We start from the raw sequence: 144,179 nt of genomic DNA on the forward strand, positions 1-144,179 counted from the left end.
GGCTCCAGAGAGAAGCTCCTTCAGTGCAGCAAAGTCAAAGATCTCCCTCAGCATCTCAGCATAGGCTTCCACAGAGTCCACAATCTCCACTGAGATAAAAACAAGAGAGTACATTAACGTTTGCCACCACATGAGCAATCATTTTTAATTGAAGAAGGAAAGAAAATGAATCATAAATTGTCTCATGTTGAAGTAGGATCAGGATTCTCTGTCACACTGTACCTGTGAAAGGTTTGAAAGTTTCCACCTCAAAAGTCTGTTTTCCGATTTTGGACAGATCCGCTTTCAGCTCCGGGCAGATCTGATACTCCTGCAGGCCTTTGCTGATGTCATAGATTTTGTTAGTGATGCCTTCTGGAGCAGGTCCTGAAGAGTAAGTAGATGGCAGGTAAGACACTAAGTACTGACAAATTACACTGTGAGGCAAATACTGATGCTGATGTGACTGAAACAATAACAAAGTAGGCAGGATCAGAGTCTTTCAGTTTCTATAAATCCAGAATCAGCTTAATTTGACAATCAGCCTAATGTGGCTGTTTACTTTTTGAAATAACCAAAACTGGATTACTGCTGGTCTAAGCATGAGTACATATCTTCATGTATAAGACAAGCTGGGTGAAACACTCAGCATTACATCACTTCATATCTTTTTATGGGGGGGATTTGGCCAAATGGTTAAATTGCGTGCACATATATTGGGTGGCCTGGGTTTGATTCCAACCTGCAGCCCCCCACCTGCATGTTGTTCCCCATCTCTCTCCTGGTTTCCAGCCCTGTCAATTATCCTCTCCTCTCTAATAAAGGCGTAAAAGCCCCAGAAAATATTTCAACAATTTAAACATAATATTTATGACTGTTTCTTTTTAACAGTTTGACCTAACCTAACCCCTCCAAAAGAAAGTTAAAAGCAAACAAATATTTATGACTATATGATAAAAAGACACATGCAAGAATAGAATAGGACACAACTCCAACCACAGTTACCATTACAAGACATAGGCGTTCAAGGGTCTGTGACCCAAGATTTCATGTAGATCCATTAAACCCTTAAACAGGATGAAAATTCCATTTGAGTGTGTCAACATTATTAAGTTAACTTACAAATAAAAGTTTAAACTAATTATCTTCAGTTTAATATTAACTGGTAGATTATGTTATGTGGACAAAGTCCTTTAAGATTGTTTAACAACCTGATGTCGACTTTATCTCTTACTCTTCAGTACAAAATACACATTATCACACACACACTGCATGATTATTACATGTTGTATTGTTCAATAAAGTATTATTATTATTGAATAATATTTTGATCCTGAAACCCAGTCTGAGTCTATCCATCAGCACACTTTTAAAAATCTGTGCATTTAAGATTACTTGATAGCTTCATGCAGTCTTCACTCACCTCCACTTGAGATGTTATACTTGATGCCAAAGTCTCCGTTGGGGCCTCCAGGGTTGTGGCTGGCGGTGAGGATGATGCCACCCACTGCCTTTATCTTGCGGATCACACAGGAGACTGCTGGGGTGGACATGATGCCATCCTGACCAATCACCAGATTACCAATCTGAAAGAGAGAAAGACAACACAAGGACACAGATTAATACAAATACATATATGAAGAGAACATGTTGAAGTGGGGAAAATGCAGGCAAAAATGTTTACTGTTGGACTTTTTGTAATCCCATTCTCTGATATGAGTATGTTGTCATTGACTGTGATGTTGATTAGAGAGCCAATTTAATCATATCATTGTAACCTTGACAGCAGTCATTTCATAGGCATTCAAAGTGCAATCTGTGCAATGATGCTGCAGCTTAATATTCTTCTAATAAAGTGTTTTCCTGTTTGCAAAATTACTCTGAAAAGAGAACAACGATGAATAACTTTAAAGTCATAAAAAAAGGGAAAACCCAAACACTTAACTTCACATCACAAAATTCTCTATCATCATTGTGTTTAGAGCCCGTTTGGTGTTGAGTAAACATCTGAACAGAGTTGCTACTGTCTGTGCACAGTGTCTCCATTGCTACATTTCCTAACATCAACCACTTGTGGAGAAACTGCAGTAAATATCAGACAGCTTTGTGCAACTTCCACAAACTGGCATCACTAATACCCCCTAAATTTACCAACCTCACTTTGCAGTAGCTACATGAGACTGACAGTGGCCATGTCATGACAGAGAAGTTCCAGATCGAGTCTTAACAGCAACATTAGCATCCTGACCAAGTATGATGAGTATTCCTTATGCAACTGTATATGCCTGAGTTTGATTACATGCATTTGTTTTTTAAATGCATGTAATGTCTGATAAAACGCAATGGTACTATGTGTTCTATCCATTCATTTCTGCACAGTCTCATTCATGGACATATGCAGGACAACGTGAGCGGCTGCACGTAGCACGTCACGCCCCCGTGCTTGCCCCAAATCGTAGCAGCAGCAGCATCAGAGTGAATGCAGCCATTGTCATCATCTCACCACCGCTTATTATGAAACAACACAACCCCAAAGGTGCAATTATGCTTCCTTTGACAGCAACAATTCAACTTGTTCCTGCTCTCCTGTGGAATTGTGCAAGTTTAATCTTGTCATTTGATATAATCTCACACGCGGAAGCTAATGAGTTTATGGTTTGGTGCCAACATGTTGCGTTAAATGTCAAAGGTAACCAGTTAGAGACGTATTGGGGCTACAACATTTAAGCCAAAAGATCACCACGGACATTAAAACTTGAGACGTTGAATAATCAGCGCAAACCATGAAAATGAAACATTACACGGAGCCAGGGCTGCTTCAGTTCCTTGTAATGATTGTTATTTACTGAGGGGAGGCTTTATATTAATATTGAAGCATACAAACCGGACACGACTGAATGGATGTATTTGAACCCAGCAGCCAGCTTATTTGAAACATTTAATGTAGCAAAAGCTAAAATATCTGTAGCCGTTTAATGACAGTTGAGCTTTCACGACCAGGTTCATTTCATGATTTATTACGTAAATGACGTTACGTTACGTTATGCAGCTTCGTTACTCCTAACGTTAACGCAAGTTATCAGGACTCAATGGACCTCTCTTTGTAATAAACATTCATGTCATGTCAAAATAATCAGAAAAAATAAACAAAGTGGAAAGTCGGATAAAAGTATGATTAAGTCGGGATAAAGCACACATAATTGACGCCATATTACACAGAAACATGATTAAACAAGGTAAACGTTACTATGGGGGTCCTAACTTTCACTTGATTCACGTACTGTACGTTAAGTTAGCTTGTCTGTCTAACATAAGAAGGCATATGGTTGTATACGGTAGTTAACTGTCCATAGATATGTGATTTATATGATATATTACATTTTATAAAGTTGTTTTTATCGATCCCATTATCTTAAAGCCCAAGAGCGACTAGACAACTTTGGGAATTCCAAACATCCGAAGAGTACGTGAATGCACCGTTAGCTAGCTACTTCGGCTAACGTTACACACTGAAGAAGAAGAGGCACAGCAAACAGCATGTTCCTCACAAACTGACCCCGTTAGCAGCAGCAATCTGGACGATCAACTGAATCGCGTCTTTCATGAAGAACCTGCCGTCCCCTCCCACCACCACGGTGGCAGCCTGTCGCTCGGCAGGCTCAATGACAGAGATAGTGCTCTGGATGAAGTTTTCCGCATAGTGCTGGTTCTGTTGGAACACCGTGACCCTCTTCCTCAGACCGCTCGTTCCGGGCTTCTGGTCCGTGTATGGCTTCGTCTTCACTGTCGTTATTTTCACCATTTTTGACACCCAGTGAGCACCTATGGTCACCCTGTGTGATCCGCAGTCTGCAGCAGGAGGCGACTGCAGTGTCAAAGCAGCCGCACGTACACGCCGGCCAACTCCCCCCTCCGAGATCCGCCTTCTCGGTTTAAAGGGCAAGTGATGGCCATGGAAGAGTTATCCTCTCATGTCAACAAAAAGCCTTGTAAAATAGATTAATTCATAAAAAAACATTGGTATGAATGAATAAACGAATGAATTGATAATAATTAAGCAGAATGGTACACTAAAGGTACACAGGGCCATATCCAGTATTTAAAAACAAAAAAAACTAACATCATGTTCCCCATCAATTCCAAACCCCTTTACAAAGTATAGAAATATATTTGACAGGAGATAGTGGACACGTGAAAGAAAAAGGCAGGGATGGATCCAGATTTTTTTTTTTGACTGGGTTAAGCCAACTGGGGCAATGACTTAAGCAGGAATGGCATGAAATGTGTGCACTCCCACACAAATGAATAGTACAAGCATATAACTACTTTGACCACTGATATTCAAGTATCACTGAGATTATATGCCTGTGTATTTTTTACTTTAAGAAGTAACACAGAAGAGGGACATCAGCTAGATCTCAGCTTTATTCTCTAAGGTCTCAAAGGAGGTGTATGTAAGCCATAACTTAAAGTAAATACCACATACTAATGCAAAAAAAGTTGCCAGTAGCTGAGTCTAGCTGAGTTTAACATAAGCCTAACATCTGACAAGGCAAATTGCCAATCATAGTTCAGAGGTGGCACCTGGGGTAGGGGGCTGGCCACCCTCTGGATCTGGTCCTGAATGACCTCACCTTTATCTAGAACATAACAGAACATCATCCTGCAAATGTGAGCTGCATATGAAAAGGTGGCACAGATTTCTAATGAACAGCAGGGGCAATTCTACTGTGTGCAATAAGTCACATTCAGCATAATAAAAGAAGATAGGAACATGGGCCTACTTCTCAAATAAATGATTTCCTCAGCAAACATTTACCTTATGAGTTTATGGTCCCACAAGGTATTATTAATTGCTCTGCAGTGCTTTGGATGCAGTGAAAAGTATATGTCTGTCAGTCTGACATTAGTGTCTCATCCCAACTGTAAGATCAGTCTGACCAGAAACTTGGTTATTTTGATTGTTTTATTGCTCATTTTCTCACCTCAATATTCAGTTTTATTTGACATGTCTTTCACATTAGTTCATTTATATTGTTTATTATATTTTTGTTTCTCTGTTGCCACATTGGCTGTCTTGGTAATATTCAAACAGATTGCGTAAAAAGTAATGTAGGGTCATGTCTGAACCGACTTTCAAAACCTTAAGGTCGAAAAATCTCATACATTGAAAGGTCAATGACTGCAAGGCTTGTTGTTCAAACTTTTACACCAGCTAGAAAATCTGAATGGAAAATATCTACATTCTTCAACAAGTAAATTATATATAATTTGTACATCACAATGTCTGCTCTGAAACATTCAGAAAGAATGATAAAGCAGAGTTTGTTGGTGTGAAAGGATAAATTGTTGCAGGGAGAATATTGTGAAATCATCTACTTCAGGTCTGTGCTGTTTGCTTGTTGCATCACGGTGTGTTTGTTCATCCAGGCAGAACAAAGTTTAACGTCAGACCTGCCGTTGGGTGCAGGGTGTGTTTATACGCACAGGTGTTTCCTGCAGTAAGAATATGTATTGGTATGCATTTCCATATTATATCTCTCAATTACCCCAAGAGCAGGAAAAATGCCAAATACACAGCGGGAGCAGAATCAACAAACTTCACTTCTACTAGTTTGTAGAACTGTTTGTCTGAGACTTTCACCACATTGATTTAGTCTCTTATCTTCTCCCAATCCCACTTTTGCAACTTCTGATTTTTGTAAATTCCTTTATTGTAGATTTGAGAACATTTTTGAAATTTGAAATAAGAATTTAACCAAATTGGTAGTGATTTAAAATAAAATAACAACATGAAAAAAAACCCATTTTTCTTTAAAACATTGCATAATGATATAAAACTTGGTACAAAAGTTTCTAAAAGTAGATATACATATTGGCTCACAACCCCCTGAAATCTAACTTCCCCTGAAAAGTGAAGTGTTACTAAAGCTCTGTTTTTGGAAAGGAAGAGCAGACAGGGGCTCGAGACATTAAATACATCTCCCATGTCATGTGACCTTTAGTGAGCAGGCTCTACTGTTTCAGCAGAGAAAGTCAAAGGGCAAATAATGGCCGAGGGTTATAAATAGCAGGTCAAGACTGTTCTCAGTCGGAAAGGCCAAGGGCAAATAAAGTTTAGACCTGTGCGCAATGCAAAGGAATGCATTTCAATGCCAGCTCCAAATCCCAGAGAAACCTACTGTACTGACATTATGGAGAGTGGGGACCACTACCTCAACAGATTTCATGCAGAGAAAGACATAAAACACAAGGCACAGACATGTAAACAGTGAAAAGGGATTCATAGGTCAATAGATGTGCTATTAAAAAACAGACTTCTTAAAGAAAAACGTTTCTTTCAATGTCAGAATAGCATTTATAAAACTGTTTTAACAGCACTGAAATAGCTATATTACGTAATGACATGTTACACCCAGCAGCATAAAAAACTCTGTGGCAAGGGACTGGCTATGTTTTGTGGACAGCTGAAAGAAATCCAGATTTTCCAAGACTCAATGGATACAAATCTTCTGAGCTGAATTTCCAAGGATGGTTAATCTAAACACTGAACTTGTCTGACCGCAATAACAGGAGTAACTCTGGTAACTTTGGATGACTGCTTTTATTTTTTTTATTTTTCTAATTTCTCATTCATAATGTTATCAAAATGAAATTTACAAGAGAAAAAAGTGTTTATTAATACCGTTTTTTTCAAGGTAAAATAAAACCTTAGAATAAACTTAGTTTAAACAATTAAATGACTGTATTCTGTGGCATTAGAGAAGGTTCAAAGGTGAAACTTGTTTTATTCAGTTCTGATATAAAGAGAGTGTTGAAGAACCAAAAAATGATGCGTAAACACAGAACTCATTGCTACAAATTCCAAATAAGGACAACATAAAGTCTTATCAAGAGAGATAAAATGGTTAGTGTAATAAATCATAACATCAGATATATTAGCATGACATAAAATCCACTATTGACCTACAATAGCTTGTATTAACAGGATAAATGATGAGTCCTTTTTATCTATTTTTTATAAGAACATTTTGACATCACACATACAAAGGCACAATAGAAGCAGCTGCTACAAAATCTGATGTACTCTGTACCATTCTCTCATGTTCTACCATTTTTAGTTGCTGACTACAAGCAGGCCAAGGTTTTAGCTCCAGGTGCTACAGTCTAAATTATGGGGCTTAATTAACACACACACGTTTGCTTTTATTAAGTTGCTTTCACTGTAAACTATCACATAACAATCTTTTGGTCCAAACAGCAACAACACTTCATATTCTAAGGAGATATACGATATTCATATTAGCCTTCTATCCTTCTTAGAGCAAAACTTTGACTTCTCAATGTAGGAAACACTTTAAGTGCAGGGTAGTATGGTCTCCATACAGTTGTAGGTCCAATCCTGTTTCTCATTGATGGGGAGGACGTGTTGGCACACCTGGAAGAAGGCAAACACACTTTTTATTACTGTTCCAAACCAGTGGTGGGATGTAAAATAGTACACACGCTCATACTGTTCTTCAGTACAAATTTAAGGTACTTATACTTAATCTAGATATTTAATTTACAGCTTGGTAAACTTTTTACTCCACTAAATCTCAGAGGCACATAATGTTGTTAGTAAAAGGACAATTTCATACCATCTTAGTCCTGGCTGGCACCTCTACAGCGAACACACTCATGCCTCTACTGCTGCAGCAGTTCCTGCTCTGCTCGTTGTTTACATGGACCGTCACTTTCTGGTTGGTCTGCAACACAAAGGTGAGACTGAGACTGTGCAGAAACAGGAAATGACAGCCAAACATACAGAATTCAAACTCTGGTATACTGCTCATTTTTCACTGCTACTCCTTATATGCTGGGTTAAATTTCCATTATCAGTTAAAAAAACTACAACAATAACTCAAGACGCTTTAAGACACAATGCATCCTATGAATCAAACTGTTTCTTTGTTTGGACTCACTGCATGCACTGTGGTCAAAAAATGTGTCAACAAAACTGTACAGCATATCACTCATGAGCCTTAAAACAGTTGGTAACATTATAGTTTAATTGTAAAGCAATGGTTAACTAGAAGAGAGTTACAGCTCCACATGAATATCACTGTTTCTCCTGTTAAGTAAATCCTTCTGATTACGAGGTCATACTTTCTGAGTAGCTCCTGTTGCTATGAGAATGAATACCACGGCTGCATATCAATTACAAACACACAGAAGCAGGAACATTAACACAGGTCTTTTAAAAACTGTTCTACGTCCCTGCTTCACATTTTGGATATCATTGTTTGAGAATGAAACTCTGCCCACACTGTCAGTTAATCACTCTGACACAGTAACATTTGTTGTCTACCTTGTTGGCTAGGACGGAGGAGATCCTGTGTTCTCCTCTGTAGGTGTAGATGAAGACGTTGTCTTGACCCCTCAGTGCTTTGGCCCCTGTCCTGGCTGTGATGGACTTCTGGAGGGCCTGGTTCAGGAGCTTGGGCCCTGTGTCCAAACTGAATGGCTGGATGGAGGGCTGAGCGCCTTCACAGTGAATATCTATCTGAAAGGGACATGCCTGAGAGAGTGGGAGGTAGAAGAGTTTAAATATTCAGTATGGGTCAAAGTGAGGGTGTGTATCTCTTTTTAGGCGTTTGTATTATAGTCATTCACGATGGAGCTCAATGGATATATTAGCAATATATATGAACCCATAAATGACTGTTTTTATTGTGTTCATGCTTTCAAATATGTAAAAATGTTAAGACTTTTTCAACAGACAATATCATGCAAACTAACAATACTTGGGAGGATTTAGAGATGGTTTTACAATGTAGTTTGTTTGACACTGTGCTCAAATTCAAGCCCCAAATTGCTGCATATTTGTCAGAAGCCATTTGAAACAGCTTGAAACGTCTGTGTGTTTATATGTCTTAAATGTCAGAAGAGTAAAAGTACTTCTACTAGCTCCAGCATTCGGTTGTAGCCCATGGCTTCCAGTGTAACCCACAGGTCTGCAGGGTCTCCATCTTTCTCTGTAGCCTCCATCAGATTCAGCTCCATGAAGCCCTGCCGTGTCAGCTGGTTCTTTCTCATATCAAAGTTTTCTGAAAGGTTAAAAACAACAACCCTTCTTTCATTACATTCTACATCCAAACAAACCAGGCTCACTTGTGTATCAGTACTACAGTGAGAGGGATTACCTTTACAGACAGCCCAGGAGTCCTTGTCACATTTTTCTCCACTGGTCCTCAGCTCAAAGAAGTTGTACTCCTCCAAACAGAGCATTCCATTTCCATCAATGTCGATCACCTCAAAGATGTCAGACAGCACCTCCCTGTGGCACAAAGTGAGCAACACAAGTACACAAGTGAATGTCACACTGGATTTTTAAAGCCCAGTCTGCATTTGACACCTAGCCCTGGAGTGACCCCTTCAGATTGAAGCCAACAAGGGCAGTGATTAAAAGGTTTACTTAATTAACGGAACTTCATAGTAATTGTGCCGTCACTCAGAAATGATTGCTCTTTACAAGTGCTTTTGACATTGTTGATAGTTTCTTTTTTCTGACTCCTTGTTGTAATGATCTATGTACATATTTCTTTGCATCAGATTTTTCTAAAGGTTTTAATTATTTGTATGATTATTTGTAAGGGCTTCCTTCTCCTGCACTGGTAGCCATGTTTTTATCTTAAAGTTTTCAAAGCATTGTGGTCATTTTGTAAGTTTAATTCTGTCTGGAGTGTGTATCTGAAAAAAATCAGTCCTCACTTGAAGGGCAGTTAGGAGGGTTAGATATGTGAAATGTCATTGTGTTTTCTGTAATGTTGTTGTGTTTTGCCCTTCAGGGCCACCGAAACTGCCTACTATACTAGCAGTATGTACTGATTTGACCAAAATTCAGTATGTAGTAAGTAGTATGTGAACAAGAGCAAAATCTGCAGTATGCCAAAACTCCTCGGATGTCTGATGATTTGGGAAAATTTCACAGCATGCATCGGACCAGTCTGCCTCGCGTACTGTTTTCCATAATGCACAGCGCTCATTCTGCTTTTTCTTTTTCCTTCTTTTTTGACGGGAGGAAATCCGTTTTTGGAGGCTGTGAAAGTTATTGAACTACATGAAGATGTATGCTAACTTTTTAAATCATAAATGGATGCTAAAGAAGAAGTTTCTCTATCGGCTTCGCCATTGTTTACTTCCACTTTCCGAAACCGGAATTCCAGTGACGTCTGGCCCAGCATACTGCAACACCGATCGAACAGAACAGTCATACTAGATACTAAATTCAAACGCAGTATGTAGTAGGCTGTACCTACTGCCTACTACATTAGTAAGTAGTATGTAGCAGGCCGTTTCGGAAACAGCCAGAGTCCCAGACAGAGCAGATGGCGTTGCCCAAATGAAGGGCTTGGTGGGAGAATTGGGATGCAGCCTAACACAGAAAAGCCTCAATTTATTCACTTGTCCAAATTTTCCATTAGTGTTTCCTTTAATTCATCCATCGATTGAACTGTTGTGGTTGTAATTGCACGAGAAAACAGTCCAGGCTTTTCTGCAGACTTAGATCTACAGAGCAGCTTCAAATCAAAGACCAAAATCATTCAGTGCTGAATCTTAATCTAGATGACATTAATACTTCCTAAATTAATCTGCAACCTCAATCTTTGTCTAACAGCAAAAGACAGTCACATGTTAAAGTCAAGTCTTTTTTTCAATCTATTTTCAGTGATTTTTTTTTAAACAACATGTATACACACACAAACTTAAAGTGCATACCTCAGCTCCCTAGTGAGGTCTAGTTCTCCAGTATCAGTTCTGTTGATGAGCTCCATTGGCTTAACAGAAAGGCTCTTTTTAGTTCTTTTCTTCAGTTTACAGCCGCTAGTGAAAGGAAGCAGGTAATAAGTCCCGGCATTTAGTTCACCTCTCCAAACATACTTCTGTAGGAAAAAAGTGGCAGCAACTTTAGAAAAAAGAGTCTTAAGAAAAGCATCAGCTGGATTTTTTTTATATTTCACACTGAATAGGAAAAATGTATAGGATATATGTAGATCTCCTCTACATATTCAAACACACCTCTTTTTCCTTGGACTCTGTGAAACACACTAAAGTTGAATCCTCTTTGGTTTCACCAGCTGACGTGACAAAAAGGGCCGTGTCCACTGACATCCATGAAGAAGGCTTGTCTGTGAAGAGGCAGAAAATATCACAAGATGACAGGATTTTTAGTGGAATGAAACCCAATATTAAAAAAGGAACACAGAAAAGAAACACTGATTGGATGTGGTATGAAAAAAGGATAAGAATATGACCCCAAAAATTGAAGTGTGTTATCTTTTCTTAAAGCTGGTAAAAAATGGTATATAAACCACAGATATCTTACACTTTTCTTGAATTGTTTTCCCTTTCAAAGGCACATACTGGATACAGAGGTGACTTTCCAACACCTACATGAACACTCCAAGTTTTATGAACATAACTGTATCCTTCTCTTGTTGTTTGTTATAAATTACGGTGCAGAGAAAGATTTCCTATAAAATCTGACTTTCTGAGGACAATGTTAAACTCAGCGCAGAGACCAATAACATTTGTCAGTGTTATGTGTGCCGTGGTGTTTTGTTCATGATTCATACCCCAGAAATTATAGTGGTGCAACTTTTTAAATGAAGTAAGAAAGCATCTATAAACGTATGCAGCTTAATGTTATGTTAATAGAAACATGTAATGAAGTAGTCCGTATAGAGATTTAAAAAAAATTTGACTTGTAATTGATGAATAGTCCAAATCCAGAGTCTATTGATCCTCATTTCTGACCTCAGTTATCAGAGATGAAAGCAACATATCTAAATTATACACACATTTTAAGATGTATGCTAATGTTTAGTCTAAAACAGTGTAAGTACCAGGTCTGTTGCTGAGGCTGAGTGGTTGGATGGTCAGGTAGACGTTGGTGGTCTGTGGGATGTGGAGCTGATACTGCAGAGAGCTGATACTCCCATCATCCTCCAGGAAGAAACAGCCCCTCACAGAACTTTGATTCCACTCCTGGGACAGAGGATGACATTTCTGTTTAACAAACAGTCTCACTACATTCATACTAACTCATCCAGTGTGGCTAAAATGGAGAAGAATGATGTTCCTCAGCTTAATCATACAAAGAATAATGTGTTTGCTGTTTTACAGGCTTTAAAATGTACTACTTGTTATTTCTGGTTTCATTTTAGCTCCTGACACTAATACTGTTTTCTGCTCAACATCAACATGCATTCATTCTTTGAGTAGAAACAAAAACTAATTTGCACTTCCAATTAAAAGAGGGATTTATCAGGTGGCAGAGGAAGTATATTTGGGCATGAAGAAGTGAAGGACGCAGCCACTCGTAACAGAAGTGACTTGATTAACAGAAGCTGTCGTTGTGTTAATAACCACTCCAACCTTCAGGGGGCATATTCATAATTATTTATGTGAGCTCCGCATCTTGTCAACACTTGTAATACTCAGGCTGATCCAGAGGAGGGCAGAAGTGTCACACTGTGTTCCAGCTGGAGTAATTCTCCCTCCAGGACCTGATGTGGCAAATTGAAGTCCATTTAACTTTGATAAATACAGCCTTTTCAATCTTGGGCCAGCGGTCATTCAAAACTATCAAGAGGCTACTTTGGAGATATTTATGAATCCTAATAATTCTCTCATTTTGAAATCCTGTTGTTCCTGCGTCTGGAAGCACAACTGAAATGAGGTTATAATTTGAAATTGAACAGGAACATCAAAACAAGAAGTTTTCCTTCTGCCCATTGGAGACACATTAAATGAAAACACAGTTGGTGTGGACACACAGTAAGAGGACACAGAGGGCCGAGCTGGTCTGAAATAGGCTATATATCATTTTAGTGGACAAATAAATCACCAAGTTAAACAAAGAAAGTGCCATAAAGACGGAGCATGTCACTCCTTTAGAGAAAAGCCATTTTCTCAAAGTATTTATCTTGGGCTGTGTGAGAGGCATAAAAGATCAAACCATAACACTTCAGTGGTTTGTCCAGACAATATTAAATGAAGGAAATTGCCATGGGCACCGGTCCTCTGCTTAAAGACATCAGAATTAATGCCTCCATAGAGAAAGGGTCAGCCTGCAGACTAATACAGCTCCTGTCACCTGCTCCGACCACAGGGCTGATTTAGTGCTACGCAGAGGGTCGCAGGACAGCAGAACAGCAGAACAGCAGAACAGCCACACACACACAGAAATACATAGTCACACACACACATATTCAAACATGACCTCTACCTTTTAGACTTATAAAAATAAATCCTGAAAACAGAATATTCCTCACAGGTAATGTTTGTATTCTTCACGGCATATCATTCTGCTATAAAAACACAGCAGACCCTCCACCAACCACCTCCAAATTATCAGCCTGCAGCCAACACAGCGAGGAGAACGTCCGCTCAGAGGTAATCTCTGGACACACATTCTTTTTACCCGTGTGATTTCTGTCCCTTTCCAATCTCAACACACTGCCAGAGAGAGCAGAGAGATGGAGCGGAGGGCTGTTGTTTTTATTTATTTATTTTCTTGCTGTAAAGCAAACCAGCCGAGGTTAAGCCAAAAAGAGTGAAAACAAAGAGCACAGGATCGATAGCGGTTATACCTTCCACTCTGGGCTGAATTTGTCCACCAGAACCACCAGGTAACACTGATGATGGGACAGACTTGTTATTGTGTGTTCCATGACTGGTGGACAAAAACTGAGTCAAAAAAGCAGTTATTGTTTCAGATTCAAAAGTGTTGCACTGCTTACAGAAGATGATAAGGGATGGGTTTTAATTCTATATTAATGTATTAAAGTATTTTTATGGACAGGATCTCAAGGTGCAGCCGGGGAGAGGAGGGTCTACAGTTCGGGCGGCTCAGAATTTTATCTCTGCTGTTTGAAGATATTGTGGTTCTGTTGGGCCCTTCGAGCTGGGACCTTCAGCAGGCATTGGGGCGATTTGTAGCTGAGTGCAAAGCAGCTGGGATGAGAGTCAGTACCTCCAAGTCTGAGGCCATGGTTCTCTGCCGGAAAACGGTGGATTGTTCTCTCTCAATCGGGAGTGAGTCTTTGCCCCAAGTGGGGGAGTTTAAGTATCTTGGGGTCTTGTTCGCTAGTGGGGGTAAAATGGAGCGTGAAATCGACAGGCGGATTGGTGCAGCGTCAGCAGTTATGCGGACGCTGTACCGGACCGTTGTGGTAAAGAGAGAGCTGAGCTGGAAGGCAAAGCTTTCAATTTACCTCACCTATGGTCATGAGCTGTGGGTCTTGATCAAAAGAATAAGATCTCGGATACCAGCGGGTTAAATGAGTTTCCTCTGAGGGGTGGCTGGGCTCAGCCTTAGAGATAGGGTCAGGAGCTCAGACAACCGGAGGGAAATCGGAGTAGAGCCGCTGCTCCTTCGTGTCGAAAGGAGTCAGCTAAGGTGGCTCGGGCATCCGATAAGGATGCCTCCCGGACGCCTCCCTTTAGAGGTGTTCCGGGCACGTGCAGCTGGGAGATTGCCCAGGGTAAGACCCAGAACTTGATGGAGGTATTATATACCCCACCTGGTCTGGGATTGCCTCGGGATTCCCCAGGAGGAGCTGGAAAGTGTTGCTGGGGACAGGGATGTCTGGGTCGATCTGCTTGGACTTTTGCCTCTGTGACCCAACCCCAGATAAGCGGAAGAAGATGGATGGATGGATTCATGTATTAAAGCTAGTATCATCAGATTGTATCTAATAAACTTAAGTACACAGCAGCAGACTGGGACTATTAAGAGATCTGATTTTATAACTCTGTTTTTGCTGGTTTATTTTTCTTATTTTTTGGAATTGCTTGCTTTCATTTGACAGGACAGCTGAAGAGAGACAGGAAACATGGGGAGCAAAGAGTGGAGGAAACATGCAGCAAATGGTCATGGCTGGGAGTCTCTGTATATGGGGTGCGCACCTTAACTGCTAGGCCAACGGCTAGCCACTTTAGCTGGTTTCTAAATATTCAAAGCATAGATTTCAGTTATTTTGTCACCATACCAATTCCTCAATTTGGGCTTGAGTATTGGCAACAGTAATTTAATATTTTCATAGTCGTAGTTTGTATAACTAACACAGTGTGATTATTTCCTTGTTGTAAGACTTACCTTGGAAAGGATCCTGACCTTAAACAAACTGAACAAGGCAAACAAACAAGCAAGGCTAACTACCTAGCGTCAGCTCAGCTCTCAGCCCCTCCTGATGTTCTGAGTAAGTTAAAGGTTGAAACAGGAGAGACAGATTTCTAACTTTATATTTGACCTGTTTTAATTATCCAAAATGTACATCTACAACCAAAAACAGCCTTCAAATGTACAACAAGGAAACACTGTTTCCTGACATTTCATTAACATTTCACCCCTACATTAGAAGCGCACTGTTGATCTGAGCAGTAGTTGCTACAGGCCGCCATAAAATTGTAACCGCCAGTGGGCGGATGTTTTCTAAGAAAAAGAAAAGTCAATTTTCTGGGGCCTAAATTTAAGACATTGAATGAGCGGCTTACTCGCGACATTTTGAGCAGCATCACTTCTTAAACAAATTAAATTGAGCACTAAAATTTGTTCTAAGTTTTGGCCTCTAATAAGTGACTGCAAACCTGATCTATGATAAACTCTATGAGTTTTCTACACTCACTTGGGCGGGCTGCCAAGGTATAAAATAAACTTCTAATGTATATTCAGTGACCCAATTCATATGTTTTGATTTTTTTTATCTGTCTGAGGAAATGAGGCCATCTGCAATCGATTAACGAGTAGAAAATCTCCCCTGGCTTTTCTAAGAAAGTCTGCAGAGGAACAGAGGGGGCTGATGGGAAAAGCGACTTGAGTAGATTAAAGTAATTTCTGAGTCATACTTAAATTAGGTCTTAAAATAGCTAAAATGGTGAATTGAGGAATTATCAACAGAAAAAGGTCAATGTATTCTCTGAAATATGTCAGCCTGAAAAATAACCTAATTTGATATAATAAATAACAAACTCATCCTCTGCTGTACTGTCATCCTTCTGGAACACCATATATTTCAATTTGTTCTGTAAAACTCTATCTAAAATTGAGGCAGTTTAGCCATTATATGATAAGCTCATTGGCAGATTTATGAGTTATTCAACTTCATAGTTGTTTGGTTGAACAAAAATGCAAAACATGTCTGCTCCAAATGTCAGGATTCAATTGTAAACTGAACATTTTTGTTTGTAAGGAGGGCACTTTTGGCATTGTTTTTGATATCTCATAAACCAAACAATGAATCAGATAATTATAAAGATGATTGATTGCTATAAAATAACCTTTTCTTACAGCTCTGTACTTATTGTCCCTACATAAAGGGGTTACCTGTAGACCTGAGGGCTCTTGTATTTTGTTAGCTTTCGTAGTACTGGTTGTCATCGTGATCGGGTTTGACAGAGAAGATCGTCTGCTGCGAGCAGAAGAAGGGCGGGATGATGATCGGCTGTCTGAGACACAAAGATAAAACCTCAGAATAAATAAAGGTCACCAAACACACACACAAAAAAACACATCCAAGATGATCATAAAAAAATCAAGTCATAAGATTGCTCCAACAGAACAAAGACAGATTAAGTCCATCCCTCCCCTCTCCAAACAGTAAACACACTTTGAAAAGAGAGATGAGCAGTAAAACATAATTGACATGCTAATCTGTCTTCTCAGAAGTCCGTCTCAAAGTTCAAGGGAACAAGAAGGCTCTGGATTTGGGTTCTTGGAAAACGTGATTTCAAGTTCAACCCCTTAATTAATTAGAGCGGTATTTTAAATCACAAATGACATAAAAGCGCTGTCTCAGATTCATTATCTGGGACAACTTTTTTTCCTCGAAAACTAATTGAGGCTAGAAAATATCAATTCACTAATGAGGGCTTCTGATTGTTTCCAGGACCAGGAAATCAAGATGTGAAGAATACTTAGAGGCCTACAGTCAAATTACCGTAGCAGAAGAAAAAACAGGGCAACTATCCCATTTTGTGAGTGATCTATTTTGTACTGATAGCATTATTTTAATCAGACGGCAGATGAGGAGTTGTTGTGTGGTTGTGGAAAAGGAAGCATTGAAAAGTGACCTTAAATAGCTTCAGTGTGAGTTCAAAGCGGGTGTTTTTTTGGCACTAGTGGTTCCTGTTGCTTGAAAACTGCACAAATTGAGCTAAACAGATCATTCATTCTAGCAAAACCATAACTGTTTATCAATTTGTCCAACTGTTTCGCAAGAATTGCTCGAAATGTAACACGTGATATTGAATGAATCAGTATTTCATTTAATATTAGTCAAAGAAGGAGCCAAAGATACTCGTGTCTCAAACTGCTTCAACTAATTTTAGGGTATTAATAGCTCCCACTGACAGATGCAGGGCCAAATGAAGAGTCAAAATTGTTTTTGAGCTCCAAGAATAACCCATTCAACACGTGCAGTCACGCCACATCCCATGTGGAAGCCTTGCTAAAGTGTAGGTTTTATAAATCAATACATGGGAGAGGCACAATAATGTGATAATCCAGACAACTATGTGGGAACTCATTTGTTTTTGCAGTGGTGGTTGGCTGGGCCCTCCTCTCGACCAAAGTCTAATCCCTCATCATCTCCCCAGTGAGGAGTGGTAGAATCCTTCGAATCAATAACATGAGCATGGACTGACCACTTAAATCAACCCCATCTATCTTCCCACAGCAGACCGCCCCCCCCCCCCCCCCCCCCCCCCCCCTCGCTCATCCAGGATATCTCTGCTTTTCTCTCTTGGTTTCAAAACGCAAAATCTGGATCTTTTCATCAACCGTCAACTGGCTGAAGGTTCTACATTTAACACACAGACACTTTGGCTCAATTTGTGTTGCTACACACAGGTGTAGCTGGACTGGATGTCAGCCCTCGTTGGTTTAAGCTATGAAAACATCTTTTGGCACGAGTTCATCTCCAAATCTGTGGTGGAAATGCAGCATTTTTCGTCAGCGTGATGGAGCTTTTGTCAATCTCTTAATGGCAGAAATGATTAGCCAAATCACAACGCTTTATGGTCTCCTCCCTCTAAACAGGCTGCCCTAGTTGTGTGGCTATTATGATGTATGGCCTGTCTTAATGAGGTGATTTGTCACAGTGGGAGTGAAAAATCGATCAATAACAGAGCTATTATTTATTCATCATAACTAAACGCTGAGGCGTACTGAAGCATGTGGTGTGAAACTACAAACTTAAGTCTGAGGTGAGCCACTGACTGCTAGTTTGGACTTGTTAAGTGTGCTGTACAAATTGCGATTATGTTTGGGAGACAGGGTAGGAAAATGTGATGGAGCACTAACACGCACTTCTGATTGTCTCTTTTATGCATCTGTACTCCTCTGTTTTCATGAACTTTGTTATGTTTAAACGTTGATACTGTGGGACACATGTGATCTATGCGTTTAGATTACACTTTGAAAACTGTTAGAAGTGTATTTATGATTTCATCTGACTTATACTTTTCTTAAACCGCTGAATATTGCTTTACCTAAACTATTCTCTGGGTTGAAACTAAGAAATAACTTATCTTAGTACTCTGAGTTAGGGTTCAAGATGGACAGGGTTCGTGTTAAGGTCAGGGTTACCTGGACAGCAACTGACAATTATAAACTTATGCCATATGAAAAATTGCATGCAAGCAAGTAATTGATATGCAATACCAGGAACAGTAAGACATTAAAAACACATGAAACCAACATTTACTCTCCATGCCATTTTTCTGTTTAAAACTATGTCTGGCTTAAACCAGCAGTACCAACAGTGGATGACTGGTTTGGAATCATTTTGGAAATATTTAAAATGGAGAAATTGACTTATTCTCTGATGATCCAAAAGGACAAATTTGATCAAATTTGGAATAAGTGGATTAAGTGGTAAGTAAGTTGTCAATTCATAACCCCAGTACAAGCAGATTTTGTATTACCCCCCCCCCCCCAGGAAAATGAGTATTGATTACTCACTGAAGAGGTCAGATTAATTTATATGTATGTGTTTAAATGTCAAGAGAATAAATGGATGCATTCACCTGGAAAGATGATGGAGGACAGAAACATTTCAGGACTGAGTGGCGATCTGGCCATGCCACTTCTTTCTATGCATTGGCATATAAAACTACAAAGATCTAAGTGTTGTACATTTTGTGTTTTTACCCTTTCCCAAAAAGAAAATAACAATCAAAAAAATTAAATAAAATGATGTCATATTGGAAAGTTGTAATTGATTCATTCCTAGTAGTAGTTCACGGTTTTCCCAGTTGGGACTAATTTTTCCAGTTGTTCAGACATCATATGAATGCTGCTTTGATATTTCTATGAATGAATAAGATTTTCTCTAAGATTATTCTCAATAAGCGTTCACCAAGTATAGTAGTAAATGTTGATTCAAACAGACTTTGCATTGATTTTGAGCCGATTCTTGAAATAAAGTGTTATTTTGTGTTTGAGGCTTCTTGTCGGGTCATCTAGGAAACTAAGAGACTTTTAGAACATAGAGAGAAGTTAGGTTTAAATATGTTTCAAAGTGTTTTGAGTAAAAATGTTTTGGATAGATGAGGTATAGTCAGAGAATATGAATGATAAGAGAAAAACTTTTTAGTGGTTAGGTGAAGCCATTTATTGTCAAACAACTGGGTTTACTCTTTTTATATCGTAATGAATACATCTACCCAAGAAATCATAAATTCTGCCAGGTTATGTAAACTTATGAGCGCAACTGTATAGTGTGAATATCTAGATAGAAATAAGATCAAATGTTCTGTTATGTCACATCACATGTTTTACCTTTCTTGATGGTGGTGTCCGAGTCTGCCCGGGGTGTTTCCGGTGGAGGTTGAGGAAGGGTCGCTGCCTCTGCAGATGGAGCTGCTGGTGACACAGAGCTTTTTGTAGGGCTGTATGACTGACTGCCAAAGTTCTGTCTCTTTAGCTTGGCGTTGGTCTCAAGTCTCTCCAAAGCAGCCGTCTGACACTGCTCCACTGTAGACACAAGCAGCCTGCAGAACTGATGACAACAGGAAACCAGTGGTAAGAGGATGATACACGAGAATGGCATTAAAGAGGATTTTCTGTCACTTTATATACTTCATTCTTCTGTTTAGAGAAGTCTAATTCAATTTCATTGGCTGCCGTTGATACCCCTGAGAAGTGTAGCCTTTGTTCTAGTGTTAAGCCAATCAATATGATAAAGATGAGGCTTGTGAATTCAAAGTATTCAGGATCTGCATTAAAGAACTGAGCTCATACTTACAGTACAATTAAACTTACTTCTGCATAGTCCAGTTTGCCATCTTTGTTGATGTCAGCCAATGAGAAGACAGCATTTAACTCCTCAGTGGTCATTTTCTCACCTCTCTGGAAGATTTAACAATATTTTATCAGTAAATCAATGGACACAAAACACTACTCATCATTTGATTTTTAAACATATCACTTTGCTCAATGTGCAGTTATATCAAGGGTACACCAGGGTCTGCTTTATGGTTTGGCTGTTTGTGATTGATTAGAAGCTATAATTGCAACGGTCAACTATGATAGAGACGTAGCAATATGTATCCACCCTGTTGCCACACTATGATCACTTCTGGTTAAAACAAACTAAGATGGGTACAGCAAATGCCAAACTCAAGACTTTACAGAGTCTGTAGTTTGAGTGAATACAATTTAAAGCTTCCATTGTGAGGCCACATTTATTTGGTATTGAATTTGGCATATTTACTGTAGAGGTAACTCATCTGATGGTTGATTTTACTGTGACCTTCATATTCTCTCCTTAATGTATTAACTATAGCCAAACCTAAACCACTTAACCCTCTGTTTTTGCAGGACACTCACAGATGTAAGGGCCTTCTCCAGTTCACCGTGTGAGATGAAGCCATCATTGTTTACATCCATCTTTTTAAAGGCTCTCATCAGCTCAGTATCCTCTGTTTTCTTCTCACTCTTGAGGATTTCACAGAAGTCATCAAAGTTGAGTTTTGATGTTCTAGGTGTCCAGTATTTATTGAGAGTTGCATGGGATGGATTTCTGCCAGCCTGCTGGAGAGCTGAGGAAAATGAACGGAGAAAATAAATTCATATAAAACATTCAGTTTGTTTTTCTGTTCAGAAAGCTCTGATATGCCCTTTAAACTGGATCTTTTTAAAATTGGGGGACACGAAGAGTAAGTAAGTATGTAAGTAAGTGAGTACAAATGTATTTATATAGTACTTTTAGAACGCTCAGTTACAAAGTGCTTCACAGGCACAAAACAATAAAAACAAGCAGGATAGAAACAAAATACATATGCAGAAATAATCAGACAACCAGAGCAATAGACAGACAACAGTAGAGGTTAGATGGGAGGTTCTATGAAGGCCTGAGTATACAAATGTGTTTTGAGTAATTTTTTGAAGCTATCAAAAGACTCAGCAGACTTGATGGCTTGATGGAACAACTGGAGCAAATTCCAGAGGAAGGGGGCGTAGATGGAAAAAGCACGGTCACCTTTTGTTTTATAGTTAGATCGGGGGATAGGTAGAAGGCCTTGATTAGATGATCTGAGTGGATGAGGGGTGGAATAAGGTATGAGGACCATGAAGAGCTATGTGGATAGAAGGATCTTGAAAGAGGTAGTTGTCAAACACAAAGCTGTTACTTACTTTTACTTACTTTTACATTAAGTCCTACACATACACTACCATTCAAAAGTTTGGGGTCACTTAGAAATGTCCTTATTTTTGAAAGAAAAGCACTGTTTTTTTCAATGAAGATAACATTAAATTAATCAGAAATACACTCTATACATTGTTAATGTGGTAAATGACTATTCTAGCTGCAAACGTCTGGTTTTTAATGGAATATCTACATAGGTGTATAGAGGCTCATTTCCAGCAACCATCACTCCAGTGTTCTAATGGTACATTGTGTTTGCTAATCGCGTTAGAAAGCCAATGGATGATTGGAAACATCTTGAAAACCCTTGTGCAGTTACGTTAGCACAGCTGACAATGGTTTTGCTGGTTAGAGAAGCTATAAAACTGGCCTTTCTTTGAGCTAGTTGAGTATCTGGAGCATCACATTTGTGGGTTTGATTATACTCTCAAAATGGCCAGAAAAAGAGAACTTTCATATGAAACTCGACAGTCTATTCTTGTTCTTAGAAATGAAGGCTATTCCATGAGAGAAATTTCCAAGAAACTGAACATTTCCTACAACGATACTACTCCCTTCAGAGAACAGCACAAACAGGCTCTAACCAGAGTAGAAAGAGAAGTGGGAGGCCCCGGTGCACAACAGTACAAGAAGACAAGTACAGTAGAGTCTCTAGTTTGAGAAATAGAAGCCTCACAGGTCCTGAACTGGCAGCTTCATTAAATGGTACCCGCAAAACACCAGTGTCAACGTCTACAGTGAAGAGACGACTCCGGGATGCTGGCCTTCTAGGCAGAGTGGCAAAGAAAAAGCCATATCTCAGACTGGCCAATAAAAGGAAAAGATTAATATGGGCAAAAGAACACAGACATTGGACAGAGGAAGATTGGAAAAAAGTGTTATGGACAGACGAATCAAAGTTTGAGGTGTTTGGATCACACAGAAGAAGATTAGTGAGATGCAGAACAAGTGAAAAGATGCTGGAAGAGTGTCTGACACCATCTGTCAAGCATGGTGGAGGTCATGTGATGGTCTGGGGCTGCTTTGGTGCAGGTAAAGTGGGAGATTTGTAAAAGATAAAAGGGATTTTGAATAATGAAGGCTATCACTCAATTTTGCAACGCCATGCCATACCCTGTGGACAGCGCTTGATTGGAGCCAATTTCCTCCTACAACAGGACAATGACCCAAAGCACACTTCCAGATTATGCAAGAACTATTTAGGGAAGAAGCAGGCAGCTGGTATTCTGTCTTTAATGGAGTGGACAGCGCAGTCACCAGATCTCAACCCCATTGAGCTGTTGTGGGAGCAGCTTGACCGTATGGTAGGCAAGAAGTGCCCGTCAAGCCAATCCAACTTGTGGGAGGGGCTTCAGGAAGCGTGGGGTGAAATTTCTTCAGATTCCCTCAACAAATAAACAGCTAGAATGCCAAAGGTCTGCAATGCTGTAATTGCTGCAAAGGGAGCATTCTTTGATGAAAGCAAAGTTTGAAGGACAAAATTATTATTTCAACTAAAAATCATTATTTCTAACATTCTCAATGTCTTGACTATATTTTCTATTCATTTTGTAACTCATTTGATAAATAAAAGTGTGAGTTTTCATGAAAAACACAAAATTGTCTGGGTGACCCCAAACTTTTGAACGGTAGTGTATGTCGCTATCAGTGTAAAGAAGCATCATAAACATAGATATAAACACAACACAATAATAAAACCAGTACAGTTCACTGGTTCTGAGTGCTTATAGTGCTGAGTGTGGGCTGAGTAAGTTTGTTTTTAGTTATTGTATCAACATATACATTTATGCAGTAAAGCTCTCAGTACACTATAAACAGGGGGAGCGTCATCAGTAACAAACATCACTTGCACTCGTCCACCTTGATAACATAAGAAAGACACTGAATGCACCATGAACACGAAACTTCTTCATATATGCTTTCCTGTATTTCTACCACAATTGTGCTGCATAAAGTGGATTACAGCATGCTATATGTAGTACATTTGGGAATAGGGAATTTTGGTTACCCTCTTCAGTTGACTGAAAGATGAGGCTATACCATAGACTGTATGAAAGGGCTATACACAGTTAAGAGAGTCAAGTTAGCTTACCACGACATAACTGCTGCTTAGACGCAATATTCGTCAAACTAGATCTGAACACAGCTAGATATGCAGCTCTGCAGTGCGTGTAGAAAGCCTCCTCTTCATCAGAGGGACGAGGTGAGTCTTGAAAAGACATTTGGAAGGAGGTATCAAACAGGTATCAACCCAGGTTGTCGTTAGCTAACACCAGGAAACAAACCAGATACGACAGTTACCGTCGGCTAAACTCCGATACTCTTTAACAACACTATTACTGCCTTAAAATGACATGACAGTCGCATTTTGACTTAACGTAGGCGTCAGCGTTGCCATTTGTGACACTCCGTTGCTAGCTGCTGCTTGTTGCTAGGTAAACAAAAAGTCGTCGGTGTTCACCAAAAAAGATACGGGGGAAACAACCATTAACCTTCCGTGCAACTGTCAATTGAAATAAAATGCCACAATTTATTAATCTATATCATAAAGATGTATTGTGCTTATAACATTATCTTAAAGTTATGTTCTTTAATTGACACTGTTTTTGTGATTTTCCAGTCGTTTTTGTGCGGGGGGGAACACGAGGAACATATATTGGCTGGAGGAAGTTTCACACGAGCTGTTTGAGTGTAGCAACAGCGCCAGTGATTTAAATTTTTACAAACAAACTTTTGGTAAAAAGCCTTGAAATGTCGTAAGTGTCGATTTCTTTAACTGTTTATTTGTCGTATTTTATGGAGTTTAAATGTTTGCTTATTTATAGAACTTGACTCTTAATTAGTTCAGAAATACTTTATATTTGTATACATATTTCAGTGTGCCCACCCTTATTACACAGTCTATGGTGGCACCAAAATATTCTTCCTCAGTTTATTGAAGAGTTTTGTGCCATGTGGTAAGTATTGCAGTCAGAGTGATTGTTGCTGGCTTTGCTCTTTTTTTTTGGTCTTATTAGTTGTCTTTTAAAATTACCATTAAATGTTGGCTGTTGTTTGTGTGAAATGTACTTGGAAAATTCAGTGTGAGGAAACCCAATCATGTTTAAAAGACTTTAAAGGAAATGTGTTCTGTGTGTTGTGTCTGCAGGTCCACACACACCTTTTCTATTCTCTATTCTTTGAGTGACTTGTGTTGTTTTATTAGCTAAATGTATATCCAGTAGCATGCTATGAAGGTACACAGCAGGTTCCTGTAACTAAGTTGATAAGTTAAATTGTCTTTCATTATTTTTGTTAATAAAGGAATTCATCAATATTGATGTCGTTGCTTTGTTTTGTAACAGGATGAGAAGAGGTTCTGCACACGGACAAGATTCTGCATGTAAAGAAGGGGTTCTGCACACCGTCAAGCTCCTGCATGTAAAGAAGAGGTTCTGCACATGGAGAATATTCTGCATGTAAGTAGATGGATACCCTCGATACAAGATTTACTAAAAGTGTAATTAATGCATGGAGCAGTCTTTATAAACATATTGTTTTCTCAGTGTAGTGTCGTGCAAAGTTAAATTCAGAGTTTAAACTGAAAAATACTTTGCAAGTGTGTAGGAGAGAAACAAGTCCACTAAAGATCTTAAGCAAAGTCTTGTGCTCTGTCTAACTTGCAGAAATATATTCAATGGTGCATCAGGTGCTTGATCAGAGTGGACTATTTTGGTACATGATGTGTTGTAGTGTCTCTGATTTATGTTGTAATTAAGCCTTAAGTGTCCCCTTGACTTAAATCTGTATGAATATTGTTCTGGATTGGGTCTTCAGCTTTGTGTACGTTCCTTTATCAATTAATTTATCGATTGATTCAGACCTGATATAATTATGTTAATGCAGCCACTCCCGATCCCGATTGAAGATGGCCTGCCTCTGCGACAAACAATTTCCCTTGTACTCAAACTATTTGCCAGTACAAGTATTTTCAAACATTAGAGAGTCTGTGAGAGTTTGTTTACAAAGTTCAGAGTGTAACAACATGCTCACTGTGTTTGAATGTGGGTTGTCATAGCATGCACTCCATGTCACGATCATGTCTTGTAAAAAGACTATCTGAAATGCTATCACTTTCAAGAAACAACACACCTTTGACTGGAACTAAAATCATCTCTTGCAGGTGTGTTGACATACAGTAAGTTTAAATATCCATTCACATTTTGGTGGACCTTGAACCTCAAAAGCATAACCTACACACAAAAGCCAATATCTGCTCCTAAATAAAGGTAACAGAAAACATATTATACTCCAAAGATAATTAAACGCGCTTTCTGTCTTCCAGAACAACTCGTCTTGACATGCTTAAAAGGTTAAAGAAATAACTGCTGACTAGAAAGTCAGCAGTTATTTCTCTGGGAACTGGAGTCGAAAACGTGGGGGGAGGATGACTGAACTCTTTCAATACTGCTATCTCTAAACAGTTTACGTGTGACCGTGAGGCAGAGGATTTCTTAAAAAAAGCTTGTTTGTTTACAGTGACCTTTTCTGTTTAAAATGAAACTTTAAAAAAGGACTGACCCAATATTCAAGATGTGGCTATCCTCTTATGAACATCCACTATTCATATTACAGTAGAATTGTACAACCAACGGCTGGATGAATGACCTAAAACCAAACGCTCTATAGTCTGGCCACCAGAAATTGAATGTTGCTGTGAATGTTATGGAGATTATTTAGGACTATTTTGATTCTTATTTACAGTATACTATGAAATACTGTATAATACTTCCCCCTTGTCTGTCCACGATGTAACAATACATATTTCAGCTAGGGTACTACAACTCTGCCATTAGAGATAATAAAGGAGCTGCACTGTTTTATTGATTAATCACAAGAAAATTAATTGCTAGCGATAATGAAGTTGTTTCAGTTTCTTTCCACGCAGAGGTTTGACATATTTACTGGTTCTGTCATCCTCAGTGTGAGTATTAGTTGCCTCTTAACATCATTCATGGCAGTAAAGAGTATTGTAAGATTTTGGGTGGAAAGTTAGACAAATAAAGTTGTCACTTTGGGTTCTAGAGATGCCCTGAGCTTTTTTTTATTCATTTTTGGACTTCCGACAGACAAGATTTTACCTAAGAATTGATCCATTTAAGACCTTACATGGTGCTTCAAGAACACCCAACACCACAAAGTCGTAACACACAAACAAGAAGTAAAGTTGAAAGGTAAGTACTTTTTTTTAAAGCCTTTTCATTTCCAAACAATTTATGGTGAAGGCTACAAATGTATTTTTTCACCATGAACACATAAAGAGCCAAAGTAGAGCACAGAGTTCAGCTGTTACTGAGAAACCCCTTTTTATGAGTTGCTATATTTCAATTGCCACACTTTCCTGATGGTCATAATGACATATCAGAATTTAATGACAGGAGACGTGGAATGACTGAGATCCATCACAGGCCAAATTATCAGTGATTTACATAGCACTAAAAATAGTTGTATAAGAGTCACTTAAGACAAGAACCATTTCCTTAGTCAAGGCAGACATTTGGTGTCGGGTCCATCCATCAAGATAAGCATTAGTTTTTAATTTTATAGTGCTGTCACTACTACGTTACATGAGCTCCGTTTACAGTACATTCATAACGCTCACTTGGCTCTGTCATATTGGGGTCATTTGAGGCACCGATGTGTTTTATTTATTGTGAGATGCAGTATCTAGGTACGGAAGACTGAGATAAACAAATCGATGAATCAGGAAGAGATTATTTAAAGAAATAGTTTTTATTCGGGGTGTTTCAGTGATCTGCCTATATGTAGATTTTTAGCTCTTTGTTTGGCCCATTCAGGCTTTGAAACCACTAGTCACACTGTATAGAACGTACATCATAAAACTAGTGAATGTTAGCATGTATTTGTAGTCGTTTAAGTGTATTTAACACAACAGTCAGTCATGTATGCAAGGAAGTACACTGTCAGTGGAATAATGTGATTTCTGAAGATGTTTTTTATGAATTTTCACATCGCTCATTCTTCCTTTGACCAGACTGTAGATGTGAACTATCAGCGGCTGCATTCATCAGGGCCAGGAAAGATCTGGAGAAAAACCTTCATGAGAAAGACTTCTCTGGTTCTAAATCTTTGCAAAAGGCGGAAATGTCTCCATCTCCATCAAATCTGAGATGGTGTGATGATGAGCTTTATTACAAACTGAATACTCACTTCTGACATGGCTTTCCCCTTTCACATTAGAGCAGTGCATTTTCTTTTCTTTCTTTGCTTATTAATTTTTGAGCATAGTGAGGTTTCTTTGTCATTTTACCACTCGTGTTCTGTGTATTGATGGGGGTTCTGAAGATTTCTACTTTTATCTCTCTCATCATGTATTCTAATAAGTCAGCAGATGGCAGCAGTGAACAAGGACGTTCCTTCACTGGATCTTCTTCTGACCTTGGGGCTATAGCTGAAGCGCTGAGTAAGTACACCTAACAACAAAACACTGTTTAATTATGATATTATAAGAAAGTAGAAAAAAAAAAAAGAAGAAAGTAGGTAATTTTTTGCATAAACTACTGACCTGGATGTAAAATGCATGATAAAAGATTTCATTTTCTGGGGCATCAAACAGAAAGCCTTTGTTCTGTATTGGCTTATGTATTTGTTTCGACCATCAAAATACTTGCTATTCTTTTTCAGCTCCCAGGGTAAATTCATCTTGGAAAATAAAAAGAACAAGACCACATGCTTCTCAGACAAGGTGAAGTACCTGGTAACACATGTCAAAAACCTAACACAGTGTAAATAACCACGTGACGTTATGCTTGTATGCAATCAAGATAAACAAAATGACTCAGTGGGATTTATTGCACTGATAACTGAGGTTTAAGGGCCGTGCATAATTAGAGCCGTGGGTTGAAAAATATCACAAGATTCATTCAGAACAAACTGATACAAGTTAGAAGGTAAGCTTACAAACTCAACACATTTACAAAAAAAGTTAATTTGTTAAAGTTTGTAGGGCAGCTTACATGTCTCAATAATTGTGTAATTTCACAGAGCATATCCAATTCATTTAATGAAGTAAGAGAAAAGAAACTTTATTCATCTGCACTGGAGGAAATTCACTTGTAAGCAGCAACACATCAGTCTATGAAGGAAAATGATAGTCAAGTGATTCATTGAATACACAAACAATAATAATAATAATAATAATAATAATAATAATAAGAAGATAAAAACAACAAAAAGATGCTATGATATGAATAGGAATAATACATTCATTATGCAGGGAGTGTCCCCTCTTTCTTCTATAAAGACTTCTCTTGTTCACATTATTTCTATTAGACATCCTTCACAAAATATGAAGTATCTCCAGGGCTTCACAGCCCCCTTAAGAAAACGTTTTCGCCAAATTGTTTGACTAATTTCATGATAAGCAGGACAACAATTGCAGTCACGATGCTGTTTCATTCCCCAGGACATCCTCTTTCCTATTAAACTTTAAAAGCATCAGTGCATGCTTGTTTTAGTTGACCATTGTGTGTTGGGCGACCTTTGGAGAAAAACAACATTTTGTTATGGTTACACAAACAAGCCAAATAGTAGATTTTCTGGTGAAAGAATTAATTTGATTATTTTAGGCACATATTATGCCCGCAGCAGAGCAATTCTTGTGATCCAATCATACAATGGTGTCTTGTTTAAAGTTAACAGGGGGTATTGTCAGGAGGCAGGCTTGTTTTCCGATAAGGTTGTTAGAAATTATTTTAATTAGTTCCAGTGAGGGAGTTGAACATACATGATGCATTGTGGATCCACACTGCAGGAATGTCACATTTTTGTCACATGGTAGATCTGTGAAATTTATCGGTTTTGCATAAGCCTCCTTACAACAACAGAGATCACAATGTCAAGGCAGATAGCTGTGGGACAGAGCTGGCCCTCTGTGTGCATTGAGACACACATTTTGGGTAAACAAACTGTTATTCAAAGCGGCTGAAGAGTTCTGGCCTATATCTGCCGAGAGCGTGGAATCCAGACAGATGATGTTGATGGTATCTCTCAGCATGATTCTGCTCTAGTGTAAAATGTTTGTTTAGATATGCTGCCATGCCCTTTAGGCTGTGGGTACATGTGCTGAATACGAGGGAGGGTGGGAGGGGGTAAAAGAAACTCTTTGGAAAACACTGAGTATGATCACAGAGTGTGTACTTGTTCTCTTATCTGATCTTTGTCACTATAAATCATATACTTATGTAAAATAATATGTATGAAAGATGGTTACTTAACATGTATAATGAAAAGGGTTTGTTGAACATACAAATGTATTCTTTTACATCTTTAAAAAAATGCACAAGTACTTTTAATAAAACTGAATATGGATTTGACTCCTCGCCTCATCAGAGGTTCTCTTGGAGAAGAGCACAGTAGTGATTTATTCATTCATCAAAGTAATGAACTGTTCTACACTCATAGTTTCAATACTCCATAGATCCAGAGTCAAATTATCAATTGCATTGCCTTACCCTCATTACACAGTGACTCATCAGTTCATTTACTTAACTTACCAAAGTGGTAGTGGAGCAGCTCAGTGCATTTAGTTTGTGGGCATAATACTCCTGGAGTGTCAGGATATCATGACCAGGCTTTGACCTGCATTACCTGTGCAGCAGGTATGCCAGTTTTGGGATCTAAAATGAAAAGACTCATTGAACTCACATACATTAAAGTGGAAGTTTGTACACAAACATAGTGCTGGCTGAGATTTTAGGGATATAATACCTTGGTTGATCCATTGTCTGTTATGAATATACTTTGCTTTCTTTAAAGACCTTTCTTCGAGATGTGTAGACAATATTGAGCACATGACTGGCAAACAGTGTTGCAGTAGTGGACCAATCTTGATACTTCTTTACGATACACTATGGTTTAAAAACTGATTGTCATCATACCAATTTGCTCACCCACGGTATTGAGTTGTAATGTATTGATATATTTTTCAAAATACTAAATAATGCATAAAAAATATGTAATTTGTCATTTATACCAAAACAATATTCTGTGATTCTTTTAGAGTTTTTTCAAACTAGGCTTTTAGTCATGACAGTAAATTTAGCTTATGAATATGGCCATGATATCTTTAGTTTCTCAGCTGAGTTCCTGTATACAGAGTAACAGAGTAACAACCTCAGTCTCAAAATGACGTCAAACCTCAAAACTAAGTGAAGTAACTGTGATCAAAATGTGCAGTGCAACCATGGACACCATGAAGAAAGGCAATGGGTGCTTTGATGCTTTCTGCTGCGATGATGTCACTAAGGTCAGCTTATCACTTTCAAATCAGCTGATAATTTCAAGACTTTTAGCAACAGACCCTTTAGCTAACACTATCAGCAGCAACAGCAGATATGTTGGGATTTGCAACATGAATATGGACATTTAACAGACCTTTAATTAACAATTTTAAAATGAATGGGCTAACTATTCAATGATAGACAGCCTCTGGCAATAGAGGATAGTGATAACTTTACTCAATCTTTTTGGTTAAGGTTTTGCAACATTAGCAAAGATAACCTACCATTTGCTACCATTAGCTATGGATTATACCAGACCAAGAAAAGGCTACTTCAGCAAAACCTCAAGCATGCTAAACTTAGTAAGGGAATTCTTTGATAAATGCTTTTAGTACATGATTTCACATTAAGCAGCAGATTTTGGTTTTAATTGCAATGTAAAAAAAAAAAATCCCATTATCAATCCTCCTGGGCAGCCATTACACACCAGATAAAGCCTCCTACTCCGTAACTTCGACTCCTCCCTCACTCAAGTGTCGAACCTGTCATCTGTCCCTTTAGCCAGAGCAGCAGAGGAAATCCACGTGGACATTAAAAACTTTAAGGACAATCTTGAATCACACATCTCCTTATCAGTCATGTACTCTTCCCCTCTTCACCTCTCTCTCTCTCTCTTTGCCCTGCCCTGTCATCCCTTACTGCCTTATGCCGTGATGGTTGAAACTACTTTTCTTAAAGTGAGAGTGCAGCTTTAAGAAGCGCTTACGACCGCCCTTTAAGGTTAACAAAAGTTTCAGTAAGCATTCTAAAGAAGTCACTCTTGTTGAGCAATCAGGCTTGGGGCGGGCATAAATCCTCTGGGTATAGTCACAGCATTACCCGCAGCGTCTGTATGTGCTGATGACTACGAAATTGAAAAAGAAAGGCTCTAATAATTCTGAGGCAAGTTTCCCTCAGCAGTAGGTATTGATTATTTGTGTGTGGTGAGAGATTTGGAAAATTCAATTAAAGGAGTTGTGCAAAGGATTCATAAATTCAGCCCCTCCAACCCATATCGAGACGTGGTTATGTTCTAAATCAATGCTGCACCTCACAATATATTTTCTTAGGAACATAAAAATAAATAACATTTAAACAGTTCTGCTTACTACAGAAACAAATTTTATTCTCTGCAAAGCTTTTTTGTAACAGCCAAGCACTGACTTGTGCACATCTTTGGGGTGGTAACATATTTTTATTGCAGTTTTTCCCATAAGAAAATCCTATATAATATGAATTTTGAGATGACAAAACGAGGGGAAAGGGGACGGCTCAGCAGAGTAAAAATTGATCAGGCCATAGCTGGGGCTACGTTGGAGAAGATTTGTATGTCAGCAGTAATGGGCTGTATTAAAAAGAAGATTCCTTAAGATGTCATAAAAGTGATGGGGCTGTGTCGCAGGTCGCGGGCTGCCTGCCCAGGCAGCTCTAACACCCGGCTACATCAATCCTACCAGGCCTCACAGACAGATGCCACCTACCCACCGGGAGTTTTATGCTTTCTGATTGAACACACGGTTGTAATTAAAGGGGGGAGTTGTATATAGGCTGTTTTGGTCCAAGTGAGGATGGTGGCCTTCGATCGACGACGTGGTTTGCAGAGTATGCAATCTTTTAAGACGTGATTTCTGATGTATTGAATGTCATTGCATTTCATCTTAGCAAGCAAAAAATACACTTCCATGTTTCTCTGAAATATTAACAAATGGAGAAAATAAGCCAGCGAAATGTGGCTTAGGACTGAAACTAATTAGCATTACGTAAGTGTTTTGAAGAGTCATTTTTTTACAGGGATTTCTAATTCATTGACTGTTATTGAATTTCATCTCAGGATGCAGAAATATATATACCTGTGAAAAAAGCAACAATATAAGCTTTTTTAAAAAACTACGACAAGGGACAAAGCTTATAACCAATGCTGGATGGCTGGACCTTCCACTCTGCAGTGGAAATCACTGCTTGTACTTAAAATCACTTCTCTAAACCTTTGTCTTTGGAGGCAGATTGTCGCTGCATCAACAAATGCAGGTTTTCTGGGCCTGAGCTCATTTAAGATGGACTGAGGCGAAGTGGAAAACTGTCCTGTGGTCTGATGAGTCAAATTTTGACAATCTTTTTGGAAATTATGGACGCCTTGTCCTCCATGGGATGGGTTTTTATCTGAAGCTCTTTTTGGCTCTGTTTTTAGCAGCATTTTAGACAACGTCCCAACTTTTTCTGAATCGGGGTAGTAATTTTCTAGACATGACAGAAATCTGTTGGTTTGTTAAAATTTGTTTATGGAAAATACAGCTCCTGCTACCTCTCTTCTTTGTGTACATTGAAACTTGACAGTGACTTTGGTGTATGTAATATCACTGGGTGCCATTGGGGTTACAATCATGTTTTCCTCTCCTATATTCCCCTGGTTTTTGTTAGCGAGGCATCTCTGCTGTTGACAGCTAATGGAATTGCTCTTCACCTCTTGTGCGTATGATCCCGGGGAGAACAGGCAGGAGATGAATGTGGAAACCGTGCTGTCAGCTGAGAGGCTGAGATGTCTCGGAAGCCGTCATTCATTTGCAAGAGAAGTGTCTAAAGACTGTGGGAGCGAATCCTCAGACATGTTAGAATCCCGTCGAACAGCCTGAGTCTGTGTCTGGCAGCTGACAAATGTTGATTCTACATTAACCACAATGCTGCAACGCTGTGCAAATAATGTTCTTTCAGATGGCAACCCATATCCCCTTTATGGCTAAAACTATGCAATCCTCCCCACCTGTGCAGTTTAACACCTTATGAAAAGTAAAGGTGGGGGGGACTGTCTCACACAACACAGTAGTCTCTTTATTTGGCAGCGCCTGGGAAGGCCGAGGCCTCTCACTGCCCGAGTCGACCTACGCAACAGCTGGTGTTCACAGCAACATTTCCTATTTCTGCCGAAGGTGGATCGTGTAACTCTCACTTTATCACCCTTAGAGGCCACGTGAAGGACAAAGCCAGAACGCTCATAAACAAAACTAATGTTTTGATACAAGCCCCTTTGGAGATTGAAAGAAGGGTCTGAGGCGCATTTAATGCTCCCCTCCCTAACCCTGAGGCATCAAATAGTCTCGTACCTATACAAATGGTTTTCACTACTGGATGGTAGATAAGTTGGTTCTTATTCTTATTTCTAGTTATAGTTTTTATTAGTTATCTTGGGCTCTATGGGGGCATGTTCTTTCTGACTCATAAACAGGACACAGTAACTACTTATTTGCCTCTCCAAAATCCAAGTTTTAAAGCCACAAAAACTGGGGATAATTATTCAGGATAACAAATTGGAGTCTGGATACTGACAGGAGTTTTTTTTTACCATCACTGTGCTTTTAAACCAAGCAGCAAAATCTGGTGTTGAAAAATGCAGATTTGCAAAAAGCTGTGATTCTTAAAGTGTCCAATTGAGGCTGGCTGCAAAAGTCAACGAAACCCCAATTACGCCCCATGTTAATTTGTTCTTTTTTAAATAATAAATAACAAAAATAGATGTTAACTTTTCAAAACATTTGAAAGATATAGCAAGATTCTTCCCAAAAAACAAGCTCCCCAGTTGAGATGGAAATTATTTTGTTGTAAATTATTTAAATAATTTTTTTTGCACCAAACCATGCATCCATTTTTATTTTGGATGTGTTGAGTTTAGTATTTTTCTCATGTTACATCACACTAAATTAGATGACTTTATACAATAGTTGTAGAGGGGAAACCAGCGCCTTTCACGCCGCCTCTTATTGCCCCCCTAATGTTCATACCCCACTGTAGTAACAGTTAACTCAGATCTCAGGCTCCTATTTGTCCCTGTGGCCCTTTATTGGCTGCCGGCCTGGAGCCTCAGATGCACAGGCAACCCTCACTGACCTGATAACATTTATAGTTGTAATGGATTTTTTTATGCCTGTCATTAACTGGCTCAGAGATTGGAGAAAGAAATTGCTTGTACCTTTTTCTGTGGTATTTCAACTTTTATGGCATTATGTTCAGATATGTCACCTTCCATCATCTCTTTTTAAGGCCTGTCCCGTCGCTGGTTTTGTTTTAAATGAACAGGTCTTTGGTGCGGGACCCTTGTAGTATCCAAGACTGGTAATGAATATTTAATGATGTTGAGTAAAAGCTTTGAAAGATATAATTTCTGTCCAATTATTGGCTGTGTCCCTGGCAGACTGTTATGGGTGATTTAGCGAGGCTACTTGGTAAATGTAGACAGTTTATATGAAGCTGCTCAAAATCTAATCATTTTACAACCTGGTAATAAAATCCATGTTCACTTCAGGTCATTGAGATTTTTTATTTATTTTCACAAGTTTGTACAAAATTACTTCAACAATGGATAAAAATATACAGTAGAAAAGCTTTAGAAAAGTTCACATGTATGGTTGATACTAAACCGTTACTGCCAGACCTGAGTCCAGACCCATCAGGTAGGCACTGAATTACAACCCAGAAAGAGGTACTGAAAGAAGACAAAAGTAACAGGAACACCTCATGATACTGAGTCCAGCAGCACCATCAGCTGGGGCTTTAAAAGTTAGCTAAAGATTTAATCAACACCTGTTCTCATGCTCCGAACATGAACATTACAACAGGTGGGCTGATTACTGTAGCCACCTACTGTTGCTTCATACAGGCACAGACCGATCTACACCCTAATGTGAGAACTGCCTTCAGGTTGCTTGCTTGGGTATTAGAGATTGGCCAGTTATAGTTTAGCAACAGAGAGTGGTAAACCATTGGTCCAAGCAAAACAATATTAAAAAAAAAAGACTCATGTTTCACAAAAAGTAAGACACGGTGGGATAAGTACCGGTGTAAACTGAGTATTTAGATTAAGTAACATCACAAAGAAGACTGGTTTATTTGGTCCAAGTCGTAGAACTGTTACCACATGTTCCTTTAATTTCATATTGCAGCCGCCCTCAGTTTCCATGTTTGTTGAATATCTTGATTTTCAGCCAAAAATGCCTCAATAAGTACTTGTGAAGGGTGCTAATCAACCTCTGTAAAATTAAGAAACAATCTTTAAATTGTCCTTCTAATAATTGATTGGTCAGAAAACTGGGAAATGTTCATCACAATTCAAAATCTCCCAGTCTAAAACCCAAACACATTAAATTTACTATAAATCAAAGAAAAGAAATGCAGAAATTGTCCATATTTGCAAAGTCAGAACCCTCAAATGATTGACTTTTTATTCCACAACTTATTCAATTTTTAAACCGTTGGAGTTTAACTTTCATGTTTAGTGGACTTATCATTGCAGCATTATTTTTATTTGCACTGGCTTCATGATGGCACAAGTGAAAACCTTCCAACTAGCTCCACAGTGTTACCTGTCTCAAAATAAACTGAAACTCCTCTGCTGGGTTCACTTCTCACAACCTTCTGTTTAGTTGGTCTTCTTCTGGCTCTTTCTGCTGGTTGGCTCGCTGAACTGGACAACTGTGAAATATAGAAATGTCCCCAAGAAGTGGCAAAAAGAAACAACCGAGACCAGCACAGGAAACAAATCTGGTAGATGTGGGGGAGGAGCCATCACCACACTCGCGAAGCTCAGACCAGCCATGACTGTGACACTGATGTAGAACTGCAACACAGACAGACGACAGACAGACAAGTTATTTGTTATTTGATTCACAAGCTTTTTCTCTATTTTTCTCTCATGTTGAACTGCAGTAGTCCAGGTTTGAATATGGTATGAACATTTGGCAAATTATTATAATTACACTGCTTACTGATTAATGACCAACCAATAAATAGAAAGGAGGAAGAAAATCTAAAGCTAAGTCCCAACAGCTTTCATTAGTATACGATACATCAAGAATGGCATGAAACTTAAACTGACAGTGATGGTAGCAAGCTAACTTTATATTTAGCTATAATCTTTGTTCACTGATTCATTATGCTCTCTCTTTTTTTGTCTTCTTTCAGAGGTTAGTTTTGAGCTGGCCTGCACCGTATTGTAAATATATACGATGCACGATAACATTCGACATTACGATAAAGATTTTGATAAATTCACTACAAAGTGCATATTATCTTCAACTCAGTTCCCACGTCTATCTGTTCTTCATGTCTTACACAATACCTATTTGCAACAAGTCCGTCCTAAGTCCAAAATAAATCCCTAAAAGCATTTATCTGACTGCATCATATAGGCGCAGTTACACCCAGACCTCCATCTCTCCAGTAAAATGCACACATGCTGAGTGATAAAGCATTGCTTGATTACATAAAATAGCCTCTCTTGTTGAAAAAACCTGAGGTACGGTAGAGCTCAATGCAAGGAGCGACTACCACAAGGCGTCACAAAGTTGTATTATGTAAGGAGCAGTTTTGCTCATTAAATGGAATTAAAATGATATCTGTTGTTCTCAAACTATGGAAAAACCCCTTTTAGGTACGTAGATATCTCTGGTGATGACAGAATTGATAAGTCAGAGCTGAAAGTTCTCATTATAAAATAATAGCAAGCATGGGAGCTTCAGGCTAAGTACAAATGGTTATCTTTTCCCTTAATTTGAAGTGTAACTACTAGATCATACCAATGAATGATTTAATTTGAAGAAGCTTTCAAAGCGCACATATTTATCGCTGGCTGACTTGAATCAGATTGATCGTTATAGAGATGCCATAAAGAAGAAATTAAGGCTTGCAGTCTCACACGGCAGGAGGGCTCATTTGAATTAAGGCCTCCATAACTACTTTTTGCTGTGTTACAAGGTTGCAACAGAACTGGCAGTGAGACCGCTCGTGTGTCTATTTGGGCTTTATGACCCAGTGAGAAGTCCGTGAGTAAGATGGAGGAAACACTTCGTACCCACACACGCCTCGCCACCCCAAACCCATGAAACCTTATCGCCATCATCGAGGCCTGCTATTTATGCTGCTTGTGTAAATAAATATATGTAGGCAAACCTGTGTTAATGACACATGCTATAAAAAGACACCTTCTCTTAATCTCTGACACCCTAGCAGTGCCCCTGTCGCTAAGGGGCTGGCGGTGCAACCACTTCAGACGCTGTGGAAACTTAAATAAGTGATAAATAATTCTTTGCCTGGCAGCGGCTTTCATCCCTGGACAGCTTACACAGCTTACAGTGGCACATGATCTTTATTTATACAGTTGGGTATATCTTCTCACACGGCTGCAATTTAGGTCTAGTGCCATTTTCAAAGTCCGGGCCACCCTCGGGTCCTGAAATCAGCACCCTACTTATTTCAAATACATCTGCTGCACATCCTCCTTCCCCCTGTACACAAGAGCAGAGATACACTTCAAATATAAAGAAGAAATATCACTACTCTGATTGCTGTTCATTGACTATGGGCATTTCAGAAGCTAATTGAAAGCATGCTAATAATTCCCATGAAATCAATTTAGTGTCTTTCATATTTTTTGCTAAACAAGAAAAAATGTTGTTTTTTTCAGACATTCCTGATGATGTTTGAAGTCTGTTTTGTCAATTAAGGCTGATGGCTCTTTCTTTTTTGGCGTCTGGTGGCATGCTGTCTCGAATTTTTGGCATCAGATGAAATTCCTTGAATTGTTTATGGATCACGGCTGTAGTTATAATTTAAGGTTGACAGGGGATAGATGTCAGGGCTGAAGTAGAAACCTACAGAGCTGATATCCAATGCGAATGCCAATCAATGTACGCATCAAGTCCCTTCCTAGTGTTTTGCCTTTTCAGGATATGTGTCACTTCGTAAAATCAAATAGCACTCAAACATCCAATCTTACAGCCCCTTGTTTGTAGATTCTGAACTTCTCGGGTAGCGCAAATACTTTTAAAGATGCAACAAGCAAATAGATATTATTATACACATGGTGAGTAATAGTATGTGTATTTGGGCATCAGTTTGTGTTGATAAACAATATGATGGAAGAGATACACACTGTCTTCCCCACTGGTGTTTAAAGATATTGTCTAATCTGCGTGACCTTTCTTAGATTAACAACAAATTAGAGCTTGAACCACAATGACAGAAGTTACTGCCAGCAGTCTGAAGACACAAACCTTGCTGCTTGACTAACAACATGTGACTGATAGAAACCATTAAATCACAGTCACAGTGAGTTATAGTACCCTTCCCTTACAGAGGTTTTTTAAAATGGTTTGAGACAGCCTAGTCATTAACACAGTTCCTGGGGTAGCTTTGTGTTGAAGCTTCAATAATATTGCATTAACATTTTATATCCAAATTTAAGTAACAACTAACTTTAGCTTGGTTGTTATTAGAGTTTTTTCCAGTATCATTATTTATTCCTGACTGTGAGTAATAGCTGATACTGAGTTCCAATGTGATTAAAATGATACACATTATTGTTGAACAGATAAAGGCCTATCCTACTAACACTGTGTTGTGACTATAGTCATTCCCCACACAACTGAAGCCTTACACTTTGTGCACTTTATTATTTCACTCATGTCATCCATTGCTGGTTTAAAAAATCGTCACACTGTTGACATTTACAATGTCTGTCAGCCCCACTTTGTTGTTGCTAGAATCACGGAATAATTAACCTGAAATCAGATTTTCTATGCTCATTACAGCAGGTCTTGCCAGTGGCAGCCATTATAAATTCATGGTGACAGAAAAGTTCAGCTCGCTGTGTATGCTTCTGTTCTGGAGCTGGAAAGGCAGAATTTATTGCTTTTGAAATCAGTTCAAACCGTTGGAGGCATTTTCAAATCTGCTCCTCACCTGAACACTGTAGTATTTACAAAGATGCATTCATTTTAATTTGAACTGCAAATCACAGTATTAGTGCTCAATATTGTAATCATATAGCCAAAAAAATTTGAAAATGCAGATTAATCTGGAACATCTTACTTCATATTCGGTCCCAAAGAGCAACTATCACCCACAAAGAACACAAAGTACCTCTTATCTCTGCAGCCAATAACAGCAGGCCAGAGGGCTGCTAGGCTACACTGCAAAAACTGGAATCTAAGTAAGATTGAATATCTCAGATAAGGGTGAAATTTGCTTATTTTTGCCTGATAAGATTACTTAATTTTAGAATATTTTTCAATATATTGAGAAAAGAAGTCTCATATTTTTTATTTCTATCAAGAAAAATGCACTTGTTATTAGTAAAAATACTCAAATTTTAAGGTATTTCTGGGTTCATGGGGTTAGATATTTTAACTTGTTTTGGAAAGTCTTGACAAGCCAAATTTTCTTGTTGTGTTAGCAGATAATTTTGCTTAGTTTAAGTAATGTACCCTCAATTTTTTAAATATTTTTTCTTGTTTTTGAAGGCTGGCTTTTTGCAGTGTAGTTAGCTAGTTTGACGATTATACATAACTAATACCTCATTATAACACCTAACTTGCGACAATGCTAACACTTAAAATGTGTCTATAACCTGAAAACTGCCCAGGTAATTTAACACTAATTTCCAGGACGTCCCACATCAGCAGCAGCAGCTTCCTCCTTTATGAAGAAATGCTGGAACAGCTGCAGTTGTTAAGAGAGGAAATAGACCACGCTTACCTTCCATCTTACGATACAGGCCAGGTCCAGTTTAGGTAAGAAGAAGAGCAGCTTATGATAGGCTCCCAGCTTCAGCTCTTCCTCCGTACAGTTCTCCAGTGCAGACAGCAGATAGATGCTGAAGAAGAGGAAGGCCAGCGATGTGACAACATAGGGCACAAGCAGACCGTCCTTCAGTAACAGAGGCAGCATGCTGCACAGGGCGACAAAGACGAGAACAAGGGTTTATTTACAGACTAGACAGTATTGAAATAGTGATCACTTTGACGTCACACATTGGTTTATGAAGCCTCACATTTGGCCATTTAATCTTCACCATCTCAGTATATGACAGCAGAGGTGACTATAGATAGATGACCGGTCAGATACACATACTGTTTCACACCTATCCTTGTTGACCTGATTTTGTGTTAGATAGCCATTTTTTTGTTTTCTAAATTGAATATAATTAAGCAAATAAACATCATATTGAAGAAGACTTGAAACTAGCTATTGGTGCCTTAAACCCTTCAAATAAAATGGGTAATGAGCTAATAAATCAAGTGAAAAGCAGGATTATTTTCCTATCTTCTTATACACAATCCATCTTCTTTTTGCAGCCATCAAAGTTGCCCCCTGCTGGCCGTTAGAGGCAGTGCAGGTTTAAGACACCTAGACATTTGGTTTCATTTTAGCAAAAAGTGCCACTTCTTCACATCTTTCAGAAATTTAGGCTGATGTCTTTGTAAAAAAAACATTTATGATATTCAAAAATAGAGCAACAGAAAATGTGTCTGAGCAGCGTAAGCAAGAACTGCATCCTGAGAAAGCTGTTTTGAAATCTCTTTCCCATTTCAAATGCAAAGCTTGCTTTGACACACTTGTTCAATGGAAAATATACAAAGCATGATGATGACGACGAAGATATTATTACAAGTACATCCAACATTACATCATGACGTCCAGTATCATGTTTATGTGAGAAAAGGGCAACAGTAAACCACGTATCTTTTTATGCAACAGGCCTGCACACGCAGGCTGTCCCCGGGGAAGAGTTTGCTCCGACATTCATGCCAAGCTTATCTTAGTTTAGCAGAAGGGGCATGGACAAGAACAACAGTTGACTCATAGCAAGTCGCACATCACCCCAGCTTATAAAAACCTATCCACTCACAACAAAACCCTCATTCTGATTTTCACTCTGACAAAAAAGCTCCATTCAGCAGATAAACGTTGGACAATTTGAAATACATACTTGGTCAATTTAAAAGACTGGCTGCTTTCTCTCCTCCTCAAATTGCAATGGTTGAGTATCCATTAAGCCAATTATGCTAACAAAAGATGTATTTTTTAAATGGCAGTCTCTAGAGGATGCAGATAATGTTAGAGTTCAAGATAAACTGTACTGAGAGGCAGCTACAGAATGACCTCCTGTCCCTCCACAACGCACACTTAGACAGCAGGCATGCAGACTATGCCCTGTAATCCCCAGATATCCTTATACTAAACCACACGCACAACAATTAGTGCTGCCGGAAGAATTTAACAACAGCTGGTGAAAGTTAGACAGAGCATTTGCAGCACTACTTGTCTTTTCCATTCATGGTCCTCAGCTCAACCCATATCATAGACCCATTTAGCTTTAGAGGACTGTAACTATGCCATTTGTCATTTTACAGCCAACAAGGCTGGGACAGGAAAGACAGGGAAAGTGATGAAGTGACAAATTTAAAGCACTGATATCACATTTGACTATTTAATAAACAGGAAAGGCCACAGGAATAGTTTTTTTTTCTTAATAATGAAAACAATACATACGGAAATGTGCTGCAACAGTGGCACAAATATGAGATCTACAAAAAAAAATTGAACTGACTCTGAACTGTCAGTTGTAACAAAATGAGTGGCTAAAATTAGCTAATATAAGCTCCTCTTAACATCAGGTCATACCTCATCTCCATCATCAGACATCTGCATAAAAACGCAGAATCTGAATTATAGGTTTTTATGGTTTCTGTTTGAAATCTGGGTTGTATTTTCAACTGGAATATCTACTGACCTTGGTTGTATTCAGCATAACGTTCATCTAGAGAGCAACTGACATATATAATAATATAATCACAGAACTCATCATTTAGGGGGTTTTTTATCTGTAAAAAATATACATTTGCATGAAAAGGGAAGCTAACAATCCGCCCTTAGGTGTTTTCTCTCAACTCCAACCCCGTTCTTGTTTCTCAAGTTGCTGGTGAGTCTGTAAATAATCGCAAATAGGTCTTGGCCAGAGGTCCATTATCCCAAACTGCTGGTTGCAGTGGCAACCCCAAAAGATAGGTTGTCATCTCCAGAGGCTTGACTGTCGTTGGAGGACAGCCAATTAGTTCAGAGACTGGGTCACTAGACCAAGCATGCAAAACTTCAAATATCCCCTTTCTTACAAAATGGAACAGGCTTTCTTTTCTTTCTTGTCTAAAAAAGTTGGTCCTTGGCAAGTTTCCCTTGATCTGCAGGGCAAAGCTTGGACATGGCTCTATGATGGTGAATATCTTCTAAGTCTTCTTTTCATTAATCGGTTGGTCTCTGCCAGTTGTCGTTTGGTCTCTATGTGTTGGTGTCTGGTTTTATGTAAGTTTATATTTCTCAAGTACATGCGTGATGTAAATTTCCCCAACCTACCAGAGACTATGGATTGAAATTAGTCTTTGGCTACAATCTGGTACATTAACATGCCCATGGTCATCAATGTGCACTGTCCCCTAATCTAAATAAATAAAATAAACCAATAAAATGAATAGTTAGTCAACGAGTGTTTGATTCAAAAACAATATCTGTAAAAAAAAGAACAGAAGATGCTGAGTAATGCTGACTGACATCCTGCTAATGCTGTTTCCTTCTGTTGAGCAGCGGTCTGATTTGATAGCGGTTGCCCCACTTAAAGGGGTGAAGATAACACCAAACTTCTAAGAATCCTTAATGAATCCACGTCAGAAACCAGAGCTAATTTGTCAAAGAGGTCATGAGATTAACTGATTGGGTACCATTGCTCTTTTAAATTTACATCAAAATAAGGTTTAGTTTTTTTAAACTTAAACCCTCATTACAAATTTTTTTTCACATTCAAATCTCTATAGCTTAAACAAATGAGAGAGTGTGTTTATGAAGAAGCTTTAGAAGATAAGGAATTAACCTCTGGAAGGACACAAGCTGGCAATTTGTCATGTTTTCCAGACAAAATGCTACATCAATAGTGTTGAGGTGTTGCTTCAGATTTGTACAGGAATGCATGCAGTATTGATCCTCTAATTTAACTATGGGCAAAAACAAGATGGAGGCACACTTCCAGCTCTTCTTTGAAGACAAAAAGAAAGACAGGAGTGGAAAGCTAGCAGGTTTTTTCCCCACATTTCCTGTTTTAATGCTAAGCTCACCAGCTGTTGATAGAGTCATAGGGAGTTTTTTTCTTTTCACTCATTAGCTCTGGGTTAAAAAAAAAAGAAGTTAGCATGTTTCCCTCCACAAAAAAAAAACAGCTAGGCTAAATGGCACATTTAAAAAAAGATGGTACGTTTGTACAGATTTGAAATGGCTCAAGTACCGCCGCATAGGATATTAGCAAATCATTAACAAACATATAAATTTAAAAAATATCAAGAGTTATGGCTTCAACTAAAGACACAATTATTATTTTTTGTGACGAACAACAAAACAAAACTTTTTTAATGAGCACGGATTCCAACAAAAAAATTGGGTTTCCATTAAAGCTGCTGTTGGTAGGAATGGTGTAAAAAACGTTCCTTTTTTCTGCTGGGTTTGGAGAAAAGGTCATAATACCCATCAGTACTCATCGGTAAGTGAAGTAATTTCAGACTTTTGTGAAATCTCTGCGTTTTCCAATGCCTTTGTATCAAGCAATGTTATTATTCCCCTAGTTCCCGTTATGACAGACTAATCATAGCTAATCTCCAATCCTCTGTCCTGAATGGTTAAGTGGCGGCTCCTACTACGTCCTCTGATTGGTTATGAGTCCGGCACTATCATGATTGTGCACTCCGATCTGTGTTGGGGGGCTAAGAGGAAATCTGGTTGGGAGGGATAGTGTTGACATTCGAAGTCCCTCTCTCTGAACAGATGTTTACTCTGTCCTACCAACAGCAGCTTTAAGTGCTCCAGTTGGTGCTGAAAAGACCCAGCTCTTACCCTCTCATACCTTTGTTCAGTTTGTGGTCCACAGTCTTACCTGAAAGTAGAGGCCTGCAGGAACCAAATAACCATCAGGGGGAGGTCATTCAGCAGGAGACAAGCAGGCCTAGAAATATCAAAGTTCACTGTTAAACACAAACCACGAATAGTACCATTAAATAATATTTCCCAGTGCGACAGAGAATGAGGCCATGTTAGGTCAAAACAGGGTGTGAAACAATGTCATGTGTGTAGAATAATTGAGCAAATGACCGAGTAAGACAACCACATGAATCGATTACTGACAGTCCCTCACAAGACAGTCAAGTGTTTGTTGTATCACATTAGTTTTTTCTAATAACTGTAATTACATATATTCCTTTAACTTGAACTAGATGACTCAATTTAAAGAGGACCTTGGATCATTTGCCAAGAAGTTCAAATGTTAAAATCATGACCTCAGAGCACATAAGCATATTTCTGTGTAATGAAAGCCTGTTGTTAATTGAACCTGGTTGCCTGCGTCATTGCTAGCCGCTGCTTGTCGTACACTGTGCTCTGAGGTGGGCACTTTCCGCCGGTCCCTGAGCCCATAATTACAACCAGTGCTCTTTGGCGATCCTGTTACAGCCCAATAATTGATCCTGCGCAAACAACGCCCTGAGCTGCCGCCTGCCATTCTTTCCTAATCCCTGGACATGCATTACTGATTGATTCAGGGGGACAGGTGGGAGATATAACTCAATAGTTAATAAAGCAACAATCTACCCTAATCTAGATTAATAGATGAGCCCAGATCTAGGAACCAAATCCCTCGCTGTCAAATCTTTGCCTGACTTCTCTCTCTTACCTACAGACGTCACAGCTCTACACACATGGAGGTTAATGGCAATGAATCTGACATCCATGCACTTGTTGAAAGTACTGCTTTTACTCCATTGAATTATGGCCCGTATGACACACAGCAGGCCTGAATCTTGCCTGTGGAAGCTTTTTTGTGTCTGTGCAGCACAGAAAATGATGACAGAGGGGAATAACCTCTCTATATGCAAGTTTATACTCAGACAGACTGTTTCTCTGCAACTTGGAGAGTACGGCAGGACTAGAGTGTGCATGATTTGGCCCATTTTCAATCTGCAGGACATAAATTGAACTCTAGTCAGACTGAAAAATTAAATACGTGGCTGAATATTTGAGTTATCTCTACATAGATAGGAGCAGTATTGTGCCTGCTGTTACAGTTGATACATCACCCAGTGAGACACTCCAGGTACTACATCTGTACTTACAAGGCAACCAAGAGGATAGACTTCTCATGGACTTGATAGGAGAAAAGGAAAAATGCTAGAGATGAATTAACCTGAAAGTGAGATTGAGATTATTAGTAGGACTTCATATTGGGACTAGACAGCACGCTTTCCAATCAGGGCAGAATAAGTAACACATAAACAGAGACAATGTATAACACTGACTCAGACAAAGCTTGTAAAAGTTTTAAACACAAATTTAAGTTATTAAACGACTCATATTTGATTCCTGATGCAAGGGGTTAATAAAGATATTATATCCCTCTTTAAGGGGAGGAATTCCTGTTTACTCACCAAAGCTAGTTTAAACTGCCAGAGGGTCGGCTTCATCAGAAGTCTGACACAGGAAGGAAGAACTGCTAGAAGAGTGCAGGCAGTGCTGGAAAAAAAAAGCATAACCAGTAAGATCATTACACATCTACACTGTAAAAAAAAATAAAAAAAAATACACAAATCAAAATCAGAAAATCCATCACGGGAGAAAATAGTTTCTCCCAGTGGGGAGAAACTATTTTAAAGTATGAGGGATTAAATCAATTTGTAGTCAATACAAGACACATGTAGTTGCACGTAGATCCAGTATTGACTTTGTGAGAAAACTGATAATATCTCCACTAAATGCACTCTGCCTCTTATGCTAGAATGACAAAACACAAAAAAAGCAAGATGCAGTTAATATACCTTATTTGATTATCTGATTTTTATGTAATCTGCAAAGAATCATTAGCCTGAAACAAGATCCCACTGTGAATGTTTCCTGCTATTTTCAAACACTGCCTAAGACCCAAGCTATGTGGGAAATACTGGACCCGTCGAAGGGTTAGCAGGCATTATTTTAACCCTTCAATTGTCGCCTGCTGGGGGTGGAAGCTCCAGAAATATGAGTAAATATGTGTCAGTGTGAATGTGCTAAGAGGTCAGGCAACTTTTAAGTTCAAGGCACAAGGTCAACAAAATATTTGTAGAACAGGACACATGAATAGAGAAAGATAATGACAACAGACACACAGTTTTAACACTAAAGGACTATAGAGTGGGTAATTTAGCATCATAAAAGCAGGTGTGTAATGCATGTGTCATGCATGGGGCAGGGTTATGAGATCCGGAAAAGACCTAGATAACTTCTCACAGCTGATTCATTCTATGCATAAACATTCCAGAGTATCTAGCAATCCACCCGCTGTGCCAAAAACACAAGTGCATTTCTCATTTGTTGCAATGTACTACAGTCAATGAAGTCCAAGCTGATCCCCGGACTTAACAGTCTGCAGGAAACGTGTCCGTGCTGCAAACACAGGACTCCTATATATAGTGTGCTCTGTTATTGAAGCAGGCTCCACCATGATACAGCCTGTGCATCGATTACTGGTCAGGTTTGGATCAAAACTATTTATTGAAGTACTAATAACAATAAAGTATTAATAACAATAATACTTTTTATTTAAAGGCGCCTTTCTTAGCACTCAAGGTCACTGTACAGGGCACAGTATAAAAAAGAACATTTAAAAAATTGGGCTGATACCATCGACAAGGCATGATACAGCGTAATTAATAAATGAAAATAAAATGAACAGGATAAGATGAAGTGCAGTGAAGAGTTGTAATTAGAGTGAATATGACAGTTTAAAAAGATGTGTTTTGAGATGTGATGGAAAGACAGTTGATGTTACGGATGTCTAGTGGGAGGGAGTTCCAGAGGCGGGGGGCAGACCGGCTGAAGGCTCTGGAGTCTGGACCCCATGGTGGTTAAGCGGGCGGGTGGTGTAGTGAGGTGAATGGAAAAAGAAGACCTGAGAGTGCGGCCGGGTGTGTTGATGTGGAGAAGTTCAGAGAGGTATGGAGGAGCGAGGTTATGGAGGGCCTTAAAGACGAGGAGCAGAATCTTGAAATTGATGCGAGTTTTGACCAGTAACCAGTGAAGCTGTTGAAGGACAGGAGTGATGTGATTAACGGACGGGGCTCTTGTGATGATACGAGCAGCAGGGTTCTGGACCAGTTGGAGTTTATGGATGGAGTGCTGCCTTGGATGCTCAGAGGCAGGCAGAAAGTTAGTCCATTCCTGTGTTTACTGTGTCCTAGTTTAGGCTGCTTTGGTCCAAGAAAATGATTCAACAGTTATTGATTTTAGCTTGGTAATACTTAATCATCATTTCCAGGGATTCTCAAACAAAGATGACAAGTTATAGGGCACCAGTTCATCCTATCCTCTGAATAAAGGCAATAAACAAACAAATAAATTGGTAAATCAAACTTTAAAAGATGACAGATACCTGGTTCAGGGTTTATTGATGCTGCTTCTATTGTTCTTTTTCAGTGAAAGGTCTTCAGGTGTTAAACAAATGAGCATTTTGAAGACATGAACTGAGAAACTAATGACTACCTTTTTATCTTTTATAATCAATCAATTTATGAATTAATTAGTCATAATTTCTAGGATTTTTAAAATAAAAAACATTAACAACCAACAGTTGTTGACCGATCAACAGCATTTAGGAAAGTAGGTTAAATTACTCTGCGCCTCTGTATGTAACCTATTTTTCACCTCGGGCAGTTTAATTACAGCACGCCGTTCTTTCAAAAACAGCAGTGACTCAAAGTACAAAAGCTCCTCACAAGATGTGTCCTTGGGCACTGATTTTATCTTCACCTATCTGCGATTCACTGGATCACAGTCTCCAAAGTTCTTCGTTTCAAGGAAATTAAAGGATTGTTAAAGAAACACGGGGGAGGAGAGTCGAAGTAAAAAACGAGGACAGAATGGTTAAGCAAAGAGAGAGAAGATCAGAGGAGTAAATAGTGAGAGCGTGTTAGAGAGAGGGAGAAGGATTACCTGAGGTAGATCTGAGTGTCACTGGACAGAATGGATCTGATCTTTATCAGGATGTTCAAGCTGCACCATGTGTTGGCCACCTTATCCTGTTCGCACAAACACACACAGACCACTTGGTTAATGAGATATTATGTAAGACAAGGATTTAAGATGATTTTTATTTTCACTGATCCATAAAATAGAAACTATAACTTGGATTTTGAGGAGAAGGGAGAGATGCCACATTGCTGTAAGTAACTATTTCTCCTCTGAAGGTGACATAAAAATTCCCAGCAACATAACAGAGATATGCTTGCACAAGTTTGCCCTGCTGTCAGGAAAAGCATCAGACTTATTTGTAAACTATGGGACAAAGGGTCAAGTGTCAAACCAGAGTAGTTTCTGCATGACCAGCAGATAGAGACCAACCACAGAGCACTGTTGAAAAATACAGATCAGCATGTTGTGATTTTTTTGGTATTTCTGCAAAAACAACTGTTTTATTTAAACTATTCCACTGAAGTAATTCTAGAAAATCAAACAATAAGTTCATAATCCAGCTATCTGACAATTATCTTTTATGGATCAACTGCGTATTGTTGGATAATAGAGAAATTCCCGATTTCCAAAAGTCTGGGTTATCTGTAATCTTCAGGTTACTTGTTTTGTCTCACAAACAAAAGAAAGAAAAGAAAAGCAGCGTACATTAAACTTTTGCACAGCCCTTTGGCAACAACTTTCAGAACACCGCAGCTTTTTCATCACACTTTAAAAATAGATTTACAAAAATAGATTACAAATTAGATTGACTTGAAAAAATATAACATACAAAAATATTTTTTTTACACATCTATATTATTTTTCATATAACAGTACTGCTGTTTTCTTAGCTTATTATTTTAATCCTTCTGTGTGTATTATGTACCAAAACCTCCAGAAAAAAGACTTATGTGTCTACATGGTCTGCAAAATAAGCTGACTCTGACTCTCATTGTCACCATAATTATAAAATGATGAATCATTTTGCAAGAAAGTCCTTAATTTATTTCATATAACTTTATTGTAAAGGAACTAAAAACTAAAGCTCTAAAGGCGTATCATTTTTCTTCAGTGTTACATATTTGTCACATAAGTTACTCATAAAAGTCAGATCATTAAGCTTTGTGAATGATGTGGAAGACATGCTAGACCTTTAATTCCTGCCTAGAAGTACTTGTGGTTTAAAGAAGCTGAGGACAGCGTTACTGTGAGATTCAGTTGATTTAAGCGCTTAAGCAGTTGTGCAGGGATCAGATGATACGAAGGCCCAAGCCGCCACCGTGCATCATGATATCACACGACATAGAGAGCGCACCGAGATCAGCTTTATTATTCTGCTGTGAATGGATCCAGTGTGTGGCCCTGTCGAGAAAAACTATTTCTGGCCTCCTCTCACTCCTCTGGTCTACAGCTGCTCTCTGCACAGCTGTGTGGATCTTAATGGCAGTCAAGTCAGCAGCACTAGACCAGCCACTGTTGTGTTGTCTCAGCTCCTCTCTCTCTCTCTCTCTCTCTCTCTCTCTCTCTCTCTCTCTCTCTCTCTCTCTCTCTCTCTCTCTCTCTCTCTCTCTCTCTCTCTCTCTCTCTCTCTCTCTCTCGCCTCCCTGCTTCAAATAACTGCTGCGGGAACGTTCCTCAAGGCAGCACATGAATTAAGGGGAGGGGGCGCGCCTCCTTCACCTATAAGCTAGCAAGGAATTTCACAGGGAGACGCATTTGGTGCCATTTTTGAGAGCAGGCAGCAACGTGAGACGCCAGAATGCAGCTCAGTGGGTAAACTTACAACTGCCCCCGCCCAGAAGCTGCCACGACCACCAGTCACAAGCCCCCTCCTCTTCCTCCTCTATCCCAGGACCCCCTTCTCACCCCTGTCCCCTTGTCCAAAGCTTCTGCTTACGTGCACAATTTCACAATTAGTTCAGGACGAGTTGCCCCGAGCAGCCTCTCATGTTGTCGTCATAGGGGAGTATAGTGTCTCTCACACCCTGTGTATTATGTTTGCATCATTTGCTTGAACAACTACTGCTGCAGCGCGTGCTGCCATCTGCTCCCCCTGGTAGAATTTTCAATTACTTCTCACATCCGTGACACCTTGTGGCGGGTGCCACCTCGGGTGGGGGGTACAGGGTTTCTGACATGAGAGCTGCAAAGCTTTTCCTCTGAGCTGTCGGTCACACAGAAACACACACAGTTACATTACCTCTGACAGCTTTCAGCACGTCAGACTGAGGACTTTGAAGTCTCGTTCCCACTGTAAACTGTCACTTTATTTTTAAAATAATATCATATTCCTGTCTCCTTTTCTCTCACATGTAATGTCTGTCTGACCACAGCTTCAAATATGTGTGTGTGTGCACTTTGAGACAGTTTAACATGTAGTAATATAAATGTTTTTAACTTGTAGTTTGAATACATTTTAGTAGCATTTTGCTAGTTTGTCTACATTTATAGTTGCTTAGCGGTCAATGTTATCAAAGTACTTTTGTGTAGTTAACTTCTGTAACTGTTTTGCAGTATTAGAGAACATTTTTTACTACCACTGCTTCTCCATTCAAACTGAACAACCCTATGATGAGCCACACTCCCTTCTTATTTCACGCGGACCTCAATGAATTGTTGTTATTTATTAACAAACTATCAGAGGATTTTTTTTATGCTGTTTTGCTGTAACCTGCTGATTGCTTAGTTATCCTTATCTCTGTGTATAAACCCACATGAAGTCTATTTTCAGGTATGCAGGTCTCTGATTGACTTTCTTTAACTTATACTATGAGCTATGAAGTTTGAAAAATTTATTTGTGTAACCTGTGAACAAGAGGAAACTTTATGCACTTAACTGAGTGGGTAGGTATTCCCTGGCATGTACCTTTTGGTTTTATATTTTGTTATAATTCGTTATATTTATATTGAAATTATAACCCCACTAGATTTCTTCCTTGGGTAGCTTTGCTATAGTTGAACCTCCAGTATGAAGTTATACTTTCAAAGTAGCTTTCCCTACATTGCTAACATACTTCAATGCTTTCCGTAGCAGCAAGCAGTTGTTGTATGTGCTCTGATACGCCTGTAGGTGTAGCGCTGGCCCGATCCACACGGGGTGAACACGGCTGTGCTATGAAGTGCTGAAAACAGCCAGATCATAAATTAGATGGATGTATCTCTCCCCTCTTAACTGTGCAGCCCTAACATCGACTCCTCCCTGCCTGACACAGACAGGAACTGATCTCTTGACCTTTTACTATTTTATTCTTGTGTTTTCTCTGATCATGCAAGGATCAAGTGTTGGGCAAGTGGAGCATCACACAGCTTGTGTTATTGAAAAGCTCTGGCCACAGCCACATGATCTGAAACCTCTTTTTAAACACCCATAAAAGAATTCCTTGGGAAAGTGTAACTTCAGGAAACAGTAAACCTTCTTTTATACAATAAATTTACATACAAATAAACACTGCATTAAAAAAGACAACTCATATCACACAGCCTGTCTCTCAGTAACTTGATTACAATTTAAGTGATCTCTTGTTGTGTTGTTCTGCCCGACAACATCCTGTTCTAACAGAAATTACATTGTGAAAAAGAAAATGAGGATACCACTTCATGTTACACGCCATACTTGCAATGATATGAGCCAAATAATCAGAAAACTATGTAATAAAAGGTCTGATTCTGTGTCAAATAATTCAAGTTATAATTAGTAATTCGGTCAAATATTACTATACCAGTAGTGTAGATCAAATCAATTATTCTTCTGAGAAACAGCCGCATACACACCAGTATGTATTATGGCTGCCATGGCTTCTACTGATTTACAGCCCGGTCAAGGACTAATTAGTTTTAACTTAATAAACATTTAAAAATAAACTACATTTTGATTGTTTGCATGGGGTTTAGTACACTGAGTGCTGAAAAGGCTACATTGTATGGTATTGTATTGAAAATAGGTTCTGCCAGCGCAAAAAAACAAACTAAACAACAAACGCAGCTAGTGGAAACAGGCCCTTTGGGGTCTATATAGGCTATTACTTAAATTTAGGTATAAGAACTTATATTAAACAGGAAAAATAGTTGTTAGGTATTATGTATGAATAAATCAGAAGGACAATATTGTTTGACAGTTATTGGAGAGTAAAGAGAGTTTAAAACTCAACATTATTTATGTCATATTACAATTATTTACTTACTCATTTAGATTCTAGTGTAAAAATATACATATCCTACATCAAATGTATCAAAACAATACATGTATGGTTAATAAATAAGCAAAGGGAGAACATTGGCTGTTTATAAATAAAGAGCTGTTACATAAAAGATTAATACTACCTCAGAAAAGTCAGACTATTATTCCCTCAGCAAAAAAGGATAACAAAACCCTTTTTCTGACACCTCTTCCTCTAAACATTTTCAATTCTTATCTCTAACTCTGAAGAATGAGTATAAGTGCCAACTTCTATTCTTTATTCTTATATAGCAAACATCTCGAGGTCATCTATGCATTAAAATCAGCCACAAACTTATGTCAAGCAGATATTAAATTATCGGGGGCTTTAGGGTAAACAGACACACAACAGTATCTCTGTTGGCTTGAATCATAACCAAAGACGGTACTACATACATTTTATCATGTAAGCTGTAATAAAATCCCTGAGGCTTATTGAATCAAAATGCCTAACATTTCCAGTTTTATCCCTTGGATGGTATTTTGAATTTTAGGACATTTAATTACGATAATTAAAGTCACATTCATACATGAATCTCTGTGAAGTTCCTTTATGCACAGCTCCAGCGGAGAACAAACATCTGCGACACCTCAAGGGCAAGTAAGGCCTCAATGAACACGATGTACATTTCTCCTTTTTGTTTCCATCCAGGCCTTACTCGCCCTGCAGGCCATACTGGGCTAACATTATCTGTAAAATCCTATATATTGAGCTGTTTGTGTGTCAGGAGATATTATCATCTCCTTGTTTCTCTTAGTGATATATTGCGATTGCGAGTTGGAGACTGCTATTTTTAGAGGCCTACGTGACAAAGAGTACAAACGTTTTCTTGATAAGACGGCAGCTCGGAGGCAACATAAACCCCCACAGTGTGGTTCTAGTTTTCAGGCTAAAGTTTCATTCATGCAGCCCTGCTGTACCTCAAACAGACCGCGTGCCACGGGAAAGATCCTCCTGACCACCTGCAAGGCTTGACTGGGGTCAGACAGGAAGGGAAGCCAGCAGAGGGCAAAGGTCACCAACACTGTTGAGGCAATTCTCACCAACAGAAAAAACCTACATGAGAAGGGTCACACAGAGAAGACAGCAGGAGATATTGATATAGTTATTTGGATAAGTTAATCTTCTATATTATGAACTTGTATGTGTTTGTCTATTGCATACAACCCGCCAAAAAATGTACTTGACTATGTGGCCACAACATTATAAAGTGGTTGAATATTCAAAGTATGCAAGGTAGTCTAAAACATAAATCAGAACCAGCTTTATGAGTCAGGTACCTGTGAACGTTACAGGAGTATGACAGGTTTTAAACTCCCCAGTCTGCATGTACTAACACAAATATGTAGATATGGTTAAAATGAAGACAAGAAGCAACAAAAGTAACCCTTCCCGGTGGTAGATACCAGATATATCAGTTGTCTCTATCGCTTAGAAAATACAATGTCGTTTTTAATGTGGTCGTAAAATGAATCAAAAGTAATTCCTAACCAATCGTCCATTTCCTAAAACAATAAATCCACCTTATTCGACTGAAACTCCTCAAACAATTAGTGCATACTGTCTGCAGGTCCTAAATTTGGGGTTTGACCCTTGTGTTGAGGAATGCAGTGAAAGCCATGCATCAGCTGAAAGTTCTTCGGTGTAGGTCAGCCTATCTTGTCAGCTGTAGCTGTGAAGCTGCTGGTTAAGTTGCACACACAGCATAGCTGAGGAGTTTGGGCATGGCGAGAGTGTCATCTGGACATATCTTCCCCCTCTCCACCACCCCCCAGCCTGCTCTAATCCAGCTCTCCATTTGCTACTAAATGCCCTTGGTACATTGTTACTAGATAAACAGACACTGGACACACCAGTAACAGCATCCAATCTGATTACCTCAGTCATTCTGCGGCTCTCCTGAGGACACGGCTCGCTTATAGACTGACGTTACAGATCTACTCTGAGCACACAGTTGACATTTCAAAGTTGAGTGACAAAACAACACCCGGTCCAATAATTTTATGCTTTGCCAGTGCAGATGATTTATTGAGACCCAAACTAATTTCCAGAAAGTACACTTTGCTCTTTTTCTATCATGGGACTAGTAGATAAGAGAAATGTCTCATTTTCAACTATTTCATTCAAGACATCGTTCCCATGGTCAATGTTTTGGTGATGGTTAGCAAGCGATGTTTTCACTGTCTGCCATGGGACTCTTCCAATTTAGAAATTTTGGCAATCTTAGGGACGTACCGCTACAATTTTAGCAAGATTTTGCATCTGTATGTTTTTTATTCACAAGCTCTCAGTGTTTTTCCTCTCACAGTAGCATTACTAACTAATGTTAGTATGTATTTCTTGTCCTTTATTTCAGTATCACTTTTTTTTGCTCAGCTAAGCACATCTAGTTACTGCTCTTTAAAATGGTACTTCTATAAGTTTTGACACAATTGGATGCAAAACACTGCTGCTGATAACTTCACATAAAGGAGTGGGCAATGGAATTGATATGGCAATGTATCATCGTCCTGACTTGTGCAATACAATAACTGCATCACTGACAGCAAATACCAGTAGTTTGATTAAAATGATTACCATGCTTTAGAAAGATTTTAGACTCACCATGATTGCACTACCACATTAATCCTGCACTTCACCTTTTAGGGGCCTGTTGTATTCTTCAGTTAATGAGATATTGTAATGTGATACTACATGATTGTCTCATTATTATACCATTGTTATTGGACCATCAATATCGTATCATGAGTTACCTTGCGACTCCAACCTTTGCTCACACATTTATAAAGTTTGCCCAAAAAAGTGAAGGAAAAAAAGAAGTTGTGTGCAAGAAAAATAAAAATAAAACAAAGACACAGACTCACCCTCTCCCCAACAGGCCCAGTTTGACACACTTCCCCAGCAGGTAGCAGAAGAAGGGCAGAGCGTGGTACAGTTCCATCTGTTTGTAGCTGAGAGCCAGGCAGAAGGCCATGGAGCCAAACGCGTCCCAGCTCAGACCCAGAGCCAGAACACCCCACAGGGCAAAGCCAAGACTCACTGCATTGTACCTGGTGCAGTTAAGATCAACGTTCTGCTAAAATCGTCTCTTTTTAAACAGTCATGGCAGTTCTTTTTATTTTTTTTTATTTTCAGTACCTCTGAAAACAGCAGCTGATCAAGGGTCAGTTTAGATTCTCAGTTTATCTATTTTAAACTCTTTTCACAGCTTTCTTCAATAAAAGTATTTTTCATGAAGACCAAAAGGAACATGGGCGTTGCTGTTAGGCGAAATGTACAAATATTAGCTTCAATATGTGTTTTCAAAAAAGTTTTTCATTTAATTATGCCATCAATATAACATTTATTTAAAAGTTTTATCCCAATTTTCAAAAACATTTTTTTTTTTTTACAATTTTGACCAGTCCATCTAAAATACTGCAAAGGCTTTCATATTAAACTATTAAACTGAAATGTTCTAGGTGTGTGAACTAGATGCTGGGCTTTAAATACAATGGCGGTGATTGAAGCACACAATTAGGCAAAACCAATCACAGTGAATAAACAGGAATGTACCTGTAGATAAAGGATACTGAAAATGTCCGTAGTCAATGAGGATTAGTCCTGGATAAAGGAGGAAGCAGAGCAGTGTGGAAACCTGAAGAGAAACAAGGAGCGCTTGTAAGTTCTTATACAACCAGACTTCAATGGTTGTGTGCAATAATCATTAAAGACTGTGGAACATATAAAAATAATTCTCCAGTTTAACTTTTCTGGACTTTACTTTTTATTCATTCGTTCCCTTCCCAGTAATAACTTCATATCGTGCCAACATAGCAAAGCACAACGCCTACTCGTGACTGTCTGTTTTAAACCACAGCAGATAATAATAAAGCAAATAATCCCTCTGAATTGATTTTACTCATTTAATTTATTATACAGTATTTATGTAGGACAGTGTGGCTCATCTGGGCCTCTGGCTAAACAAACTAATAGATTTCAAAGCAAGTGTGTTACCTTTTTCATAGAAGATCCTTCCGTCAGGTATAAACAGTATAAAACCGCAGCAGGGATGTAAATCAACAAATCTGCCACCAGAACTGAAACACAAGACAGAAGTATGCTTCAGCATAATGTCATTTATACTGTAAACAGAACAAACATTTACACGATACTGTGTGTCTTTATGTAATCACAAACAGGAGTGTGTCGTCGTGGTAGATCTTAGAACTTTTAAAGGAAAAAAATCATCCTCCCTGTCATGATCTTAATACCGTCATTACACAGTTATTGTGGTCCAATACAGCAAGCGAGTTAACAATTATTTGAATCATGGGACTTTGTTTTCTTCTTTGTGTGTTACTGTACCTGTTGCCCTCATAAATAACTTGTGTGCTGCACTTTCATAACCTCTGGATGAATGCAGCTCCACCCATTCAGGGTTTATTATCTTAGCCCTGCAGGAAAACATGGAATAGAAATAAAAATAAGAAAGAAGTTTGCATTTATTGATATTTGACATCCCCCCCAAATGTTTAAATAGCAGACATGATGACTTGCTCTTGAAAAACTTTTGTGCCTAATCCAATATAATGTAACTGTATACTTACACATGAGCACAGATCAGGCTGTGGTAGGCCGTAAGAGGAGGATAGTCTAGACCCCAGTAGTACAAGTCATTGTCAGTGGTGTTGAAGTACCTGAACAAGAATAAGAGTTAAATATATTTATCTGATACTGTTTGAAGTGTTAGACAGATTTCAGACATCTTTGATTGTATGGTACAAACCTATCCAAGGTTACGTGCTACATGGAGCATACTCGTATACTTGCGTGTATGCATGAGAAATATTGCATTTTCAGCCTCACTTCTTAAGTGATCCTAGACCATTTTCACCAGCACTTTAGGGTTGTAGAAATTCTTCAAGCCACTTGAACAACTGGATTACCAAGTATCGTCAATGTAACATTTTTATTACCAAAGGTTTGTTTAGTCCACATAATTTATTTCAAAGGGAGGAGTATTACTGTTGTTGTGGATTTGAGTCTTAAATGCAGTGATCTATATCAGCAAGTATGTTCAGTTTAAGCCTGACTGAAGTGAGCAGAGTCAGCACAAGCCTTAAATATAGCAAATAAATGAGCATTGGCAAAAACTTGAACTTTCACTTTAGTGTTATCAGAAACGTGTCCATGTCTAGACTCTTTTAATGAATAAGTGTTTCTTTTCTAATCCAGTTGGAATAATACTTGATTACTGGTATAATAAATAGCTTCAGCCCTAATATTTATGTGGTAATGTGGGTCTATGATTGCTGGATTTGTATAGATACACATAGGAGTGTTTGATCGTTTCAATATCTCCCCTTTGTTTCTCACACTTGCTCCTCTGAGTAAACACACAAAGCTTCACACTGACCATTCCTTTGGAGGGAGGTTGTAGGTCACTTCTTGCCAGTGCCTTTGAGCTTCATAGTCTCCAAACATGGGAGGTTTCCCCGCCCCTGGAGGACAAATGTCTCAGCTGTTAGTCAGGTGAAGGGGGGACCACATGAATGAATGAAAACAAGACACCACACAACACACACCACATACAACAGAGGAAAACTTATCCAGCCAGGCGTTCTGCTAACAGCAACACTGATATGTGCACACCATCTTCCTGCAGATAGCTCTCAGGAAGTTAAACATGCTGCACAGACACAAGCAGCAGAGGTATTTGATGATCTGAATGATGCTGCCTTTTAACACCCGCGTCTTACCTGAATATGAATTCAGCGAAACGCCCCATCTCGTAACAACGCCGAGCAACACACAAAGTGTAACAAGACTCCACGTTTCCATATTCTCGACGAGTAAAATAAGCTAACGGGGGAGAAAGAAACGCAAAAAGTTGGTTCATTCAGACACTTTTTGAAGCTTCTTCACATTTCCTGTATACGTCATCTACCAAGACTGCGTCACCCGTTCTCATGGCTCTCATTGGGCAATGCGGGCAGACGCAGAGAGTCGTGAGGCGTTCGAGAACATCTAACAGAATAGGATTTTTTTGTTGACGGTACAACAGCAGCATAATTTAGGTCAATACAGTTTTATTAAACGGGTTGAAAGGCCGCTCTTTTCAAGGGAAATTATTATATATGTAAAAGTCAGAAGTGCGGTCACATATCCTTTGAGATAAACCCTTCTTTTCCATAATAGTTTTACAATCCGTGTATAGAAGTAAAATGTCCTTGCTTAAAGAAGGCAACATTAGTTCAAACAAGATATATGACAGATTAAAGCTGCTGTTGGTAGTCACAGAGTAAACATCTGTTCAGAGAGAGGGACTTTGAATGTCAACACTATCCCTCCATACCAGATTTCCTCTTAGCCCCCCAACACAGATCGGAGTGTACAGTCATGATAGTGCCGGACTCGTAACTAATTGAAGGAAGTAGTAGGGGCCGCCCCTTAACCAATCAGGACAGAGGATTGGAGATTAGCAATGATTGGTCCATAATAAGGGAATGAGGGGAATAATAACATTGCTTAATACAAAGGCATTGGAAAATGCAGAGATTTCGCAAAAGTTTAAAATTACTCCACTTACTGATGAGTACTGATGGGTATTATGACTTTTTCTCCAAACCCAGCAGAAAAAAGTAACGTTTTTTACACTGTTCATACCAAGAGCAGCTTTAACAGATAATGGGTATTATAAAGGTCTATTTGTCCACTAAAATCTCAACAATTTACTTAATAACAACTACAGAATAATACAGACTGTGGGAAAAAGGGGTGAAAATGACTTAAGTGATCACATATTTTCCATTTATTGTAATTACTGCAGGTAATTTCCTCATTTTTTAAAAATCATTGGTCATATGCTTGCCAATTTCTGTTTGTAAGTTAACACATATAGTAGTCATTGTAAGTACAGTATAGAGATACAAGATGCTTTGATACATGACATACTTTTGAATTAACATGGTTGATGTCTCATATAAGAATATTGAATTTTCTCTGGCAGTATAGAATGAGATTATGTAGTTGACAAATGTTTTCTATTTTTTGAACATTTTTAATAACACAGTTAAAGTGCATACCTTCAAGCACAAGTTAATGGCAAGTGCCACACAATGTTACAGTTGTTAGTCTATCAAAATAGATCTTTGTTACAAATACATCCAAATATAAAACGGTGGCCATTAAAGAACCAAAGTGAGACGATGTTTTCAATTTTTCTGTGCTCATTGTATCCTCATATGTAAGCAGAGATTTGAAATAGAAAGTACATCCTTACTTTGACTGCACGCATGTCATCTCTTTTAACTTTTTGGTAACTAACCATAGCAACAGCCTCTCCATTTTTATAATGGTATGGGATCAGTAGTCTCCAGTGTGACTTGTTTGTAGAAACCTTCTGTACAGATTGGTGTTATACAGTGTAAGCCCCCCTGTCCCTCTCCTCACAATTTAAATCTGAGCCCAGGGGCATCTTCTCCTCTGTGACCTTTTCTTCTGTTGATGCCGTAGTCTTTGTTCCCAAGGTGTTGGGATTTGCTGGCTGAGACACGTTCTTTGTGGTTGTGGCATCAATTATGCATAAATAATAATAACCACGGACAACTGCTGATTTGCAATGACACTTTCATTACAACGGCAGCAGCCTATAACTCTCTGGTAGCCATTAGTTATTAATGCCTGGCCACGCCAGCTTTACTTTGTCATTTATTGCTTCATCTCTATGCCTTTTTAAATATTCAGTAACTGCTGTACCTACATTTACTGTCTGTGATCTCCGCCCAGGAGAAGGCTATAGCTTGTGGTGGAGGATGACCTAGTTATTATGGAGGCCTGGGCCTTGCTCTCCAATGCCACAGTACTCTGTCATACATACAGAAAGTCAGACTGGATTTTTTTTTTAGCTGCTTGGCAAATTTTCACGTGTTAATGTAAAAACAAATAAGGACCTACATTTAAAAACTTACTCATTTGTTAAAACTTATTTTGCTAGCATCTTTTGCTTTGACTACAGGTTAATTAATTCATGATTTCTCAAAATGTAAAGTAGTAGTGATAGGATCTCTGTATCTTTTTCTGCAGGTGGATCATTTGTCTCAGAATACCAATATGCTCTTCATTTAGTATGACGTCTGCTTCCATAATCCAGCCAAATTCAACAATATTTGGTCCCATGATTGGTGTACACATCTAACATTAAAATTATTCCATGCTATTATACTAAACCATGCTATTTCCACACATTAGACACATTCGTTTTGGTATAAAAACACAAAATAATGTAAAAATATCAAACACTATAACATGCGTAATGAACATGTGAGCAGTATAAGGTCTCATCATGCTTGGCTTTTTATGTTCTTACCAAAATAAGACCTATGGTTCATACTCAGCATACAGTATACATTATGAGGAAGTTCTATAACTCTGTCTGATCTACTAACTATAAAGAGATTGTCTCACAGACAAGAACTGACCGAAAGTCCTCATGTTACTTTTTCACTGTAACTATACTTTGATTTGGATGATGTTTGGACAGTCATATAGAACCTTGCAGTCATATTTTCTCTCTGAGGCAATAAAAACAGTATTACTCCCTATACAAGAGATGTCTTGTGTCAAAACAGAATTTCTTTAAGTCTTTTAAAGCAACACTCAACTATACAGATGCAACCATAAATCTATTTAAGTAGAAATGCAAAACATTGTTTAGTTCCAGTTCTTAAATGTGAAAATGTGCTTCTTTTATTTGGCCATTTGTAAAAGTAAATTAAGATATTTGGGGTTTTAGTCTGTTTTGGGGTGATTTCAAGATGTCACATTGGGCTCTATGAAACTGAGAAGTGCTTTTCTCAACAATTTCCTAAGTTTTCGTAGAAAAGACGAATCTATTAGTGATTGATTAACAGTTAAAATAATGTTAGTCTTATTCAACTTGCCCAAAAGTCAGGGTGACAGGATACCTCCTCCTCTTGAAAGACGTCATCACTAGCAGTTTAAAATCCAGCATAGGATGGGTGCAAAGTGTCTCTTCTGCTTTATAAAAGCTGATGTATCCATCTCTGGTTTCCCCTTGTAATTAAACATTTTAATATGTGACTATTCTAACAGTTGACATGACAGTGTAACATACAATTACAAAACTAGAATGAGTTTGACATGACATTTTTTGCTAGGTAAAAATGCAGTGTATATGAAAAGCACCTATCATCCATCTTGACTTAAAAGTGCTTATGAAAGTGTTTGGACAATAAGAGATGCTAAATGATTCATTAGGGATTATTTGATATAACAAACTGTAAGAAATAATTCGTAAAGACCCAGATATAATTCTATTTCAGTGTTCAGGTAGTTAATAGTCTTCACAAATACTATTAGAAATGAAGGCTGAAAGTAATTAGTGGTCATTTTTTGGCACTTTTGAAGATTACACAGTGAAATTAGGGCCTCCATGTAAACACTTTTGTGTTTTTGTTTGCTTTGTTTACTATATCCAAAGATTTACATTGGAATGTGCACAACCACCAGGATTCGACCACTTTGAGTCACCTGTGTCAGCTGTACCAAAACACTGAAGTGAATGATTTAATGCATAATGAGCGACTGAGCAGAAAAAGTATAGTCCATTTAGAATAACCAAATAAATACCGTACTATGAATCCATTCCTTTTTCTTTTTGGATATGCATGTTTGCTTGAAAGAACACAGGCTCCTCTGACACCTTGAAGAGCCTGATCACAACAGCCCAATGTATGTTTCACCACAGAAGTTTTACCCTCATGGTGGCCATACTTATTGTCCGTCTTTGGATATCTCAATTGGATTACTGAAAATACAAGTCAAAAATTTGCTCACAGGTATTCAGACCCCCCAAAACATCTACGTTTCATTAAAAGCCTTCCTTTTATTGAAATATCTACTCTTTACACTCTTGTTTAAAGTCCAAATTTACCATCACATTAATTTAGTGTTTGCTTATTCTTTTTTATCTGCTCATTTGTTCCCTTCTGTCAAAATCAAACACACAATCTTGAAACTTTATTTTGAGTCTCTGGCTGCAGACTGATATTTGTAGACTGGCTGCTGGGGCTATGGGAACCTCCGTCCAGACCTCTCTCCACCTGTGCAGGGGCACGTGCAGCTGCATAGGTCATTATAGGAGGCATGCGTGTGTGTGGGCGCTCGCGAGGGTGACGATTATGCTCCTTAAATGAGGGAACTCGTCCAATCAGCACGTTTTTATCGTCGGCGACATAATGAAGAAAAGCGACGAAAATGAAATTGACAAGGACCTAAAGCGAAAACGCAGTGATGTTATCTGGAAAATATTACCGTAATCTGTTTTTTTCTGACCCGCAGGTATAGACTAAATCTATTTTTTAAAATATCCTGAGGGCATGTCTCACAGCTGGATTTAAAATAAATATTATTTTGAATATAAGACGAAGATTTTGTACAGTTGTATAGCTGAAACAGACAGAAGTAATTTCCAGGTGGGATCCTGACATATTAAAGCCAGTGCAGCCATAGCCAGCGCTTTAAAGCTGGAGTTGATTTGTGATTAAAGATTTGATTTTATGAATTCTCTTTGATGTCTCTTACTAACACAAAATACTTCAAATGAACTCAATGATCTGACCAGACATCAATGTAGGCTGTTACCCTTCTTAAAGTAGCCTATGTTCTGCAAAATCAGTGAGACTGCAAAAAGTATAGAGATGTCTTTCATCATAAGATGTAAAAATGCAAAAAAAAAATAATCTTGCTTTGCTTAAGTTTATCCTCCGTTATTTAGCTTGTTATCATCTCCTTCATATTAGGTCTTTGATTTTTGGTTTGAGAAGTCCGAGGTGTCAGTGAACGCCCCCTAGTGGCCTGCTTGTGGTCTCCTCCGAGCTGCTCTTTAATCAGCAACAGCATCACCGCAGCAGCTCCCCACACACGCAGACATCACACCCAGACTATTGAGATTTTATTCAATTCTACTGCACTTACTCTGATTTTGAGGCATTACACACGTGAGCACGTAAGCCTCGTTTTTTACCCTTTGTATGCCAAACTTGAATATGAAACAGCACTTACTTTGGGGAGAACGAAATCTGGCGTAAAATGTATTGATGAATATCATTTTTTTGTATCTAATGATGTTAACATTCTCTCATGATTTTCTCTTTAATTATTCATGCGTGAAAAATAAACAACTAGAGTTGCTTAAACAACACCGTGTGTTGCCAGAAACACACACATGCACTTTCTTGTAAAATAGACTGAATGTAGCCTGAAGGTGAGCTATGGTGGCACCTGAACGTCTCTTTTAAAACCTCTCTACACTCCCAGAGAGTGTGCTCACTTTCCTCCTTTTCATGAAAGTAAGAGCCGAGTTATCAAATAAATATGATGACATAAATTATAAAAGAACCATCACAGCACCAACAACTTCTATAATTTTAATTTCCATATTATTTTGTGTTTTGATTGGAGGAATAAACGGGAAAGGTGCGATAATAATCGATTTGATTTCCCTTTACAATTACCCTAGTAGGCTTGTACATGTCGTTTTTGTAACAGTAAACATATGTTGATAATATAAATAATATCCCGGCAATAATACTGAATGAAATGCCAGGGTGACATTGGAGGAGCTCTTTGCATCATCAGCACCTTCTCCGGTGTCTGAGCTGAACTGAAGCAGAGAGTCTCCTTTCTCTTTCTCATGGGGATCAGATAAATATAGCACGCGCGCGCACACACACAGACAGACACAGACACACACTCAGCAGCGCGAGCACCATTTGCTGTTTGTGTAAAAGTGATTAGCCAGACACAACTGCGAAACTGTTACCTTTATAGTTCGGGAGCCGCAGAATGTGCTGCGCGTAAAGCGAGCCGAGGCGCGCTGATGTAACGGAGGATTAAATATGTCCAAAGCGTGACCTCCAACCTGACAGCATTATCAGGAAAAGTACAGTATAATAATGTTTAAAATAACAATCATAATTTTGCATTATTTGTCCATAAATATTCGTGTGTTTTACACCGAGTTGTTTTAGCATATCAGAGATGATTTCAGATTTATTTAAGCCTGAAACTTGAGGTATTTCGCATATAACCACCTCTGAAAAGTACCCATACATCTGCAATAAATAGCAGGACATATGCCAATGCTTTCTTCCTTTTTAAAAAAATACCTCTTTTGTTATACATTTCGGAAAATGGTAAATTCATATCCATTTGTTTGTAATTTTTTTAAATAACTTGCCATGTTTCCTGTCAAAATTTGAGAGAAAATGAAACGTTTATTTTTAAATAATAATCAAATATCTCAGATCTCTAAATGGCGTTTCATTGCATTTATGTGAATGTATCACTGGAAAGCGATACAATATTTTATCCAACATCTCTCTGATACTCGGTAAATATAATCATAAAGCATAATTACGAATTGAAATTGCAGAAAAACAAGTTACATGTATTACTAAAGAGTCGTCAGGATTTGATAATATTGACCATTGATCAATAAATCTGCAAATAATGTAGTTAATTTCACATGTAATAGGCCTATCTCAAGTTAAAAAAAATCTATTAGGTGATGATTTCCCCAAAAATGATTTTAAAATCTGATAAATTCAAAATCAAAATGTAATTTCAATGTTTTAAGTTTTAAGTTTTTTTTTTAAGCGTTGGAAGTTGAATTAATTAAAAGCATCATTTTCAAAAACATCTCTCATTTACTGTGGTCACTGTCAAACAGTTTAATAAAGTTGATCATGAAAACTTTTTTGAATTATTTCTCAGATTTATTTACAAATAAATTCAGTTTACAACACAATATAGCTACATAGAATGACATATATTTGACTTGTTATAGAATTATAAACAGACTATTTTTCAGAGCTTTTTGTGTCTTGTATGAAAAGGAAGCAAAAAATATGTCCAGTTCAGCTTCCAATAAAAAAGAAAACCACAAACAGGAACCAAAGAAAAAAAGACAGGTAAAAGTCAAACAGGTAAAATCTTTTTTACAAATATTTACAAATATTACCTGTACAGAAATATCTCCTTTTTCTTTGCTCTGTGTTCAACAGTCTTTACATGGCTACAGAGTCCAGTGTTGCTTCTTGATTTGTGCTCTTCTTCACACTCCCCGTCATTTCAATGTCTTTATATAAAAATAAGAGTTCATTTTCTCACGCTTGTAAGTCATTGTGAAGGCCACTTCGCCGTCACTGAGGGTAAAACATGTCCAGAGAGGATACTAGACGGCACGCTCAGGATGGGCGCGATACCGGCGGAGGTCCGGCTCAGTGAGAGGGATTGTGCGCTCAGCAGGGCCGACTGTACCGTCACTGGAGGCCGCAGGAACGCTTGAGCAGAGCCCGGCGAGGACGAGGACGCGCTGGAGACCCCGATGATGTTCTCTATACTGAACGAGGGTCTGTTTGAAGGCTCCGATTTGATCATGGACGCCGTGCTCAGGCTGTTGAGCTGGAGCTGGAGACTCGGACTGAGCTGAGAATTGAACGCTTTTCTGTTCAGCTCCGCCGAGGGGAGAAGAGGGACGCCCGGGGGCAGCATGTGACCTACAGGGGGGATGTACGGGTACTGCAAAGCCGCCGGATGGGTATACGCCGGGTGGATCCCGTAGTGTCTCCCGTAGGGGCCCCCGAGGCTGTACGCGCCGAAACTTTGCATCATGAGAGCGGTCTGGTCCCTCAGCATGTCCGGCTGAACCCTCTTGAACCTTTTTCTTCTTCTGAGGAAGCTGCCATTGTCGAACATGTCCTCAGAAGCTGGGTCCAGGGTCCAGTAGTTGCCCTTACCGGGGTTGCCAGGCTCCCGGGGGATTTTCACAAAGCAGTCGTTGAGGGACAAGTTGTGGCGGATTGAGTTTTGCCACGCGGGGAACTTTTCTCGGTAGTAGGGAAAGCGGTTACTGATGAACTCACAGATCCCACTGAGGGTGAGCTTCTTCTGTGGGCTCTGCAGGATGGACATGGTGATGAGGGCGATGTAGGAGTAAGGCGGCTTTACCAGACTGCTTTTGGGTTTCTGGAGCCCGCTCCCCGGCGCTCCGCTCTGCTCGTGACCCTCTCCTTTCCCGGTGCCCGTCTCTCCCTCCCCTGAACTCTCGCAGCACGGACTCCCTCCACCGGACCCCGTGTCCTCCTTCTCCTCCACCTCGATCTCATCATCCACATCGTCCTCGTCGCCCGGTTCCCCTCGCAGGTCGTGCAGGATGCCGACCCCCGGGCTGTCGCAATCGCTGTCCCCCCTCTCCATGCACTCCTCGTCTCCCTCGCCCACCACGTCGATGTCCACGTCCTCCGCTGTGAGCACAGTTTGGCCGGACATGTCGCTGGCTCTTTCGCTGCCTCCAGACAGGGTCATCTCACGGCTTCCTCACTCTCTTTCAAAAAATGAAAGTCAACAGGAGCCAAAATCAGCCGGGTGTGATGGCTCAGTGCGCGCACACACACGCCGTGTCTGCTGGACTTTTGCTCGCTCCTGTCAGGAGATCAGGTGTCTCAAAAATCTTAAAGCGGTTGAGCCGACAGAAAGACAGCCAAGTTTAAAGAAAAGTTCAACTTCTAGAAATATTTCTCCTCTCTGTCAGTGAACAGGCCTGGTGCAAAAGCTGCCTCGAAGTTGTTCGGAGATGTGTTTTGCGCTCCGGTGTCCCTTCTCTGCGCGCGTATTTCCTACCGGAGTGATATTTGGAGAGCCAAGTCGAGGTGACACATGCTGCTTTTAAAGGCCGGAGCTTTTAAAAGGACTGTCTGATAGATTACTTTTCCCTGTATAAGATATACTATCAGTGCAGACCACGTGGTGCGGTGACGACACACGCCCCCTCTCCTCTCATCCCTCCCTGCGCCCTCCTCTCCTCTCTTTCCTCTCCTCTCTGTTAAACCATGCAAACTGGAGTTGTTTCATGGATTTGTCAACAATGGGACATCAGCAATGCTGCTTTCCGCTGATTTCTGTGTTCGTCCGTCATAGACCATTTAACGGTGGCAGAGGGAGGAGGAAGAGGAGGAGGGGGAGGAGGGGGGGGAGAGAAAATTGGCCTGTGATTGAAAGATCTGATGCGCATTAACGTTGCTGCGTAAAAACGAGCCAAACCGTTAATTTTTAAATCCGTGGAACGCTGAAGAATACAAACGACGACAGATAAGTTCACTTACGTCTCTGGGTGTCTATTTGTTTTTTAATTGTACATGCATGGATTATCAATTCAAACCCATTTCAGTGCATGTTACTGTCCGTGAAGAGTACTTTTCAGGTGCGTAACGAATTTCCCACAGTTGTTTTGCAGCTTAAATGCATGCCTTGATATTTCCAGTTATAAAGCCATTCATGTGCATCCAAAGCTACGAATGCAAAGCGTGAATTCAAGTCTATTTATCCCCGCAGGATTAGCCGAAGGTGGGAAGAATATTAGGAAGCAGCAGCAGCGGCAGCAGAAGCAGCAGCACCGGTGACAATGAATGGAGAGAGAATAAAGAATTTCCTTAAGAGTTTGAAGAGGTGCTAACGACCCCGATCATTGCGTGATTTTACATTTGAAAAAAGTAGGAAATGCGGGCAGCGGGGGAATGCAAAGAGAGCATTTATTCACAAGCATGAAGGTGAGCGGGGAAGGCTGGGCTCGACTGCTGAGGGGTTTCCTGCGTGGTGTGATAACATGTGGGAGTTAAATACTAAAAAGTACAGAGAGAAGAGACTGAAGGATAAATGAGTGTGGGAGCAGATATATTCAGGTGTGCCACGCGCGATTTAAAAGTTCAATTGATTATATCGAAAGTCTTTGCGGGTTAATTAAATTATCCATAATGAACAGCAGTCGATTAATCGTGGCAAATCTTTATTTGGAGAAATTAAAACATACTAACGAAAATACGATGCAATTAACTCTTTTTTTCAGAATTGAAACGCCGAGAGGCTGAATTTAAAGAAACTCAGGAATAAAATTGAATTGACAGTTATTGTTGCATATTTAAAGAAACATCAGCTGCACACATAACCTGTAAATGTAATAATTTACGTCACTTCCAAAAAAAAAAAAACAGACCAATTTAAAAAAAATTACGCACATTTTAACACATTTAACTGCTTTTTTTTTTTTTGCTTTAAAAAGACATTAATTATGTTAGTATCTTAAAATTCGGAGACCAATTCTGATCCATTCACGGCCTCTCAGCGCGCAGTGGCGCTGCTCCTCCTCTGCTCCCGGGCTTTAAAGTGGGATTAATCAGGCCTATAGTTAATAATGCGCAGTGCGGGTCAAAGGAGGGAAACATGGCATCTGATCAGACTCTCCTCCCTCCTCGTGTTAATCTCTTTGACCTGTGTGATCTGCAGGTTCGTCAATACAGACTACTTAGGAGATAAAACCGGAGTGTGAAGCAACTTTTCTCCTGGGCGAAAATAACTGTTCCCTATAGTTTTGTCCAAACACTAGAATTTTTTTTAAACATTTTGATCGTGCATGTTAAGAGATTGTCTTTTTTTCTAATATAGAAATAATCAGATCAAAGTCTTTATGTCATATTTGTGCAGATTATTTCAGACATTTCGTGCGTCTCTTCAAAGCAACAGAACTCTTTGATATGACTGACACCATTAATGATAAATGGTTCTCTCCTCTCAATAGAGGGTTTTTTTTTTATGGAGCAAAATCTTCTTCTTTTTTATGCCTTTTAAAACCAGATCATGACATGTTTTATTACAGTTAAATAAAAGAGCTCTGTGAGGCAGACTTTGGTTGGTTTGTTTTTGCCATTTTTGGCATTTCGAAGGAACCACAAGGTCACACAGCCACTGCTGCTAACCACCCACTCTCTCTCCCTGTGTGTGTGTGTGTGTGTGTGTGTGTGTGTGTGTGTGTGTGTGTGTGTGTGTGTGTGTGTGTGTGTGTGTGTGTGTGTGTGTGTGTGTGTGTGTGTGTGTGTGTGTGTGTGGAGAGAGAGACAGGTGCAGCCAGCCTGCTATCTTCTTCCCAAAACTCCCAGAGTCGCAGTGTTGTGTGAAAGGCGGTGTAACCGCTGATCTAACCCGCCTAAAGCAGCACAGAGAGGGGGTTTGAAACGCGTCCTTCCTGTGATCTTTTGAAGCCTCATAAATCCGCTTTTATTCCTCCGCAGTTTGTTAATGAAATGTACGTTTTAAGCACACATGCACGGCTTAGCGCGACAAAACCTTTTAGTATAATAAGCCAACTCGCTCCTGCATGAAACCATTAAGGGAGGGAGGGTGGGCAGACAAGAGGAAGTACGAGGAGCAGCAGCACACGCAGCACAGGTGATGGAGAGGAAACAGTGAGCACATGTGATCATCAGCAAGGTCACACAACGAATAACTGTGATCACAATAATGTGATGCTCAGTGGGATCTGTGATTCCCAGATCCTGTTACTGCAGGTGTGCTCTGACTCACCAGGGGTCAAAGGTCAGGGTCACCTACAGAGGAAGGCAGGTGTTTGCTAAAGGGCACTTCAGCAGGATCGAAGGCGATCTATTTGATAGGATCAAGGTGACACAGGGATTCTACATATTTTATTTCACTTTAACTGATAAAAATAAGGGCACATTGTTGAGCTATTTTCACATGTTTGTGTACTTTTTCTTTTAATTTCTTTATTTGAACCAGTGAAGGGATTTCTTCTCATTTCTAGACTTTAAATTATTGAGGAGACAAATGGAAATCTTGAGATAGTGTCCCTTTTTAAACTGGGGCCTGCTTCCACAGATTTGAGAGCATATGATGCCACTGGAGACATTTCAGTGCTTTCTTTGCTTGAAAATGGAATAAAATAAAACAATACTTTCCATACAACTGTTCAAAACTTGTGGCATCTCGTATGTTACGTTTTTAAAGGTAAAAAGTAAAAAAAAAAAATACACCCAGATTAATAAAAGCACACATTTTCCTGCTCTTATATCCGAATTGACTTAAAAAAACCCATCATCTTTTATGAAACTTGGGATCGCAGCTTCTCCAGGACCAATATTTTCCCAGAAAGTACAGAGTTGAACACATTCAAAAAGATTGTAACTTTGTTGTTAGGGAAACTAAATTTCAGTGGCTTCAGTTGTGGTTTATGATGGAAAAGTGAATGTCTCTATTTCTCTGAATGCTTCTTCAGTCTTTGTCACATTTTCTTGGTGTTCAAGTATTTTTTGACTTCATTAAAGATGCATTCACACAAATGCCTAATTATAAGAATATATGAGTAATAGCGAGAACCAATGCTGCACAATAAACCAAGCACACTAACACAGCATCAGCATCATCTCTGCAGCTTTCGTATCCTCTGATGTCATGAAGAGAACCACTTTTTAAGCAGAAAATAAAAACGTGGAGGAAATGTGGATCTTCTTTTGGAGCCCTGTTAGAATTTTCTTTCTTTACTATTCCAGATGTTAAAACTCCAAATAATTGATTATTATCATTTATCAATCATTAATACCTTCATTAGCTACAAAATATTTACTTATTCTGTTTGACAGCACCCATTAAAATGAATGGTACAGAGCTGAATGGATATTTGACATCAGGTTTGTTATGAAAAGTGTTCAGTCATATTATTTAAAACCTTTCTGACACAGTGTAGGATCGACTTCAGCTGTACCTGAAACCAGATTTTATTTTGAAGGGCAGCTCATGTTGTTCGAGTGTGGACCGGTCTCGAGACAGCATCCAGTGAAACGATATCTAATCAATCAATGGCATTGTTGGCGCGTCTTCAAATTTGACCATTACTGAATTATTATTTCAATTATTTCCTCTAACATGATTTGTCTTAATTGAGAAGTGGATTCTGAAGGATTGAAAACACGTGAGCGCTTTTTTCTTTCTCTTGTCTGATTTGGGAATTGAGCATTTCGAGCCCCTCTCTCAGAGTCCACTCCATCAACCTGCGACTTTCTGTCAAACACGATCTTGGAGGCCATTTTTAACCTCCTCCTCCCTCCTGCAGCAGCAGCCCGAGCAGATATCTACAACACAACACAGCGATGAACAGTGATCCACGAGTACATGTGTCTGTCTGTGTAATAAATGTGTTTGTGTGCGTATTGGACGACACCTCTATTTGACGCGTGTATGGACGTTTTCAGCAGGTGATGCAGGAAAACTGTGACAACATGACACCGAACTTATTCCAGTTTTTCCGTTTCGTCCATATTTTCAATAACCTGTGTTTCGATGTCTGAGAAAACTGGCACTGTGGTGAGCTCTTGATTCATGGTTAATCCCATCTTCATATCCAGGTGTAGGCGTGACGTGCTAGAGTCAAATGGAATAAGTATGATGGAGTATTTATTTTTAAAAAACGTATTTGTGAGGTTTTTGCTGGATGATTTGGGAGTGGTGTAACGAACTTTCAAACATACAATGTGTATTCTAGTAACCAGTGACGGTTAGAAATAAGCCTGGGGCCTGTTTTGTCCTGAAGGCATTCAAAGAGTCACCGTATGCAAGCTGATTTTTTTGTCTCAAATATATCGTCTTAGAAATCACACTTTGAATAAAATAATCTGGAATCATCCAATGTTGGGATTTCAAGGAAAGTCAAAAGTTAAACTACTTATCATATCTAAGATGTTAATAAAAAATAAATTTAGTGCAGACAGCAGATTTATTAAGACGTGCTTTTCTGATAATTGTTGATAGTTTAATTAGTTTTTACAAATATCAGAGTAAAATCTTATTCCAATATCTCCTTAATGACTCACCGTCAATCCAACAGCCTTAACAAACAAATTACGCGCGCATGCTAGTGAGCAAATCACACGTGGGCGTCCAGGACCAAAGGCCCGTCTCCGATGTCATGTTTGATTCACTGTTTGCTTTAGTTCAATTGAGTCTGCATATATAAATTAATTATTCTGACATTTGAGGAAAGCATAAGAACACAAAACAATGATAAATATTTCAGATGTAGGACAATTGGAACAAAATAATTCACGTTTTATGAATTGGTTTGAATTATATATTGTTTTGTGATAATCTGCAAATTTCTCAGAGCAAATTTTCGCGTTTCCTCGCGCTCCCGGCTGTCCGCCCTCCGCTCTCTCCTCCCGGCTGTCCGTCATAGGCAGCCCCCGGGGGGAGCCTCCTCTCTCGGCTGCTGCTTCTGGTGGTGGGAAAGTGACACCTCCTGCTAAATGCAGCCGGATTACCATGCCAATGTGTGCTTGTTAAGTACGTGCAATGTCACCCAGTTTGTAAGCTTTTTGTCATTCAGATTGAGCCTGAAAAGTTGCACATTGCGTAGGTCAGCTCGCTGTGTTGGCCGCAGAGGTCCAGGCTGTAAACGCTGCAAATTGGGCCTGTAGCGGGTATTCAACATGGTGTCAAAACACATGCAGCCTGGCTTTACATCATATCATTGACTGTGTAAAACGACAGCAAACAATGTGCTAATTAAGATCATAGGGTGTTAAACGGTGGTGGTACGTGGGGCTTAATAAATAGAGAGCAACAACACTTTAAGAAGTCATCAGAAATGTGTTTTCTCTCCATTAATGCAAAAAAGTGACCCCCCCCAACATTGGAATATAAAGTATCTGCAAAGCCATGCCTTGTGTTTGAAGCAGATTTATTTACTCCCTAAAGTGAGGAAATCTGAAAATCGAATTAATTGCAGAATATTTAATTTCCAGAATTTTTTTTTAGGAATATACAACAGAAAAATCTTAATACGAAACTGTTGGTCACACATTTTTGTCTCCAAGCATTGAATTGTTTCGGGTTGATGTAATGGTAAAGTTAGAAATATAATTTAAAAATATTTTTTTTCCAGAAAAAAATCAACAAAAAAGGACATCAGGCTCGGAAATCCTGTTGTCACTCCTCTTAATGTTTGCACACAAGGCCCTTTTTCTTATAATCCACATCATAAAGGAAGCTCTCATTCAGTGTGACCCCTGAACTCAATATCCTCCTGCCTATTGATGCATACATATATGTAACATCACACCAAATTACCTCCCACATCCCGCCTGCTCGGCCCATAATAATATTCCTTCACATAATCTGTCAAGTTCTGCACAAAGACACTTTACCTCCTCTCGAACCCAATTACAGGAATAGTAGAAGAAGAGGAGCAGGAGAAGGAGGAGGAGGAAAAAACACTTAGATTGACCGAAGTGTGTGTTTCTGTTACATTCCGGCAGATTATTTAATCCACCTTTAAACCATGATATTGCTGCTTAAGTAGCAAACCTGTATTAGCTTTTTAAAGAGCATCCCTGTCTGTTATTTCAGTGCGAATATCTAGTGAATATCTCAAAGCCTAATCAAAGTGGCCGTGCTGTCTCTTGAAATTAAGCACTGCACCTTTAAATTGTCAATTACAGCGAGGTTAAGTGAACTGAAGAGACCCAATGATTCAAATCAGGAGTAACAATTTAGTGCACATGGATATCTGACTTCATTTGGGCCCGAATCTCCTTGCAGTGATTTATGACACAAAGGAAATATAAGGATGAAGATTTGATTCGCAGCTAAACCTCAACTGTTTGTAGAATATCACTTAAACAATGCTTCAATACATTTTGTCAATATAGACACATTTTTCAGGATCAAGTGTTGTTTATATTTTTGTTTGTGTGTTATTTTAACATTAGCGACACCAAATTAAAAAAACACGATGTTGATGCTTCACTTTTCACACAATGCTCCAACAGAGCAGAAATCCACAGATACTAATGGTATTTTATCATCAATTTTTAACATTACAGTCATTTGTTTAATGTAAAAAGTGATATACATGTAATTTCAAATTATTGTATACCACTTCATGTCAAGTGTGTATACCTTGCATTTTGAATGTCATGTTGAATTCTCGCACAAGAAACAAATACAATCAGACTGAGGTTAAAAACTGTGCATGTGTCTTACAACAGCTCAGTTTATAAAGGCCGAACTATACAGAGCCTTTGAATATGCAAATGTAAAAACATCATATTAAAAACACTTCACTAAAGATACAAATGTAAATTGTTATGCAAGAAAGTGATATTTAAAGGAAGCACAAGTAAAACTCCTCATGCAGTAAAATGTTAGTTGTGATGGTTAAATCAATCAGCATGCATCATGTGTACATAGATCTTTACTGCTGCATCTTACTGGATATACAGGATGGATTCATAATTAATATTTTCCATATGGATTAGTCTGCTTTTGAATTTCATTTCATTAATGTCAATTAATGACAGTTTGGTTTGTAGAGAATCAGACAATTCTAATAAAAGCATTGCACCATCACCAACTGTAAGCCTCACATAGCATCTTTTACTCATCAATAGTCCTAGAATCATAAATATGTATTGACTATCATTTCAGACATGCAAAAATAGCAAAACCACACCTCAGAAGCCGGAAAAATGGACTAAAAACATTATGTGTTTTTCATTTTTGCATAAAAATTACTTACAAATGGACTCCAATCGTCATTAAATTACATATTTTTATATGGACTAACCATTCAATAAATCCACTTCACATTTAGGTTAATGTTAAATTTTGGATGATAATCTAAATAATTCATCATATGTTACACATATTCATATTTTTTGTATGTAAAATCACAATTGGTAAAGCAAATGCTGCTCCTTTTAAGAGAAATACTTTTAAACACACAGGTAGTTCACATTTACATTTAGGTATAACACTTGAGATCATGTGTAATGTTATCTTCTCAGGCTGAAGAATAATCAAAGTTTAGTTTGGGTAAAAATTGAAAAAAGAAAAACAGAGGCCCAAAGTTCAATGATTGATGGTGTCTGTTTTGATCATTTTGCTGTTATTACTGTGCTTACCTTTAACTTTAAGCTCAAACATGTCCAGTTAACAAAGTCAACAGCTAAACCATGTTAACATCCAAACAAAGTTAGCACCCTCACACCCACACAGAGTCCAGAATCAGCCACACAAGCATCAATATTTTACAATCCTTCCAGAGTCCTCTTTAAAGATGCAATCAATGCTTCCTATTCATTATCCATGTGTATGTCTTCTAGGTATGGCCTTTGTCATTAAGCAATAATTCACCCCTCCACAGTCCCACATTACTCCGCTGCTCCATACTTTTACAAATGCCTCGGGGCTATAAATACTAATGAAATCTCTTTGCTTAATTTGATTTTGCTGGTACACTTGCAGTTATGGCTGAACTTTCCCACGAGAGAGGCTGATTGAACACTTTCAAGTCCTTATGGAAGCAGGAAAACATTCCAAAGAGCCGGGGAGATCATTTCCATAATTACCCCGATTGGCAGCCTAATGACCTTCTGTGACAATAAAAAGATCTCTTGTTAATTCCATTTCTGTCGCTGACATTCAAGAGATTCCTATCTTACATGTTTGAGGGTTCACAAGATAACAAGTGTACTTTTTTTCCCTCCCATTTTCAGCGCTCAAAAGAGCAGCCCCATTCAGTTCAGCAGGGATGTGGCTCTGCTCTGAAAGGGATCTGCTTGTGCCTGCACGCCTCGTCCACCCGTGCCCCCAAAATGCTGGATAATTTATGGCCTTGGAGGAGATTATAAAGATGGATCTTTGAGGCAATCAATTCTCATGTTGCGTTTTGAATGGTGGGATAGAAATGAAGTGCAGAATAATTAAAAAGATCACAAGTCCCCCCTCGCATGTAATAATGAGTGGCTCCAGAGGCAGTGGGCTCTGCCACAGCGCCGCAGGAACAGCCTTTGATTTGACTGAGAGGACACCCGGCCCGGTCCAACAAGCCGTCGCACAATGAGGGGGTTTCACCAACATGGCCATATTGCGAATAAGTCACAGAGGACTGTGTGATTGTCCGGCAGATCATAAGCACAGACTGTTGTCGGAGGAAATGAGGAGGAGGAGGGGGTGGAGAGTGGGGGTCTTGTTGCTTGGATGTCTAAAGTCAGGGTGACTCAGAGCTGGCATGAAAAGTGACGGGGGCGAATGTTTGGAATATGTTTCACAGTGACCACAATGCTCAGAGTGTTCATGATGTTAAAATAAAATCTATCCGCTCTTTGAATGTGAATCAGTGTCAAAATGGACCATCAGTCTCTCTGTTGTGCCTTGACAAATTAACATGGTAATCTACAGCCTTTTTATACCTCTGAATCTATTAGGCTAAATGTGAAGTGTGCATCTGTGATTAGCCCTTATGCCTGCTTTATGCAACAAGGCGGCCTACTTCTTTTTTTAGCCCGCCAATTCTCCATTTTCCCTCTGTAAACAACAGACTTCAGGAAGATATAACCTTTTATATCTTATCCATAGACTGTATATCAGAAGTTGATTTAGCCTCTGGTTTAAAAGTGAAGGAACCCATTTGCTATTTTCTGACAACAACTTTACTGCTTGGAGCAACAGCTGACTTTTTGGGTCTTCCTCAACTAACAACTTAAGAAGCGAGAATGAAGTTGGAGTTAACAGATCTTGCTGGTTACACTTGCATGCAGGTGTCTACAAAAAGGTTGATTAAAGCTATTATCTTGTTGAATGACTGCTGATTGGTGATGAGTCTGTGTATCTCGTCACTACCTAATAACCTTTGCTCTCTACCACACAGTTTGCCTCTACATGGCCAAAGCCTTCTGAAATGCCAGTGGATAATACTGTACATCTCAGACAACTAATGGAAACAAGAACATTTCCAACCCTAATATTCTTGATACTTGCTCACAGATTTCCACTACATATGCAGAATCTGTTCATGATGACAACTGCAAAAGTGCCTTGAACCTGCCAGCATGGGGCGACTCAAAATGTTGCCACCATAGACTGTATAAAATATGGACGTAGTATCAGTGACGTCACCCATCTGTTCCTGAGCACTGTTTTTGAAGCCAATCGGCAGTGGCAGCCATATTGGAAATGCGTAATTAAACCAGGCATATTGTGACGTAAAGAGGCGGAGTGTGAGCCTCCCAGCCAACAGCTATGTGTTTCCGTCCGGGGGTCAAGTCAGTCATGTCCTTATTTGGGCAAAAACTCAAAATCTTGATATCTTCTGAACCGTCGTGTTAGAAAAAAATTCACCCCTGTACAGTGTGCCGACTGAGAGATTAGCTTCATAGAGCAAGCTGTTTTTTGAACCAGGCTGTAAACATGTTTATTAATGCTGCAAAGATCGTCTTTACTGAATTGGTGTCTATGTGGTTTCCCGAGTTTCTGCAGCCAGCCTCATGCAGATTCTCAATGAATTGCAGTTTATAACACTTCCGCATTGGCTTCATAGTTTGAGAACGGAGGTTGCCACTTGGTTGCCACAGAACATCTGACTACTTGAAACCTACCTTGTTGTAGCAAGAAGTTATGAAACAAGCCAAGACTTCCTTTTCCATGCTGCATTAACGTCTGTAACGTGAATGCCGACAAGATGCTTCACTCTGGCTTACTTCAGCAGTATACAACTTTTGAAATGTTCGTTGAATGGAGGTTGGATTGATCATTTCTGATCTATCTTAGGTAGCTGGAAATCTAGGCGTCGATTGGCTTTTGCAAAGCAGCATCAAGCTGATTTGTGCCTCAAGTTGAATTTTTAAAGATTCAATATTTTTGGGTAGAATCTGTAGATAGAGATATTTCTATTGGTAATCATTATACCAACAAGTTATGGTCTCAGTTGGAGCAGCTGTGGCTAAGTGGTAGAGTTAGTTATCTCTCAATGTGAAGGTTGGAGGTTCAATCCCCACATGCTGAAATGTCCTTTGGTAAGATATCAAACCTGAATTTCTCCCGGTCCAGCAGAGAGTGAATCTGTGTGAGTGGAAGACTGATTGGCACTGTATGAGGCAGCCTGTGGCATCAGAGTATGAATTTGTGTGTGAATTGGTGAATGGTGATTGTAATAGTGATTTGAGCGGTCTCAAGACCTGAAAGGCCTTTTACCATTTTCTATTTACCAATCACTTTTGAAAGTTCCTCCTAAACTCAGCATTAAATGGCACCAACTCATGGTGACACACAGACTAACGTCTCTCTGAGCTGCTATCTCTCATTCTTTTATCATTTTAAAATTATTTCAGTTTGTTACACTTGGTTTTGAGAAATTAGAGGGCGTCAGGGCAACATTTCACAGAACTGACTACAGATGGTACTTCTAATGTATATGACAGAGGAATTGAATTGAATCGAATTATGGTCCAATCTAGAGTGAAATCAACAATCAAGCGTAGAACGTAGAAGTTTCAGGCTTGGCTAGCTGTGATTGAAAAGTTGCTACTACAGCAACCTGTCAACCAAGACTGAGGCTAACTGACCAGCAGAGTTAACTAAATTGAGCCTGTATGTAACCATTGTCATCCAAATATGGTCACTTCTGGCTCCAAGGAACAAGTTTGTCATGGCCAAAATGTCAAACTCAGGACTTCAAACGATGCGTTGACAAACCAAATGGTTATGTCATCATTGCAAAATCTACTTTTTTTATAAAGATTCCATGATCTAAGCCTCCTCCTACAACCTGCACTGCACCAGCACTTTGCTCAAGATGATCATAGGGCAAGAGGATCCACATTTTACAGAAGCACACACTACAGTCTCTCATGTGTAATGACAGGAAAAAGTAAAAATGAGGCTGCAGTGAGATAGTGGGAGGAAACAGACGGAGGCAAAGTGTCTGCTCTTCTCTGCTGGAAAGAGAAGTGTAACGACACCTGGCAGCAGGATCACATTGAATATCATTCTGCTGGTCACTTGGTCAGCTCAACATTGGCACACTGCACACACATCCAGAGATGATCAGTGCTGCAGGCAGCAGTTTCATTTGAATGGATTTCCCCCTTTTTGAACGTCTCATAACTGGCTTTAATTGATTTGATCTTACAAGTTCAAAGACTGTTGTGTGTGTGTGTGTGTGTGTGTGTGTGTGTGTGTGTGTGTGTGTGTGTGTGTGTGTGTGTGTGTGTGTGTGTGCGTGTGTGTGTGTGCGTGTGTGTGTGTGTGTGTGTGTGTGTGCGTGTGTGTGTGTGTGTGTGTGTAGTGAGCTGTTCTGTAACATCTCTAACAATGAATGCAGAAAATAAGAGGAGACAGGCTGTGTTTATGACCTTAAACATGATCAAACCTTTATCAGACAAATTGATTATACACTCTTTCGTGGTCGCAAATATCATGAAGTTATATTATGAATTAGTGATATGGTGGTTTGGCAGCCTGCGGCATGCTAATGAAGTGACTGATACACATTATGTAAAAAGAGCCAGTCAGTTGTTACAAACTTTGATCCATTGTCCTGTTTTTACCCCACTGGGCAGCACAAGGGAAAATATGTTGAAGAGAATCTTCAGACGCAAACCACTTCATTGACGTAATTTGCATTTAACAGAGCGTAAAATGTGACAGTGAAAGTTTTGTTCATTTTCCATTTTCACAAGAACATTTCACTTAAATAGTGAAAGTGGCCTCAGTGTCTTCACCCACTGTTTTGTTGACTGGCTGTTTGGGGCCTCAAGTTTGGCGTTTGGCTGTCAGCATGTTTATTTTCTGGAGCCAGGGGTGAACATTTTTTGGGTGAAAAATGAGGGGTTGAAAGAGGCCAGGTTGTGCCACTTGCCACTTAATTTTCTGGAAAATTAGCGATTTAACCATAATGTTTCACACAGTATGAGATTCTGTTTGTGGTGACTGCTGACCAAAGTCCTTAAGACCAAATAAGATAAGAGAACTTATGAAAGTAACAGACTCGAAGCGCATTCCCCAGATAAAAGAGAAAGGCCCAAACAACAGAAACATAGATAAGGGATTGGATTAAGTAACTGAATTGGCAAAGGTAACACCTAGCAGCAGCTCCCATCTGTAACTGAAATACAACTTATTTCGAAGAGCTTTAAGTCTTCATAAAGTTTAAATGGGTCAGCCATGGAAGCCAGTACCATTTTAGGAATAGGTTCCAAACAGGTTTAATTCTACTGCAAATCTTGACATTTTAATGTGGACCCTAATAGAGATTGACTCCCATTTAGAGCAAACCTCAAGTGGCTTCTTGATTATCTGCAGTTTCTGGGACCAATTTCGAGTTGGTACTCCAAAGATGTTTTTGTCTGCTTTGATATAAACAGTTTTCGATTAATTTATTTACCATTTTGGTACCAATGTTCAATAAGTAGTTTAATGACTCCATTAAAAACAACCTCAGAGCTCCAGTACCCACAGTATTTTTACTTATCTTGCCATGTGAAAGAAAATGCAGTGCTGTCTGTTAAAAATCACATTCCGCTGCCTTCGAACAGTCAAGTATAACACTCACCATGAATCTTTGCTTTGGAAGTTACTTATTAAATGTGAAAAAAGGCCACGTAAGCAACGCGTCTTATTTTAGTCATCCAAATCCTCAAAGAAACTTTAGCGTTGTAAGATTTTTTCACTTCTGATTAAAAAAAAAAGTCTGGTTTATTTCTAGCTCCATGCTTCTGGCTCAGTGTAGGACCTTGTGCAGAATCAAGCAATAATATCATTTAAACATGTTACCACATCATCAAAGTGCTGCAGTTGAAAGTTATTTGGCTGGTTTCTTCTTGGTCTAATGTCACAACTGGAGAACAGAAATGGGTAGTTAAACAACTAATGGGACCATGTGACTGGACTTAAGAGAAGCAGCTCAGAACAGCAAATTTGATTATCATGTTAGAATTCTGCATGAAAACAATCTACACTAGAAATTAGAAGAATTCCCGTCAGATGACTCGTGTTAGTGGAGCTAATGTGGTTTGGGACAGCCTTACACCTTCTTTGGATGTCATCAAATGTTTACAAAAGAGCCTAATTTGCTGGAATGCAATCAGATCAACCGAGCAGTGCTCACTTTGAGGAGCTCTGTGATACAGTGTGGGTATTTCATAGGACTATACAAATTCAGAATGTTTTTATTATTGCATTGCACTTGTTTTATTGTAGTAATTCTGATAAGCCTTTGTTAGACAGACAAACTGAAGTTGGAGTGCATATTTTGCAAAACTGTTCACTTTTATTATTATTATTATTATTATTATTATTATTATTATTATTATTATTATTATTATTCTCTTAAGTTACTTTTTGAGACTTAAATGTGAGTTTTCAGCTACTGTTGATGGCATATGTCATCAAACCAATCAACAAAAAATTCTCAATGCATATTATATTTACAGAAAAGCTGTTGTTCTAACTGTGGAGCTCTGCCTACATTGCCTGTGTCCATGGTTATAATAATAACATCTACAATGATGTCACTAATACTACTTACAATAATAACAATAATAATGCTACTGCTACTACTACTACTACTACTAATAATGATAATAATAATAATAATAATAATAATAATAATAATAATAATAATAATAATAGTAATAATAATAGATAAGCCTTGCTTTAAGTACCTTAATTGAACATGCTTGTCTCGTAGCAAAAGGCACAGTTCCATAAAGTTTGTGCACGAAGTGAAAGTGCCCTCTTACAGACCGTCTTCTTTCTGACACAGAACACCAATCCCATGGGAGCAAAGTGCTCAAGCAGGGTAGTATGGGTTCACCAGGTGAGCCAAATACAAGGGTGCACTGCCATTTGACCGTACATAGAACAGACAACGTCACTCCATTTCCCCCAAGTGTGAAACATCAAGCCAAAAGACAGCCTGCATGCACAGAAGCAACCTTGCTGATAGAGTCATGGGACTGACGTCACACCCTCGCTGCTAACCAAAACCAGCATTAAACTGACTGATAAAACATCAAAGATCCCTCGGGTGGGCACAGTTCACAGCGGAACAGATTCTTGTTTTGGTTTGAAGCAAACGCTCAGGGCTGTGAAAGATTCAATGACTCTTGTGTTAGTATTGATTACGTTTTTCTCTAAATGCTCTTCCTCTACTCTGCTAATCCAGTACAGAACGCTGTGGGAGCCTGGATTTGTCAACAGAGCTGTCAATCATGACATAACATTATCTCTTTTTAAAATCAAATAACTCATGACTTAACTTATCAGAAAAATGAACACTTGGGCATATATCAGCATAAGAAGTAGCTTTATGACAGAAACCATGTTTGAGAACATTTGATTTGGGGTGTATTTTGATTTCATTGTTTCACTGATGTTCCATCTGTGAGAATAAAAGAGACAGGGTTTATGACCTACACTGCAGCTAGTCAGCAGGGGTAGCTCTACATCTTTTGGCTTCATAGTCACTGAGCACTTATGGCGTCCATTGCGATATACAGTCTTTGGTTGACAGCAGTACTTAAAAATCTGCTCTGGCCTGAAAATCCACCAATGAATGGAGGCCAACACTTAGGTAATGGGCTCATGTTTACAAGATCCTTTCAGTATACGAGCCACAGCATTCGGAACTGCCGACCTTGCAAACTCTTCTTTGGTAAACCTGACAGAGGGGAATTGCAATAATCTAATCTAGATGAAAACAAATACATCGATGGAACCCTTGCATCATTTAACGACAGGACTGTTCCTATCTTGGTGATGTTTCTGAGGTAGAAAAATTAGCCTCTTGTCAACTCCTTTATATGTGAGTCAAAAGGAAGTGTTTGATCAGAAAGACTGCCATGGGTCTTAACTCGGTCTCTTCAATGAATAACAGTCATCCAGGGACAGATTAAAATGATCATACGGATGATTCAGTCCTGCTGGTTCAATAATCATACATTCTATATTAGCCAAGTTAAGAGGCAGGCAGTTTGAAGAGAACCAGCTTTTAACAGCAGCCAGACAGGCCTCAAGCTTAGAGGAACTGGGATACAGTATATACTTGTAAATCATCAGTATATTAATAAAAATTGTTCCCAGAAGAACTCAAAATTTGGAATTTCCATTAAAGCCAATACACCTTGAAAAGTTTCCTCTTCCATACCTTCTTCTGCACTGGTACTTTGTAATGCATTTTTTGTTGTACGTAGAACACAAAGGCAAGGGGTGGAAATCCAAGTTGAAATAGCCTAAAGTTCTGGTGCACCAAAGAACAAAACATTTTGTGAATGAAAATTGTGGGTCAGGATTCTTGTTTAAAAAAACTGTAGCAGATCATCTGCAGAAACAATCAAGAGAAATCTATTAGACAAAGGAGTTCAAGACCTCCCAGGAGGATTTAATAGTTGGTAACTTTAATGGGACATAAAGATTTAAAGTGAGTGTCATGATGCTACAACCCTACAACTACCAACCCTAGCTTTAAAGGCCATTTTGTTCCTCGAGCAGATCTGCATTCTGGGAGCACAATGATCTAGAGCTGTAGTAGGGTAGACAAGGACAGATGAGTGGACTAGATGGGTATTCTTCTACAAATATGGTCACTCAGATTAAAGAAAATATATGAGTAGAATCAAAAAGCTGAATTATAGGCTTTTAAGTTATATGATAGCGACTGCATTCACTCCTGGTGTACATTTTGCAGCAGCACTGCATAGTGATTTGTCTGCCTGCGTCAGGTTTTCCTGCGGCGCGCAAGAGGCCTTCAAACTTTTGGTCACACACAAAGCCCCTTTCTCCTCTATGTTGCTCTTCTTCATCACCGCGCCCCAGGGCATTGGAGATCAGCTCAAACCCCGGTATTGTCTCAGCAAAACCACATATTAAATTTGCCCCGCATAAGCCATTTCATTCAGCAGCAGCAGGAATTCCTTTGCTGGGTCATTCATCTGTGTACATGGTTTGGACACACATTTGAAACAAAGCAAGCCAGTCAAGGATAATATTGAGGAAGTTACATACATTTCAAGTTTTGCAGAACATGCCATTTCTGTTTTGTGCTCTTTTGGTCTTGGTGTTGTTGGTGCAGATTCCTGCAGTGGGAACATTGTGAGACAGTAGCTGCAAGCCATCAAAAATTTCTCTCTGCATATGTAATGTTTTTCTCTTCATTAGTAATTCTGGATTTTCCCCATAAGGAATGTCAACTGAATAAAAGGAGAGGGAAACTAAGGGAGCTCTCTATCCACAGCAAACAATTAACAATGAATAATAAAGAGCAGAAGTCTGATTCAAGCAGACAAGAGGTCCTGTGGAAAAATGTATCAGCTTTTTATCTCAACAGTGCATGAGCTTATCTTGTGTTGGCTGATTTGAGTTATGAATACATGTCTTATTTCCTATCTGTTACTTAATCTCTGCACAAGCTCAGCATGGTTAGTTTGTCACTTAATCGCCATGTTACTGATTTATGTAACACTACTATTTGCTGTAATGACAAGAGTGTTATACAACATTATTTATAATTTTTTTTTTAAACCAATCATACACGTACACACTGTTGTCTTTGCCTTCTGGAACATTACAGGGTTTAGTATCTTACCTTTGGACACTACAACTGATCTTCCACCAGCTCTCCCTCCTAACATACAGGTTGCAATGAAACATAAGGTTTTTATGGTTTCCCAGGCTTTCAAGAGAATGGGGTCTCTTTTCTACCTTGTCTATTTGGTAAAGACATTTTTTTACCATGTATAAAACTGCCAGTCGGATTATATGGGTGGAATATGCATTTTCAAATGATCCGATTTAGCTTGTGTAACTCGATAAAAATCATATAAATAGACATAATACAAAAAAAAATAATAGAAAACCTACTTAATGTGGTGCTAATTCATGCAACAAGAACAAATTTGAAAATGCACAGACTGGATTAGTCAGATACCAATGCCAGAAATACAACATCATACATATTCTACATATTAGACTTCATTCAGAAAAAAATTAAGAAACAGAAAAAAAACATGACCATGAAGTTTGGCCCAACTGTTAGAGCAGCTGAGAAATCCCAAGGTTCTTCCAGATGGCATTTACAGCACTGCGAAAAGGAACATAGGGAGTAAAGGTAAGAGTAGAAAACTGTTCACTTCTTAAGACAGCTTACATTCAAACCCACAGATGTTGCAGGGAGATGCCATCACAGTAATGGCAGTTAGTTGACTTCAGTAGTGTGTCGCATTCGTCTATACTCCATATTCAAAGAAGACTTTTTTTCCTATTATACTTGTCCAACTTTCCTCAAAAAAAGGAAAAAAAAAGAGATTCTGAAATACAACGCATTATCCAAAATAAAAGTCAACATAGGACATCTCAGGCTGAATGCGCACAGCCAACAGGAGAGCTACCACCTTTGCAGTTAAACCACAGTGCACATCCCTGAGTATGTCTGCAGTCTTTAATCCCTGTTCTGTTTTTGTTTACCTAAGTTATGCATGTGCATATGTCTTCAAGGAGTTCCTTGGTTTTGCCTTGTCTGTTTGCAGGTTTAAAGTTGCATTGAACTGAGTTTTAAAGAGCCAATGTACTTTATTATTTTCTAGACACACTTGTAATACCTTGATTGCTATCTTAAAAGTTGGCTCTGTCCTATACATTGGTGCAACTTGGTGCCAGTATAAATTAGGTATTCTATCATGTGGAAGTGTGCACAAAGCATGCTGGATACATAGCAAGGCAGATGTATGTAGAAGTCACTTTTTAACCCTTCCCTCCCTTTGATTACATTATCATCATGCATCTAAGGGTTATGGTGCGAGTCTCAGCCACTTGGTTGCAAGCATAGGGTCTGCCATACCTCACAACTATCAATGCTATCTTTAGCTGAGCTCAGCCCCCCTACATGTGGCTAGCAGGGTGGCAAAAACAGATGGTACAAAATGGTGTTCACACCTGCAGAGAAACTACATTGCTGAATACAATGGGAGTTTTCACATAGGAGCACTGTTTAAACCTCCCTAAAACAGTCTGTGTCTTATATACCAGTGCAATCGTATGCTGGATTCAACACAAGGTCTCAGATTATCAGTTAGTCCTGCAAGTTCAACAGGGTCAAAGTGAGAGTTGAAAGCTGAAAATACCTTGCATCTATAACTCAATGTTGCCCTTCATCGCACAGTCGTGGGTTACTTCACAAACCTTCATGGTGCACTTTACAGTGGACCCAGTGTGTGTGCACAGACTTCCATGACTCTTGGTTACTGTCCCCAGATTCCTCTCAATTTGGCGCATTAATCGCTCTGTAAACATTAGATTTATTTCAAAGACATTTCCAGTTACCTTAAATTGTATTTGTCTTAAACCAAAGTCATCTGACAGGAATTCCTATCTATGCCGCTGCTATAGTACAAACACAATCCTTAATACAATCTAATTATCTTTACTTAAGTAATTTAAACATCAGACAGGTGAGCGGCTGTGGCTGACCATCATCTTCTCACATGATGGGCAGAGAGTTGCGTTTGCACATCACTGGCCTTTTACAGTAATGCACTGAATTCAAGGCCATCACTGGTAAAGCAGTAAAGTAAATGTCATTATATCAGCTGTGGCTAAACTTGGAGAAATCTAATAGCAGCTGTTAAAGGCTGCAACAACACTTTAACCTTTTAGAAAACACTTTTACTTCTCTATGCTGTTACCTTCTTTAGACACAATTGCAGATGAAGTTGAAAGAAAGAAAGAAAGAAAGAAAGCTAGTCATTGTGTGAAGAATGTGAGCTATGGGTAAATGTATAATGTCAAAGTTGAAAAATGATAAGTAAAATTGTCAGAAGCAAATAGGGCAACACGATTATGTGTAGACAAGATTCTAAAACGAAGGTAACAGGTTTGAGAGGGTGTTAGTCCCAGTGGTGCCATTATTTTAATGCAAACATTGGCATGCTAACATGAAGTGGCAGTGCAGCCATGCTGATGTTTGAAGAGAGCAGAAAAGGAGATCACTCTAATTTAAAACTTTTTCAATGTGCATGATTGTACTGCAACACTAAACAGGAAAAAGTCAGCACACTTGATGTCCTTTTAAACGATTTGACCTGGGCAAAAGCACAGACCAGTCACAGCAACGGACACACTGAAAGTGTGCTGACCTTCTCCTGTTTAGCCATGCTGATGTCTGGCATGTATTTTTATATTATATTTTCTATGTTCACTATCTCAGTTTATCATGATCACTTTTGCTAAACCATGCCAGAAGCTAGCATGGTATAGTTCTCATTTGACACACTGATTGTTAGGCTCTCATTTGGCAAACTGATGCTTTAAGCTAAAAGCTAATGTTGGCTCACTAATACATTAACAGTGACTGCTACAATATGCTAGGATTCAGCAAGACAGAAGCTAACATTGCTTACATTGGTAAGCTAACATGTTGACAATGGTGTAGCTGAGCATATAGCACGTACAATTCAGTATCTCAGTTTAGCATGCTACTTTTGTCAATGACATTATGCAACTACCTATTAGTTTGTTGCAAATTTGATGACATACAGGACATGATTGCCCAACAACTCAATATTAAATGTAAGTACATTTAATAAAGCAGTATAGGATAGGATAGGCACTTTATTGTCATTGCAAAGAGATACAACAAAACTTTGTTTGGCAGCATTTCCATCCAGCAGTTTTCAATCTATCAATCAATGAATACAATTTAAAAAGGTTCAAAATATTAATATTTACCTATATAAAAATAGAAATATGTGCATTCGTCACTTTAAGTTAGTAATCAGCTGACAGTTATGTGCAGTACGCTGTCAGCAAAGTGGCGAGAGTCAATTAAAAACTTTTTTTTTCAATAAAGTCAGAAAAATAAACCTAAATGAACCTGAATTTAAATGAACCAATCATGGACATGACAGGAACAATCTTAAACACAGTTCATCTGTGACACAATATGTTGTTAAATACTTTTGTGTTTATTTAAAGCGCTTTTGAAGCACTGGTTGTGTTTTTCTGTAAAATGTTCACATATTGTTAACCTTTATGGCATTTCTGCCTTTAATGATGGTTTACTGTAGCATACTAACTCTTCAATTGAAGAAATACCTATACATTGGAGGTGGGCTTTGTTTTTATTATTTAAAGCAATATTTTGTGTCTAGGCAACCTGCAAACTCTTGAAGTGTCTTTAAGAGTTTGGTGCTTGGGCTTTAGGGTGGAAATTGGGATTGAGCCATTGCCATATATCAATGCCACAGGAACTGTGCTGAGATTTTGAAGCTAATTTGACATGGAGGCCAAACTGTGTAATAAGATTTTGGGGTTTGTCGTATGATCCACACTTGTCCAAAAAGACTGTTCCAAATCCATTTTCCCAGTGAGAGAGTCATCTGTTAATCAGCAGATAATCTAATAAACTAAAAAAAATACCAACTCTAGTATAATCATTGAGCCCTGAAGGTTTGGTAGGCAGGATTAAAGAGACTGTACTTATGCTTGTTCTATTGACCAATAATGCAGACGTACGAAAGAAAAGAGTCATCAGGCTGACTTCTGATATCATTTACTGCCAAACTTATTTTATAAGAACAAGCAGTGCCTGGTTTCCAATGCTTTATCAAGTTTTTTTAAAACAGCCATAAAATCCATCAAATAGTTTTAAAAGACAAGTGAATTCAAATCACCAACCTCAACGTCATTTGAGCACTAGATAAATAATCAGAGGACAACCACAGTCTGATCAGACCATAGTCTGTGTGATTCATCCGTTAAGGAGCATTAATATCTGTAGATAAAGACATTTCAGTGAAGCCGTGGAGATATTTATGTGTGGAATAAAGTGGAGTATTGGCTGATTTAAGACCAAACAAACCATATTCAAACGGCCCCTCGCCCTCTGACATCTTGCAAAGGCTGGAAAGTTCAAACACTGTAACGATATCATACTTCTGTGTTACAGATTCATAAGTTACACAAAAATGGGGATAAGATCATGGAAATCTCAAAAATGCACACAAACACATCTGGCATTAAACCATTTTTTGTTAGCATAAACGTTTGAAAGAGTTATACAATGAAACTGGAAAGATTAAAATATATCTAGCAACAGTTTTAATAAATTCATAGCTAACATAACCATTAACTGTGAATAAGCTGAATGTTAACTAGCTATTGGTATGCAATGAGTAATTAGATATGCAAAAAATGGTTGTAGTGTTACTATAGTGAAGTGCCATTCCTAAATTGGAAGTAACCCCCCCCCCCCAAATTGATTTGAATTTACAGATCATCTTTAAATTTGCATTCAGTACCTTGTCAAATGTTTGATAATTACTACTATAGACTGATATTATGGAACACCAATAAAGCAACCATCACCTTATCTCAACTCTTATTTATTCATTAGAGAAGACTCATACACCCTCACTTTGGCCAAACTGAAATGGTCCATGCATTTGGCATAAATCTGTTGATCCCTCAGAGTCACAAAGTTCCCCCTGTGCCTTCTCTTGTGTCTGTCTGTTGTTTGTCATGATCTGTGCTAATGTGATCTGAGGAAAAACACCAATCAGTACATGAGTGTCTCTGTGTTTGGGACCATTTTTTTGTAAATCCACTGCTGTAAAGCTTGTCCCATTACACCATTACAGACGCCTGTGTTTTTATTTTCCTTCATTAGAGTGTGTGTATTTGTGTAGTATCATCTCCCCAGTGTATTCTAGGCCTGTTACTCAGCTCTCACATGAGGATGACACGTCGCTTCTGGTTTCACTGTAAAATTAGGCTGACATCGATAGAGTCACAAGTGTCACCATGTTTCCACTCTGTACTTCGCTACAATACACAGAACTTACTGTAAATGAACCAAGACTTCTACCAGGGTCTCTCTGTTCTCTTTCAGGCCTGTTTTGGTCAGTCTGTGTCATCGGTCAAAACATGAGGGGTTTACCACAATTATATAATTTGTTTATTTCTTTATAATGCTTTTGAAAGGCTTTGACATTTAATATCAGACATGAACATATTGTTCAGAAATATGAGCAACATTAATCTCCAAGTATTTGAGATAACCAGCCAGACAGGGTTCTGGTAGATGTTGTGTTAGATTGTGGAATGTAGGGCACACAACTATTGACTGTGAAACACTTCAGAGGATTAGTTCAGAGGATTTAGCTTTGACTTATCTCAGTCTCTTTTCAGAAATTCCACTTAAAACTGTTTGTCAGGAAATATTGAAACATCAGTCAAAAGTCAGTGTCTCAGTTTAAATACTTCAATCACTATGCTTGTTTGAGCATTGTTTGTACATAATGTACTTATTTTGCTAGAATGTTTGTAGATGTTTTAAACGAGAACAGCCATTTTACACCAACCAGAGATGCAAAATTTGACAGCTGCTAATTCCTCTACTTTTAATGGAAGGTTGCAACAAGATCTTATTGCCAACATTTGAACACAATCGTCTCCTTCTAAAATATTTGCTAGCTATTTTGCTCACTTGGTTTGAACTAGATTTGATAAATATAAAAATCCACATTCTTTTATTCCTCGAGTGTGACACAGTATCATAATATTGATTATTATTTATAATTATTGATAATAATTGATTATTTGGGCAAAGGCTTCTCTTTGTGGTTTTGCACATGTTGATGACAAGCAGTTAATGAATAAGGGAGACCGATATGGTTGTTACACTTTTGCTTCATTTTACGCTTGTTTACACTCATTCCAAATGTAATAATTCTGAATAAAAATGAATTCTAGCCATTTTTTTCGGCAGATAAATGTGTATGTCTTATGTCCTTCTGACGATATTATGTACCACATTCTTATCTCTGATCATCAAAGAGTCAGTCAAGAGAGTGAATACACATAGGACTCTATATATATGTCTATCTAGCTTCCCAGCAGTACAGCGGTCTTGGGGCAAAATTAATACTTGCATTACAAGATATCACAAGGATGGTGTCCAAATGGGTCGTGTTTGACAGGTTGTGAGGGGCCAATCAGAGCAAAAATTCCCAGTCCTGAACATTATCTGGGGGAATTCAAGTCAATCATAAAAGACAGAGAAACAAGCTCAATTGGATCTTGTGATTGCACTGTGTAATCATGTAACCATGTGAAACTGTGACCGTATTTTATTTTTGTTGTTTTGTGTGCTTGTGTGTTGTAAACCTGCTTTGTGCTGCCGTCTTGGTCAGGTCACTCTTGAAAAAGAGGTTTTAAATCTCAATGAATATTTTACCTGGTTAGATAAATAAAGAAGAAGAAGATTATGCGTGTACTATATGTGTGCTTATATATCATGCACCACATCTAGAATTTTGATTTCTAAACCTGCCACTGTTTTCATTGTAAACTACATTAGCTGTTTGAGAATGGAGTGAATGCACAAAAATGGCCCAATGTGGTTAATGGTCAAACCTATCTTAGGATTTGTCTTTGTTGGAAAAACAAATCACAAAGAAAATTTGTCCTGTTCATTTGATAAATCAATATCTACACCTTTTCAATTATATTGTTTTAAACTAAACCTGTTCCATAAAGTATATCCAGGCAGCTGAGTGTTTTGTTACGCCACTGGCCGTTGAGTTGTTATCCCCCCTTGGTCAGATCATTTGTTTCCGATGGCTGAAGGTCTCTGTTGCCCTGTCCGTGGCAGGACCAAATTAAGAGGTGCACTCAGGATGGATGAGCGCAGAGCAAATGAAAGATTGGCGTGCTGGCAAAGATATTTTCTGTTTTCTCTCCCTTTTCTCCTTCTTCTTTTTGCCGCCTTCTGTCAGATAGATGATGTGCTGGGGAAATATTATTTGTTCTGTTTTCGCTGTTGATTCTGGCCTGTCCTCCTCAGAGCTGCTATCTCAATTTGGATGACAGAGCAGAAAGATGTAGCCAAAATAGAAAGCTTGTTTTGATGTTTGCTGTTCTGCTGCAACTCCTCGCCCCAGAGGAAAAGTTGCAAGTTACGCTTAAATCATTCACTTTAGACTTTTACTATCTGTGTGAGCAGCCTGCTAGAAATCTTCACTTTGTTCAAGACAGTGTAGATTATGGTTAACTTACAATTACATGATTAAAAAAAATACAATATTTAAGGGTTGGTAAAATAATATTGGAATTCAAGATAGGAGTTTCATATGATTTTTTTCTCTTATATAGCTCTAGATACCAACTTGTGGCAACTTCCAGTGTTGAAAAATGAGGCCAATGTTATGCGAGAAAGTGTATTTTATTGAGTGTTCAGTTGAGGCTGGTTCATTTAGCCAAAAAGTCCACATTATGCCCCATAAAACCTCTTTTTTTGTAACAGAAAAAACATGTTTATAGCCTGGTAGAAAAATGTTTTTTTTTTGTCTCTGTAGCTCCTTTCTCTATTCACTAGAGCTGTGCTAGGGATACATTTTTTATGTTTCTTTCCAGTTATAGTTTTGTTAAGCCGTTAAGTTTACTTCCTTTAAAGTAACTACACTGTCTGCTAAACATCAACACAGCCCAATCAGTCACTGGACTTAACCTCCTAGCCGTTTAGTTTTCCCAGTGCTCTTTTCATGTGCTTTCTTTTGAGCCAGCATCCTTGTTTACTCCTTGTGAGTGTAGAGTTTCCTGTTTTATTTTGTAGTATTCTCATAGTGTGTTCGCTCTAGTTTTACATCCTGTGTTTTATTGCTCTCCTAGTCTGTTTTCAAAACCGCCTACTATACTAGCAGTACGTATTGATTTGGCCAAAATTCAGTATGTTGTATGCAGTATTTGAACAAACGCAAAATCTGCAGTATGCCAAAACTACCCGGATGTTGTACTGATTTGGGAAAATTGCTCAGTATGCATCGGACCAGTCTTTCTTGCGTACTGTTTCCCACAATGCACAGCGCTAACGTTCCACTCCTTCTTTTTTCTATATATGACGGGGGCACTCAGTTTTTAGGTGATGTGAAAATTGTGAAATTCCATATAAACCACTTGTACATTTTTAAATAATTTGGGGATGCTAAAGAAGCAGTTATGCTATTAGCTTGGCCGTTGTTTACTTCCACTTTCCGAGACCGGAAATCTAACGACACCTGACCCAGCATACTACAAAACAGATCCAACACAACAGTCATATTATTATATTATAAGATAAACCAATAAAGATAAGATAAACTTTATTGTCCCCGGGGGAAATTTATTGTGGACATAAGTGCAGTGCTGCTCACAAAAATACATTCATTCAACATACCAACACACAATAACATGCCCACTGTCAAGATAAGAAACCATGTCACTACCAATAATACAATAAATAACAATAAGATACCAATGTGGCAGTAAAAAAGCAATATCGTATGAACATTAGTGCAGAGTAAGTGAACCCTCATACTCACACCAGAGCATTATGTTGGTGCAGATTGTTTGTTGAGTAGAGAGATGGAAGGAGGGAGGAAGGACAGCTTGAAGCGATTACTTTTATATCTGCTTGCTCTGAACTGTCTGCCAGAGGGCAACAATTCATATTCTGAATAAAGAACATGAGATCTTCAAGATTTTTTTGTGCCTGATTGAGAACTGTATTTTCAAAGATGGTTTGAAGGGACAGGTAATTTTTATTACCAATCACTTTCATGGCACATTTAAAACGTTTTTCTATCTTAGATTTACATTTAACAGATCGAGGACCAAACCAGGGTGCCATCCCATATCTGATCAAACTTCCCATGACAGCATCATAGAAGGTCAACATCACACTCGTACTTACACAAAACAATCCAAGTCTACTACAATATACTAAATCCAAACGCAGCATGCAGGACATACTGCATACTACATTCATAGGTAGTATGTAGCAGGCAGTTTAAAAACCAGCCCATGTGTTTCAACTGTGTCTTGTGTGTATGTATCCTGGTTTCCCCCTCTCATCATTGGTTCATTGCATCTTTCCTTGTGTCATTCCTTGTACTCTTGGTGGTGGTTCTTGTGTTTTTTGAGGTATTCTGCTGAACATGTTATTTGGGATTTCCTTCATGGACATACAAGTAAGACTTTCTGTTTGCTTTTGAACTCTTGTTATTAAAAAATGTTTTTTTTGTCTGCAATTAGGTCCTTGCTTCTGTGTTTTTCTTAAAGTCATGAGACCAAAAGGCCGTCCAAAAACCCGTGGCTCAAGCTTCAGGGATGTTGTCACCCACAACTTTGGCACCTCATTCTGGTTGAAACACAGTTGAAATTTAGCTCTTTAGCAGCTAATACATGTTATTTCTCCATCATGCCTCTATGATTTTATTACCTGCTTATTCAATTTTGCTGCCCTTGAAAAGCACTTTGTAACTCTGATTTTGGAAAGTCCTCCATAAATAATGTGTATTATTCTATTACGTTATTATTGAATTGTCCACAGGAGTTGACTACTTAGCTTTAATAACTTCTTGTTGGCCAGCTCTTTGCTCCTCTCCAGCTCCACCATCTTCTCAAAATCTGGTTCCAGAAAATTTGACAAGGGCAGCGGCCAAATCTTGAGTTCAGGGCTTCGGTTACACAGTCAAGAAACCAATAAGTGATGCTACATCCATTCTGTAAACAGTCTTTGATAGAGACATACAATATGGAGATATTACAGACATAATAAAACAACGCTAGTTTGTTTACATACAGCTAGAAGACTTTTATTTGCGACTAAGCTGTACTAAGCCATATGTGTACAGCGTGTTTTAACGTGCAGGAGGCAACAACCAGAAGGGAAAGAAAATCTGTTCACATAACATATACGAGTGTGTTTTACTGCTGTGGAGCCCTGTGCTTTGTGGAGAGGAGAGGCCTTAGCTGCCTTCAGGGTCAAAGGTTGCAGCTCGGTCCAGATGAAATACTTCATAGCTCTTAGAGTCTCTGCTCGGATCATCAGAGAGGTTAGGTCACCAAATATATTGATCCAACTGCTACACAAAACGTCCCTCTGAGGATTTAGTGTGTGAGGAACTGTTGTAAAAGTAATAAAGGACACGTGCATGAGGAGGAGTGCGGAGTTGAAATAATTTATTATTACTCCGGTGGCATATGAATAGCTATGTTTACATGGATCACTAATGATCATAATTATTGCCTTGTAGAGAGACGGGATCACGAGAAATGTGGGGAGTACAAAGTGGGATTGACATGCAGCAGGGTGTCGTGGCCGGGAGTCTAGCCTGTGACCAAGAATGTAGCTTCAGTACATGGGGTATGCGCCTAATCACAATTATTTACCCTTTCTAATGGCCCTTTTCCATTACACAGTTCCAGCTCTACTCGAGTCGACTCGGCTCGACTGGACTTGACTCTGTTTGGGTACCTTTTCTACCAGCCTGAGTACCGACTCAAGGTGGGCGGGGTCGTCATAACACAGCTGCGCAAAACTGCGTTCATGTCATTTTGAACACGACACAAACACAACAATGGCGGGTTTGATTTCTGTGTTGGGCGTCGCGCTCATGACTCTTTGGTGGCAACATTCTCTGACCAATCAGTGGCCGGCAGTCCGTCAACGTCACCTTTTAGTATCGGCTCAGCTCGCTTGGAACCAGAGCAGAGCAGGTACGAAAAAATGGTATCTGACACGAGGTACCACACCCGTGGAAACGCACACAAACTGTTCAGAGTCAAGTCAAGTCGAGTAGAGTAGGGCTGGTAGAAAAAGGCCGTTAGAGGAGCTTCCCAGCAGAAGAATTTCACCCGATTTATCTTATACAGTCAAAGTGATAATAAACATGCTGAATTTTGAATCTTAGGTGTTCACAAAATCAAAAACACAATTTTACCATAAAATCTCACAGAAAGTGAAATTTGAAACCATTCTTGACATTGGAAAGAAAAGTTAACCGTAAAGCTGTGAGTTTGGATTAAAAAGGAGCTTTCTATCCTGTCATGCTCCTCCTCAGCAGATTACCGGTGTTTGCTGAGTTCCTATGGAAATTTGGATGTTTTACCATGTTGGAAAAAGCATCTATTTCTGAGAGCGACTTGGAACTATAAAATACATCTTCTCAAGCTTAAGCTTTCAAATTAAACCTTGAACTTCTACAGTTCCTGGAAAATCTGCTGTTCAGGACGGCATAACATTTGAAAGTTCCTGACTAGTAATCCAATGGATGCTGCGCTAGGAGTCTTGCTGTTTTATGAAAATGACTGAGATGAAATAAATCCTTAAATAAAAGCAGTTTTCTGTTTCTTGTGATGGACAGAACCCTTAATTTGTAAATAATAACTTTTTAAATGAGTGAAATCATCATTTCTTTCCTGAAAGTGTGAGGTACATGTCTGTCATATACAGTAAATACAGTGGTTTTCTTCCCAGAAGCAGTGACAGAAGCAGTCGTGTGACCATGTTTTTGAGCTTGGACTGAGTCAGTCAGTGGCTATGAGATCACCCTATAGAGGCGGCTCATCCCCCTAATTATCACAGAGTGGGCTTTGTGTCGTATTTACACCGCTGCCTGTTAATAAATGAGGGTTTCCTTTGCACGCCACTGTCATCATCACCTCTAATACTAACCTTATCTGTCACAGACCTGTCTCCTAATGGCCAATTAAAAGCCTCAATTTTAGCCAAATCGGCATGGTGAGGAATTACTCACCAGATCCGACTGGATTACTTATCTGTGAATGGTGGTTCTTAAGCATTTGGTGGCATTTGAAGTCCCCGATCGCAGGATAACTGCAGGCCATTTGTATGTTAATGACTCAATGACATGTAGTTAAGTTAGGTGTGCAGCTGAACGCCTCAATGGAGCGGAGAGACAATTCAGAATGGAAAAGAATTGAACATGAGGTCAGATAAGGCGCGGTGACACCAAACTAAGAACATGCAATGTAAAGAACATGAAATATAAATTGGTTGATAAAACTATCTGGTTCACTCAGTAGCTGTTCTAAAATTTCAGTTCAAACCCATCAATCTAAATCAAAAATGTACTTCTCTGGATTAATTAAGTTCTGCAAAAAATAGTAATATGAACATCTGTTTTTTAATCTCCAATGGTACAACGTTATCTCCAAATTAATCTCATCAGAAGCTCCTCATCAGCTACTGCTTGGAATCCCAACAATCCAGCAAATTTTCAGGATTTCACTTTAATGCTTCCTGTTTCTAGGTTCCGAAGTTTGTCTAACCCAAATCCTTCATAGTGACTGTTCACAGTTATGCTTAGTTGTTTTCATTTAACTCCATTTTACAAAGAAATGAAAAACAATTAATGGAAATTGTGTCGCATTAACAGCATTTCTAGACCTGGAATTCAACCTTGAAAAACAAGTGGTTAGCTTCTCCTCTGTTTGTACCTCCATCATTGTTGTTTGAGTAAACAAGTATCAGTTGTCCCGCCCCTTTCTGATTTTGATTGGCCGTTGACCAATACGTTTTATTGAGGGCAAGTTGGTGTTTCAGTAGTTGAACTTCTTTCAAGTAAGAGCATTAAAAGAAAAACTGATGACACTGAGGGTGTTTTTATGCATGGGTTACTGAGCACTGAAAATGCTGAACAGCATTAGTTTTGTATAAAAAACAGGCACTGCTGATGCAAAACAAGGCGTTGGACACAGGCCCTGAAGCTACCCAACTCTGCAACTAACAAACTAAAAGAGACATAAGTAAAAGTACAACTACACCTGGATATATAAGACTACAGTTAATATGTTTGCAGACTTGGATTAGGCTCTATTTTGAACCTCTTAACATGGAGGTGCGTGTTGGTGATTTTGGACACATCATGCAACGTTATTTTCGAACATGTCGACAAGAACACATATTTCCAGTGTGCACGTCCAAAAACTAAGTATAGTATGTTTCAGAAATTATATTTAAATCTACAGGGTGCTCTGTTAAATACCAGTTATCATTGGTTTCAAAAGTACTTTATATTTGATTACGATTAAGATATGATAAATACATAATTTTTTCTTGTGTAAGATACATTTACTGGCAATATCTGCAGTCATTAAATGGTTAAGGATGGGTAACTCAAAGTTATTGCACAAAAATGTTAATACATTCAAGTTTATAAGAGAATCAGCACCATGTACTTTTGTCTAAAGCATTTGTGATCATCTTTTTAGTGTAAATGTACTACAGTGTTTTGCAATTAAGAAATGAATTGCCCCTAATTCTATAATCCCTCAGACTTTGTTTGCAGTTACCTAACATTATAAAGTAAACAGTTAGTCGGAGAGTACTGTGGCATTGTTTTTAATTCTAACAATCCCCATATGTAATTTGACTCAGTACAGGCCTCTTTCAATAAGCAACGCAGCTATTGATCTCCCCTCCTTGTGCAGCACTCCTAAAGAAAAAAGCAGAAAGTTGTGTGAATGTTCTATGCAAATGTTTAGTGTATTAGCATACACAGTTGTAATTAAAGCATAATTAGAGAGACAAATGGTGCTGTGAAGCTCTGCGCCTTGGCTCCGGAGTCTGTTTATCAGCAGCCCCTTGTTTAGTCGGCTAAAACAGGTTTATATGAAACAAGCGCCGCCGACTGCTGCATTAATTGTTATCATTGCCTTGGAAAGCAAATAGGTGCCATAGCGCTGCGGACTGTGAGAGGAGAGAGCCGGAGAGGGACCGGGACAAATTAGTGTGGAAAATGAGAGTGTCGAAATTGGAGAGGGATTAGCAGAGACGATAATGAAGCAATTAAAGAGTAAGCGCTCAGCACTCAGGTGCCTTTACCGAGCTGGTTCACTCCAGCTGCTTTCAGACGCTCCAATGCAAATATATCCCCAACGGTGAGGGGAGGTAACACTCTGTCCTAATACATCACTGATAGAGAGTGAGAGCAGAGAGCACAACACGACATGCTGCAGAGTAATGCAACCTGACAGAGTACAACACAATCTGAGCACAGAGGACAAGACAGGATAACACAACTTAACATGACAGTGTACAAAGCAGCACACAAAAACATTACACTGCAACATAATGCTGGGTGATACAACACTACACAGCACAATACAACACAACACAAGAAGTAATGTTGTGCCACAAAATCATGCATCATACCAAGATTGCACAACTAAGATGTGTGTCACAGTGGTAATTATGGAGCATAATACATGAAGAAAATAGACTAACATGCTTGTTTGAATTGTTGTAGTGCGATTCTGGACAATAATGAAAATGTAAAACAAATGAATAAGAAATACAGTGTGAGAGAAAAACAGGGGGTTTGTAGGGAATAGCATTCACCAAATCAGCTCCTACATACTGCCATTTCAAGGCATGATCTTTACACCTCTGTTACTCCTCATCTGCAATGTGTAATGCATGGAGATTTAATGGTTGGTCAAAGTTGCTCCACCTCTGATCCTTCCTTTAGAGGAAGTAACAGAGGCGTGAGGCGTGATGTTGGTTGTGTTTGTATGTAGCGCTCATGCTGTGTGTTCACAAGCCATGCCCATCATGCTCCAGCCATACAACAATGTGCAAACACACCCTGGGACATCACAAGTACGTCATTTCTGGGGTGCAGTGTTCAAGTATAGAGGCATAGTGATGGTGGAACTTTGTTCCAGCGCTGTTGTAATGAGTAAGGAGCTAAATGAAAGCGAGTGGTGTCTGACCTACAGTGCACTTCAGTCCATAGCAACTGGCAACCTCAGGGGCTAAATGTGCCAAAAACTGCAGTTCTGCAATTGTCCACTTGAGACTGGTTCCAAAAGATAGTCAGTCCCCATTTGGCTCAAGTTTAAAATTCCCAAATTTACAGCAGAATTACATCCTGGTTATCCTTTCATGAAAATCTACAGAATTCAAATTTTCAAAACACACCTTTAACTTAGTTTTAGGCATAATAAGGGGTGTGGTTGCTTTAATTGACAGGTGAGCACTGCTAGCTTTCTGCTCGATGTGTTGTTGTATATTTCATTCAGTGAACTTGATATTGTGTTGATGGCTCTCTTGGAGATATATACATGGAAATATTGCCTTATAATATTGCAAATGCAGCGTCCAAAAAATAATTGCAAAAATCAACTTTATTTATATCAACGTGTTCGTATAAACATGAAGCCAAAATTGCCTCACACTGAAAGGGATTGAAACCAGAACATTAAATGAAAAAAGGAGCAAGAAATTTAGAAGACTTGGAGAATTAAAACAGAGAAAAAAATCATGAATAAATTATTTTAAATCAGTAATAAGTTCATTAAGACAAAAAACACTTGAGAGTCGGCTATTTTAAAGACAAACCTAAAAACTTTGACCAAGGCTGCAAAGTTATATCAAATCAAAGGCCAAATTAAGGAGGTAGGTATAATAAAATGTAGTTGCTGCTTTTCTGTCAGCACTTGTTAGCAGGTATCAGTTTCTGTGCTCCGGTGTCTGCGGCCTGTAGAACGTGTAGTGCAAACTTTCTGAGTCTCCCTCTCTCTAATATGCATACCATTGACCCAGCGCCTGCTAATGAAGGGAGAACAGTCAGTGTGAGACAGAGGTGGGAGAAAGAGAAAAAGCTGAGACGAGAGAGGAAGGGATGGGGGGGCTGTCTATAGCAACGCCCGACATCCATGGTTAGGGGTAATAAAGCCCCTCTCAAAGTCAACAGTTCAGAAACTCCTTTTTCCTCCTAAAAGAGCTTTTAATTTTTAACACAAACTTGCACTTAGGTATGCATGAACTTTGGTAAAATCCTGAGACATGTGTATAAAAGGGGTTTAATAGATGACGGTCATGTGCTCTGCTGCCGGGTAATGATGTCAGCCCCTCCATCTCATTCCCTCTCTGCCTCTCTTTGGGCTTCTTTGATAGAGGAGGGCCTAATGTAAATTTAATTTGGAGTGATGTATGGCAGGGATGGGTGACGGAGTGAGAGTGGGGTTCTGGGTTTTGGGGCTTGTGAGCGAAGGTGGAGAAGGCCGAGTTGATCGGGGATGGAGGGGTGAGGGGGTAAGACAGAAGGGTGTGTGTTGGGGAGGGTGTGTGGAGTGTCTCAGTGGGGGGGAGCAGCTGGATTGGGGCGCTGCCACTTTGCCAACACTGTCTTCTTTAAGCAGGATTGATGACGATGTACGCCCCGTATGCATCTATGAGCGTGCTGGCCTCACTTATAGGTCTCACACACATGCACACACTCCCACCGCCTCGCACACCCTCTCTGTGTCTGATTCAGCCCCCTGCCATGCCACATTTACCCTCAACAATGTGAATGGGAGGGACGCTTGCTTTTGGTTTCCAACAAGAGGATGACATCTGAATGGGAGGAGGCTTCAAAGACCCCCAATCCACCCTCCACCATCACCCCCTTGTCTCACCTCAAATGAAGTGGACAAATGCTAAATCAATGTTTTTAGTGTTGCTCATCACAGACTTTATCCCCTCTCTCATTGTTTCCTGGCAGATTGAAGGGGTATTGATGGCCATGGCTGTCAAGTCTGCACCTATCAAGGTTCCCCTCTCCTCTTCTAATGCCCTCTGGGTGTTTGTCCACATTAACACCATCCTGGAAACACATTTAAATCGTCACAGTCTGAGATGGTGGAAACCTTTTCATCCTCCATTTATTTTGCACTAATGCTGCAGGATTTTCTCAAACAGTTTCTCCATGTGCGGCGATCATTGAGGAGTAGATGAAATCCAGATCCTATCAGTGAATCTAATGAGTTTTTACGCAAACGATTGCACTGTAAATTGTCATGGGGTTATTAAAGAAAACATGGAAATTGCAATAATTGCATGTAGAATGCAGGTATTGTTTCAGCAATAAAATCCTTGTTCATTAAGTTAGAATTAGTTTGGCAATGCTCGGAGCTCAAAGACGCCTGGATCAAGTCGCAGTTTTATTGACTCAGCTGTAATAAGATTTGAGCATCTTTCCTTTTTAACTCTAAGATCGTCAGAAAACAAAAGAAATTACAAACTGGCAGCACAACTTCTTCCAAAACTCTTCAGTTGTTTTGTTGTTCTTTAACTAAACACTGAATGAACACTGATTATTCCAAATTCTCTTTATTGACAGCATCATCATCCCCATCATCTCCACCGCCTGCTGTAATGGATGCAGGGTGGATGAGGAGGATGAGCCGGGGTCGAATGAATAGTGAGTGGTATTCATCAGACCAGGGGGAAGCGGCAGCCAAGATCCAATTATATATATTCATTAAGTGATAATGATATCATGGTCTTTTAACTGAGAAGAAAAGGGAGCGTAATTGAATAATAACAGTTGTACAATCCCAGAGGATTGGACCCCCCTCTCCCTCCCCACATTCCCACCATCACCACACAGACACACACCCCGACATGGTGACCCCCTGAGGGGTGGGGAGCAGGAGGGAGGGCAGGGGGACTGAAGAGCGAGGATTGATGGAATTCTATTACACCCTGATAGATTTATTATGAAGGCCTGAGTGGACTCTCTGCTCCACTTTGTCACTCACACTAATCAGGGATGGGGAGGGAGAGAGGGAGGGCAACTAATGTCCCGATTTACCTTTGTATATCCCCCACCCTAAAATCCCCCCTCTCTTGCTCCCCCCTGACCATCACCAAAGACAAGGTTAGCAGCCGTCTGACAGGCAGACGCGGCGGGTGGCCATTTTGGATCCAGTGAGCTGAGAGATCGCCGTGGCAAATGGGCCAGCTGAGCTCGGCTGACCTCCAGGGTGAGCGCATCATTTGTTTATTAATGGAGGGCCATGTGCAACACCATAAGGGCAGCGTGTCATGCAGAGATCAACAGCCTCTTCATAGCAGCCCATCCACAGCATGCAACCCCCACCAAGACAACAGCAAAACAATTTGTAAACACTTAGCATGGTGATGAGGCAGTAGCTCATGTCCATTTTGAGATGACAGGAGGCAGGAGAAGGGTTGTTGTTGCAGGGTCAATGATGCTAAGTGTGTTTACGTTCTCTTAAGGTGAGCTCAGATTAAGAAAGTTTAAAAACCCAACCACTTTTTTAAGTGTAATTGACAGATAGTTTGCTTGGCTGAGCGGTAAAATTGTGCGACCCATGTACACAAGTTAAAGTCCATGAAGCAGGCGGCCTGGGTTTGATTCCAACCTGTGGACCTCTACTACAGCAAGCCCTTCCACACTCTCGCACATTATTTCTCTGTTTCTGCATTCAAATATGTCTTAACAACTTTGTAGAGTCCAAGAAGAGAAAAGGAGGAGGACATCATGGGTTTGATCCTGAGTTAGTGTTTAATCACTGAATGGAAATCATTGCGATTACACTACTAACAGGCTCTGACTGTTTTCTGTGTACACTCCTCTTATCTTACAGCACATGATTCAAATCTGAAAGACAAACGAGCTGCAAATGGCCCTGTTTTTATTCTCAGGGGCATCATTTCAAGCATACCAACAAGCCACTCAGGCCTTTACATGTAATCTCTGGTATGAAAGAGCGTCTCTTAGATATGTCCTGTCATTCTGTCACACTTTTCTGCACTAACAATCATTGTTTAGCAGTTTCACAGGACATCTGGTAAATGTTAATGTGGTTTAACCTTCTCTTTGGGTGGCCTACAAAATCAGAACAAGATTTCTGTTTCTGAAGGATCCTCAACTGTTCTGAATGTTTCCCTTTCACAATTGAAGCTAATGTTATAAAGTCAATATCTTATTTTATAAAGTTAAAGTATTGTTGGGTACATTCTACAGATTTTCTTGTCTTTGGAACACAGAAAACACTGATACAGTTTTGGTATACTGGATGTTTTGGTATACTGGATGTCTAAGATCCATAAAAGATGTGTCATATTCATACCATTTACCAATTCAAAGCTTGGATTTTCTGCCACTTTCCAGTCTCCTGGAGGAGGAACAGCAAGTAGTAATCACACACTGTGGAAATAATGGATCTAGCAACTGTGACATTACAGATTGGTTTATGATCTGCCTTCTGAAGTTTCAAGTTCAGCATCTTGGTGGTTCCCATACTTGGTTTTGGAGCCAGATGTGACTAATTCTGATCAAGAGAGCGGTGCAGGAGAAGAACAAGTGGTTAGCAAACACTGAGTGATCAAAGCTATACAGTCTATGCCAGTTAGCATTAGCATTCGTTGGGGAATTAGCTTGTAGTCCATCATATATCACACAAAATGAAATTCTGAAGCTAACTGGAGTGTTTCACATTTTAGATGAAAGCAGTTGAAGTCACTTGCAGAATGTAATGGACTCACAGCTAATACACTTACAACTTGGATGCATTCTCCTGTTACTAAAAGCAAAATCACCCTTTCATGTTGCATGATTTAAAACTATGAGAATAACTTAAACAAAATAAATCATATGGAGAGATTCACCCCATGTACAGTTTCACCTACATGGGTGAACAGTTTGTGTGGACCAGGCTGTAGTCATGCAGAGTTTGGCATTGCGTTGCAGGCCTATTGAGGAATGAATCACCTTTGGCACCGGCCTCCAGTGGCCAGCTGAGGAAGTGCAGTTTGGTGCTTCTGCTTTGGTTTGGAGATTGCCACTTCGGTATCACCTGTTTAGTCTGCAATTATATGTATGGGATTATGACAGGGACTAGGGGCTAATTAATGCAAAATGTAATGATTTCATAACAAAACTAAATACATTAAGTATTACTTGGAAGTTCTGCTTTGTGCTGGTTTTCTGGGGGGAGGAATAGTGAACAGGGGTTTGGTTAACTGCCTAATGTCTGCTTTGCTGAATTAAAGCTCTTTCTTCATAATTCTGTTCCTCCGGATTTTGTAAATGCAACATTTGTTCAGGCAAAGTTTAATATCAAGATGAGTGTGATTTTATTACTTACATAGCAAACAGTCTTCCCTTAATCAAGGGGTTTCACTTGCCAAAACTTAACACTACTGTAACTACAAATAGGCTTCAATGCACAAATGCTGTACTGGCTTTGGCAATAAATGTAGCATTTTGATGGAACAGTTGTTATACAACAAATGCTTATGCATAGAAACATTCATTTCCCTAAAAAAAAACAAATTTTCTCTGAATGTTTCAGTTTGAGTTGCTTTCAAACAGTTGATTTTTTCCCGTGTGTGTTTCATAATGAGATATTTACATTGCATTACCACTATTTACATAGTTGATCCATGTGGCATCTTGAAGTTAATGTGGCTACATCTGTCTCTGACCACCCCTTTTTATGTTTGGGTGATCATATTTTGTTTACACTTTGAATTTACGTACTTTGTATTATCCAATCATAACTCAGTCACTGGAATGAGTATGAAAAATGAGCAATAGTCCAGCTTGTGTGATGGAAAAGCCATAAGTGGATACTGTTTGATGTTTGTTTTCCAATCAATGACTGACTTTTCACAAACTTCTCTCACCCAAACGTCACCATCTCCCTCGGGTGGTGGTCATTCATTGTCTTTCCACTCTGCTGTTTACACCCGTGTGCCTTTGATACGACTATGTATTTGTTTTTTGAGGCCTAAGCCTTGTATAACACGAGGCAAGATAAATATTTTGAGGCTTTATACGCTTGAATAATTGGTTTATGTCACACAGCAGAGCACGACATCCCCACTTCACACAGCCTGAGCCGGCTTTGTTTTGGGCTGAAGTTTAAGTTGAAGGACAATAATGTTTACCCTGGTGGTATTGTAATTAACAGAAGAAAACAGCTGCATACATGCATGTGAGGCTGCATTGAATTAAAGAGCAATCGCAGACAAGTACAACCCTGGCTTTTGTTTATGTGTGTGGCGAGGGAAAACGGTAAACAGAACTGGGTGAGCGTCACAGTCCTTCTGATGGGAAAGCTGCAAACTGAGTCACATACATGACAAGCTGGTCATTTGTCCATGTTTTTACTTAGTGTTTCCTGAAAACCACACCTTTAATACACAGGAAGATGCTGAAATAGTCCGACCATAGTCCAATCTTTTAATCAGAACCAGGAGGGTATCTTATCACGTCCTAAACTGTGTGTGTGTGTGTGTGTGTGTGTGTGTGTGTGTGTGTGTGTGTGTGTGTGTGTGTGTGTGTGTGTGTGTGTGTGTGTGTGTGTGTGTGTGTGTGTGTGTGTGTGTGTGTGTGTGTGTGTATGTGAAGGGCCAGACTTGGCTTGTGGACCTCACTTTGGTCTGCCCCAGGCTAGAGGATGAGACCTGGGGAGAGTTGAGATGAGGCTGTCACACTTCCCATAGATCAGTCATTATCACTAATCCAGTCACAGCACTGGGATCAGCACCAGGCCCATTCATCTAGAACCGTCATTAAAGAGCTAAATGAGAGCTGCTGCTGCTAATGAGGTAATGAGGATTTCTGTGTGGGTGTGTGTGTGAGCATGTGTGTGAGTGTGTGCAAGGGAGAGACAGGGAAAGAGAGAGGAAGATTGGAGGGAAAGACAGGACGGACAAAGAGAAGCTGAAAGAACAGTACACATTCAAAATGAACAGTGAGGGAAATGATGTTGATAAAAGCAGCATTGTGTTACCTCAGAGTTGTCAGGTAAAGAAGCTTAGTCATGGCCCAACCTGACAAATTTGACAATGAAGCACCTCTATAGCATGGGAGGACTGGAGTTCACTTACCTTCTTTTAAAGGCCCAGGGAGAAACTTTCATGTTGTGTTGATTCTGGTGTCCCTCTTGGACGAAATTGGTTTCTGCGTTTCCCATGAGCACCATCACCCACTGTCGTAAAAATATAACTGAGTGTGAATTTGCTTACTTTACCTATCAGTGGGTAAACAACCACTGCTTGGTGTATTCTGCTCCATTCCAGAGTTGACATCTAAGCATCAAAAAGCCCTATTTCTATGAATGTGTGATGGCCACAAGCCTGTTAAGTTTACTGACACCTCCTGCGTAAAACACAGTCAAGCAGGAACACAGGTCAGTTGGATCACAAGGCCTGTGTTCATAGGTCTGTACTCATACTGCAAATCAAGATTGAGGAAGCTTTTGCCTTTCTGCTTAACCGTGAGTCACAAGTTTGCAGTGAGAATGTTTGCTGTACTAGAATAGAGAGTGAAACTTCTTCAAAAATGACACAAAAATATAAAAAATTAAAAAGAACAGAATACAAACTATTTGACACACTGAATGAAAATACAGAGTGTGACCAGGACAGGACATGCTGTTTGTGGTGGAAACATATTTTTATCTGTGAAGTTCTTCATGCACACACATCTTCTGCCTTGCCTAATGTCACTCAAACCATAATACCATGCTAAACCCTTAGGTTCCAGCTTGGTCCCCTACAGTTTGTCTTCAGCTGATCCATCACTGAAGCCTCTCCAGACCTGGGGCCTCCAGTCTGAGACCACAGGGGACTGGGGTCTCTGTCTGGAACACCCAGCAAGACCACTGAGACCCACTGAGGGCAAGGCAGGCTGAATTAGTCAGGGCAGTTAACGTGCTTGAGGTGTGTATTAAGACCTTAGTCTGCGAGGTTGGCCAATGTTTAGCCTGCTATGGGCTGCATACTCTACTAGAAATAAGCTTAGCAGAATAACTATTATATAAAGAAATCAGAAGGTGAATAAACAAGACATTTCTATATTTAGATATACAGTTGCAGAGAAAAATATTTTTTTTAGGCTGGAGTTTTATCAGCTGAGGAGGAAAAACAATTAAAAACATCTCACCCTCACAAGCTTTAAGCAGTCTTTAATCAGACAAGATTTGACAGAAGTAATACCACCTTAACTCAACAGGCAACAATTTTGAGCTTTTGAAGCAGTCCTATGGAAAATTCAGGTGTCTTGCTAATTTAAAATGATTTACACCGTGTTCATTTTGTGATAGGAACTCTAAAACTAACTAAAAATGATCTGTATGTCCATAAACTTGGACTGGTTACATCATTTAGACTAATAAAACAAAATGGCATAACATCTCATTGATGCACCATGTCCTAAACATAAAACAAACATTTTCCATTAGATCGTTTAACAACGGAGCCACAGGGAAAAGACACATGGTGCCAGCTTCTGCTCGTGAACTATCTTATTAACCCTCTGTTTGTTACTCCTCAAAGGTATTTTTTATTGATGGTCAATTTTAGAAACAAATCTCGCCCATATCAGAACACATCCTTCCTCAAAAGCCAGTTAAAACAACCGCTCTCTGTAAAAGAACAAGAAGGTACTCAGAGATTACTGGGATGGGTTTCTCAAAAAACGTCAAGAAGCTTCAGGAGATATGTAATACATTTTCATAATGGGCTAATCCAATGTTTTGGGCAAAGTGGGGTGGAATCTTTCCACTTATTTAAGATCACCTGACAAGGCAATAAAGAGAGACCAACGTGTTTGGTTTTACTTTTGGCGAAATCCAAATCTGAAGCAATTTCAAAGATGGTAGTCGGACAGGGCTCAATTCATTGGAAAAGGGTGATTAACATAGTTTGTAAGAATCATGTGAAAGACACTCAACTGAAATAGGTCAGAAGGGAAACAAGGTGAACTTTTACACATATTACATGTAGGGTGAACAACAGGGTGCATGCATTAGAACAGAGGGTTTCATATCCCCAGAAAAGTCTCAGTAAAGTTGTTGACATAAAATTTTAGAATCCTGCTTTTTACATGTATATATTTTCATGGACAGTGTACCTTTTTTTTTACAAAGCTTCTGGTGCTATGTTGAAGTGCTTTAAGTTACTCAAAGTAGAGTCCTGTATAGGCTACCTTTGCTTTCACTTAATTTCCTTCAGTGTGAAGTAGCTGGTAAAGCTATGCGTTAAGTTGCTTCTCAGTTCTAATTTGTTGTACTTTTTAAGTCAGAAAGTATTCTTAAAAGGTTTTTTATCCATCTCCATATGAGCACGGCCTCTGAAGTGAAGTATGGCCTTACTGTATCAAAGTGTCTGTGTCTGTAAGGGTGAAGTCTAGGAGTGCTGGATAATGTAATACCCCACTCCCCTCCTCCTCCTCCACACGTTACCCCACGGTGTGTGTGCCCAAGGCAGTGGGCGCCCTGGCTCCTGTGACTAGTGGGTTTGCTCCCTTCAGCAGCACCACTCATCTCCCTCTTTAATGTCATTTAGCTGCGGGGTGGCCAGCGCCTCGCTCACCCATTAATCCCATTCCAAATGCCATAACATTTCCCAAAAAGCCCCTGCTTCTTAAAGCTGATAATTAGAATGTCTATTTAAAGTTCACCGCTCTCCCTTGCCGTTATCAATTAAAAGCCGTTTAAAAGGAGATCGGTGGCAATCGTCAACAAATTAAATCTCTTCCTCGCTCTTTGACGTGAAGTCTAGAATGCATAATAGGGGTCACAAAAGGCCTCTTGGAAAGAGAGAAAATTTAAAATTTCAGAGTAGTTCTTAGGAGAAAAAGAGCTGCTATATTTCACTGTAGCTGCCAGTGGATGCATATGTAGTAAGAATTTAGAAATGGCTCTATCATCATGTGGTATAATTTGATAAAAGTAACAATTAGACACAAAGAAGATGCCAAGTGATGTTTTATTAACTTTATCAAAGCTTTGGCAAAGTGAACAGAGCGGTCATCAAACCACTGGTGCATCAAACAGACAGAAAAACATAGCTTAGCTTAATGAGATAAAAACTAATAAAAATCTTCTTCCAAAGCTTCACATTCTTCTCCTCGCTCATTAAGTTTGTGCAGTGAAAATTAATGTTTTTATAAATGGCACATGGTTTACAAAGATGTTTTGGGCTGAGGCTTCTCCTGGAAACAAATTCATAAGCTAGCAATACAACCATGAAGAATGAGTGAGCCGCTTTGACACAGTCTTCATCACACTGCCAAACATATTAGGAAAAAATTGCATTAATGTGCATGTGGTTTGTCGCATGATTCAGAGGCTATGAAAGGCGAAACATTTACTTATAATTCGAAACAAGATAAAGAAATACTGGAGGCAGAAAGCAAATGCCTTTTTTTGAGATTTTCATTCGGGAGCGTCATCTCATTACCGGCTGACGATGATACATGAGTGTCGCACACAGGAAGAGGATCATTTTCCAAAGGAAGCCCAAACCTTATTGTTGGGAATGTACCATCTGGATCTCAAAGGGCTGCGCTCCCACATCTATCTTCTCTGGGATAACACAGGAGTCGGCACAGGGAGGCAAGACTGATTGGTGATGAATTATGTATACTTTTGGCAAATTGTGATATTTGTCTGGCAATGTGATGCTGCAAATGACATACCAAAATCATCAGTGTGAGCAAGTGGTACTTCATTACGGATTATTAAGAAGTAAATCTGGGCCAACAGCTTTTGAACATCACTATTAAATATTTTTTAAATAATGTGATGGTTTCATTTCTATTTTTATAATCCATCCAGAACTTTATTTTATTTTTTTATCCTGATGTGGTTGTTTTAATTTAAAGGGTGTACTTTAATTGCTTTTACCTGTCTGCTTTATTGGTCAGCAGTTTATGTAACCCATATATTCCTTTAAATTGTAAAGAGCTTGCAATTTAATTGTACTTAATTCTGGTTGATTGAAATGATCATTTTCAGCCATTCCTCAAATACAAATTAGAAAAAAATATTTCCAAATTGTTATACTACACAGGTGGCCCATATATTGCAGTCTTATTTTATTACTTTTGCATGAAATACTGTATGTTTTTAATACATCCTAGTACCTTCTAGTTATAAAAGAAGCCCCAGCTTGACTTACACAAATGTGACTATTGTAAGGGCCTCGGAAAAATAAAAAAATTTAAAATATATTTTTTTCACTTACGTTCTTAAATGCTTGAGAAGCCCAAATCTATTCAAAGCTTATATAAGAAACCAGGAAATAATTGCAGAGCAACAGGAACACAAACCATAAGTGTCATTTAATAATAATATTAATACATCAAAGGTAATTATTTGAATAGTACAATGACAGTCCAGGAACAAAGCTGTAAAAAAGTCAACATATGATTGAATTTGATGAATAACTTTTTGTTGGCTGAGTGCATACATGCTAAGCCTATTATGTTTGATGTGGCTCTCGGGGTGCACAGTGTCCCCTTGTTCCTCCTCCCACCTCTGGCAGCGACAGGGACAGCCTGAGGAGGTGTGCCCTCTAATAAAACATTTATATCCGGGGAAAACAGCGTGTCCAGCTCGCCACAACACTGGCTTTGACACCGGGGGCTCTTTTGAAGTTATCCACCAAGATTTAGAGGCTTTTCTAAGGGGGGCCCATTGTTCAGGCCTCTCCACCCTCTACATTCCCTCCCCCTGTATCAAGATGCTGGGTGCTAAAGTCTCACAGTAGTCCGGCAGCCACTTCAAAAGACGCCACATGAAAGAGCTCAGTCTGACCCCTGCTCACTTAGCTGCAGCTAAATTGGTAGATCGAAAAGCCGGGTAATTTGTATCAACTGAGTAAGTTACTATGCTGCTAAACAGGAAGGTCATTCCTTAATGCCATGGCCTTGGTCCCAGCCCCATAGCAACTTGACATCAATGTACCATCAGTTCCCCAAAACACCCAATGCTACTCACTCAAAATGATGCATGTAAACAAGGCCCGATTGTTGTGAGACAATCAGCCTTCAATTGCAGTGTCCAGGCGTGCAAAAGGAAGCAAAATGAGGACAGGAAGTGTGTGTGTTGCTATTTTCTTTCAATGCTGGCATGGAATAACTGTCCTGCCCAGCCTGGGAGATAATGTCTTATAATGGCAGGCTAATGATACTTGGACTGATTGAATTAGGCCAGAGGTCCAGTGGGTCAGAGCCCTGGAGCCTCCCAGTGACTCACCTTCCCCCTGCGGCTCCACACACACCCTCCTGGGAGAGCCAAAGATCGGTGTTCCCCCCCCACCCCAGTCCCAGTTTTTACAGCTCAACCAAAATTCTCATGGCACTAAAATCAATGTTGCCATTGTTGGGGCCAAACGGCACGTCCTGACCATGGCCAATGCAAAGAATTCCAAGTGGCAGGGCCTGCTGGCCTGTCGGGATCTGCAGATTTGATTATGAGCAGGGCCAACGTTGTTTTTCAAGCTTGTCACATAAAGGGGGTCTTGTTCAGCATCAGTACAATGGGACCTCTAAGTGGCATGTGAAACTGACCCTACTTTGTGCAATAATTCCAGCCTTTGATATGACAAATGTTTTTGTGCCTTCCTCCACATCTGCAAATACCTCCACTTCTCCTTTGTCTTTCTCTCTTCCCTTGCCAGATACTATTCCAGTAAGGACTCACATAAGCTTGAAAAAGAAGAATTCAAGTAAAAATAAAAGTTATTTGACATTTAACTTAACAGTCTGTTTTTAGTGTTAATTTATTCTACAGATATTGTCTTTAGCTGTGTGATTGTTTATCAGTGAGTAACTTAAGAACAATTGGTGCTTTTATTTTGAAGGGATTCGGTTAAAACGAGAGTTGAGAAAAGGACAGCTTTGGCATCTCATATTGAAATGTACTTTTTAAAAACATGCCAGAAACGAGACGAAGGTTTGTAAATATTTAATCTAATGTTTAAAATTCAAATTGAGCTTTTGTAAGATGTTTTTTTTCTGATTTGTTGAGTTTCAGGGTGACTATGTGTGTAAGCTAGCAAAAATACTATATTAGCTCCATGCAGCATGATTTGCAGCAACCATTTACTTAGCTTTGTAACGTCTTCTGGACCTTAGCCAGAAGGTGTCGATGATGTGTGAATATTTCCTATCTCATTTAGACGAGGGAAATTATGCAGAATTTGTGAGGGTTCAAATATATTACTTTTGTTTATTTGATTCAAAAGTGAATTATTTCACCACTGTAAGTTAATCACTTAATTGGGCTTGTCATTTAAAAAAAAAAAGGGTACCTAATGGCTGTTAAAATGATAGTTTAAATACATTTTCAATCCAAAGTGAATAATTTAAAGTTCAGTTTTAATAGGTCTGCAGTGATTTTTAAGGATTATAAAAAAAAAAGGAATGTAAAGCTTTTTAAAGTATTGTGTTTACTACCTTTCTGGTACATTCTTAAGTAAGTAATACCACATGAGCCGGAGTGTTACTAAATATAAGCACTGTTGTGATTATGTCCCTGGCATGAGTACCAGTAAGCATAGAAGTAAACAATGAGGAACAACAATATATTTTTTCATGTGTGCCTCATCAGCTCAGCTGCTTCAAAACGTATCTGAAATTGGACTGTTGTTGCCTAGCAACCCAAATCTTCACCCTGCCCTGTGAGAATCTGAGTGTCCAAAGACCGGCTACTTTGTATTATCATCATTAATCTGTCAGATTAAATTTATCACACAACCAGATAAATAAGAGCCCATAGTGTAATTCACAAGTACTAGCTTGATATATCAAGCTTGAGATCACTGCTGTGATGTTAACCAACTCAAGTCAGAGCACAAAGCTGAGGCAGTGGTACAGAGAAAAGTCCCAGTGATGTTGTATTCTACATTAGTACTTATGAAATAACTCTTGTCTAATCAGATTACTTAGTTGGAACCAACTGTTGTTCAAATAAGCAATGTTACACAATAGGTAGTGTAGTTTTCCCAAATATCAGCACTGGATCAGCACTTTCCCAGCAATATGATCAGCTGGAGCCATATTGCTGCTGTCGAGCAATTGTGACTTAAAGAGGCGGGCTTTGAGCCTCCTAGCCAACAGCTACAGTGTTCCCGCCTGTCAATCAAGTCAGCTGTGCCTCTCATTGGAAGACTCGTAATCTCAATATCTTCAAAATTGCCGCATTAGAAAAAAATTCACCCCCCTACAGTGTGTGCCAATCAAGAAATTAGCTATCCAGACAACACTCGTCTTTTGTACCAGGCTGTAGACATGTTTATTTCTGCTGTAAAGATCGTCTTTTTTGAAGTGGTGTGTATGTGGTTTACGGTACTTCCGGAGCCAGCCTCAACCAAAGCAGATCCTCGATGAACTGCAGTTTTTAGCACTTCCGCATTGTACTCATATTTTTAGACCGGAGGTTGCCGCTTGGTTATCACTGAAAAAACAGATTAGTTTGGTTAATTTAGTCATTCTTTGGCACAACCAACACATCTAGTTTAGGACTTTGTCTACATTTCATAGTTCAAATCAAATGTTATATCAGAAAATATGTCTGTCTTATGCAGGGCACAATTAGCCACAACGTCACTACAGACAACAACATTTTCTGTAGTGTTTACTATGTTAGGTTGATGCATTGTGCTCAGAACACCTGAGACATGTGATCCATACAGTTAAAATTACCAATGCCAGTGTACTCTGCATCACCACTCATGGAATGCACCTTGTCCAATCAAATTACTCAGTGGTAATGAAAGGTTGTAAATGAAAGCAGTACGAGGGATCAGTTGGAGAGATAGACAGTCATTATTCACTTTGGAGGAGAACAGAAGAACTGATCGTGTTGGAGGGGAAATGTTTGGCACGCAGATAAGTTTGGCTGTTTGGCTTTTGTTGTTTGAATTAAAATAAAGGTTTCCTTCTCTGCTGTCACATTGCATTAGCAGCAGCTGCCATGGCTGCTATCAGCCCTGCTCCTGGCTGCAGCTCTGTGTGGAGCGAAGCTGACGGTGTGTGGAAACTAACACAGGCACTGTGCTGTGACCGCGTCACCTGCAATCAGGCCCAGCAGCCAGCCAGATTAATCATGACAGTAGGCAATATTTCCAACATTATTAGAAGAGAAACCTAATATTTTGGGACATCAGGGATCCCGGTGCCGGTGTCCATCAAAGTGAGAGCCTTCATTTAATGCTCCTTGGATGGGTAACCCTGGCACTTAACCCCTTTTAGATATTCCATCTCTCTCCTCTCCTCCTCTCCACACACACACAGGCACACACACACAGGCTCACACACAAACAGGTATACAGGCTGATGGCTTATGATGAGGCATCCCTCCCAAACACAGGTGATGCATTTATTCCCAACACAATTTCTCACTGCCATTACGCCATGTTTTCACAAAGCCAAACAAGAAATTGTACACCTATATCTGCCCTGTAACATCACTTCTATTTGCTGTGGCTTGTGCAAAGGGCTGTGGGGGTTAGTGAAAACAAAATGGACCTGCCACACCCGTGTATATGTGTGATTGTGAAGAGATACGAGGATTTTCATGTATTGTGGGCCTATTTGTTTCAGTAACCACTTTGTATCCGTTACAGGTGTGTATTGTGAGACATCTTTCTGTTTGTGGTGTGTCTAGAGGGTCTTATTGTATTCCTGGGTGCACCCCTTTCATTGCTAACGCTTTCTATTTTGTTTGTGTGTGTGTGTGTGTTTTCGTGTATTGAATTTGATTTGATGTGATTGTGTCTGGCATGTAGTGTGTGCAGGTGCTGTGAATCGTAGAGATCCCAATTGTGACTCATCCCCGCTCCTCTCCTCTGCTCCCTGGACGTTTCACCCCTCAGAAGGTCTGTCGATAGGACAATGTGTTTGCATATGGATTAACAAATGCTCAGACACACACACACACACCCACTCACATGCACGTGCTCGAGATAGGCACACACATTCACATAATCAGTCTCACGTGAGCAACAAAGAGAAAGTTAAAACAATAGTGCATCAACACTTTTTGACCATCCAAGGCAATACGATTGTCAAACATTGATGTCGCTCTTTTTAAGACTTATAAACATTGGATAAATGTTGATTTTGTTGAAACCAATCTTAATACTAAGGTTCATACTCAAAAAAAATCGAAATATATAAACTTTCATGTAGCACAACACTTAAGACTGTGGTCCTTTAGATACCTATTTAGCTTAACTCCCTGCATCTGGAGGTCTCAATTTTATTTAGACTTTTTTTTTTAAAACCACTGTAACATTTATTTAATCCAAGAGAAACTCACTGAGATTGAAAATCTCTTTTTCAAAAGGGTTCTGGCCAAGAAAGGCAGCAAGACAGTGATCATGGTTTCCAACAAACAAAGAGCAGCCACACATGCAAACAAATAAAATAAGTGACCCACCGCGCCCTAATGAAGACCCAGTGAGGGTCAAAACTGGTTGGCGTTTCCTTTTTTCTGTGCACTACCTTTTAGTGTGTTATGCCCTGTATGAATTAATAGCTTGTTAACCTTTTCCTCGACTCAAGCTTGTGTGCCTGAAGACAGACCCCATGGCTTTCCCCCTTTTTTCCGAAGAGTTTTTTTTTGCGTTGTTCTTCAAGAGCACCTGGCTTCTACCTGGAGTTTACCACATTACCTCCCTGAGCACACGGTAACATTGTTTCTTTTTTAAATAAAATCAGTGATTCTGATTTATTTGAAACATAGAATACCAAGTAAGGCAAGTCGATCATATTCATGAATATATCAAGTGGAACAGCTACAGCCAGATGTGTCTACCTCAAAGTCATTCAAAAGCTCTTTATAAGCATTCAGTGAGACCAGATCCTTAGGCCTCAGGTCTTTTTGTATTCATTTCAAGTATAGGAAGCAACAAACTGAAACCCCATTCTTGAGTTTGGGGATGGCTGCTCTAGTGGTCCATGTTGGCTTCAGCTAATCCTGCACTGATTCCTTAATAAAAACTCAGTCAAGAATAAGTACGCAGAAGTTTCTAAAGATTTCATGGGATGAGTTTTTATATATTGAAAATACACATATAAGAGTTTTTTTAAAAGCCTGATTTTGGCATGATGCCAATAGAAAACCACATGGTTTGATGAACACTTAACCTGTTAGCAAAACTCACTCATTGACACACGTTCTTTGACCCACTGTGCTTTTACAACCTGTGTACATACACTACAGCAAGATGCTGCATCAAAGACCAAGTGACATATCAATCATATTGATTCCCAGAATCGGTGCTGTTTATTCGCTTGTCAAAGGACTCAATGGGCAATCAATTCACGGTTAGTTAAATTTTGCTCATTGACTGACTGTAGTGTCTGTGTGTGTGTGTGTGTGTGTGTGTGTGTGTGTGTGTGTGTGTGTGTGTGTGTGTGTGTGTGTGTGTGTGTGTGTGTGTGTGTGTGTGTGTGTGTGTGTGTGTGTGTGTGTGTGTGTGGCAGTGTGGCAGTGTGGCCCTCATTCTGAGAGCCTTGGTTCTGGGAGGAGAGGGGAGCTAGACAATGTTGTCCTGCTGGCGTGTGCCTCGCCTGTGTTCATCAGGGGGTTTGGGGTGCCTAATACACCATGGCGGTCCCCCATTTGTTTAATTTGTAAGGCTCTGACATCAATTGTTGAGCTTCATTTGCCACATCGAAACGTCACGTCACAGCTAATGGGCCAAGCTGTGCATGTGCAACATATGAATGAGAAGTGTGTGTCTGTTTTGGTGTGTGTGTGTGTGTGTGTGTGTGTGTGTGTGTGTGTGTGTGTGTGTGTGTGTGTGTGTGTGTGTGTGTGTGTGTGTGTGTGTGTGTGTGTGTGTGTGTGTGCGTGCGTGCGTGCGTGCGTGCGTGTGTGTGTGTTAAAGAGTGCTGGAAAAAAGGTGGCTTAAAAAAATATCCAGTTTTATGGAGCTGTTGATGATTCCCGTTTAATGTTAAGTCAATGTCAATAGGAGGGTTTTTCAACGGTGAAAAGAGGCAAGTGCAAAATGGTGACTTCAATTCCATCGATCATCTAAAAGATTTCGAGAATCCAGAGCTGCAGTGATTTATCAACTGAGAGATAAAGCAACTAATTTAATAATCAAATCATCGTTTCAGCCATAATTTAAGCATTAGATTTCATTGCTGATTCAAGCTTTTCATGTAAGGATTTGCTGCTGTTTTGGCATTTATGAGAAAGAATGAAAATTATTTTGTTGATTTGATGAAAATACAATTTTTCTCAACTTTTTTGACATTAAAAGGACTGAACAGCTAATTTATTCATCTTAAAAATAATTTGTAGACAAATCAATAATAGAAATAAATGTCTGATGCAGCCCTGGAACCCTGAGCTGTACTGAAGTAACATAGAGGCAGTTTGGGTGTTTGAGTGGTGATGTGCAAAAGCAAAGGGACTAAGTGTCAACTGTACAGAAATGAGCAAAATTATTCAACATAAGAAAATCAAGAGTTTCTACAAAAAAATATGTATTACTTTGATTTTCAGTGTTTTACTCCAATTTGTAATGGCTCCCACTTCTGACTACTGTTCTGGTGCCGCAAAAAACTTGTGTACTAGTAAGAGTCTGGAAATGTGTTTCCCAACTCACGTTTAAGTCTGTCCTTTTTTAACTTTGATGTAAAAACCAGGCTTTCTCTGATGCTCTTCAGTGATGTCATGATGGTCGCCACCACTGCTAATGTTTGCACAGCTTGTTTTTAGGTAATAATTTCTTAGGTACTTCCATAAAACGAATATTCATTATAAAAGTCTATTCAAGATTAATGCAGTATACAGCTGTTTGAAAATTATAAAAGTTCTAAATATCTCACTGGCAGCAGTAGGGAGTACTCTAGAGACCAACCCTTACTGTATATCTCCTACTGAATCTGTACAGGAGAGGTATTAATTACATTTTAAGACTTAAAAAATCAGCATATTACCAGGTTTGACAAATACTAGTATTCCCCTTTCAACTGCAATTATCAAAAATAAATAGTCTAGTGAAAATTCATTAAACGGCCATGTTTCAAAGAGAGTCCGGGCTGTGCCGCTCAAAGAACAGATCATTAGGTCCTGCTGGCTGTTCTGAACAGATTGTGTTTTGTACCCAATGGACCTTCATGAGAACTCACAAATGCACAGATGCTGCATGTGCGTGATAATGGCCAGTGATCTGCTTGCTGTTGGAAACGATGACTTCAGAGAGGTCTGCAACTGTGTGACTGCTCGTCTGCTGCTGTGGTCCATTCCTTTCCCCAGGCTGCGATGACACACACGCACACACACACGCCAGACACACACAGATGCATACTCTTCACAGCCACACATGAGCATATGCATGCAAGAATTAACTCCCACACATACACATACACGCTCACACACAGGCACAAACTCATAAATCCATTCATCAGACAGTGAAAAGCTAAGTGCAGAGATGGACAAACACAGCGACTGACGACCCACGCACCACAGCGATAACCCTGCCGCATGACTCAATTCAGGGAAGATGCTCGGTCACATCAAAACATGCTCTTTGTCACCAGGCCCCGAAAAACATGTTTGTCATGCTGCCCTCTGAGGGTTATGTGTTCCCCAACTCACAGGTCCAAGTATAATTATTCAGAACGTCAATGGTCACCATTCATCTCCTCTTATGGCAAATCATCGTCCGGAAGTGATCTAAACATGACCGCGGGAACCTATCACAGAATATTTGAAGGCAAAGCGGGGGCGACCAGGGGCATAATTCTGTTGTGAGGGGCTAATGCATTCACACCCACACAGATTGACTCACCCTGACAAAAGAGGCTGTGTTGTCTATTCTAGGCAGCTGTGCAGGATGGAGAAACTTGGAATTCTTTGTTGGGCCGGAAGAGAAGTCAGCCTTTGTCAGATTTTTACACAGTATATTTTACCATACGCCTTTGCACGGCCGGTCAGGCATTCAACGTTGCAACAAGGCTAAAGAAAGTTTGCATAGATTAGCAATGTTATTGCAAATGTTGAGCCCACTTGATGTCTTAATCAGGCCTTCTGTTTGGGATGTCTTTGTAGCTGTCTTTTGATATTAAGGCTGTTTATCTCTTTGATCTCCACACAGGAAAACGGCTGCTCAATGATTCCTGTATGTAACAGAGTGACTGTTAATCAAAAGTTACCGCTTCGCCCTAAGGTTGTTTAAAGAACATTGCAGTCCTGTTTCTCTAGGTCATGAGTTCAAAGATGCATAAAGAGCTAAATTTGAGTCACAGTGAATTGACAGTAAAGAAATCAGAATTAAAAAAGTGGAAGCATTTCATCCTTATGGTTTATAAATCAATCTGAATAACAAAGGATGATGTTTCCTTTTATATTCTAATCTAAGGTACTGCAGGCACACGAGACAATTTCAATGAGCTACATATGTGGGCACCTGTGCATTACCTCCACATGTGACATCTGATTTGATCTTCTTCTGTTTCAGGATTTTCGCCACATTTTGAAGCCTGGCTGCAGGGATTTGCCTCAAGTCAGTCACAAGAGCATCAGGGAGGTCTCCCAGTGCAGTTTGGAGACAAGGCAAGGCTTATAGTCGGATTTCTAATTCTTCTCGGAGGCATTGGACAGGATTGAGGTCAGGTCTCAGAAAACCATATCTAGGGTTTTCCCCAAAACGTTACCCTAAGTTTGAAGTATCTAAGCAGACTGTAACATTCAGGTTTAACTTTTGAAACTTTTGACAAAAGCCAGGTGGCTGACTTTAGTAGGTTTACTTCAATAAAAATAGATACTTGTTTAGAAATGATTCAACATATTTATTTTATGAGAAGTAAGTATCTCTCAAACATTATTTTTCATAGTCCAAAATTAGCCCTTCTGTGAACTTTTTTACAGTCAGTGTCTGTACAAAGCTAAATGAAGTTCACATCAAATTTAGGAGACTATTGAACTCAAATAATTGAAGCTTTAAACAATAAACATTCATTTTGCTGCTATGTCCAAATCAGTTCGATAAGGGAGAGCTCTGCTGCATGTTGGGAAGGCAGTAGGCAATGATGCAAAATATACAAAGTAAAAAACAAGATACTCCTCAGATGTCTTATGGTGAAACTTAACGGGCCTGTTTTTAAATGTGAAAGAACAAAGTTTAGAGGTTAAAATGTTGAGATAGAGAAGAAGAATTGTTCCAAAAGTCGATACTCAAGTTGAGTACAGATACCTGAAAACTCTACCTGAGTAGTTCTAGTATCTATACTCTTACTTCCCTACTCTGAAACAGTACTGGAGCACAGGCAGCAGATGTTATAAGCGTGTACCTGAAAACATGCTCACATCTCTCAGAGGTTTAATCCTGCAGCTGGGACGTGAGAAGTTTCTGACCTGAGAAGAGGTCAATGCCGTGGGAGCAGAAGTTCAATTTTTCAGCTTCCTGTACTCCTCTTCTTCACAACACTGTCCCCTCTGTGTTGATACTTGCTGCTTGTAGGTCAGAAACTTTTTGTTCCCGTTTCCTTGAATGCACTAATAGATAGGGAGTACCCTCACTGCCAATCAAAATGAGCCTCTTGCCCCTGGCTGGGTGGAGATTGTTGTAGCAGCACTGAAGCATCCTGTTTAGTTATTCAATTACCATAAAGACCCTGTTACCTCAAAACAAGTTTATTGAGTTATAAAAAAATCAATTGTGCACAAGGAATGCAGAGATATGTAAAATTTGAGACCTTGCAGAGTGTGTGACCTTTAGATTATTGTGACCAACAGGTTTTGGATATTAAATCTGTGGTGAGTCCACTTCAACTGGTATACAGGTAAGCAGCTAAAATAGGTTAGACCGGGCATGTTTGAAAGTAGCTCACTGACTAGTTGGCTGTACAATATGTGAATAATATAACTCTTAACATAGCCCATTACACAAATTAACAAACACTTATAGATGGGATTTGTTGTCCTTTTTCCTAGATATACCAAATTTCAAAAATCAAACGTCGTCATTGCGCATTTTTAATCTAATAACATAAATATGTTTGTTGTTTTCAGGGTATTTCCATCTAAGGTAATAGAGCTAAATTTGAATACAGCAAAGATAAATAGAAAAAAGGATAACAAAAAAGAAGTAATGCAATGATGCAGCTCAGACAAACAGAACAGCTAATATGTCTCCATAATAGATATGTTTTCCCATGATGCTCTGCAACAATCTTTTCTCAAATTCCATTAGCTTAATCCAAAAGTACTCTGAACACCTAACATCTTTCATTGTCTTGCCTGTAATTTCCCCGTAGACAAAGAACAAGAAAGTGGAGGGGGAGTGAGTAACAAGCTGCACAGGTGTGTCTCTGTCTGTGTAACACAGGTGTCTATGCCCCTGTGTCACCATATGCAGTGTGTGTGTGTTTGTCTCTTTGTTTTTCACTGTGTTCTATAAGAAACAAAACACACCACTGTGGATGTCACAATGTATTTAGCGCCCTCATCCACTGTGAAATGTTTAGTTACTCTGTCAAACCTCTCTGGCTCGGAGCCCAAGTTGCAAATTAATGTATAGCTCCTTTGCACCTTGGTGATTCATTTTCCAAAGGACTGTTTAAATAAGGTATTTAGGCAGCAGTGTTAATCTAACAACAAAGGCTCAGCTGTTTTTAGCAGATGCAACAACTGTCACCAGCCTCTGCTGTAAGTGCGTCTATTCATGCACAGATGAGTCGCGTTAGTCCCACTCACACAATTTGCAGAAACACACAGTTGGGCTATTCTACACCAGCTCTTGAGACACGAAAACACAAGACTTCATGTGGGTTTGGATTTGAACAAACACACTGAGTATTAAATTGAATTTTGCTGAAAGTGTGAAAGAAGATTTATGTGTGGTCTGGTGCATATCAGCTGTGACAAAATTGCTTGGCAACTTGTTTTTTTTTTAGCACAGCAGCATGTGAACCTGACCAACCCACAAAACACATACTATCTCAAAGTTACCTCTGTGAATCAGAATCCTCTCAGCTTAAAAGCACGTGGCTTTTATTGGAAGTCCTCAGACACCTCTACATCATTTCAGCTGACTTATTATTGAGTTTTAGACTATATGAATTTCTCCTCTGTGGCAAAATGTTTTACACAACGCGTGATGTATTACAGAGTTTATGAATGTTTACAGAGCACGGTGCTACTGCTGCCTATTTTCTATAAATGAGGTTGTTTATGAGAGTTTGTTTTTTAGTCTAAGAAAAGAGGAAATGCACTAAATAATAAACTTTTACTGAATAGTTTCTGACATTACGAACATTTAACTCACATGACTAATCAAATATCAATAATCGCATGACAAGCCATATCTAGAGTCATTGGAATCACGAGGCAAAAATTAAAACTTGCCCAGAAGGAAAATTTCTGAGGAAATGTTTTCAAACTTCACCTGAAGTTGGGTCAGACGGTCAGGGCGACTTGTTGTGTATCCAGCCCATAATCTCCACTTTTTCTTTCTCATTTTACGGCCGGATTATAGTCATGGATAAAAACGAAACAGTTAATTTTGATCTGCAACATGTCAGAGGTTAAATTTAAGAGGCTCGGATGAACTTTCTGTGTTTATTTGTTCAGATCCTTTTAACTAAACAGGGCAACTTTTCTCTCTGTTGATCATGTCTTGTACATTCCTGGATGGTATCCATTGAAAACAAAAATCCAAACAAAGGTCAGTTCAGTCTGGGTGCTGTAAATCTCTTCGTCAGAATCAGTGTGGCAGACAGACATGACAGACATGTAGAATAGCTAGAAATACTCAATCCCTGTTTGTACTTCCCATTGAGACGTCCGTTTTTTAATTCATGTTGTAATAAAAACACTACAGTACATTTACCATCTTGGTCGAGGCATCATGGCTGTCTAACATGAGTCTGCTTCTGCTCGAGGTTTCTGCCTGTTAAAAGGAAGTTTTTCCTTGCCGCTGTAACTAGCTAAATACTGTGAGGTGCAATGCTCATGGTGGATTAAGGTGGGGTAGTACCGAGTCTTACCCTGTCTTGGTGTCGGGTCTCTTTTCATAATTTGACATAGAGTGATGTAGACGTGCTATGCTTGTGAAAGCGTCTTGAGATAACGTTTGTTGTGATTTGGTGCAATACAAATAAAGATTGATTGACTGATTGATTTAGACTTAACTTGAAAGTAAATAGAAACACAACAAATAATTTAGCCTGAAAAATTGAGGTAGATTGCATCAAAAGGTGTACACTGCTTATAAGATACATACATATACATATAAACACTAAAACAAGTTATTTTCTTCTCAAGTGACCTGAAGAAGTTTCTATGTGGATAAAATGCCTACGTACATAGAGATGCTAGATATAAAAAATGACTTGTTTTTATTTTGATGTTAGGTAAATTACAATGTAAGCCATTAAATCTATATAAATAGAATCTGTTCGTTCCACATATAAGACTTCTCAAACTTATCTCCTGCTTTCTCTGCTGCACGGAATTGCAAATTTCCCTGTTTTCTTAGTCAAACAACAGAACAGCGGCCTCTTTTCTTTGGTAGCTGCCTCTCCCCCAGGTCTAACAGTAAATCGTAATCCCTTCTCACTGCTGTATAATTAGAAAAGAAATGAGCATTCAAAGTTTAATCAGTAGGATGTTACAGATGTTACTAGAACAGGGTTTTTTATGTTAGCTATGAATGCAACCTTTTACAGAATGTGTGCTTTTGGCACATTAGCTTATTTTGAAATCAACATCCTTCATATAAAATCCCCTGTAGGAGGAGTTGTTTTGCTTTTACTTCCTCCTGACCAATTGGCACCAGATAAAAGCTGCCTGTAAGTCGCACAATGGCTCCTTTTGGCTGAAGTTGGCCTGTAAGACCACAAACAACTCCAACTTCAGTTTGCTGTTTATCAATGTTGTGGCCCTTTGAAATGTGATTTTCCTTTAAATGATCTTATTTCTTGAGAAAATACCACATATATTGAATTAGAGCTTGTTGTTAAATTCAACCACATGGGTTGAACAGTTTTATACTGATAATCAATTGGATTAGCGCCGGCCTTGTCCTGGTGCTGGTAGAAACACAGGCCTGATTTGAGGTCAGGCTTGTATCCCTAAGGGCAGGTCACATGTTCCTCAAAGTATATAAATCAACTTAAATAATCCAATAAGTTTAAGATTAAATCAGTGCATAGAAAAAAAAGCCTCAACTGTTGCTTTAATTTAAAGCTGAAACACTTATACTGATACAATCACAAAGACTAATTTAAACATTAAGACCCTTCCATGTCTGTACTTCTCATGGGCTTGAAGGGACAGTTCAGTCATGTCCCCTGTAATCATTTTGTTGATTCATTAACTTTCCTTGCCGTCATCATTTCAGAATTATCTTATCCACTGGGCTGAGCCTTCTATCACCAACAGGGGATGGCGGTCAGCTCGGCCCATTTGTTGAAAAACATGCAAAAAGTGCTGAACATTTTCTAAATAGGGCCGACACTCACACTGACATTAATGCTTGGGTTGGATTTCCTTAAAACTAGCTAATAGTATGGTTAATCCCTCACGAAGCCGTTGATATCATAGCTTCCCACCTCACGATTCTCTGGCAATTTCCCAGCAAAGGGGCCGAGCTGATCGGCATCCCCAGTGGGTGACACACTTACCATTGACAAGTACCTTCTACAACCCCACTTCACTTCATGTTACAATAGTGTCACACAGTGTCATTGAGCAGAATGATTGTGATCAATCAAGTTACATGGTCCAATCTTAAATATTCCTTCAGTTTCTGCGTGTCAAAAAGAAAAAGTCTTATCAAAAGCCTGAACATGTTATCTGATCAGGATTTAGTGTGATGTTTGGATAATGTAACCAGATTTGATTCATATATGCTCTGGTGTTGAGTCTCAGATAACAGAAGTGTATGATTTGATAGCATCAATAAACAGCAACATCAGTGAGATTTCAGGGTTCAGATCATTGTTTGGATTTAAATCTGTAATATCTTACAAATGCTGTCATGTGCATTATGTAGCTTTCAAACTGTGTATGCATCATAGGTATGGTTGTCGTGTTATTTATGCACATTTCATAATTTAAAAAGAAGTCAAATTCTTAGAAGAAGTCAACGTCGACACATTTACCCATTCATTCAGGAATTGTACTACCTGAATGGGTTTATTCCTTGCCTTCCATCTCCTCAAGCAGACTCTCACGCTCTTCGTATTCGGTTACCTTATTCCCACTCCAAATTAAAACAATAAGCAGAGGGACAAAGTGATGAATGACACTATAGGAGTACCTACAGCATCATGTTTTAATTATTAAGGCCACTGACCAAGCTGCCTTTGAATTAAAGCCTTTTCTTAAGAGTTTGATAACATTATATATAATACATAGGTCACAAGAAAAGAAATAACAAGGAAAGAGAATAAGGTTTGTTGAAAAAGTACCTCATCTATTCTCTCTTCAGTCTAGTCCCGACCCTCTGAGTCCATCCATACTTATCCAGCTATGCGGCCATAGTTCAGAAAAAAGGCCCTGAGGTGTTTTCTGACTGATCCAGCCTAAAAACAATGAAGGTTGTGTGTTCTGTGCACAGTTGCCATCTCGGTGTGGGTCAAAGAGCTTGCCATCTTTGCTGACTCTCCTACAAACAGTTGACACATCATGATGAGTGAAAGGTGTGTGGAGAGAGAGGGAGCAGGAGCGGCATGGTGGGAGTAATGATACGTGACAGAGAGGAGGAGAGAGAGCTTTGTTTGGGTCTGAGTGTGTTGCAGCGCTGCCTAATTGAAGGATGTTTTAATGCTGTCGGAGGATGGCAGGTTGGAATAATCATAGCTATTTGTTTACGCTGCAGACACCCCGATTGACTTTTAATGGCTGCAGCCTGTGCAGTGCTTCTAAACACCCGTGTGAATTTGACTTTCATTAACGTGTGGAAAACATTTGCTCATCTCTTCCACTTCTTTTCCTGATTCACATGGAAAGTTGTATTCTGCATGAATGGTTGAGGCAGAGGGCTGGTTTGTTCATCTGTGATTTTCTCTGTGACTGTAGAGCTGAGGAGCTGTTCTGTGACTTCTTTGCCTCAACATCACATCAGCATCTTTTACATATGCACTCAAGAAATGTTTTGAAGTTGCTTGTTTCTCTGTTCTTGAAAACGAGTCTCCTTTTCCACTTCCGATGTTTCTATCTGTCCTGTTACGAGTTGCTCTTCGTCAGCCTCAGAAAAAACAGAAAACCACATACACACCAATTCAACAAAGAAGAGCTTTGCAGCATTAATAAACATGTTTACAGCCTGGTTAAAAAAACAGCTCGGGTCTACGTAACTAATTTCTCTATCCGCACACACTGTAAGGGGGGTAAAAAAATTTCTAACGCGCTAGTTCAGAAGATATTAGGATTACGAGGTTTTGCCCAAATAACGGCATGACTGACTTGACTGACAGGCGGGAACACATAGCTGTTGGCTAGGAGGCTCAAACTCCGCCTCTTTTCCTAACACTTAGTTTGGTTGAGTTTAGCATTACCTATATGACTCCCGCCGACGATTGGCCCGCCCGCTGTGTTCACACATCAGATCATCCTGACTCTTTTCAGAAATTTTACCAGGGGGCTGGCAGGAAATAAAGATAAAGTCGGGGGGGTATATTGATATTTGAAATATTTTCCAAACATTTTTTGAATCTTTATGATTAGCTGAGCTTAATTATTTTACAATCCTCCTTTAAAATAAAACTGTTACTTTAAACTCATCCAATACAGCAGCTCAGGTCTTTTTCCAAAAATCTTAATAATGATAACTGTGTTCTCAGGTTGGCATGTACAGGGCTTTGTAAAAAGGTCATGGTTAGGGGGTTAGCAATTATCAACGTTTGAAACTAGTTTAGTAATTTACATATTTCCCCTTGCTCGGACCAAATATAATCATTGGTGTGTAAAAGATGTAGCGTCAGGAGTTAGAAGAAAGTCACAATTGAAATGTTGCAAACATGATCTACAACCCCACACACTTTTGTGATCTGTGTAAGACATCAACAGACTTCAGTGCCACATCTAAACACCAACCTTTCATGCTTCACGTTAATCAAAAATTAACACATGTACCACTTTGGTTCAGAATACCTGGGAATGCGCTGCAGGCAATTCTCCACATGCTGACTTAAAAGGGGACAGCAGTTTATTCATTGAGAGATAAGTTTTGTCTGACCCTCTCTTAGGTTGGGTCAGAGGTCACATCACTAAAGGGGATTCAAAGATGTCTGCTGCTTCTGTTGCTGCTGGTCTCTGTCATCATGTTAGCTTCCAGGGCAGACACTTCCTGTTCACCAGATTAACAACAAAAGGTGCCTTGTTATCATGCATTATTACCACCTAGCACTTCTTGGGGCGTCATGTAGTTGGGGTGGGATGGGGGGCAGGCCCTGTAATATACAGCTGCAGTGGGGGGTCAGTTTAACTGGAGTGGGGATCCTTTTTTACTCACCATTCCTCCTGCAGTTCATAATGAGGCATTGATGGGTTGGTGGTTGGGGGGAAAGGATATTTTGGTGGGGGTCAGAGGTGAAGTATAGTGCAGTGATCTCCTCAAAGGTCGTATTGCTTGAAATGTGAATTGGAACAAGGCAAAGCAATGTATGTCAATATAATCCTCTGAGATTTGGTCACAAAATGTAAAACTTGAGTATGTATTGATTAGGGTTGCAAAATTCCAGGAATTTTCAAAGTTGGAACCTTTCCATGGGAATTAACAGGAATTTATGGGAAATAATGGGAAAAAAACAGGAATTTACTAAATTGAAGGTTGGCTCTTAATAGGGAACTTAAATATAGTTGGGGAAAATATATTTTAGCATAACCCTGACTAAAACAACCAGATTTCATGCAAGTGCAGTTGAATATCTACGCTATTCCTCAATCACATGCACATAGTACACTGCTTACTGCAGGGCTATAGAGACCCCGCCCCCTACATGCACTGTGCATTCCTCTATCACATGCATAGATTATTTCTATTTTGGATGGATGCCTGCTTATAACACAACAAATATTTATGCTTGGATATGATACTTTTCCATTAAATGACCCTCAATAATAATAATTTTCAAAATTCCCCAGTTTAACTTCCCATGGAAATGTACTGGAAACTTTCCGTGGAAATTTACCGGAAATTTTCCACCCTTTTGCAACTCTAGTATTGATGCATTATAAACAAAAATGTTCTGCTCACCACAGAACTGCACAAGAACTCCTTCTGACAAAAAACCACACACTGCCGGGTGTTTAATTACATTAATATGCACTATCAGTAGCTGGTAGCTCTTTAATTATGAATGAAGATGTAATGACACCACCATTAATATTTAATTAAAGGGCAATAAAGTGTTATTTGGCAGCATTACAAAACTAGACACTAATAAAGGAATGTCTTTAGCCAGTAATCATTGCAGACAGAAGAGCCGTTTCCCTCTTAAAATTTGACTGTCTGAAAAGGTAAATACAGAGGACACACCGAGGTCAGCAGCGTGTATATATTTATGGGTTCACAGTCACTTCATAGTTGTCAGGGTGTCTGTGATTAAACTCGTAGAATCGCCAATAGCACTAAAGTGAAACGATCTTATTAAGCTGCAGCGAATTTGTTATTCATGCCTCTTATCCACCCAATGCAAAACACAACGTGACTGCAACCCTAACAGATACAAATAAGAGGAAGGGGAAAGAAGTGAAATGAGAACTGTAGTGATGCTAAAGAGTCCTCTCATCACTGTGAATATACTTCCACATGGTAGCCTCCAGCCAGGTAAACAACTCCCACAGAGGTCAATAAACTTTGCTTTGCTCTGCATCCTTGTTAAAATTACGCTTAAAATTTTGGGGTTATGACAATATTACCTTTCATTTTGACTGTGTACTTCTCTAGATGTCTTTAAAAGCATCACAGTTAATGTATGGTTTCTCAGAAGAAGTCAAGAGGCTCTGTAGGCAGGATTGTGTCCAAAGTTTGCCCAGTCAGGAATGCATCATGCCAACAGCCACAAAGCCCTGCCTAGCATCAGACACCCATGTGGTGACATTGAGATGCTAAAGCTGCAGCTTGTTTACACAAGTTCCCCCCTTTTCTCCTCTCTGGGGCCAGCATTTAGTCAGACAATAGGCACAATGTGGCCCTCAGCTGTGAGTGGGCCGGGCTGACAAGGCCAGCAGTCAGCTGGGGTGCTCTGGTTTGCTCTGGAGTGGATGTTTACACGAGTGGGAGGAAGCATTGTTTTGACTTTGAAGACCATGATACACAAACAACTTTCTGAAGGGATTACAATGATTAATGCTGTATTTAACCATAATGACAGTATTTCTTTATCTGCATGTTGTCTGAAATGTTCAGCTTTGTTGTCCATTCTGCCTCATTCTTGCTAGCATAAAAAACAGCCCTTCACAATCAGGATTTTACTTTTCCTTTTTCGTTGCTTTTGTCGCTTAGAGCCCAAACATACAGTTGTAAAAATCCAATGAGAATGGGAAAAAAATGGGGAATGCTCCAAAATACCTAAATTCTTTCAAAAACATAACACACAGAAGTCCAATGCCAGTAGCTGTAAAAATACTTTCCTCTGCAGAAATTTCACACAGCATGTCCACTTTGGTGTAATTCAAGCAGCAACCTCCGCCTCCAAAATATGAAGCCCATGCGAAAGTGTTATAAACTGCAGTTCATTGAGCAACCACTTGAGGCTGTCTGCAGAAACACTGGAAACCACATACACATCCATTCAAAAAAGAAAATCTTTATAGCAATAATTAACATGTTCACAGCCTGGTTCAAAAAATAGCTTTGGTATGAGTAGCTCATTTCTCTATTTGCACACACTGTGCGGGGGGTGACATTTTTTCTAACACAACAGTTCAGAAGATATTAAGATTACAAGTTTTGCCCAAATAAGGACGTGACTGACTTGACTGACAGGCGGGAACACTGTAGCTGTTGGCTAGTAGACTCAAAGCCTGCCTCTTTACCTCACACTAGCTCGACAGCAGTTAGGTTGCTTTCAACAATTCCAATATGGCTACAGGCGACAATTGGCTTCAAAACAGCTCTCGGGAACAGATGGATGACTCAAGGATACTACGTCACTTAATTATACAGTCTATGGTGTATTGTGCCAATTTTGAAATATTCTACAAACCAATTCTTTTCTTTTCTGTTTATTTTGCTGTTGTTTTTCATTGGAGTATAATACATTTGCTTGAAATGATTTCTTATTTTAAAACTGAATTGTCTATGCTTATGTTTTTATCCTAGAATGGGATCAGCTGTTGTACACTAGAGGTTATGCAGAACTATATGTTTTGTCCTGTTCTATTTGTGAAACTTTTTATGCTGCTGTCTTGGCCAGGACTCCCTTGACAAAGAGACTTTGTATCTCAATGGGACTATTCCTGGTAAAATAAAGGTTAAATTTAAAAAACAAAAAACTGTTCTTGCTTTGCAGCTTCAGTTTTATGTCATTTTTGCAGATGTGACAATAATTGTAAATAATCTAGTTAAATTCAGTTTAATTAGATAGATCATCAAGGCAAGATTGTGTATAATGCTAATAAAAAGGCCCAAGCTTGGCTCTCTTTACAACCGTCTAACACGCTGCTTCACAAAGTGACACACTTTTCAGGTTTGCATGACGCAGGCATGAAGGAAATCTGACACCTGGTGATTGTGTAGCTCCTTTAGGATCAGCGAATCAAAAGAAAATGGACAATAAAAATCTCAATGGACATCCTGGATGAACTTCTAGCCAACATCAGTATTAGCTCGCTATCTGATATATTGTAGCGACACAACATGGAATTGGTTAGACTCTGATGTTGGCTGTAGTGAATCAGCTGCTGGTCCCTAATAGGTGATAAAATATAGCTGAAATCCCCTCTGGATTTTCCCCATGATCATCTTTTCAGTTGTTGATCGATTGAAAAGCAGTAAAATGACAAGAAGTTTTCAGATCCCCTTTTCTAAACAGTTTGCAAACCTAGCACTAACAGTATGACCTTATCCATTTGGTAACAGCAATTAAGCTTCCCCATTTGAGCCTGCAAGAAAAAAAATGTGCCCGATGTGAATATTATGCATTGTTACCAAACATAATGGTTGGATTTGGATGGTGCGATGAGTTCAGTTCAATCACAAAGTATTTTCTAAAGATAAGGCTGGAAAACAGTTATATTTGTCATCATTTCATCATCTTATATGGTCATGACCAACAAACAGATTGTCTATATGCTTTCATTTCATTATTTTCCTTGTCTTTGTTGCACCAGTAGGAAGAGTCATATCCTTAATGTGTCCATCTCAACTTCCTACAGAGTGCAGGACTGACACGCAGGCCTCGGAGCTCCCTGGGCGTATATTAAGTCCAGCTAATGAGCTGGTCAATGTGACGGGCGGCGGCTGTGATCGATGTCCCCCCTGAATTGATGTGCTCTGCAATGAAGGACACTGACCCACCGAGAAATGTTGATGAAGTAGCCGCCTGGAAACTCTCACTTCTCCTCACAGTCTGAGGAGTCTGTGAAGAACGCTGCAAAGACGAGGTCATTGCAGTGAACATAGGTAAGTAATCAGTGCTGTTTTGTTTTTTAAAAACACGCTGGGTTACAAGTTTACATCTGTAAGTTATTAGTGAAGCTGGAGGTAGTGTGACAGCCTTTTTAAAGTACCAGCAAGCACAAAGATGAAAATATTTTTGGTACAGAGACTTGAATAGTTTTATTTCTTGTCAAAGATGCAGGTTAACTGAGGCTTTGTATTAGCCCCAGTATAAAACAGCTGTTCAAATGCACACAATGAAGTAAAATATGACAGTTTATGTTGCATCGAATTCCAAAGTTCCATCCTTGTCTTCAATTTCTCCTGAGCTAAGTGTCGGTTTTAGACATATTAAAGTTTGCACTCATACACATCATAAAGCAGATATATAGTTCTCCTTTGGAAGAAATTATGACCAGTAGTATAACTGAAACTATGTTTTCTTAATAATGTAAAATTTGATTTATAGCTCAGCTTTCTTCTTTTTTTTCCAATTATGAACAATGTACAGATATCTGAGTTTGTGCTTGTATTAGGCCCAGTGGAAGAGACCGGGCTCAATCTGCATATAGTAATCATCAGAAAATTCCCCAGCAGAATATATTTGCATAAGATTATTACTCATTGGCAGTGACCCCGAATAAGGATGAGCCACATTACTAATAGGCTTCTCTTAATGCTAATATATAAATCCTGGGATATATATCCGCTTAGACATTAATGACTAAATGTTACTTCTCAGCCTTGTCGCAGCGATGATCAAAAGTACTTCACTTCACTTTTTTCCCCCTCATCTCTTTAAAATTTCAGTTCTGTCTTCCTTTTCCGACTAATATTGTGGATAAAAGATTTCTGTGTGTCAGGCTTAAAGAGGCCAAATTATTCAGTGACTGGTGGAAAAAAGTTTTCGAAGCTCTGCCGGAGGGATGGCTCTGAAGTTGTGCTGGGACTTTGAACTTGGAGTAATTGCAATTTGTCAACGTTTTGCGGGTGGACTAACAACATTTCTCCTCCTTTGCTTAAAAATACTGAAGATGAAAATACCGTTTGTGTGCAGCTGTTAAGTATTTATCTGAAAATCAAGTGATTAATATGCTGGGAGAGATCAATTTGGTTGGAAAGTCATCAAAAGAAGCTCTCATGCCTCTCATGTCCATCTGGCCTTCCTCTTTCTCGCCTGAACATTAACCGATAAAGATAAAATTCTAAAAAAAAAGGCCAGTGTCCCACCTCTGACTTGTCTGCCATCGTCGGGTCCTGTTCAGTATGCAGCGTGGGCAACAACTCAATTAACCAGAAGCCCCTAGCCATCACAGCAGCAGGCTGCCTCATAATATTTCCCATAATGTTTCATCCAATTTGGAGAGTTTGACGTTTACCCCCTGCAGGACTGCAGCCATAGACAATGACTGAAGGCGAGGGGGCGCTGAGGTAGTGGTGCTGGTGGTGTGTGTGTAGTAAGTGTGTGGTAGTGAGTAGTAGAAATCATTGCCAGGCCTGCAGGTGAGCATGCATTATCACATTTTTTTTCAGTTTTAACCAACTCCTCCAAAACTTTGCAAGCATCGGCGTAAATTTTTCTGAGCTTTGTACATAAACCTAACAGTCTACAAAAAGGAGAATGGGTATGGAAATATATGTGTGTGTAAGAGAGAGAGGGAGTGTGTAAAAATAATTTTGTGAAATATTGCACTCACTGCTGAGTTAATGGACTGCTGAGACAGGGTGTTTATATCACAGTACCTTTGTTTAAAGATAATGTTTTAGGAGAGTTTTACAGAGCTGGCAGCCGTTAGATCTCCCAGTCTAGAGCATGGATTGAGGCAGAAGATGGCAAACAGTGTTATTGTAGCTGGTGAAAACAGGATGGTAAAATACCAGCAGTGGTAACCATAGATGTATCTAAATCTGGTGTTGTTTTTTGCTGTTGTCAATTAAAAGTTTTAACAAAATGTGTCACAGCTCCTTCAAACACTGACAGAGCAATGGTAATGTGAAAAATTAGAAGCTAATAGTGGCAGCATGAATCCTTGTTTTTCATGTTTTAGAAAATTACACAAGCGTTACACCTGGTACATCCATTTCTCCTTTAACTAACCATGTTGGAAATGTTAGAATCCCCTTATTTTGAGGGAGTTGAACTTTAAATATGTACATGGATTATTACACAGCATTTTTTGACTACTTTACAAAATGTATTATTATTATTATTATTATTATTATTATTATTATTATTATTATTATTATTATTATTATTATTAATATAGGTCACCTTACAAATGTAACAATATAAAACACACTTCATATTTTAAAAAGCACTCGATAAAACAAACAATATGCAATAAGAAAAGAACGCAATGAATTGAAAGAAAATAAATAGCAATAAAAAAGGTACATGTGAGGTGTTTACAGAGAATATGCAGTTCTAAAAAGGTAGGTTTCTAGGCGGGCTTTCAAACTTAGAAGAGAGTCTTATTCTCCTATTTTGTGACTAAACATAATTTAGTTCTTTTAGCTTTGGTCTTTATTTGTGCAACAACGACTTCTACATCATACAAAGTGTACAGGTGACTCCTGAGGGCCCGTAAAAAGAACCCACCTAAGCATCTGCAAAGTTTGGTCTCAAATCCAAGCAGATGTAAGTGTTCATAGAAAGTCTTAAAATGGGATAAGAGGAAAATCCGGAAACAACCAATCGTTTTTATGCGCAGTAACATCCTCCATTCAGATCATATTGTACTCTTTCAATTGAACTTGTGTGAGATTGTCTTGAAATCCAAAACAGAAGAGTGTATTGTCATTATTTTTGACTTTTCGTTGCAGGTCAAAGTGACTTTTGTTTTTATATCCTTTGTGCCCCAGAAGGAGTCTGTCTACCATCCACTGTCTGCCTGAATTCACAAGTGTGTAGTTTAATGCAAGACTTTTGAGGAGCCTCCTGCCTTTGTCATGACCCTCTTTTTACCTCTCTCCCTCCCCCCTAAACCCAGCCTCTCTCTCGCTCTCCATCTCCCCTGTTCTCCTGGACAGAAGAGGACTCTGCAGCTCATAAGTGACAGTGAAGGAGTCAACCCGGTGGAACTGATGCCCCTGATCAGCGATGGTCTGGAAAAGCATAAAGACAAAACTGGAAGAAGGGAGGAGAGGATAATGCTGAGACAGCACTTTCCCCAACCCACAGAGGGAGAGGAGGGAGGTAGGTAAAGAGGGGGAGGAAGAAGAGGGAGGGGTCTCATTTATGATTAAAAGATAGGCCAGATAACCCTGCAAGCCTGGCCCATCATTCTCCTTTAAAATGAGCTCCTAATGGCAGCAAGAGAGGAAGGGGAGGCTTGGGCATCATTAACCAGAATCTCTGAATCCTTAACCCAGGGTATGGTGCCTTTTGCCTGGGGAAAGACAACTCAGATGCCTGGGAGCTGTGGATAAAGGTTAGGAGAGTTGTTAAGAGTCATTTTAGAGTATTGTGAAGTTTTCTAGTTTGTGATTCTACTCTCGTCCAGGAGATCAGTAAAATGCCCCGGAGCCACACAGATTAGAGGTTGATATGTGTATGTGTGTATCAGTGTGTGTCATCGCTGAGTCTCTCTTCAGCTTGTCGCTCCTAATGAGTAGGTGATTAACGGTAATGTATCTCATTAGTTAAAACAGGTTTCAAAATGACACAGAGTGGCACTAGAAGAGCCACTCAACAGCCCCTTTCAAACATGGCTCCTCACGAACAGCCTCCTTCAGGTTTCTGCTTTATCTGATTCTCCCAGGAAACTGTAAGAACAGAGGGCATAGTCTGCACACTAGAATTCTTGAGAGTGTTCCTCTTTTTCTATTATAAACAAAAATGAACAAATCAAAAGGCTCAATTGTTGTATTTCACAAATATCACAGGTTAGTCATTTATTTTTTTGGTGTCTGTTATATTTTTTGTTTCTAGAACGGATTAGTTTCAAACCATTATAAGAGCCCACATGTTCGACTCAAAGAAGACATAATTTAGTTAACTGTTAACAAGGTCTTCTTTTGTATTTTACAGCCTGGAAAGTGCTTCAAGCAATAGAAATTGGAGAGAAAAAGTTGGGACACAAGCATCAAAGATCTGCTGAATGTGCCTTGCGAAAGATGTGGCCACCAGGCATGAAAAAAACAACAACAAACATTTTTTTGTTTGTTTGTTATCGATTTTTAAAAATCTTATTTTATCCATCCATTACCTAATTTTAAATAACACTTCTATTAATAGATGATTCAATCTGGATACTTTGTAGTACCGTGAAAAAACGATTTGTTATCTCTATGCTTCAAAGAAGACACGTTTTAATTTGGCACACTGGCGTTCTCTCTTCTCAAGACATTTTTATCTTTTCTCTTAACCTGCTTACACTCCTTCTCCTTCTTTGTAGAGGGCAAAAACTCCCACCATCTTATAGTCTCGATCCAGAGGAATGCTAATAGTTTGCAACCCGACCCAGTGTCACTCTAGTGCTACCCAAACAGGGACCCCTGAAACCAACACCATGAATGTTTCCATCACTCACATTGAGATATCAGTATCTTTATAGTTAGAAATCCTCCATATTTTACCAGCCCTTCCCCAGCTGCCCCCATAACTCTTACTTTGCTGGGTCTCCAGCAACATATCCGTCTTATTTTGGGAGCCGTATCTACAAAGTGTTTCGGCCTGAAAGGAGATACACGGAGGCGGCTGACGTGATGCCATTGGAGGAGGTAGAACATCTATCACCATGTACAACACTTTCCATTTTTGACAACTTTTCAACAGCTCAGGAACTTAGTGCTGAAGTGCAAAACCGCTGTAAAGATGTTTGAGATTGTTTTGATCTTTTGGAATAGTGATAATTTTATTGTTTTACCTCTTATAAAGTTTTGGTATCTCAATTTCTGACTTAACGGTTTTACTCACTTTACACTGCTGTTCTCATATATATATCTATATATATATAGATATATATATATATTTGGGGCTTTTACACCTTTATTGACAGAGGAGAGGACGGTGGATAGCGTAGGAAATGGGGAAAGAGTGGGGGAATGGCATGCGGGAAAGGGGCTGGTATCAAACCCGGGCCACCCGCTACATGGGCGTGCCACTTAACCGTTAGGCTAAATCTGCGCCCTTTATATATGTTTTGTAGAGGATTATATCCGCTAATTTTATGAAAGAGATAATGACAGAACGTAACCTCTCCACCATGGTGTCTTGACTCATGAGGAAACTAGCATCTTAGCCCATGTTGGGTTTAGAATTAATTAATTAATTAATTTAGAACAGGTCCACTCCATAGACTATAAAATATGGACATAGTATCCGTGACGTCACCCATCTGTTTCTGAAGCGCTGTTTTGAGGCCAATCGGCGGCAGCCATATTGCTGCTGTGGAGCCAGTGTGATGTAAAGAGGTGGGCTTTGAGCCTCCTAGCCAACAGCTACAGTGTTCCCGCCTGTCAATCAAGTCTGTGCCTCTCATTGGAAGACTCGTAATCTCATGGCTTTGAAATTGCCAAGTTTGAAAAAAATTCACCCCCATACAGTGTGTGCCGATCGTGAAATTAGCTATCCAAACTACGCTTGTTTCTTGTACCAGGCTGTAAACATGTTTATTTCTTTAGGGTGTATGTGGTTTCCGGTACTTCCGGAGCCAGCCTCAAGCGGATCCTCGATGAACTGTAGTTTTTAACACATATTTTTAGACTGGAGGTTGCAGCTTGGTTTATACTAGCTAGCTTTCGAGGTAAAATGTTAATGTACTTGGGCAAACAATGGGAATAGTCTCTTCTGCATAGTAAAAATGCTAATTTATTGTAACCTTTAACCTGTGTATTGTCTTGTTGTTGAGTTACCCTGACATAGCTAATAATAACTAGAGCTTTTTGTGTTAGCTAACAGGACAGATGCTGAGTGAAATTTTCTTGTTGCATACTTTGGGTTTTTCTGTCTTGTCTCTCAGTTTGTATCCAAATATGACTTAACTCCATATTATCCAGAGTTTTTTATCAGGGAACTTGGACAGGTTTTTTGGGATTAATCTTGCAGTGATGAGTCTAAAGTTAAACATGTAACATTCATGAGAGGTTTGCAATATTTATACCCTGAACCATACATTTATAAGGTATACAAACAGTGACCATAAGAAGCTACATGAAAACCGTCTATTAACATTAAGGTCATATGTAAGATATATCAGTAACATGTATTTTGTCATTGATGTGAAAAGCATGTTAATTGAAGCTTTGAGGCATTTTATTCATACCCAAACTTGGCTTGATAAAAGCCTTGATGAATGCTCAGTAGCCCATTTGTAGATTTACTGTGGATATACTTTTTCAGACAGGAGGCATAGGCAGAGACAGAGAGAGACTTTTTCAGTTTGTTTTCAGTAGGCCACACTGGACAGGCTGTTTGTGTGTTTTTTCAGATGGGGGAGGGGGTGTTGACAGTGGGGGAAATCCCTTTTAGCACGTTCATAAAAGTGGCATTTAAGCATTGTCACAACAACTGCTTAGGAAAAGCCAAGCCTCCATTAAACAAGGGCAATGATGCACTACAAAGTCACATCCCCTCAGCACAGCAGCTCGACACACAGCCGGCAGACCGCTCTGCATAACTTACTGCCTGTGTTGTGTACAGTTCCTGGTACACAGCAGCACCACAGAGTTTTTCGGAGTGATTTCCAGTGTGAAGTTATGGTGTTGATTAGCGCAGTGACAGGTGCCATGATTAAAATGGCTGATAGTAATAGTGCAGCATTCATGCATTGACAACTTTGCTCTGCATGGCTTTGTGAGGGGTGATGTATGACACCATTAGGGTAACCTCAGGGCCCTGGAGGACACTTATCTCCCTCGTCACGTCCTTCACACTCCCCATTCTCCCTCCAACAAAAGGACGCCTGCTCCCCAGTCTGCATGCTTATGAATTGTGTGTGTGTGTGTGTGTGTGTGTGTGTGTGTGTGTGTGTGTGTGTGTGTGTGTGTGTGTGTGTGTGTGTGTGTGTGTGTGTGTGTGTGTGTGTGTGTGTGTGTACAATATGTCTGTGTTCCCCGTTCACCCCTGGCAGTGAACATGAATACTGCTTTATGTGCAGCATGTTTCACAGTGCCTGTGTTTGTGTTTTTGTTTGTACATCTGTGTCAGTCTAGAGCTTTTTTACACTGCAATGTACTGTATTTTGTTGAACTGTGACCTTTTTCTGTGTCTTCAATATATATGAAAACTTGGTACCTTGTACCAAAACCATTTTAATTTGGATGGCTATGCAATAGTCATTTCTTATTTTGTCTTTCTATTTCACATTCATCTATTACTGATCCAGTTTTCAAAAGCTGTGATTAGCTATAAGTTCTCTCCATTCAGCATCTCTGTTGTAATTGAAAATATTATATAGTCCTCAGAAAAGACTGTGCAGTAAGGACCGTGTGTTTTGGGTCTACAGGTAACTGCATGACCCTGTGGAGGTAAAAAAAAAAACACTTGTTTGTCTGACTTTTCTTGTTTGGAATAGACCTGATAGCTTGCTTCATTTTTAACACTTATGACAAGTGCAGTGTTTCTGTAGCATAAATTTGATGCTGAACTAAAGAGCTGTAATCGTTTTGTTACTTTGCATACCACGCACGAAAAATATATTTAGTGTCTGTGAGACAACAAAACTCACCAAACTCAATTTTTATGTTTCATCTGTAAGACTTACCTTTTTTGTTTCTATGTCTGCGAGTTGAAAACATTAGATTTATAAACAGTCTTTAGACCTCAATCGATTTCAGTGGACTTAATACAGGAGGTTGTACAAGCTTTTAGGTCTAACGTGGTCTAGCTTGGTTACTAGATAGATAGTCCTAACCTGAGCAGAGACGATTGGAGAAGGCAACAGACTGGGGTGTTATGCCTCTAACGTCCTCTACGCTTTGATTCTCTCATATTTAGTTTTGTAGTGTACGTTCAAGATTCAAGATTCAAGATTCAGGATTCAAGGTTCAAAATTCTTTATTGTCATTGTACAAAACATACAACGAAATTAAGATGCACTAAAGACCGGGCTGTATTACAAATATAAAAATAGATAATCACTGATAATGAATAAATACACATTCACACACACACCCACAACATGCCATCATTAAACCATACAGCATTGTCAACGTATGCAGTTAAAAAAAAAGGATATAAAAAAAAAAGAGAGTCCATATTGCACATTGTTATTCACATAGTTATTGCACTTTGTTGTTGTATTTTATTTAGGGTGGTGTTTTCAGTTCAGAGTTCAGTGTGATGACAGCTTTTGGATGGAAACTGTTTATAAATCTTGTGGTTCATGTTTTAATGGACCTGCAGTGGTTTCTGGAGTGCAGCAGTTCAAACAGGTGATGGGCTGGGTGAGATGAGTCCTTCAGGATGTTGTGTGTTTTTTGTAGGCAACGGTTCGTTTTGACACTCAGTTTAAAAAATGTTTTCAACCCACCATGCTCTTGTTTATGCATAGCCATTTTTACAATAAGCAAGTTAACTAACATAACCTAAAAGTTTAATCTTAAGAAAGTGCAAGTCACCTCTGGTTCTTTCCAAATAATGATTCCCATTGATTTGAGGTAAACCCTACATGAGTAATATTGTGACAGGTTAAGTTGCAGCTGTTGCAGTGTTAACTAAACAATGCTGCCATTTTCTCCTGGGGCCTCATCTGTACCAGAGAGAACTATTCTGTAGGTGCTTTGTGGTCTTTAAGGGCGGCAATGGACAACATTCAGGTGTATGTTTTAAAAAGCTTTCAAATTGACCATTCAACAGTTTGAATCATTGTTAGAGAGTCAGTATAAAGCCTCAAGTGCATCATGAGTACTTGTACCCGTGGTGACGCACAAAGTGCAAGATAACTGTAAACACCTCTTCATGCCCATGAGGCCATTCAGTCGCGCTGCGCTGGGCAAATGTTTGTGAGAACACCTCGGTAAACATGCACATCCTTGGGGGGGTCAGCCAAGGGGTGGCTGACACCCAGCACACACCCCTCCACCACCACCGATACTGCAGTCATGTCAACGGAAGTGTAAGGCAATACCCAGTTTTCCTAACAAGTTGAACCCGGCCGGAGGCTTCCTGGCATCCCGAGACTCCAAACACATGTCCCCTCCCCATTTCAAAAATACACACACCCTTATTTTTGGCGGCATGCAACCCCTTAATTATTTCAGTGGGCTGAATTTGAGACGATTGGGTTCTTAAGGTTTGGCGGAGGGCAAGAAGTCAAGATACTGAAGAACAGCAAGAAAGACACACCAAAGGCGACAGGATATTTAAGGGCGGGCAGGGGGGTGGTCGAGTTTAAGAGGATAGACACGTACGCTCACCAAAGAACACACAAACTGCTGTCCCTGTTTCTCTTCAACCCATCTCAGAGCCGCTACCTCACCACTGCTGATGAGAAAAACAGTCACAAGTGCTAAGCTCCCTCTTTCCCTTGGATTGATAACATTTGTAATTGAGGTGCTTACTATGGAGTGCCAGCTTCCTCAGTCATGGACGGTAGTTTCCAGGTTGTCTCAGCGCAGAGACGGGGAGGAAAGGGGGCTATGGGGGGAATTTGAATGTGTTAAGAGTGTGTGGTGTCCACACCGCCATTAGCAAACAAACTCGGGCGGGGAAAGCTAAGATCAAATTCAATGTCCTCTAAAAGCCAGTTCAGTGATTTATGCCGGCACTCAATGCAGAGCAGAGGAAAAAGCACATGATAGAGAGGATAACACCAATCTAAATAAATAAATAAACAAATAATAATAATTAAAGATGGGGCCAGAATGATCTGTATTTAATGTGTTGTTATCACTTTTGTGAATTTATTTCAAGCACCTGCTGTTTGCCTCTGAAGATGGCTGTGTGTTGAGTGATGTAATGGAGCAGCATGAATATAATTAGACTAATGATGCATTGACATGAAGTTTGGTGCCAAAATGTGGGCAATGAAGGCAAACCATGTTCAGGGTCTCAGGCCCGTAATCCACTTTCTTATAGAAAACTTGGTCCAGATTTAGTCACAATAATATCATAATGTCAGTAAATGACTCACATTTTTTGCATAATTCATTTTTGGCATTTAAGGTAGCTAATTTAATCCTTTTCTCAAAATAGAATTTGTAAATCATATTTTTTGTGGTGCAACTCTTGACATTAAACAGTAAATCTAGGTAATAAAATCATGTGTATACGGGATTGAGCTGAATTTATTTTGATAAGGACAAACATTTTTGGACATTTTTAAACCATGAATAATTAAAAACAGCCAACTCCTGTAACAATTATTATTTGAGCTGCTTTAAAAAAAAGCTAATCTCAAGTGTAAAAGAGAAAATTAACTGTACTTCTGAGAATCATAGCGGGCTCTATATTTCTTCAATGGTGGAAAAGTTTTAATTAAAAATGTTGTAATTCCTTTGAGCATATGAACGTTAGCTTGCAGCCCCCTCACCGGAAATCCTTGTCACCAGAATGTTTCAGAGACACTAACTTTTAACCTGCTTCAGTGGATATGTTTCTCTGTGTCCTGTAAGAACCCTGTGAAAAAATTAACATTGAAGGAAATTTTAACCTTAAAACATTACACTATAGAAAAAACAAGCTGTGTTAATGTTAGCGGCAGCTCAGCTAGCAGACCCTCTTTGGTGATGATGTGATGTGATTTTATCATTTGCGGTAATCTTCACTTAAAAAAAGAAATCTATCTTCAATTCTGATTAAATAGAAATTCAAAACGGTTAACCCATTTTTTTTCTGACCTCCTTCATTATCAGGATGTCTTATTACTGGCAGTATTGTCTGATTAAGAGACATTGAAAATATTGGTATCAGTCAGTAGACAAAATCACATCCATGAGGATTTTTTACTGTACTGCACAGTCCAGCATGACAAGCATTTAAAACCTATACTACATCTTTGTGCAATAGTACACAACACAGTAATATATGTCTTACTTATAAAGGAAAAATAGGCATTATGTCTCAACAAGCTCAACTCAGTCTAATAAACATTGTGCAGAGCGTATCAGTGCTGGAAGTGCAGATCAATACAGACTGAATGAGACTAATAGCTTTCACCTTAAAACACACATATTCTAATTAAGTCCTGTCTTCAAACAGACACTTGACATTTTGAGAGCAACTGTTTGGTGCATCAGTGCTTATACATAAACAACTGATCCAGATCTCTGATTATTTTCGACACTTTTCAGAGTCCAGAATGGGAAAAATTGAGAACGCTTCAATGATCTGCAGCTGGTTTCTCTCTCATAAGGCCAAATTTGATTCTCTTTCCCTTTTTTTTTTTTTTTTTTTTGCTCTGCATTCAGTATTAAAGTTTAAAAGTAAGTTGTACAAATGACCTACAGAGATCCTGGCTCCCAAATGGCAAGTCTAAAAGGAACAACTCCGATAAATCACAGAGCGAAACTCGAGTCCAGGGCTGTTGTCGGAGATTTATCGGCAGCTGTA

At 39.3% G+C, this 144,179-nt stretch overlaps 4 protein-coding genes and 2 long non-coding RNA genes across 10 annotated transcripts in view; 2 read left to right on the plus strand and 4 right to left on the minus strand.

The window, feature by feature from the left end:
* Positions 1-3,897, minus strand: part of pgm1 (phosphoglucomutase 1) — a 10,056-nt gene extending 6,159 nt beyond the window's left edge. The window contains exons 1-4 of one of the 2 annotated variants that reach the window (XM_034711200.1): positions 3,536-3,897; positions 1,403-1,565; positions 223-366; positions 1-89 (exon numbers count right to left, since the gene is read on the minus strand). The exon at positions 1-89 is cut by the window's left edge and continues 37 nt beyond it. In XM_034711200.1, the coding sequence (XP_034567091.1) occupies positions 1-89; positions 223-366; positions 1,403-1,565; positions 3,536-3,781 (642 nt within the window). In that variant the 5' untranslated portion in view covers positions 3,782-3,897. Of the gene's footprint in view, positions 90-222; positions 367-1,402; positions 1,566-2,863; positions 2,941-3,535 lie in introns of those variants that run through there. The other variant, XM_034711207.1, reaches the window with a different exon arrangement.
* Positions 3,898-6,742: 2,845 nt separating this feature from the next.
* efcab7 (EF-hand calcium binding domain 7) lies at positions 6,743-24,136 on the minus strand. Its single transcript, XM_034675667.1, has 13 exons — positions 23,770-24,136; positions 20,858-21,069; positions 20,291-20,377; positions 19,808-20,027; positions 16,352-16,473; positions 11,868-12,009; positions 11,041-11,150; positions 10,741-10,904; positions 9,165-9,298; positions 8,920-9,068; positions 8,330-8,539; positions 7,620-7,727; positions 6,743-7,417 (listed from the first exon to the last, which is right to left on the minus strand). Exons 1-13 carry the CDS (start codon positions 23,897-23,899, stop codon positions 7,337-7,339), a joined length of 1,869 nt encoding a protein of 622 aa, XP_034531558.1. The 5' UTR covers positions 23,900-24,136; the 3' UTR covers positions 6,743-7,336.
* Positions 24,137-24,363: 227 nt separating this feature from the next.
* LOC117829648 lies at positions 24,364-102,369 on the plus strand. Of its 3 annotated transcripts, none has more exons than XR_004634655.1 (5): positions 24,364-24,433; positions 25,022-25,135; positions 28,062-28,140; positions 28,362-28,422; positions 102,063-102,369. It is a non-coding gene; the product is annotated as an uncharacterized LOC117829648 (long non-coding RNA). The 3 variants fall into 3 exon arrangements; XR_004634654.1 differs by lacking the exon at positions 102,063-102,369 and adding an exon at positions 76,455-76,962; XR_004634656.1 differs by lacking the exons at positions 24,364-24,433; positions 102,063-102,369 and adding an exon at positions 24,556-24,634 and having other exon boundaries at positions 28,362-28,407.
* alg6 (ALG6 alpha-1,3-glucosyltransferase) lies at positions 35,287-59,002 on the minus strand. Its single transcript, XM_034707211.1, has 14 exons — positions 58,791-59,002; positions 58,448-58,532; positions 57,639-57,728; positions 57,397-57,485; positions 57,046-57,128; positions 56,622-56,686; positions 55,914-56,099; positions 53,970-54,105; positions 48,815-48,900; positions 46,279-46,363; positions 45,967-46,037; positions 44,736-44,804; positions 40,520-40,712; positions 35,287-36,602 (listed from the first exon to the last, which is right to left on the minus strand). Exons 1-14 carry the CDS (start codon positions 58,870-58,872, stop codon positions 36,405-36,407), a joined length of 1,518 nt encoding a protein of 505 aa, XP_034563102.1. The 5' UTR covers positions 58,873-59,002; the 3' UTR covers positions 35,287-36,404.
* On the minus strand, positions 65,822-67,821 carry foxd3 (forkhead box D3). Its single transcript, XM_034707238.1, has one exon. The coding sequence runs from the start codon at positions 67,420-67,422 to the stop codon at positions 66,235-66,237; it is 1,188 nt and encodes a 395-aa protein (XP_034563129.1). The 5' UTR covers positions 67,423-67,821; the 3' UTR covers positions 65,822-66,234.
* A 30,100-nt stretch (positions 102,370-132,469) lies between the features above and the next one.
* The window catches only part of LOC117829656, a 105,165-nt gene continuing 93,455 nt past the window's right edge, over positions 132,470-144,179 (plus strand). For both annotated transcript variants that reach the window (XR_004634658.1, XR_004634657.1), the window contains exons 1-2: positions 132,470-132,709; positions 135,676-135,881. This is a non-coding gene — a long non-coding RNA (uncharacterized LOC117829656). The remainder of the gene's footprint in view (positions 132,710-135,675; positions 135,882-144,179) is intronic.

This window comes from Notolabrus celidotus, chromosome 2 (assembly GCF_009762535.1).
Source record: "Notolabrus celidotus isolate fNotCel1 chromosome 2, fNotCel1.pri, whole genome shotgun sequence".
NCBI lineage: Eukaryota > Metazoa > Chordata > Actinopteri > Labriformes > Labridae > Notolabrus > Notolabrus celidotus.

Bases quoted from the DNA above. Each gene is read 5' to 3' on its own strand.
- efcab7 (XM_034675667.1), bottom strand. From the start codon at position 23,899: ATGTCTTTTCAAGACTCACCTCGTCCCTCTGATGAAGAGGAGGCTTTC. The intron at 20,028-20,290 runs GTAAGTTTAATT...TGTTGTCATCAG, and splicing joins GCAAACTGGACTATGCAGAA to TTCTGCAGGCTGCTTGTGTC. The intron at 12,010-16,351 runs GTAACCCCTTTA...CCTCTGTCCCAG, and splicing joins AAGAGCCCTCAGGTCTACAG to GAGTGGAATCAAAGTTCTGT.
- alg6 (XM_034707211.1), bottom strand. From the start codon at position 58,872: ATGGAAACGTGGAGTCTTGTTACACTTTGTGTGTTGCTCGGCGTTGTT. The intron at 57,486-57,638 runs GTAAGTATACAG...GTTTTCCTGCAG, and splicing joins AGCCTGATCTGTGCTCATGT to GGCTAAGATAATAAACCCTG. The intron at 36,603-40,519 runs GTAAGCGTGGTC...TCTGTGTTGCAG, and splicing joins CCTGTATCGTAAGATGGAAG to TTCTACATCAGTGTCACAGT.
- foxd3 (XM_034707238.1), bottom strand. From the start codon at position 67,422: ATGACCCTGTCTGGAGGCAGCGAAAGAGCCAGCGACATGTCCGGCCAA.